The sequence below is a fragment of the Apodemus sylvaticus genome, chromosome 23 (assembly GCF_947179515.1).
Source record: "Apodemus sylvaticus chromosome 23, mApoSyl1.1, whole genome shotgun sequence".
NCBI classification, from domain to species: domain Eukaryota; kingdom Metazoa; phylum Chordata; class Mammalia; order Rodentia; family Muridae; genus Apodemus; species Apodemus sylvaticus.
Window position 1 is genome coordinate 27,733,817 of NC_067494.1, and position 144,179 is coordinate 27,877,995.

General features: G+C 41.2%; 2 protein-coding genes across 4 annotated transcripts in view; both read right to left on the reverse strand.

The window, feature by feature from the left end:
* Window positions 1–7,726: 7,726 nt before the first annotated feature.
* Window positions 7,727–102,791, reverse strand: Epm2a (EPM2A glucan phosphatase, laforin). 3 transcript variants are annotated; one of them, XM_052169796.1, is made up of 4 exons: window positions 102,308–102,781; window positions 58,467–58,641; window positions 18,912–19,153; window positions 7,727–9,260 (listed from the first exon to the last, which is right to left on the reverse strand). In XM_052169796.1, exons 1-4 carry the CDS (start codon window positions 102,603–102,605, stop codon window positions 8,983–8,985), a joined length of 993 nt encoding a protein of 330 aa, XP_052025756.1. In that variant the 5' UTR covers window positions 102,606–102,781; the 3' UTR covers window positions 7,727–8,982. The 3 variants fall into 3 exon arrangements, with proteins under 3 accessions (XP_052025756.1, XP_052025757.1, XP_052025758.1); XM_052169797.1 differs by lacking the exon at window positions 102,308–102,781 and adding an exon at window positions 98,899–98,932; XM_052169798.1 differs by lacking the exon at window positions 18,912–19,153 and having other exon boundaries at window positions 9,062–9,260; window positions 102,308–102,791.
* Window positions 102,792–143,637: 40,846 nt separating this feature from the next.
* The window catches only part of Fbxo30 (F-box protein 30), a 14,469-nt gene continuing 13,927 nt past the window's right edge, over window positions 143,638–144,179 (reverse strand). The window contains exon 3 of the mRNA XM_052169424.1: window positions 143,638–144,179. This exon is cut by the window's right edge and continues 472 nt beyond it. The gene's annotated coding sequence lies outside the window, so the exon portion shown is untranslated.

Below are 144,179 nucleotides of genomic sequence, written 5' to 3' on the forward strand. Positions count from 1 at the left end.
TGGCCACCTACAGACAAAGGAAGTCCTGGCCACTTCATTCCCTAAAGATCAATCAGTTTAAAAAGTCACACTGTTCTGCCAATCACATTGTGCCTAATGGTGGCAGCCCTGAGAACTATATAAAGGCTCGAAGGATGGGCTGTGGGTGGTTGTTCTCTTCCCATGAGCAGGGCAACCCCAGCATGCTGGCTTAAATAAAATTCCTCTTGTTTTTGCATCGATTACCATCTCCCTTTGTTCACTCAGGGGTCTCCAGTAAGGTAAGGCTCGCCAGAGTCTTAAACCAGCAACTGTGAACTTGATAACAAGGTTGTTGTGTCACCCCCTGGGGTACCCAGATAGTAAGGGGGCTAGTGGCTGGTACACCAAAGCAGCAAGCAATCAGGATCAGGAGCACTGGGATCACAGTTTCAGCAGATCGACAGGGTGTGGGGTGACTGACCTTCCATCGTTCTTGTGACAGTTCAACTGGAGGTCTCCTCTGCTGGGACTTCAACTGCTGGATCATCTCTCTCTTGGCAAGCTTAACATGGGGGTGGTGTATCCACGTTCTGATCCCGTCTGCCTTAGCAGTCATCAGTGTGGTCAGGATCATGGTATGGGGTGCTTTACAGCTTGGTTCCAGAGTCTTCTACTTATGTCTCCTAATAACACTTTATCACTTGGTCCAGAGCAATGGGGGTTAGGAGAAGGGGGAGACTTATAAACCTGTCAGATGGCAGCCAGAGTTGCTTCTGGATCTTATGGAAGGGTTCCAAGGATTTTAAAAATGTATGTTGGTCATAATCAGCTAAGATATTCGACTAGAGGTTAGGCAGCATGGGGGTGGGGGGCTCCCATATAGGATCTCAAAGTGGAGAGGGAGATCTAAAATATAGGGGAGTTTTCTAGACCTGTATAAAGCATAAGGTAGGAGAGATGCCCAGTCACTGCCAGTTTCAGGGGTTAATTTGGTCAAGGGCTATTTCAGGGTCCCATTTATCCTCTCTACTTTCCCTGAACTCTGGGCTCTGTATGCACAATGTAATTTCCAATTGGTCCACAGAATCTATGATAGAGATTGAGTTACCTGAGAGATGAATGTTAGTCCATTGTCACACCCAAGCAGGGTAGGCCAACCACACCTGGGTATGATATCTTCCAGAAGCTTCTTTGCCACTACATTGGCAGTCTCCTTCTTTGTAAGGTAGGCTTCTATCCATTCTGAAAAGATATCTATAAAGACTATCAAATGCTTATGTTTATATGTTCCTGTATACTATTTCTGTATACTCTATTTTTGAATTAGCTCCTGGCCATTGGCCCCTGATTCTGATTCCTGAAGCAGCTCCTTGATTGAGGCCTGAGGAGTTCACAGCCTGGTAGGTGGCACAGTCTGAGATTACTTGATCAACCAAGTGTCCTAAGTCAAATCTTTTGCACTTTGGCCCTCACAACAATTTCTTCAGTTTTTGATGACCAGGTGTGAAGCTGGATGAATTTGATAGATGAGTTGCTTAGCAAACTCCTTAGGTAGGATAGTGCAGCCTTCAGAGGTCAGCAACCACGCATCTCTTCTGTAAACTCCTTGGCATTTTGCCTGATGTTGTTTGTCTTCAGCAGTATATTCAGGGATGGCCAGGAGCACAGAGGGCAGTGAGGCTGCTAGGATGTTGGCAACAGAAGGTTGGGTGACCATGCTTTCAGCTTTATCAGTTAGCCTGTTCCCTCAGGCTATTTCTGATGCCCCAGGGCAGTGACTTATGGCCACTTAGGAAGCCATAATGTCTCCAATAAAGCATGTATTTCCTTTAGCAGTCAATAATCCCATCTGCTGTCAGTGTAAATGTTAGCTTCTTTTGGCAGTCTTAGAGCCTGGGTTACAGCCTTTAGTTCAGCTTTTTGGGCTGAAGTTCCCATCAGCAAAGCAGTTGCCCAAATAAGAGTCAGAGTCCATTACCACCACCCCTGCATACCTGATTCCATTCTGGGTGAAGCTGCTCCCATCCATGAAGTAGATACATTCTACTTTGGCCAGGGCATGTCAGTCATATGTTCTGGATGTGCCCCAGAACTATAGAGCAACCATGGTGCACATCTAAGGACAGGTCAGGCAGCAGGGTGACTGGGTTTACGGCAGATGATGGGTTATATCATAGGTGAGGGGGATTCTAAAATAGAGCCTGAATGTGCACCAGTCTGGCATTGGACAGACAGCAGCTGGTAGATTCTTAAGGGTCTCTTCAACAGCATGGGGGTGGTGATAACGAGGTCCTGTGCCATGGTTAGCATCAATGACTAGCAGGGCAGTGGCAGCTATGATCTGGAGGCAGGCTGGCCATTCTTGGGCCACCAAGTCCAGATTCTTAGATAAGTCACAGGTCTTTTCCATGGTCTCAAAGCCTGGGTGAGCACCCCCTTTGCTATCTCCTTTCTCTGATCCACACACAGGCAGAAAGGTTTGTGACTGTCCAGGAGGGCCAAGGTCAGCACTGCCAACAAGGCTCTTCCTAGAGACTTAAAAGCCATGTCCATCTTAGGGGTCCATTCTCTTCATGGCCCCTGGTGGATTTATGTAACAGTTCAGTTATATAACAGTGAACCCTGCCACCCAAAGTCTACATAACCCAGTAGATTCCAGAAATTCCCGTACTTACCTTTGTGTTTAATAGAACTGGGAAGCTAAAGATGATTTGCTTCCGGGCATCTGACATCATACATTAGCCAGACCCGCCCCCATGAATATATACCCCAGATAGGTGACCTCAAGTTGACAAAGCTGAACCTTCTTAGCAGATTCTTGGTAGCCAAGTTGACTCAACGCCTTGGTATGTCTCCAAGTACCCACACCCCCTGCCCCACAATCAGGATGCCATTTCCAAACTGGAGCACAGTTATTTGAGGAAGAGCCCACTGGTAATTACCTAAGTCCTCCTAAAGTGCCTTCTCAAAGATGATGGGTGAGTTCCTGAATCGTTGAGGAAGGCCTGTCCAAGTCAGTTGTCTCCTGAAGCCTCTCTCCAAATCTTGCCATTCAAAGGCAAATAGAGGCTGGATTTTGGGTGCCAGAGGCAGGTCACAAAACCAGTCAGTGGCTGAAGCTTCCAACAGATGTCAAAGGCAACTTGGTTAACAGAAGCCATGTTCGTGTGCTCTCTGGCTTCTGGGTCAAAAGGAGTATAGGTCCTACAGGCTTCAAAAAGTCCTTCTAGATATTCCCTGATGCTCTCATTTTTTCCTGAATCATGCTGACTCCTCCTGAAAACACCTACCCTCCTCTTTTTAGAATTGTGATAGTTTGAATAAATAAGTCCCCATAGACTCATATATTTGAATGCTAGATTCCCAGTTGGTAGGACTGCTTGAAAAGGATTAGTGGGTGTGGCTTTTTGGAGAAAGAGTGTGATGGGGTGAACTTTGAGGTTTCAAAATCAGCCTGTCAGTTCCTCAGAAAACTGGGCATGATACTACCGGAGGATCCTGTTGTACCCCTTCTGGACATATACCCAGAGGATTCCCCAGCATGTAATAAGGACACATGTTCCACTATGTTCATAGCAGCCCTATTCATTTTTTTTATTCGATATATTTTTTATTTACATTTCAAGTGATTCCCCCCCCTTCTGGCCCCCACTCCCCAAAAGTCACATAAGCCCCCTTCCCTCCCTTGTTCTCCCACCCACCCCTTCCCACTTCCCTGTTCTGGTTTTGCCTTATATTGCTACACTGAGTCTTTCCAGAACGAGGGGCCACTCCTTTGTTCTTCTTTGATATGTGGATTATGTTTTGGGTATTCCAGTTTTCCAGGCTAATATCCACTTATTAGTGAATGCATACCATGATTGATCTTTTGAGACTGGGTTACCTCACTTAGTATGATGTTCTCCAGCTCCATCCATTTGCCTAAAAATTTCATGAATTCATTGTTTCTAATGGCTTAATAGTACTCCATTGTGTATATATAACACATTTTTTGCATCCATTCTTCTGTTGAGGGATAGCTGGGTTCTTTCCAGCTTCTGGCTATTATAAATAGGGCTGCTATGAACATAGTGTGTGGGAAGCCATTAGAGACCCTCACTTTGGCTGACAGGGCAAAGGCCCTGAGATAAGCAAACAAGAGCCTCTCCCGTGGGCATTGGTTTAGCCATTGTTTCAAGATAACTGCAAGATGGTCCTGCCTGCATCAACACCGCTGACTCCGGTAATTGCAGTGGAAGGAAGTCCTGAGATAACTGCGGCAGGCTCCAGCCTGTGCAAACACCTGTGGTCTCCACTGGAGGACCCTTGTCTCTTCCTGCTGAAACTGCTAAGATTGCCCTTTCTTCCTTTGTCCTTGCCTTGGGGTATGCCCCTCCTGAAAGCCTTAAAATCTGTGTACCCCAGAACATTAAACGAGGCTTTGACATAACCCAGAGTGACTTGTCGTTCTTGGTGCTTGGCCTCCCTCCTTCTCTCCCCCCCCCCTTTTGACCCACAGGTAGCACCACTTTGGAACCCTGGAATAACTGACCCGCTGGACGGGTTACAATAGTGGAGCATATATCCTTAATACATGAGCAGCCCTATTTATAATAGCCAGAAGCTGGAAAGAACCCAAATGTCCCTCAATGGAGGAATGGATACAGAAAATATGGTATATTTTGGAATGGAATATTAGCTGGAGAACATCATACTGAGTGAGGTAACCCAGACTCAAAGGGTGAATCATGGTATGCACTCACTAATAAGTGGATATTAGCCTAGAAAACTGGAATACCCAAAACATAATCCACACATCAAATGAGGGACATGAAGAATGGAGGAGTGGCCCCTGGTTCTGGAAAGACTCAGTGTAGCAGTATAGGGCAAAACCAGAACAGGGAAGTGGGAAGGGGTGGGTGGGAGAATAGGGGGAGGGAAGGGGGCTTATGTGACTTTTGGGGAGTGGGGGACCAGAAAAGGGGAAATCATTTGAAATGTAAATAAAAAATGTATCGAATGAAATAAAAAAATAAAAAATGAAAAAAGCAATGAATTCATGAAATTCTTAGGCAAATGGTTGGAACTGGAAAATATCAACCTAGGTGAGGTAACCCAATCACAAAAGAACACACATGGTATGCACTCACTGATAAGTGGATATTAGCCCAGAAACTTGGAATACCCAAGACACAATTCACATATCAAATGATGCCCAAGAAGAAGGAAGGAGAGGCCCCTGGTCCTGGAAAGGCTCGATGTAGCAGTGTAGGGGAATACCAGGACAGGGAAGCGGAAAGGGAGTAACTGGGGAACAGGGGGAGGGGAGAGGGCTTATAAGACTTTGAGGGAGGGGAGAACCAGGAAAGAGGAAATCATTTGAAATGTAAATAAAGAATATATCTAATAAAAAACAAAAACAAACAAAAACAAAAGTCCATGCCCTTTCCAGATATTTATACATATACATATACACATACACATACATACACACATATACATCATATACATATACATATACACATACACATACATATACACATATACATCATATACATATACACATATACATACACATACATATACATCATATACTCTTTCTCCATGCCTCCCACCATGACAGCCATGGATCGTAACCTTCTCAATCTCTTGCCTTAGTCATGGGATCTCTTTCTAACAATAGAAACTAAGACAGAAACATCACTTGGTTTTGCTTTGTCTCACTTTAGTTGTTTTTGCCTCTGCTTACCCCAATTTCATCAGTCTTTCCATCAACTCTTCCCTTACTAACAATATTGTTTGATCTTGTTTGGGCAAAGCTTTTTCCACTCCTCCACACCATGATACTCACCTGATCTGTATTCCTGACTTGCCCATTTCCTCCTCCAGCCTCACTGATGACATTTGCATTCTATAATACAGTCTTTCTGCTCTGCTTTTTCCTCTATAAAATAAAGGAACTGCACTTGATTACCTTTTAAGGGAAGTTTGATTGTAATTTCCCCATCTTGTCTCTTTATTGCACAGTGTACAGAGAGTTCTAATTCCCATTTAGTTCTCTTTTGAATCTCTTGCTTCTTTCTCATTCCCAGACTCTTCTTTTTCATACATTTTACATCCCAGTCACAGCCCCTCTCCTCCCAGTCCCACCCTCACAAATCCCTCCTCCTAGTACACCCTCCTTTTCTCCTCAGAGAAGGGGATATCCACCTTGCTCATTCCCAAAGTCTTAACTACATTTTTCTTCAATAATTTTTTTAGGACAAGCCAAGTGGGAAAAGAGAATGTGTGTGTGTGTGTGTGTCTTGTGTCTGTGTCTGTGTGTGTGTTGTTAAGTTTTTCTTTTTACCAATTTTGTCCCACAATACCTTGGTATTCCTTAACTAAGCATGAGATCTTAGAATTTCCCGTGAGAATTCTGTGAGTGAAAACTTCCCTGGGTCTAGAGGTAAAGTTCAGTTTACAGAGTACCTGAGCATTTGTGAGGCCCTGGGTTCTATTCCAGCACCCCACACATACCCATCCCCCAAAATGTGCCCAACAAGAGTGGCTTGAGACGGGCTCTGCAATGCTCTTCTCCCAGACCTTCCTGTTTCCCTTCACTGCTGTGTGGTGTTTCCTCCTCTGCCTCCTTCTGCTTCCTAACCTTTCATGGTGGGAGCCCACAGGTTAACGAGAAAGGACAACAGAGAAAAGGCAGTTTTGCTGAGCTTGATGGCCTTTTTACAATAAAAAATAAATAGCAAGTATTTCCTCTAGATTCAGAGTAAGTCGACAGCATTAAGACAATTGTGTGCAAAGCTCTTTCTTTTTTTTATGTTTTTATTTAGCAAAACTCCTAGGTGATTTTTGAGACACACTGGGCAACGCACTCACTGAGGGCAAACTGGAGTCATTCTAAAATGTTCTTCAATAGTTCCAAACAATTTTGTTTATCTAAGTAATAGAGAAAATTCCAACTGAAAGGGGACAATGTACAGCAGAACTTATATAGCCACATTTCTTAGGACATTAAGAAAATTACACACACACACCATGTGTATATTAGTTTAAAATATTCCATTTAAAATTTAATTTTATATAATACATTATAACTATAAATTGGTTCTTAAACACAATGACTACATCTAGCTGTATTTCATAGGAGAGGCTGGACATCACTTGATGCTGGTTTATAGACTTAACTTTGTCAAATTATAAGAGAAATGTTTCCTGTAGGCTGCTCTGTCCAAAGCAAGCACCACCTCCCACGGGTGTCATCATTTTGAAAAATCAATCTCAATCTCTCCCCGACCCCTTGCTACGTCCTTCGAGTGTCGCCATGCTGAGACTCTGCTCCTGCCTTTTCTTTTCTGAGCACTACCCAACTTATGCTGTGGCCTTATTATCTCTGCCCCTCCCAAATAACCCTCTCTGCTCTCTATGAACACACGGTTATAAAATAAGGCAGAGAAACATATTTAGCTTTTGGCAGTATGGGATTTGAGAGACAAACCTAGCTTTGCATCTCTTTTCATGGACGCTATCTGCGACAACAGAAATGGACACATGCTTTAAATTATCTGGGCCTCAACGTCCCCATGCGAACAGACATGATGACCTTTCCCAGAGAGAACCATGATGGATTAGACATAGGGAGGCAACTGGCACACAGTGGCATTCAACTAAAGGCAAGTCCCCTTCTGTGCCCTTGACATATCCATTGTAGTTGGGCGTTATCTTCCAGAGGGTGGAACACAGCTCTCTTTCTAGCTTTTATATCTTGGGAGGCAAAGTTGTACTGATGTTTGTGGTTCTGACAGAATCTAATGGAACTGAGCACATTCTTTGGGAGGAGCAGCAATTGTGTGTTATACGGAACTGAGTCCTGAGCCAGGACCAGCCCCTGGCTGGACAGCAATCTGCGGACATGGCCTACTCAGGCTCCTTCCTCTCTTCAACTATGGCTCAGAAAAATTAGCCTAGAACTACACCACAGCTTACAGTAGGCGAACAAAATAAAACTGGTTTTGTACACTCTTTGGCAATGGATCAGAACACGGTTTCATTTCCCGCCATAGAAACAACCACAGGGGTAGCAAGTTTACCCCGAGAGAGACAAAGCTGCAGCCATGACAGTTTGCTGAAAAAAAACAATAGCACCGAAAGCAGCTCTGAACCAAATAAACTGGCTTCCAAACTTCATCTCCTTCCCGCCCACCACGAGATTGGACAAGCCAGCCACACTCAACAAACCTCAACTGAAAAATGGTGGAAGAGTATGAAAGAGTGTGGAGCAATACACTTTCAATCCCAGTTCGCAGGAGGCTGAGGCAGGAGGATTACCAAGAGTTCAAGGTTGAGCCCTGTGTCTTATGCTAAACAAGTAGTACAAACTCTGCCACAAGAAAAGCAAAAGCAATAAAAAGACAAGAAAAAGCAGAGGGAAAACTCTACCTCTGCTGTCCTAATGAGGGGACAGAAAAATTAGGAGGGTGGCACCTCGGAGATATCAACAACTATGAAGGGAGATGAAGGAAATGACAGAAAGCCACTCTTCTATGACCATGCAAAGCTCTTTTTGAGTCCTAGGTAGGTTTACATATTTATCCCTTCCACCAGCAAATGACTGTAATTCAGTTCAGTAAAAAGCTGTTTGTTTGTACATGCATGCACATACAACGTGTATATGTGTGTGTGTGTGTGTGTGTGTGTGTGTTTCATACTCACAGTAATGAAAAAATCCACTTAACCACTCTCTTTTCTTCTACATGCCAGAGTCACAAATCCATAACAACCTATGCAGAGCCTGTAGGCAAAGGGCCCAGCCGGTGGCGGCAGCAGCAACTACAGGCATACTCTGTACTGCCAGTGTACTCTGAGCTTTTCTCACGTGGCATGCAGTTTCCTTTGTAAAATATCTCACACATAAGTCCAACCAAACCACCATAGACGGTATCTCCAGGTGATACAGGCCACAGTCCCCTCTGTCTCCAGGTCTTCCACTAACCACACCCCTAGGTTCCTTACTAAGGCAGCTTGAAGGGGTGGCGGGCTGGTCACCTACAAAGTGCATATGGAAGAGTGAACCTTCCCGAACTTTTGAAAAAAGTCTTGTTGTGCTTGAGCCAAAGCTTCTTCATCAATGTAGACCGAAGGCCTCTTGGCCATGATAAAGTACTGCACCTTGCGCAGACTCCAGCCAATCACGTAGTGGAGCCAACCGCACACTGCGGCTGTGGATCGGCCCACGCCAGCGTTGCAGTGGACATACACGGTGTGTCCATTCTCCAGCAGTGCGTGCAGGAGACACACAGCCTGTGGCAGCATCTGCACTCGACCTAGAAAAAGCACAGAGCATATGTGAAGAGAAAAACCACCACATCACCATCACTGCCAGTAACGCGGCCAATGCACTAAGGCAGAAGGCTGAGCTCAGGGAAGACAGGGTGTGACACTTTGCTTCACTTATTTGTTTTAGAGACAAAAAAAGAAACAAATCTAAAACCTACTTTAAAAACTCCTAGGACAGTAGTCAGGGAGCATGACTTTGCCTTTGTTGCAAATTTCCCAACAAAGGTAACTACTACATGTTTTTGTGAGGGAGCGGTAGAAGAAAGGATTTTATCATCTTTTTAGAAGGGTCTGCCAAGAACTGGCAGTGGCTTTAGAGGGTTTCAAAGAAGACTTGATAAATCCTGTCCCCCTCGATTTCACTTCCTTCCAGGCAAATAGAAAGTACATAATTAGTTCCCATTGGTTAACAACTCGGTTCTACTCACCGATTAGACAAATTCGATTTGAAACAGAATTTAATACGCTGATTTCCATTCAAGTAATGGAGTGGCTAACTTACAACTGATGCGTGTAAGATAACCACCCATGTATGCTACCACAGCACAGATTTAATTTATTCCTGTGTTATTGGAAAGCTGTGATCATCGATACCACTGTCTCTTGCTGCTATTTTGATGATTAAATTATCCAAATGTCTCCGCATCCTGAGAAGTATGTTTCCACATGTTGAGCCCCAACAGCTCCTGGCATCCTGCTTGGCAGTACACAACAACCAGCCTTTGAGCTCTGAGATGACTACTCTTTTTGCCCACAGATTCTCTCTACAGAGATACTGAACAAGGTTTTTATCTAGTATTTGTGTAGACAACATCATGATCAACTACTTTGGAAAGGAATGACAGATAACTACGTAGAATTATGGAATTTTAAGTATGCGGTTGCAACTTAGCATCGTCTAGTTTCTCTGTACCTCATAGAGAGGGACGTGATGATCCCAGAAGGACAACAGAGAACAGACCCATCTAGTCCTCATGCTGTGGTTCCCATTGAATGACTGAAGACATGAGAAGCCCCTCTCTCACCCGCAGATCTTTGTGGAAGACTAGATTCTTCCACGGGAGCATTCGCTCCTTAGTTGCCCTCTTAGGAAGTACTAGTGCCCTGAAGGGGCCGATACAGTGCCTTACCAGGAACTAGAACCTTACCAGGAATTACTACCTCACCAGAAGCCAGTACCTGGGAACCAGGAGTCAGTACCTAGGAACCAGGACCCAGTACCTGGGAACCAGGACCCAGTACCTAGGAACCAGGAGTCAGTACCTAGGAACCAGGACCTAGTCCCTCACAACCAGGAGCCAGTAACTATGGAAAGTGGAGTTTTCACTGGAGCTCATCATGGCCCCAGGGCCCCTTCAGTCTCCTTCCTCACTTCTGGTTTGTCACGCTCTGACAGCATGACACGGCATGCATGACACAGGCTGCAGCAAAGCCACAATGGTATTCCAGTCTTCCTGTCTGAATTCTGTCAGCCTCTCTAAGAAATGATATAAAGCTACAGAGACTACCCAGCAGTTTTTAAATATTTTCTCTTGGTTCCTCTGTGTGTGTGTCTGTCTGTCTGTGTGTGTATGTGTCTCTAAGTGTGTCTCTCTGTTTCTCTTATAGACACACACACACACATACACACATATTTGCATGCATTCATACACATTCATGCACGTACATTCCTCATCCCTAAAAGCCTCTGCATTAGTTACATATCAGTTCCCAGATGTCCAACAGAGGCCCAAATGTTCATTTCACTTAATCTGTATTCATGATTTCAGCTAAGTAGCCTGCCACACAATTACACAGGGGGCCCTCTGGGCGACACTCCTATCCAGGGCATCACATGAGCCAGTGGGTTCCTCGTGGCAATCTCAGTGTGCCATACCCACCATTTATCTCAAGATCAGAGGTGACAAACATCCAGGGGACGCTGTAGTGACTATGATAAGGTACGATCTGCTCCATCACTGTGAAATCTGTGAGCAGTTTCTGGTATAAAGAGAAACCCCTGATAATTTTGCAATCATGCCTTCTTCCTGTCCTACTCTCCCTGGACAAGTCCCTTGCAATCGTTGCCATTTCAGGAATTAAATGGGAATATATTAAATAAACTTTTAAAATCAAATCCCCAATCCATAAAGAGACTGGAGTGGCTGTCTGCAGTGGGAGCTGCAGGGCTCAGTCACATGACCAGTCTGCCATACTATGTCTTCCAAAGAATGGCTCAACATGGCCTCTGTCAACAGGTATTCCTCAAGAACATATCTGCTCCAACAGTTCAGATGATGTGATACACTACCCCTTTCCTTTCCATCAGCAGAGAGGTCGCTCAAGAAACAAGTATACTGCCCATCACACCATGGAAATCAATGTGGTGGTTCCTCAGAAGCTGGGACTAGATCTCCCTCCGGATCTAGCTACACCACCCTTGGGCACACACCCAAAAGACTCTACATCCTCCTACAGAGACAGACGCTTGCTCAATCTTGTTCACTGCTGCTCTATTCATGATAGCTAGAAACTAAAAGCAGCCTAGATGTCAGTCAATGAATCAATGCATAATGAAAATGAAATGCACACAATGAAATATTATTCAGCTGTTAAAAAGAATGAAATCGTAAAATTCCCAGGTAGGTGGATGGAAGTAGGAAAAAAAACAAAAACATCCTGGGTAGGGTAATCCAGACCCAAAAAGAAAACTATGGTATACATGGATTGTATTCTCTTATATGTGAATGTTAGCTCTTGAGTTTTTGATAAGCAGGCTATGAGGCTACAACCTGTATAACCACAGAGGATAGGTGCAGAGGAGGGGACTGTTGGGGAAATAGGCTCTCCCTAGGAAGGGGAGCTAGAATAGATGTTTGTGAACAGGTGGCAAGGGGGGACTACAGCAGGAGGATCAAATGGGTAGAAAGGGTCGCTGGGGTTGAAAGACAGCAAGGCAGCAGAGCAGGCCTTCTAGACGCAGAACTGGCAAGCATGGGAAGCCACTGAGGCCGTGGCAGCATGCACAGGGCCTGCACGGGTCTAACTCAGATGGGGCTCCAGGGTTGAGAGAGGCAGACACACGCCCCCACCCGTACCCCAGAAGCTATCTCGAATTGGTAACTGCTCCCCAAGAAAAACACGACTTTTCTCTGATGGAGTCTCACTGGGTATCCAAAGCACACTTAAGCACGGCCCCATGCCCGGGCAACTCGATGACATTGTTTGTTTGTTTGTTTGTGGTCTGTCTGCTTTTTTACCCTACAGTCCCTTTGCTTGTATATTATGGATTCCAGTTGTGTCTTTTTCTATGTATTCTCTCTGTGTGCACACACGTGTGTCCCTGTGTCTGTACATGTTTCTTGTGCTTTTTCTCTGCCTTTTCTCCCTATTTGTTTTGTTCTACTCTCGTTTGTTTGTTTTTGTGTTCTTTTATTTGTTTAGATTCCTGTTTCTTTTCTAATGAGAAAGAAAAATGTGATTTTGGGTATGTGTGGGGGTGGTTCTTAGCAGGGAGGGGAGGAGGACCCATAATTGAATACATCCTATGAAAAGAATCTACTCTCAATAAGCAAGACCACAGCTTAGGAGTTAGAGAAGGAGTCTTGGTTATCTGGGGGAATCTTATAGCAGGTGCTATCTCTTATCCTCGACTTTTGCTGAAGGAACTGAGGCCTGGAGATCCGTTCTGATTACATCTTTAAAAGGTTACTCCATTGCAGCCAGCCTGACTCCAAAGCCAGGGCCTTAGGACTTGTGCTGTGTTCCTGCCTCATTCACCTTCTGCCTCATCTCAGTCTGTGTTCTCACAAGTCCCTCCACGTGGCTGGGACCCTGTGAGACCGCAGTGTCTTCCTGACCCTAAGAAGTCTGCATCCAAGGACCCCACGCAGACAGCCTGATTCAGCAAGGAATGAAAAGAGGCTCTTCAGTGTACAAGAGTCTGTGACTGCTAGAGCACCAGAAGGTAAGGTTAATTTGTGCATGCATGAGTGTATGCCACACAGAACCTAATTTGCTAAGCTTCTAGCCTTAAATAGTACAGCAAAAAAAAGAGAGAAGGAAGAAAGGAAGGAAGAAAGGAAGGAAGGAAGGAAGGAAGGAAGGAAGGAAGGAAGGAAGGAAGGAAGGAAGGAAGGAAGGAAGGAAAGGATTGAAGGAGAAAAGGAAGGAGGAAGGAAGGAAGGAGGGAGGGAGGGAAGGAAGGAGGGAGGGGGGGAAGGAAGGAAGGAAGGAAGGGAGAAGGAAGGAAAGAGGGAAGGAGGGAAGGAAGAAAAGAAAGAAAGGAGGGAAGGAGGAAGGGAAGGAGGGAAGAAGGAAGGAAGGGAGAAAGGAAAGAAGGAAGAAGGGAGGGAAGGAGAGAGGGAGGGAGGAAGGGAAAGAGGGAAGGAGGGAGGGAAGAAAGGAAAGGGAAGGGAGGGAGGAAGAAAGGGCGATTGTTTCTCTCTATTTATACACATGTGTCCTGTGCAGATTTTGTGCTGGTGGAGGCCAGAAGAGGGTGTCAAATCCCATGAAACTGGAGTTGCAGACTGTTGTGAGCTGCCGTGTGGGTGCTGGGAAGCCAGCCTGAATCCTCTGCAGGAATGGCAAGTGCTCTTCATCACTGAGCAATCTCCCCAGTTCCCAGATTCTTTTTTTTTTTTATTGAAAATATTCCAGAGTTTAAATGTTGCTAACTAAATTAAAAAAAATTGCAAACCTTATGTAGGTCAACCAAAACATTCCACCATCTGTGTTTCTCTCCTTGGAATTTAAAACAAGCGCTGGATGTAGATGCTTGCTCAACAGTCACTAGATGCCTCCATAAAACCTGAACGACGAACGATCCCACTTGTTTGATCTGACTCATTCGACTTCTCTGTTCTGCCTTTGCTCCTAACCTGCTAAGAGGCTAATCTAAGTCTGGGATGACTAAAAGCTCCCTGAAAGGGAAGCAGGTATTGAACAAGACAAAAGCTTTTTAGCTCATAACTCTTTAGGACCAGAGGTAAGGGAGGTCAAAAGCCTCTCAAGGGCTGCTTTGCTTTGTCTAAGGTTGACCAAGAAAGAAATCCACGGCGTACACGGGCATCCTTCCTTTCTTACTCTGGGCCGATATATAACTGTACACTGTTATTTTACTTGGAAAGTCTTGTTTTCCATCTTTGAGATATAGTTTAGTTGAGGGTCTGTCTTATCTGTAACATCTTTGGTAGAAACATAAAGAGGGCCGTGGACATTTGACAGCTTCTAAACAGGGAGAGTCGATTTTCTTTGCAAGTGTCTATAGGTTGACCGTGCTGCAGGGGATGGCCCCAACGTGGATGCCATGATTTATTTACAAAACAATCACAAAGAGAACACAAAGAGGGAAGGGTCTGGGAAGGCCAGGATGAACCTACAAGGAATTACAGAGAAGCATGCAGGTGTGTGTGTTCAAAATACATTTTATGAAATTCTCAGAGAATTAATAAAATATTTTTTTAAAACTTGTGACTAATCTTAGAGTCCATTATAATCTAGTTAGTAGAGATCCCATCCCTGGATGGCCATGTCCTGGCTGGTTTTGTGTGTCAACTTGACCCAGCTGGAGTTATCACAGAGAAAGGAGCTTCAGTTGGGGAAATGCCTCCATGAGATCCAGCTGTGGGGCATTTTTTCAACTAGTGATCAAGAGGGAAGGGCCCCTGTGGGTGGTGCCATCTCTGGACTGGTAGTCTTGGGTTCTATTAGAGAGCAGGCTGAGCAAGCCAGGGGAAGCAAGCCAGTAAGGAACATCCCTCCATGGCCTCTGCATCAGCTCCTGCTTCCTGACCTGCTTGAGTTCTGGTCCTGACTTCCTTTGGTGATGAACAGCGATGTGGAAGTGCAAGCTGAATAAACCCTTTCCTCCCCAACTTGCTTCTTGGTCATGATGTTTGTGCAGGAATAGAAATCCTGACTATGACAGGCCAGTACAGGAATAGACCTGCCTGCATCACAAGCTGCTCAAGGCCGACCGGACTCCAGTCTGCCCATTATTTAGGCTCCACAGTCAGTGTTGTGTCAGGAAAGGCAGAGATGAACTATGTCTGCTGAATGAGAGAATGACTGAAGCATGGTAACAAAGCAAAACCCAGCATCTCAGAGCTCACTGGGAAGGAAAGAGTTGAGCTGTTACAGGAACAGAACAGAGGTTAGGCCTCAGTGGAACTTCCCGAGAAGGGGGCTCTCAGGAGCAAATGCAGTTTATTTCTTTGACTTGGAGATTTTTTTTTCCATTCCCCAGGTGAAAGAGACAAACCATTTTTTAAAAAGGAGAACTGAAAAGGAAGATGTCTAAGCCAGCCGTCCTTATATGACAAAATGTACAACCGAAAGGATCAATAGGACAATTGACTTCAGCCGCTCTATGACAACCGAGTCTAACAGACTCTCTGTCCAGACTTCACCTGACAGCATTAGGCAGCAGCTCTGAATGCTTCCAGACAGATCCCAGCCCTCACCCTGGAGTTCTCAAAATACTCAGGTAAGGTTATCTATATGTGCAATGGTCTATAATTATAAGCTACATAGACTAATCTGTTGTGACAAAGTCACCCTGCCACTGTGGGATGGTTAACTCTTTGATAACCTGTCAAGGTCCAACTGAACCGAAGAAATCCTTTACCCAGTGTCAAAGATTGTGCTATTGCAGGTGTGGGCTTCTTGGCTCTCTTCCTGTTGCTATGAGAGCTCTGCATGGGGGCTAGCCACAGACACCCTGACCCGGTGAACCAGTGACCCAGTGACCCAGTGACCCAGTGACCCCCACAACCATGGGGGGAATACAGCTACAGTGCCTCCTAGCAGAAAAATGACTCCAAACTAGTGAGCATGGCCTGTTAGACCTCGGACCCATTAGCAGACATGGACCGGGTGGGCCCAGCGGTCGTTTGAGTAATGACTCAGCGGTTCCCTGCCTGTCCCCCTCCTCTACCCAAGCGGGCAACCATGCTGGGAAATTAGAACCACAGGAGCCAAATCAAAATCCCTGTGCTACAGCTGAAGGCTAGAACAATTCTTTGACTGTTTTAAAACCAGAGGAACAATCCTCAGAGAGCAAATCTGTCCTTCTTTCTGCCCATGCAAACTGTTTTGTTTGGGGTTTAGCCTCAAGAAAAGGCCTTAAATCCAGTCTGAGGTCTTTGAAGTGTCAAGGTGGCCAGTGGCACAGGTTTCCTATGGTCCGCAAGGTGTTCTGCTTTGTGGACCTCTGGTTTCTGGGAGATAAGCTATGTCCCCTCAGTTTACAGCTTTACATAACTGCAACTAGCCATGAACACAAAGAACTGAAATTACGTGGGTCTGGGGACTCTGCCTGAAGCGTACAAAGAAACCCCCTGTTGCCGCTTTGCAGCCTGGCTTTGGGAGCAGTCCTGTGAGACAGAATGACACCCTTGAAATTTGGAATGTGAATCTTTCCAATCTTAAGTCCCGGTCCCATTACATAACCATTTTGAACCTATCTTTTCCTTTGCAGAATGGGGTGATTAAGATGTCTGCTTAGAATCTTCTCTGAAGACACAGCAAGCATTATACAGAGGGAGCCTGGTGGGGGAGAAATGTTTTCTAGCTTCCTGGCCAGGCTGCAATGGCATTCTTTACCCAGAACAGCAAATCGCCGAACGCCCAAAACGCCCCAAACGCATGCACTCTGCAGCTCTCTGCTGCCCCCTGCTGACACGTTATTAATACTGTCGTGGAGAGGTTGTTCTCTTACCAGAAAAGTTAGCCCTACTCTTCAGCAGTCTATCGTGTCTATAGATGGCTCTTTTACAAGTTCAAGCTTCTGTGCCTTCGTCTGCGCTCCTCCGTGCACCCTCATTGCCCTCTCTCTACCCATATCTCTCATTCAAGCCAGGCCCTCTTCAAACGCCATGGAAATCGTGTAATCTGCCTATCTGTCCTCGTCATTCATTGTCCACTCTTCTCCGAGCTGTGATTGGTTCTGAACTTGCCTTACTGACTCAACTATGTCACAACTTACTATGTCACAACTACGATTGGTCGTCTGCTTCCCCAGCAGTACCGACCACTCGTGAAGACTGTTCTCGGATGCTTGCCCAGTCAACGCTGACTCACTCACTCCCTTGCTCCTCCCTACAGCCCCACGGCCCCACCTCCTGTGTTATCAGCCATCTTACTGCACCCACCTCACTGGACTCCCAGCCCCAGCCCCAAGTTCTTCATGCAGCAATACTTTCGGTAAACAACAACAAAAAGAACCTTCGCGTTTCCCGGCTTCTTTCCCCTGCTGAAGCTTTTCTGACACTGTGACATTGTTTGCTACTGTAGCTCAAGTCCTGGGGGCGCTTTCATATTCTCAGTCCTTCAGCCATGTTGGCCTTTCAGTCTACAACATGACACATCCTCTCCAGGCAGAAGGATTCTTCTACATCGCTCTTTCTTCTATCCTCTCCCCAGTCTCTGCTCAGACAGTACTTCAGACATCACTGCCTCAAAAACCTTTCTAGATTATCTACACAAGCTCCCCAAAAGATCTGATTCTTTATAAACAACCCATTATGCTTTTAAACCCCTACTCTGGTTCATTCATTGAAACTTGCTATCCCTTCTCACCTGAAGAACTTCAGATGGCAGAGAACCATCTTAAAAAATGCTCAACTCCATTAGTCATCAGGGAAATGCAAATCAAAACAACCTTACACCAGTCAGAATGGCTAAGATTAAAAACTCAGGAGACAGCAGGTGTTGGCAAGGATGTGGAGAAAGAGGAACACTCCTCCACTGCTGGTGGGGTTGCAAATTGGTATAACCACTCTGGAAATCAGTCTGGCGGTTCCTCAGAAAACTGGACACCTCACTTCCGAAAGATCCTGCTATACTACTCCTGGGCATATTCCCCAGCATATAATAAGGATATATGCTCCACTATGTTCATAGCAGCCCTATTTATAATAGCCAGAAGCTGGAAAGAACCCAGGTATCCCTCAACAGAAGAATGGATGCAAAAAATGTGGTATATATACACAATGGAGTACTATTAAGCCATTAGAAACAATGAATTCATGAAATTCTTAGGCAAATGGATGGAGCTGGAGAACATCACACTAAGTGAGGTAACCCAGTCTCAAAAGATCAATCATGGTATGCACTCACTAATAAGTGGATATTAGCCTGGAAAACTGGAACACCCAAAATATAACCCACACATCAAATGAGGTACAAGAAGAATGGAGGAGTTGCCCCTGGTTCTGGAAAGACTCAGTGTAGCAGTATAAAGCAAAACCAGAACAGGGAAGTGGGAAGAGGTGGGTGGGAGAACAGGGGGAGGGAAGGGGGCTTATGTGACTTTCGGGGAGTGGGGGACCAGAAAAGGGGAAATCATTTGAAATGTAAATAAAAATATATCGAATAAAAAAATAAAAAAAACCTTGCTATCCCTTAGGGACTGTACACTCTACGTTCATATATGTGTATATACATATACATCATATACCTATACCTGTACCTGTACCTGAAGCCACATTAAACAGAAAACTGTCAGTGTCTAAAGATATATTAAATCTAAATCCTTATGTTGATTCCATTTTTATAATTCATAGTTTAGACATTCAGCTATAGATGACTAAAAGACAAAAAGGGGTCCCTAAAGCGAGTTCATCAAGGAACCTGCGTGCCAGGACTGCCCATACCCTCGGTGCTCATGTCTGGAGTGGGCATCCAGATGTAAGCCAAGCCTTCTTCCTTGTACAGCTTCATCATGGTGTCTGGAGTCATGGGTTCTGGGTAGCGGTTGCAGCCTGAAGAATTCTGGATGATGTCCCACTCAGTCTGGAAATTCATGACAGCTGTAACTCCCAGTTCATGCTTCAGTTTGATGGTCACATGCTCCAGCTGGCGAGGGCAGCTGCCCAGCCAGATGTTTGGTAGAATTCTAGAAGGAACATATGGACAGGGTTAACAATTATTACAGCTCTAACTTGAGTTCTCAGTATCTGTATATGACATACACTATTGAAATGCAATTCATCTTTCAATCTGATAAGGAAAGGCTGGATTTTTAAGGATATAAGAAAAAATACTATTTTTAAAAACTATTTGTATTACTGTCTTAGGAAAACTTATAATGAAATCTGGAAGTTGACATTAGAAACTAAGTCCAGCAAAACGGCAACCAACAAGTTGAGAAAAGATCTTCACCAACCCTACATCCGACAGAGGGCTAATATCCAATAGATACAAAGAACTCAAGAAGGTAGACTCCAGAGAGCCAAATAACCCTATTAAAAAATGGGGTACAGAGCTAAACAAAGAATTTTCACCTGAAGAATTTCGAATGGCTGAGAAGCACCTTAAGAAATGTTCAACATCAATAATCATTAGGGAAATGCAAATCAAAACAACCCTGAGATTTCACCTCACACCAGTCAGAATGGCTAAGGTTAAAAACTCAGGAGACAGCAGGTGTTGGTGAGGATGTGAAGAAAGAGAAACATTCCTCCACTGCTGGTGGGATTGCAAGATGGTACAACCACCTTGGAAATCAGTCTGGCGGTTCCTCAGAAAAAAATGGACATGACACTTCCGGAGGACCCTATTATACCTCTCCTGGGCATGTACCCAGAGGATTCCCCAGCATGCAATAGGTACACCATGCTCCACTATGTTCATAGCAGCCTTATTTATAATAGCCAAAAGCTGGAAAGAACCCAGATATCCCTCAATGGAGTAATGGATACAGAAAATGTGATATATTTACACAATGGAATACTACTCAGCAACTAAAAACAATGAATTCATGAAATTTTTAGGCAAATGGTTGGAACTGGAAAATATCATCCTAAGTGTGGTAACCCAATCACAAAAGAATACACAAGGAATACAGTCACTGATATTAGTCCAGAAGCTCTGAATACTCAAGACACAATTAACATATCAAATGATTCCCAAGAAGAAGGAAGAAGAGGGCCCTGGTCCTGGAAAGGCTTGATGCAGCATTGTAGGGGAGTGCCAGGACAGAGAAATGGGAGGGGGGTGATTGGGGAATAGGCAGAGGGACTTATGGGACTTATGGGGAAGGGGGAACCAGGAAAGGGAAATCATTTGGAATATAAACTAAAAATATAGAAAAGAAAAAAAAGAAACTAAGTCCAGCAACTATGAAAATAAACTCACCAAGTTGTACATACATGAATGTTACACAAAATCTATCTACTCATTTTAAATATATTAAATGTGAAACCGCCTACAATCATCTCAAATTTCAAAATTAAAAAAAAATACTAAAATACAGCCATCACTCCTTATCACTCCATAAAATTCTTCCAACAGGATAAGCCCTGTGTAGCACACTAAACTTGGGAAACAGAGATCTTCTGTTAGATAAACTCAAAACCAAGGTGAAGTCCATTAACCCCAAACATTTTTCTATAAGTTCATAAAAGGTGACTTAAAGGGCTCTCCCTTTTAAGTTCATCAGTTTTCTTAAAACTATCAGTGATTGATAGATAGATAGATTAGATTAGATTAGATTAGATTAGATTAGATTAGATTAGATTAGATTAGATTAGATAGATGATAGGAAAGAGAGAGAAGTGAGAAGAGAGAGAGCTTCAGATTTCTAACCATTTCCCAGGTGACCTTGCTTTTTCAAATTATAAATGTTGAGAAACATTTTCCTAGAGATTCAACTACACAAGTTATGTGATCTACTTAAATCATTCAGATTAAGATATGTTGGTGAGAGAAACACAAATAGAGTTTTCTTTGTATTTGCAGCATACAAGGAGAAAAGTAATGAAAAGAAAATGATGTAAAATTAAGAACAAATTCTAAGGCAATGAGAAATATATTTAACCTAAAAGAATAATAAAAGCTTATTGGAAGAAAAAAACAAACAAACAAAGCTTATCATAGCCATTAATTGAAAACTCTATTGTCATATATGGAAACATTACCAAAAATGTAAATATGTGCAATCCAATATGCATACTACATTTATTATACTTTATCATATTTACAGAATCTTATTCACACAGAAGCTTATTTCACACTTATGCATTCTCTCCAGAACCGAGGAACAGACATTGCATCTCAAATGTCCTGAATCAGTTCCTAGAGGACTTAACTGAGGCTAGGGATACACTTTACTGAGGTTGACCAGTAACCCCAGGTATTCCCTTCAAGCACTGAGAACCAAATGCCCTCGACTTCAAATTTGGATGTGTCCTGTGCAGCTTGCTTTTGAGGTTAAATGAGCTGAGGCACCAAGTACCACTCCCCTGGGTATATTTAAAATTAACTGCAAGTGTGATTCTTCCTGCTCTCCATCCTGCTGCAATGACTGGGAATGGGCATGGGGACCCTGAACCCTGACCCCATCTGGAATGCCAGCTACAGTCCCAAGGACAGCTGCCTTAGAGAGCTGAGGGCTTGCTACCTTAGTGATGCGCCCGACACCACCCACGTCACAGATGGTTTGGAATCCCTAACGTGCAGTGCGAGACAAACTGAGCAGGGATTGCATTTGCAGCAAGGTCCCTCAAGTTCACTTTGCAGCAGGGGTGGTCTGCTGGGCCAGTCAGCTTTGGCAATATTAATGAGGTATCTGGGTTGTCACACTGGGTGGTGGCATGCGTCCATGGAGACATAAGACCAGTAGTGCTCCTGAGCAGAGAGGCAGGACCCTCAACAAAGAACTGTGTCATCCGAAATGTCAATTATACTCCTGTGGGGGGGAAAAAAAACCCTGGCTTATAGAAATAAAAATGGCACCGACCTCCTTCCCCTTTGAACAGAGGAAGGCCACAAGGGATCGTGAAACTCACAGCTCATACTGTTCTGACCATAGTGTGGTAGCTCACATCATATTTTAAAACACACATATGTGTGGCTGCAGAGATGGCCCAGTGGTTAAGAGCACTTAATGCTCTTACAGAGGACTGAGGTTCAGTTCCCAGCATCCGCATGGAAGCTAACAAGTGTCTGTAACTCCAGCTCCACGGTATCTGATGCCCTTTTTGGGCCCCTGTGGGTACCACACACACGAGGTGCACAGACATATAGGCAAGCAAAGCACCCATATATATAAAAATGAGAACAAATAAATTTTTATAGTGCATGGATATAAATAAAAGAAGGATTTAGAGCAAAATAGAAGTTCTATATTAGCTATTTGAAAAACACTCTAATGTTTTTAGCTATAACAGAAATAGTGTTACATATAGCCAGAGAGGAATATGGTATTTGTTAATAGTAATGACTTTAGGCCAAGTCATTTACCATTTCTAAGGCTCTGATGTGCTCCTCTTTAGAATGGGTCTAAAACTAACTAAATCACAGACATTTTCCATTAAATAAATACAATTAAGTACTACTGTATTTGAACAAGGCACTCACAGACATACAGTAATTAAGTACAGTTTATATGAAGCTATAATCATAATTCATACTGATCTTAAAATCGACATCCAATATGACAGTATCATATTGACCAAAATTTCATTTTTCTTTATTTTCTTCACTTGAATGCTACAAGGTATAGAACAGCTGCCTACTGATCATGCTATTGTTGATGTGAACTTGAAAACAACCCACTCACTTCAAATCTGGGTATTTCTCATCCTCAGTAGAAACATCTTAAAAGACTTAACCAACTTTCTAAGGCCCTATTTACCCGATAGGAAAGTTTTTGGGTTTTTTTGGGGTTTTTTGTTTGTTTGTTTGTTTGTTTGTTTTGTTTTGTTTTTTTGGTTTTTTTGGTTTCTCTAGTTAGCTTCTTATAAGCTTGTAGCCATGTCCTTCTGGAAATTCTTATTAGAATATTATTGGGTGAAATGAAGGTATAAAATTAAAAGGAAGCAAGAAAAGTGTAATGGAACTGGAGAGAAGGCATGGGATTTTCTGATCCTGAAGAACTCTGAGGTAGTCCGCTGGGCACAGGGGATAAGGGAAAGACCACAGAATGACACAGGTGGAATGTCTAGCCCTGTGCTGGGCAGGACAATGTTCCTGAGTGCTTAGTTCCTGAGCGCTTCTTCACACAAGTATAGAAGTGTCACAGACCATTGTGTGCCTGTCTCTTCCCTCTGCAGGGGAGTGAGAACAGAACTGGCTCCGTCTAGACACACAGCCATCCTTCTGTTCCTCCTCCAGGATCCTGCAGAAGGCCTGTGCCGTGGTTGTTTAGAACCTCCAAATGTATACTCTGGAGCTAAACTGAACACACTCAGTATGCCACCGTGAGAAAGGGAAGCAGGATATACATCTTTATATAAAGTAACAACCTATTGGATAGTATCACATGTTTTGCTGGAAAAAAATTTAAATGGACTGGCAAACAGTCAAAAATGTGTATTGATGACAGAAATATTGAATTTTAAATGCTACTCAGAGTTCTCTTAAATTCTGTTCATTTTGAATAAGGGGCATTTAATATTTACCTTGTCAGGGGCTGGAGAGATGGTTTAGGTGTTAAGAACACAGACTGCTCTTCTGAAGATCCTGAGTTCAAATCCCAGCAACCACATGGTGGCTCACAACCATTTGTAATGAGATCTGAAGCCCTCTTCTGGTGTGTCTAAAGACAGCTACAATGTACTTACATATAATAATAAATAAATCTTTTTAAAAATACAGATTTACCTTGTCAATACATGCAAAAATAAAGTGGCCGGCTGTCTGGTTTTCCACAAAGGATTTCATAAAAGGTGAAAAGGAGTTCGCTCTGATATGCAAAAGGTAAACTGGGTTGAGCATCATTGGGCAGGTGAGAACAGAATCCCTACCAGAGTCAGGCTATAGAACCCCAATGTTGCTAAAAAGGAGCATGGGGTGTTATTCTGTTTCCCCACTCAGCTCTGCTCTTCACATACATTTTAAACAATGGAAAAGTCAAAGCAAAATTTAAGGCCAAAGTTAACATTATATAGATAAGTAGAAAAGTAACTGATATTACATTTCTAATGAAAATAAGTCCTTACACAGCTGCATGCATGCATCACAGATAAGCACCAGATTCTATATTCGGTATTTCCAGTATTTTCATAACCTACATGACTCTTCCTCTGGTGATATGATGAGCCAAGTTCTATAGTTAAGAAAGGAATATTAAATGATGTTTGATTGCTTTATTTCATTTAAAAAAAATTGTTTACTTACGTATATGAGTACACTGGAGCTGTCTTCGGACACACCAGAAGGGGACACCAGATCCCATTACAAATGGTTGTGAGCCACTGTGGTTGCTGGGAATTGAACTCAGGACCTCTGGAGGAGTAGTCAGTGCTCTTAAGTGCTGAGCCATCTCTCCAGCCCTGTCTGATTATTTTAAACAAGTGGTTGTGAACCCAGGATACAGATAACTAAAGATAATCTTTTCAGAGACCACTGTACTAAAGAGTGGAGAATGAGTTATACAGAGACTCCAGCCGAGGGCTATATGGGCTGTGGTGATAAATCCTGGAGTTTGCTAGAAGTACACAAATCAGTGGGTTCTGCTAAACAGACAGCCGCAATGTCTTCTAGGGCCATCCTGTTTCTGCTCATTCTCACAGCCGGTGACACAGTGCTCCTTACATGACGCCCTGGAGGTAATGAGGTGCACACTGCACCTCCTAAACTGTAATTCAGCTTTTGCTTCACTCAAAAGGATAATTTGACACCATTAAAAATTCATTTTTGTTCATCTTAACTGTGTCTAATCTTCTTTTGGTGTCAGTGGTAATTTAAATGGTTTTTAATATGAATGTTTTTAAGGTAAAAAATAATTATTGAAATGTGAAATTTACAGAATAAAAATCTCCTCTAGATAAATTTAAGCCTATAATTAAGGAACAAGTGTATGGCTTACAGTTATATTATACATTATACTACAAGGCCCCCCCAGAGAAATATTTATGAATAATTTATCTTAGATTCTAAGTTATGATAGAGATTCTTGGCTGCAGCATTATAGATTATTTAGAAAGGTCAGGTGGAAGCCACTGTGCCAAATGAATATTAATACTCACTCAACCCAAAATGAAGTTCCCAAGCCAGGATTCTCCTTAACATTAAAGAACATTCCTTTGTACAAGCGTCTATCCCCAGGATTCTAATAGGCTGCCTGCCTTTTCTATGTTCTTGGAAATTAGCCATTTATCTGTGGAACTCTTTTTCGAACCCACTGTCCTGGCACATCTCAGTAAGGAGTAGGAGAAGTTTATTAGATAGATTTTAGTTCCTTTTAAAGGGAATAAATATTTGCTGACTAAAAAATAAAATATAAAAATCCAAGGACACGCAACTCTGCATACGAATATACTTCTAAATTTAAATCCACACCCTTCTCCAAAAGACAGTGAGAATGACAAACTGGAAACTATTAATGACATAGTTAAGAAGAGGAAGTGTGTCCATATTTTAATGCACTCTGTTCTCAGAAATGTCTAAAATAAGCCTGCCTGTGAGACACAAGAAATATTTAATAATGTTATGTGCATTAAAAAATAGAGTATTGGGAACTGGAGAGATGGCTCAGTGGTTTAGAGCAACTTTTGCTCTTGCAAAGAGCCCGGTTTCAACTCCCAGCATCCACATGATGGCTCACAACCATGCATAACTCCAGTCCCAAGGGATCCCACACCCTCCTCTGGCCTCTGTGGGCACAAGGCAAACATGTGAGACACATTATGTATTTGCATGCAAAACACTCATTCACATAAACTAAACAAATCTGAAAGTATTTTTGTGAGAACAGAACTTTGTGTTGAGGCAAGGGAGATGGCTGGTGGTTAAGAGATCGTACCACTCTTCCACAGGAACCAGGCTCGAACCCTAGAACCCACTTTGGGTCACTCCCTACAGCCTATAACTCCAGCTGCAGGGGATTTGCAAGGGATTCTCTCTTCTGGCGCCTATGAGGACTACATTCATGTGCATAACACACACACACACACACACACACACACACACACACACAGAATTAAAACCAAAAACTTGACAAAAGACTAGAATGTTGCGGGAAGAGACAATATTAAAACACAGTCTTGCGCATATAACAGGAATATCGCATGTACACATGACCACATAGCAGCAGAGGATACTGGCACTAACTCACAGGAGATCAAGCCAAATGAATTTTCCAGCATGGAACAGGGAGGAGCTCCTTAGACCCCACCCCATGATCAGTGATTGGCAGTTGATGACTGATGGGAAGAGAGGGTGAATTTTCGGGCTGTGGCCGCTAGTAGACGTCCTATTCCCCAGTGGATGACCCCATGCATGTGTGCATATGTGCATATGTGCATATGTGCATGTGCAGCACTAAGTCAAGTCAGTGGGATAAGCAAATAAATAAATTATACAATTTATTAAAGAGGACATGAAATTGGGAAGAAGTTGAGGTAAGAAGTTATAGGAGAAGCTGAGGGTGGGTATAGAAATAGTTAAGAAATAGCATATATCATATATATAATATATATATAATATATATATACCACCTTCAAAGAATGATGTTTTAAAAGAATAGAACATTGTAAAAAAAAAAAAAATACCAGCTTGGATTAGTACTGTTTCTTTTGTGATTCAACCAACTTCCATTTAAATAAAATCCATCCTAATAATACAGACCATGGGAGATGGGTGGCTAAAACTCTGGGATCTTGCTTTCTTACTGCAAATCAAAATCAGCCTAATTCATTTGAATGAGTCTGGCTGTGTGGCAGTCACATCACAGCACTGCTGTTGGCTTCACCTGACAGGTCGGCGCCTGTGGTAGAAGAATCACTGAGGCATAAGAATCAGAGCTGCTCGCTCTGCATCAGCTGTCAGTCAAGGCAGACCTCACCGGCGATAATGAGGACATCAGGCAGAGTGAGCATCCAAGCAGCCTGCAGAAGCTGCCTCCAGGTACTGACGGGAGATGCTGGCACGGAAGGAGCTAGTCTGTTACATGGACTTGCAGGGGATGTGTCACCCACTAATGGCCATCAGAAACAGCAGAGCAGCATCTCCTAAAGGAGGACATTAACACGATTGTCTGACCATAGATAACAGAAAGATTAGGAAACTATAGAAATGGAGGAACAGTTGTATGAACATGGGCTTGAGCCTTCTTGCTAAGCATGCCAGTGAAGTGTATTCCAAGAACAGAAAATAGAGCTTGCTGAGGCTCTTCAAAACCCAAAACCCAGCTGAAAACATGAGAGAGGGAAAAAGTGTGTGTGTGTGTGTGTGTGTGTGTGTGTGTGAGAGAGAGAGAGAGAGAGAGAGAGAAAAAGAGAGAGAGAGACATGTAACTGTGTGTATGTGTATGTATGTCTGTGAGTGTATGTATGTGAGTGTCTTTGTGTGTATGTGTGTGTGTGTCTGTATGGTATGGCTGTGTTTGTGTGTATGGGTGTATGTGTGTATGTGTATGTATATATATGTGTCTGTGTGTGAATGGATGTGTGCATGTGGATGGGTGTACGGAAATTTTCCCAAGTTGTATAATTGTGCTGTGTTTAGCTTATTTAACAATTTATGGCCACCCCGATGTGAAATTAAAGTATGACTTGACTTTTAAATAATGAGTAAAGATGAAAATTATATCAGCCCTGTAATTTTGATCTCATTAATATAAAAAAGAGAAATATTAAAATCTGCCTCTAGTACGCTCCTGGGCTTATGAGCACATACAGTTCCGATGACTGAAGTTTGAAGCTTGTCCTCGAGTCACTCAGACTTCTGCCCTCACACGGTGCCTGTGACACCTGCCAGCTAACCCTGCATAACTCCGTGAGCAGAATCTCCAGTCTGGAGAGGGGCGCTGATTACTTTCTTAGCCAAAGCAGAGCTCTGCTCCAGTTTGCTGTGGGTCACAGGCAGCAGTATAAATACCGTGCATGCTGATGGGGGGAAGCACTGTAGCTTCTCTTTTAGTTTAGATTTGTAATATAGAGATAATCTGTCGCATATGGTGTGGGAGCATCACCTGCCACTAAAAACTGATGGCCAATAAACTGGGTCAGGATTAGAAGATGAAACATCCAGCAGAGAGAGGGGAGGGAAGAGAGAGAGAGAGAGAGAGAGAGAGAGAGAGAGAGAGAGAGAGAGAGAGAGAGAGAGAGAGAGAGAGAGAGACTGAGAAACAGTCAGATAAAGGAGGATTCACCACTCAGACTGAGGAAGTCTGGCACTTGAAGTAAGGAGAGTTAACCAGCCATGAGGCAGACAGAACAGTATAAACAAGATAACTGGGTTACAAGCTAGTCATGGCACAAGCCTGCCATTAGGCCCTATTAATAAACAGTAAGCCTCTGAGTTGTTATCTGGGAACTGGGGCACAGGTAGAAAAGCCCTCAGTTACAGTATTACATAGCTCATATAGGTTATGGTGGTTCACATAGGAAATACCCTCCACAGTCCCTCCATAGTTCCTGACATTTGAGCACTTTCCGGTTGATGCTTGGGGAATTTTAGGAGGCATGGCCTAGCGGAATGAAGTGTGGTACTGAAGGTGAGCTCCCAGTGTAATCCACCTCATAGCCAGTGTGTTCCATGCTACCTGCTGTCATGCTGTCCCCGCTGACCCTGCTCATATGGACTTTAACTCTACAGACAGATAAACCAGAATATTCTGCATTTCTCTGTAAGTTGCCTTAGCCATGCTGTTCTAACGTAGCAACAGAATCACGCCCAACAGATATCGGATGAAAAACTCTCACCGATGTTTTCCGTTTTAATGTTATTAAGTACAAAAGAATTAAATCAATATGGAGCCCCATTACTGATAAATACTTGTTCTAATTGGCTTCTGCTGTCACCTTCATGCAACAAAAACAAATCATCTAAGAAGTATCAGTTGAGAGATTGCAAAGATCAGATTGGCCTGTAGCCATGTCTGCAAAGGATTGTCTTAACAGAAGGGTGACATAGAGGTTCCAGCCCACTGTGAAACTTGGCATTCCTAGGCATGTCTACATAAAAAAGCTAGCCAAGCCTGTGAACAAGTCAGAGAGCAAGTCAGCTAGGTTTACTCTACCGCAGTAATTCCCAGCCTGTGGGTCACGACCCCTCTGCGGACTGAATGACCTTTTCAAGAGATTTCATATCAGATATCTTGCACATTGAATATTTACATTACAGTACAAAATGGTAGCAAAATTACAACTATAAAGTAACAATAAAAATAATTTTACACTTGGGGTCAGTACAACATGAAGAGGTTTGCAGCATCAGGAAGGTTGAGAACCACAGCTCTGTGGGTTCTGTTTCAAGTTCCTGACTTGAATTTCCTCAGAGATGGACTAAGACCTGAAAGTATAGCCAAACAATCCCTGTCCTCCTAAAGTTGATTTTTGTCGGAGTATTTTGTCACAGCAACATAGTGAAACTAGACCTATACTTTCCCCCAAAATTCACAGGCTGAATTCTTAAGTTTCTGAAATTGTGACCTTATTGAAGGTAGGTTCTCCACAGAAGCAATCAAGTTACACAAGGTCACCCCTAGAAACCATAACACAATAGGACCAGTGTTCTTTCAAGAAGGAAGCATCTACATACAGACATTGAGAGATGAGAAGGTGATGACTCGGAAGATGATGGACCACTCGAGCCAGGAAGAGGGCTTGACATGTGCTGGTTCACAGCCCTCAACACAAACCTTCTTCTTAGCATCCAGAAAGGGGAGACACACGTCTTGAAGGAAAGATTCATGGTGCTCTCTGTGGCTGACTTTAAGGAAGTAAAATTCTTGCCTTCTTTACAATTACAATTTATCAGGATAGAGAACAAGTCAAGTCTACAGGGCAGGGGGGCTCAAAACATAGAAAGACTTAACTACTGGACTGAGGGGCTGTAAACTTTTCTGTTTCAACTCATTCTTCATTGAGGTCAGTTTTCTGGAAACCAGATGACGGAACACACCGGAAGGGCTCATCTGAAATAGTGACATGGGAACGGGAACAGGACAGGCAAAAGACAAGGCACACTTAGAGAACTGAAAATCCAGAGATATAGAGGACATAATGGCAGATCAGACAGGTTAAAAGCATAATATGGTGGACCCTTGATGTTCTAGAAAACTATATAGCAATATAAGGCAGCTAAGAATCAATGGAGGACTTTTAAGTAGAAGGGTAACTTGGACTTAGATTTGACTGGCTACTGGAGGAAAATAGATGATGCAGAAAATGTGGTTCATATTAGAGAAATGGATCAACCCTGGGATGGGATGGGATGGGATGGGATGGGATGGGATGGCTGGGTGTCTTAGTTAGGGTGTTACTGCTGTGAAGAGATGTCAGGACCAAGGCAACTCTTATAAAGGAAAAGATTTGATTGGAGCTGGCTTACAATTTCAGAGACTCAGTCCATTATCGTCATGGTATGAAGCATTCCATGGCACAGGTAGAATTGGTGCTGGAGGAGCTGAGAGTTCTACATCTTGATCCAAAAGCAGCCAGGAGGAGACTAGATTCCACACTTGGCGATGCTTGAGCATAGGAGACCTCAAAGCGTGCCTACGCAGTGACATACTTCCTCTATCAAGACCACACCTCCCCAGTGAGGCCACACCTTCTAATGGCGCCACTTCCCATTGGCCAAGCTTATTCAGACTACCACACTTGCTAGTGTACAGAGAGAGGACGTGGATGCACTCAAGATGGATGTCAGCAAAAGCACCCTTGGAACCCACACAGTGACTGTATGTGGTGACTAAAGGAAAGATTAATAGTGATAAAGTCACTGTGGCACTATAACTTACCAACTACTAACAAGATGCCCCCATTTCTGTTAAATTCACTCTAGCAAGATCTTCAGGACACACTTTTCTTGGAAATCGTTTATTCCACTGAGCACAAGTGATTTACAGATGAAAACAGGCATCAAAGTTTTGTAAACTAAAATCTCTCCCATGTTTCACAGCCTAGCACACCATCATCTCTATTTTATACAAGAGCTTATTTTCAAGTTCTGGGATGGGGTGGGGTGGGGGCGGATGGATTCTGTATTTAGTGCTGGGATGAAGTATATGAAGATCTCTTCTAAGCTGGAGACATCTAGATCTCAAACTTCTAATATATATATAATATGTAAAACACCTGACCTCCAAACAATAGAAACTATCATTGGCATCTCATAAGAAACCTCAAGGGAATAGCCAGAGACTCAATGGCTACCAAGTCCTATTCATAAGCATTTCATAAGAAACCTAATGCAGTAGCCAGAGGAGCCAGAGACCCAATGTCTACCTGTCACCGATGCTACATCACAGAGACACAGACTTTGTCCCAAATTACATCACTGGACATTGACACACATCCCACTGATCACTTCTGTTGTTCTGTATTCCTTATTTTTTTAATCACACTTATATCTCCTGTGAAGGTTTCTCAGCGGTCCAAACTCTTGACTTTTCTTCAGTTCCTAGATACCTCACCAGCATATTTTAGCTGCCATCTACATTCTGGTAAATCCAATATCTATTGCCTTCAGTTCAGATCTCAACTCTGAAAATTGTCCACTGGACAAACCTTCAGCATTTACTGATCTCATCTCAACCAACGTATACTGATTGCTCTCTACCTACAGTTTTCTCTATGGTTACTGGCTCCATGAACCTACACAAGGAAATTTCACTTGGCTCTTTCCACTTTTTCTTCCTGTAACCATTAAACCAGATCCACGGGTCATTCTCCTCCGTGGTTATGATCCCTGCTGATCTTCAATGTCATGGTTTTCCTTCAGACCCTCATCATTAAAAAAAAACCAAGACCATAACACCAATGGCCTCCTAAACGACCTCCTGGCCTACCTTCTTTCCACACTGTATTGGGATAGTCTTTGTAAAACACAAACCACGCAAGACTCCAGCCAAACACACTGAGGTGACTATTCATTGCTTTCATATGATAGTACAATTGTTTGTATAACCCTCTCAAATCTAACGCCTATGGATTTTTCTGATCCCATGCCACCATGTGAGCCTTCCATCTAACTTAGGGGAGCAATTGTGCTGACATGCATAACCCCCTCTCTCTGTCTCTCCTGCCGCTCTTCTTCTTGGATTGTACTTGCTGTGTTCCTGTGTTTGATGACACTGACCCAATGACACGTCTCCATCCTTCCTATATCCCACAACAACGCATGCATTCCTTTGTTAAAAGTTGTACAAGCAATTACATGTCCTTAGTTCAGACTCCTACTCTTGAATTATCAATCACGAGTTTTCTTCTTTGGCATGATGGTGAACCTTCCCAGAATAAGGCATATCATATTTATTGTCATATCACCAGAGATTAATGATGCAACCATTTTTTCACCTTAACAGCAAAGGTAATAAAGAAATAACAAGATGAACAATCAGCTGATGATTCATTCAACCAACACAAGTACCAGAACACTGCTACAACTCTTGTAATGCTCTGTTAAAGTCATTTTCAACTGTATTATCCCAAGAACATAGGTGTTAAACTATTGGTTGAGCTGCTCAAAATAACAATTTTCTCTGCAGACAAATGTGAAAGCTGATTTTACCCAGAGTATAGAACAACATAACCCAACATGTTTCCCTTTTTTTCCCTCACTGCCAGAAAACTCAAATTTCAAATTTAATAGTAGTAATTACACCGTCTGGAGTCCCTGGTAATTTGTATTCTGGTTTTTGTTCTGTATTTGTTCTCCTAGATAAGCTATTTCTAGCCTAAATTCTTCTACTATCCACTAGTATATTTCTAAGGACTTCCATTATAAGTAATTATATATTTGTGGGTAGGTGGAGAATGGTGGCAAACCCTAATCCTTTGAAATGTTCATCCCCTCCCTTGTCAGTCCCTCCTGGGGTGACAGTCACAGAAAGGTAACCAGCAGCGTATATGGCTGAGCTGCAGGCACTCACGATCATGGTCGTTCATCACAATCCCCAAGCCTTGGTCGGTTTAGTACTACAGCTATGTATGTCAATCCAAAAGCCACACTCAAAAAGAACTGCTTGAATTTTACGAGCCTCAGGACAGTTCATCTGCAACAATAAAGGCCCGTTGCTACTTGGAATATGCTCATAGCTTTATGACTGTAACCCACGGACAGTTAGTGTATGCTTTATTTCGTGCCATATGGTATTTTAAATTCAAGCTATTAAGGCACACGGACATTTCAGCCTGCAAAGCTAAATGAGATTCTGGGACAGTGGTCACAGCCTGGGCTACACACTAGACTCTTCTGAGGGTTCTATTGTCAGGATCTGCTAGATCCTCGAGGATGTGATCGAGTCTCTGAGCTGGAGGGGGTTCACTCAGCAACCTTCCTTCTAATCACCCCTGAGTGATTCTTGTACACTCTGGGTCCTTCAAGTCACAGATACAGAGCCTACTGGGGGCCAGTGGCAGGGAGAAAAATATGTCACCTTCTCTTTGACAAGGCACGATCTCTCAAAATGGCAAAAATAAAAATAACTCCACCTCGGAAAATTCCACCTGCATATTTATCAAACTGAAGTGAAATCAACTATAAAAATCAAATTTAAAATAAGTTAGAGGTAATTATGCATTTTAAAGGGATTTTGTCTTTGTGACTGCTAAGCATGGCTTCCACTTCTAGGCCTTCCCAGTGGGGACTTTATTGATGTCAAGATCTGTTTACCTCAGTTATCAATGACTGTGTGACCTTTGCACAGTCACGTCTATCTGTCTGGGCCTCTTGTTTCTAAGGCATGCATGAAGAGGACTGGGAAGCAACATCTTCTCAGCTCTCCTGTTGACACATGCAGGTATCTAGACGATTCCTAGAAGTGGGAGGGAAGCAGCCACCTGGGAGCCTAGCTCCATTAACCCTATCTCCTCAGACAGGTTCTTTAACTTAGCTGTGTCTTGGTATTATCATCTATAGACTGGGATTCTTGATACTAAATACTCAATAGTGTTGTGAGTTTAAGTGAAAGAATATAGATAAAATAGACTAATTCTAGAGACCTACCAAGCACTAGTAAAGCAATATCTCTAATCTTGATAGTTCCCCTGAAAAATAGCCATGACCCTTAATTTGTTAATATTTGGTGAACCACTTCATAAGTATATGTAACCAACATATGGCCACTTGATTATAGGGTGATAGCATGCATTGTTTGGGGGGAAAGCTAGATCTCATGACTGCCTGTCTTCTTTAAGCTCAAGTATAAAGTGATACATCTTGTCTGTCCTTTACTGGGACATAGCCACACTCAGTAGTTTACATGGACACTGTCTATACTAAATTTTCTACAACTATAGCATATTTGAGTAGATGATATAGAAACCACATCCACATGGTTCACAAAGTCGAAAGAATATCGTGTTTACTCATTTAAAAAGAAAATGGTTGATCTCCACCTTTGAGGTATAACATACTAGAAAACCCTACCCCATAGTAACAATCATCAAGACCAGTTTTATTTGATGAGTGTATATTTCTACTCTATCAACTCAACTGTAGGAGAAAACTATGGTGAGGTGTTGGAGCACAGAGGAGATCAGCTGCGGAGAGATATTAGCAGGTGTACGACACATCTGACAAGACATACAGTGAGCAGCACAGAGATGCCTCCAGTGCAACCAAGGACAAAAAGCAGTAAAGGAGAAGGTGGGTCCAAGCTCTCAACTTAGGCTAAGGATCTTACTGTATACCAACCTCACCAAAATCCCCTCAACAGAAAGAACGTATGGTGCCGGCAGATGGGGAGGGCGCTCCCCATTGTCTTCTGCAATGACACGATATGCCATTGCACTCATGGGCTCACTAGAGCTGCAGCTGTGGTTAGCCTCATGAAACCTGCACAAGACCAACCCGGCCAGGCCCCAGTGGGCAGCACTATCTCTACTCAGTGATTTACAAAAAGGAGACAGACAGACAGACAGACAGACAGACAGAGAAAGACAGACATAAACACAGATAGGAAGACATGAAAGTGGCAGGAGGCATGTGGGAGTCTAGAGGCAACTGGGGTAGGTATAATCAGGCTATGTGGTAGACATGCATGGCACTGCCAAAGGATAAATAAGAGCTATTCTTTAAAATGTTCAAGTGTCCTGGGTGCTTTCTTTGCAGAGGTTTATATGGGCTGCCTCAAAAATATTCTATTCACTTATTACTAAGCACCCACAGAAAAGATGTTTCTGCTGTGCTCTTGGGTGTTTACAGCATAGCGGTTACCACCCTAGTGAATAAAGCAAGGCACACGCTTTTAGGCACACTCCACCACCTAAGCAGTGGCCGGACTTGAGGGTAACTGCATTCTGTGAGACTCCATAGGTTTTCCATAGGGCCAGTTAAAACTCTTCTCCTTTCTAGAATTTGCAGCTCAACTCTCTAAGTAGGAAGAAACGTTACATAGAGTTCCGATGACTAGGATTCCTCATGCTGTGCTAAACAATGGCTCATCCTGGGGCAAACCTTTATCCTCTCTATCCACACAAACGTTCTATTGCTCTGAGGACGTCGGATCTGGTAGCAGGGTGGAGTGGGAAAGGATAGGCTGTAGTAAGGAATCTGACTGCATCTTTTATAGAGAACAGTTCTCATGAAATGTATCTTACAAGGTAAGAGAAATCAGATGGGGGTGCATCCCATGTGAATATAAAAAGAAGGAAGCACTGAAAATTAGACCTGCACCGGCTGAGAGCAGCAGGTGCAAACAGGTCCCTCGTACGTCCCTGCCAGTCAGCTTTTCTTAGCCAAATGGGAATGAGAAGAAAGACAATTTAGTGCTTAGAAAATATGTCTAATTTACCATTGCAGCTATGCAATCCTTCCTGAAGGGAATAATTCTACATCAGCTTTTTAGAATGATGTTGATTAAGTAGCCTAACACATACTCCCCAGATCCCGGTCTTTTGTCATTTGTGGAATCCTGATGAACAGTAAGTATACTTCAGCAAGTTTTCCTCTTGGATGCAATCTGGACCACTTATCTGGGTTTCGCAGAAGGGAACTGCCTGGATGTCTCAAAGAGAACACCTGCTTCCGTCGATGCAAAGGGAGCTCTGAGGGAGAGCCTGTTTCTCTGGTGGCCCTGAAATAGGCATTGATATATTCGTAAACGGCCTTGCAAGGATTGCCATTTCAAAGAAATCAGGAATTGCATGGTAAGATGATGTATATTTACACAGGAGAGGAAAAAGAATAGTCAGGAATACAAGTTACCAAAAGAGGAAAGTGATAAGCTGACAACACGGCCGCAGGAACAACGCCCTCCGGGTGCTTGGGAAGGAGACAAAGCATCAACCATGTAAGCTTCTGATACTGTAAATGAGTCAAAGGACAGCGGCAGGGAGTGCGAGGTTCACTGTCTGCATGGAGGTTCTGCGCGTGAAAATTCAATCCCTCCTCTTTTCAGTGATGTGGGAAAAAAATGGTAATTGGCACGGTATTTGTGGCTCACAGAAGAAAGGTGGTCCTGATGCTTTATTATGGCCCTAAATTATTCCATTTCTGACTAGGATGTGTAAAGCATCAAATGTACTTTTAAAGGATGATTTGTGGTTGGAAGACCTATAAAAAAGCAGTGCTTTCCACCTGCTTCTCCACCAGAGACTAAAGAGCATTTTCACAAATAGGAGCTCTGGTTTGCCCCGCTTTGCCTACACTTTAGCGCCTCTTTTTCTTTGCCATTAATGGGAACCCGATACTCCGATGGCAACTGCAGAAGAAAAGCACTGCAGTGAATTAGTTTGGTTTATTTATCTTTTATATCCATACTCTATGGATTTTAGAAGCATTTACAAAAAAAAACAGGGCAGGTGGGCTGTAAACATCCTTTTTTGAAATGGAGCATGAGCTAAAAGGGCCCGTAAGTATACTGGTCAACTAGTCTTTCTTTACAGCCTGGGTACAGCCATACAGCAACACTCGGACCCCAAAAGAGGATGCTTTCCAGCCCAGACAGGCTCTGCTCGCGCCCATTTCCAATCATAAAGGCATCATGACTACCCTGACTTTTAACAGCACAGACTGAACTTGCTTCATCATTGAGGAAGTCTCATACATTGCTTCATTTGCCAGCACAGACAAAGGCACAGAAACCTTAAACCTTAAAGATCGAGCTTGAGTATGGATAGGTAGTGAATAACCAGAGACCTGCCTTGGCCTCTAAAAGCCTTCCTAAGAAGCAGGAGAGATCATTTGACAAGATGACCATTGTTGCACATGAAGCTAATATCTGACTGCTTTCTAAACCTAAGGATTAAAGGATGCTGTCCTTCGGAGTCTATCTGCAGTAGAACTGTATTATCCTTTCTCCCCAAACCTCTGCCAGCTCCCCATCAAGGAGAAAAGATTAAACATGGGAAAAGGGAGAGAGACAATCCGCACATCATAACCACGCTTTCGGCTACGTTTCTCTGCTCAGAACACAGCATTCAAGTGTCATTGCTCTGTGTGTTAATCAGGATTCTCCAGAGAAAAATAACACACACACACACACACACACACACACACACACACACTGATCTATCATTAGTTCCAATGTATGTAGTTTGTGTTTGTTTGTTTTGGAGGCAGGCTTTTCTGTATGGCCCTGGCTACTCTAGACCAGGGCCTGAAACTCAAAAATTCTCCTGTCTCTGCCTTCTGTGTGCTAGGATTAAAGGCATGAGCCACTACCGCCTGGCAATGTAATTAGATTTTATTGAATTTCCTTGATCATGGGCTTTAGTAGCCACAGAATTCACTATATTTGTGAACTTGATGGTGTATTCTTTATCAGTTTTACATAGACTATAAAATCCAGATATCATTTGAAAGCATAGGAAAGAAGGAAATAATTTTGGGATCAAGTTATCAGGCTCCAAATAATAATTTAACATTCTATAGTGCTGAAATTTTTCCTCAATTTGGAGAATACAAAAATTGTCTGGGGATCTTGAGAGGTGGCTCAGTGGTCGTTCAGAGAAATGGATTTTGGTTCACAGAGCCTGGATCAGGTGGAATACAGCTACCTGTGACTTCAGCTCCAGGGAATCTCACCCTCTTCTGGTATCTACAGGTACACACACACACACACATACACACACACAGTCTGCTTTATGACATCTGACCTACACCCGCACTCTTGTTATCTCTGCAGCACAGGGAGGAATGAGGAATCTCCTCGCCAGCATCACTTCCCGGGTGAGTGACCTGAAGCAGAGAAACTGGCTCACGCAGAGTGTTTGGCTGCTGGGTGGCGCGCTAGCTGATGTAGAGTATGCCTCAATCTTAAATTCTAAAACTTATTTCTTTTTCTTTTCAGACTCTTGATGTTTCCATTGATATTCCTAAGCTTCCAGGGTCTCTGTGTATAAAACTACACTTTTGTAAAACTGCACAATTATCCCAGTAAGAGAGGCTGCCCACAAGTCACTTTCCTGTTACAGAGGTCAGCTCCTTGAGGGTGATTTTATTGTGTATCACTGTCAATGGTTTCCTTGCCATCCTTGCTCTGATTTTCTTGCTCTGATTTTCTTGCTCTGACTTGGGTGGAAATGTGTGTGTGTGTATGCACACAGACAGAAGCGTGTGCAGACGCCAACACCCCACACTTGCCACACCAGAGCCAAACTTCATTTGTGAAAGCAGCGGGAAGCTTGTATCCAAACAGCAATGTTTTGCTACAGAATGAAAGCAGAATTGGGCTTCCCAGCGACTGATTGCCATGACGTTCTGTCATGTTTACTTAAGTGCTTAAACATCCATTACTGTATAACTAGGATACTATCCAAGGAGCTGGGGAAGGGCAAACTCACTATTGAGCATGTCAAGTTTACTCAGATATAGATTCTATAAACAATAAATAGCATCCCAAAGGACATTTGTGACCGTGGGGCATGGACTCTGTACCCAGGCCTTGAGTTCAGTTGCAAAGATTCAAAGGCAAATAAGATATAGCCCCTAACTTCAAAATGCCTTCTCAACAGTGACACCAGTCCTTTAAAATAGTACTTGAGAGGCAGGGATCACAATCTGAAAACAAAATGACTTCACAACAATGTTGTGACTGAATAGCCAAAGGGCTCGAATTCATGGATGATCTGAGTTCTTTTATGAAGATGCTGCTTCTCCTGGATGAAGAGAATCTCTTAAAGGACTAGCAAACAAATGAACAAAAAATTTGGTTGGTGGTTTTATTAAAATTGTCCTTGCAAAACCAAAGTGTGTGCTGAGTCAAAAACCATGGTATCTAATTCAGAAAATCATCGGCCAGTTAATTTATGGAATCAACAGTATATCATGAAGCAGGAACAAGTTTGGTTCTTAGAGCTGAGAGTTGCTACCACTGAAAATCTTCATATGTTTATCCAAATCGACAGCAGGAGCATTGAGCTAAGGCCTGCCTGTACTGCTAGATTTGAAAGGAAAGTGCTCAGAGGAAACGGGAAGTGCAGTAGTTTGTCCTGGAAGGAAGAATCAAGCTCAAGGTTTGGTTTTCAAGGTCTGTGGATGAAGATGAAACTGAAGCCAGGAAAACTTCAACAAATTCTGCTGGGGAAAATCTCAGCGCTTGTCAAGATTTTTGTAGCCCCCCCCCAATAAAAAGGGTAGTCAGTAAACATAAGTCTTCATCTCTCCCTATTCATTTTCATTTCTGAGAATTAGTATTTATTTTGAATCACATTACATGAGACAGTAAGATAACACAGACAAACCTCTCTAAAATCAGTCCTGTGATTGAATCCCATCGCTGGTTATGTAAGGACAGTTAATGGGTTTAGTTTATTAATGATGAGCTTCCTTGACAGTCAAATGAGGACAATGAAGGTTGAGAGAATCAAGAGAGTTTGCCTAGAACTAGCCCAGCAATCGTTTCCACCAGAAAGGCAGCAAATGGGGTTTGGGGGGTTGGCCATTGGGACCAAAAGATGTTTACTTTTGGCAATTTAGCTTTTTCTTGTTATTCTGGGACCAAAATCTACTGACGTCTGGCAATTTAACTCTTGCTGATAGCAGCAGGGAATTTAAAAAACAAGCAAACAAAAAAGGCCTAACTACTTGGGCTCTTTTCTCTTGGGCTCAAGTGTCCCTGGCCAGGTGAGTGGCCTGGCATTTGTTATTTCTTCTTGAGCCAAAGAGAAAAGAAAAGGAAGAAAGGAAGAAAGTCGGTATCTATCTATCTATCTATTTCTGATCAGGCCCGATAACCTGTTTCATCAATTTTGCAAGTGCATAAGCATATTTGTATACATCTTATATATACCTACTTACATATGAATGTACACACATATACACAGACGTATATATGTCTGTGTGTGTGGATATAGGTATAGATATAGGTATAGATATAGATAAATAGATATATAGATGTAGATGTAGATATAGATATAGATATAGATATAGATATAGATATAGATATAGATATAGATATAGATAATGATGATATAGATGATATAGATGATATAGATATAGATATAGATATAGATACAGATACAGATATAGATGATATAGATGTAGATGTAGATATAGATAGAGATAGAGATATAGATAGAGGTATAGATAGAGGTATAGATAGAGATATAGATAGAGATATAAATAGAGATAGAGAGATAGAGATAGAGAGATAGAGAGATAGAGATAGAGATAGAGATATGTTGGCTGTAGCAGATCCCCAACAGCCACACTTACTTTTTGTACCTTCTCAGACCAAAGTTCCTTATAAAATTACTTTATACTTATTAATAAGTAAAATTACTTTTATTACTTATAAAATTACTTATAAAGTTCCTCAAAAATAAAATGTTACACAAAAGAAGAGTTACAGAAGAAAGATTGTAAAATCCAAATTACTCCAAGGAAACTAACTTGAAGGCACATCTGGGCGGATGCACACATAAGACTACACAGAGTCAAGCCAGATGGTGCTGGTCCCAGCACTGGGAGAAAGAAATAAACACGGGCTCCCACCCTAATCAAGAAGCTACTGCAGCTGATACCTACCTGCAAAGGAAAAATTAGCTTTCTCCAATGGATCCTCATTGGGTTTATTAACCATACTTAAGAGTATATTCTATCCAGCAGTAGATGGCCCAGGAAAACAGAAAGAGAAAGAAGAGAGGAGGAAGAGGAAGAAGAGGAGGAAAAAGAAGGGAAAATGTCTTTGAACCAAACATAGTCAGAAATTCATTTCTGAGTCTCTTCTACAGGCTCAAAGGTTGTGGCACTAAATCCTGTAAGTCTGGACAGACAGGCATCCAAACTAACTGATCAGGGAGAGTTAGAACATGCATGAATCAGAGGGAAAGTGACAAACAGTAATACAGACCATCAAGATGGAAACAGCCTGGAAAAGGTAAGGCAATATTTAAGATTTGAGAATAGGGGGCTGGAGAGATGGCTCAGTGGTTAAGAGCACCGACTGCTCTTCCAAAGGTCCTGAGTTCAAATCCCAGCAACCACATGGTGGCTCATAACCATCTGTAATGAGATCTGATGCCCTCTTCTGGGGTGTCTGAAGACAGCTACAGTGTACTTACATATGATAAATAAATAAATAAATTTAAAAAAGACTTGAGAATAAATTATACTATAAGAAGTTGTCATTGAACAGAGGAAAAGGATACAGCAGTGTCAACTCAAGTGTCTCCATATTATGGGCAAGGATGGAATAAAAACCAACCAGGAGCCAGGTGGTGCTGGTACAAGCCTTTAATCCCAGCACTCAGGAGGCAGAGGAAAAAAAAAAAGACAAAAAAAGACATGGCAAGGTGGGCAAAGTGCTTGCTTGGCAGGCATGAGGATCTGAGTTTGATCCTCAGAAGCCACATTTAACAGTCAGGGGCGGTGCTGCACAGATGTACACCAGTTCTGGGAAGGTGGACACAGGAGGAGCTCAGGAACTTGTTAGGAAGTCTAGGCTGAGTCAAAGGCTTCAGCCAGTATGAGACTGTCTTAAAAAACCAGGTTCACCAGGATCAGCATCCAGAGTTATCCTATGGCTTCCATGCATACATACAATGTGTCTGTGTGTGTGCATGTGGGAGTACATATGTTTGTGTACGTGTGTATGTACATGTGTTTGTGTGCATGTGTATATATGTATATAGTGTGTTTGTGTGTGCGTGTGTGTGCATGTGTGTTATGCATGCGTATGTGTGAGTGCATGTGTCTATGGCATGTGTTTGTGTGCATCTGTGTGTGCATTTGTGTGTGCATGCGTTGTGTGAGTGCATGTGTCTATGTTCATGTGTTTGTGTGCATGTGTGTGCATGTGTGTGTGTGCATGTGTTTCTGTGCGTATGTGTGCATGTGTGTGCATGCATGTGTGAGTGCATGTGTCTGTGTGCATGTGTTTGTGTGTGTGTGTGTGTGTGTTACTGTATGTCATGGCGGTATGAAATGCATGGAGGAGACCTCAGGAGTCTTCCCTAATCACTCTCCACCTTCTCTTTTGAGCTAAGGTCTCTTACTGAACCTGGAGGGATTGATCCAGCTAGGCTGCCTAGCCTCTGAGCATCGGAGACCTGCCTACCCCCCACCTACCCTGCACTAGCATTACAGACAGTCACCAGTGCATCTAGCTTTGGACTAGGTACAGAAGACTCACACTCAGGTCCTCAGGTTTGCACTGCAAGTACTTTACTGACCCAAGATGTATTCCCAGCCTCTAATGGTTTAAACATAAAAGGGAGCTGAGATAGATAGCGCCATTATCATATGAGAGACTCACTAACAGCAAGCAATTAATTTAAATAAATTATGAAGTTTAAACAATTGATTAAAATGTCAAAACAATGCATCATCAAAATAAAATTACATGCAGTTTGAAAATAAAAATAGATGATTATAAGGAACAGAGAAGACACCAGCTAATAAGAACAAAAACATTGAGATTACTGAGAAGGGGAGGAGTTGTTTGTGCAAGAGTACCAATGGTCCTTGAAGCACCAGCCTGCTGACATTTAAGATAACCTTTAGTAGAATACAGAAGATTATACAGACCCATTCTATCTGCCTTCCGATTTATCAGAAAGACAATAACATAAAACAGAGGAAAACTTAGAAACTATTAAAATAAAATACTAAAAGTTAAATGGTGGAGTAAACTGAGCATTTTATAACACTAAATATCAATTGGCTGGATATACCCTCCTAAAAAGTATTAATAAACATAAAATTACTAGATGATTATAAAGGAACGCCTGTAAGTATAAAATGCACACTGAAATGAAAGCAATTTGGAAAGGTCCAAAATAAATGGCTAGGAAAATGTTATCTTTTTACTACTTGTTTGCTGGTAAATTACTGCTTTTAAAAAAGTTGAACTAGAGAGATGACTCAGCCGTTAAGAGCAAGTTCTGCTCTCAGAGGAAGTGCGTTCAGATCTCAGCTCACTCTTTCCTTCAACAAGCTCCAGGGTCATCCAATGCCTCTGCCCTCCAAGATTACCTCCAACCGCATACACAGCCGCTCACATGCATATGATCAGAAATATATCTTTAAAAGTAAATTAGGGCTTAGGATGTTTGTTTATTTGTGACATTTATCTCACTATAATCACTCAAAATCCTCCTGTCCCGATATTCCTAATGCTAGAATTATACATTGTTAAGGTTTAAAATTTAATAGCATTCAAGGCTTAATTGAAATCAAAATTATAAAAGAATTTGTTTCACATGAAACTAAAACCTCTTGACTGTCCCATAGCAGGGAGCTCTAGACATAGAAAACTAGGGCTCTGTTTGCTGGAAGGGCGTATGGGTTTTGTTGTTGACCTGTTTTAAGTATTTTACAGAGACAAGGAAAGGGCTTCCACAGTGAGTTCTGGAAGATAAAATAACATTTGTGTTTGTTTTTAATACTTGTTATGAAAATAATTAAGCATTCTATAAAACAAGGCCTTTGAACATAAAATGCAATATAAAAAGAAAGTAATTTAGAAATCTGTAAAAATAAATGGTGAGGAAAGTGTTACTATTTTATCACTTTTAATCTAGACAAGAAGTTTATAAATTTTATTGTAACCATTACCTAATAATTACCAATAGCTAACTATCTTACCCAGATCCTACTAAAGAAGAGATTCAAACCTGGCAATCCAACTCGGAGACAGAATTTTTAATAACAACATTAGAGATGAATTAGAAAATGAAATGGAAAAACTCCACTCTGAGCACAGGTACACATCCATTCCGGATCCACGTAAGCTGACCGGGTACCATCTATGTAAAGCCACTGGTGGCCACGCATGTTCTGCTAACGTGTCCGTCCTCGACAGGGGAGGCCCAGGACACACACTGACATGGCTGCTAGCAACTGAACATGTCAGGACTTCCCAAGGTCACCCCTACTTTTATGGAATGAGTGCTTGAGTCCTTAAAATTCATGTCTTGAAATCATGAACTCCACTCTAGTAGTGTTAAGAGGTGGAGCCTGTGGGATGTGATTAGGTCACACAGCAGAGCCCCTTAGGAGTGGGATTAGAGCCTTATTAAAACAGCACTTGGTTAAGCTCCCACGATTTGTATTTTGATGCTGATTCCACTCCTCAGAGGGGCTGCAGTTGAGGAGTGACAATCTTCTCCCCACCTTAACTTTTCAAATAAAGGCTTGAGCCAATGATTGGGCAGGAGGAAGGGGGAGGAGCTGAGAGTTTGGGGGAGGAGAAAAGGATTGGGAGAAGAGGAGGAGGAGCTACAGAGGATCAACGGGAAGGGGGAGGAGCTACAAGGGATCCACTGAGAGGCTGCAGAGAGAGAAGCTCGTAGCCTGGAGAAACTGCAAGTTACGTGGGATAATATAGATGGGAATATAGTAGTGTAGTGGGAGATCTGGCTTGTAGCTTGTATTGTTACTGATTGAGTTGAGATTTCTTTAACCGGGTAATTGGGTTGGAAACAAAGTAGCAACAGACAGTGCTGTGAATGACCCAGAAGCTGGATCCCAACCAGATGCTGAATCTCTGTTCCTTGATCTTAGACTTCTCAGCCACCAGAATGGAGGAACAAATTTCTGTTCTTTATAACCTAGGCAGTTTATGGCCTTTCACTAAATCATCCTGAATGGGCTCACATCCCGTGTCAGTAATTCTCTAGGTTTTGCGGTGGGCCCTTGCGCTTGCATCATGGTTCAAAGATAAAAAGCAAAGTTACTGAGGAAGAAAATGGCATGAAGCGTGGTCTGGAGGAAACCTCGTGCAAGCGTCCAGGGGTCCCTCCAGGATGAGGATGATTCACACCTGCAGCCAAGGGCTGGCGCATCACACAGGAAGGACTGCCTCACTGGAGGAGGTTCCCTGCCGAGAGGTTTTAATGGATACTGAGAGGTGGCCATCCTCTGCCGAGTACATAACAAACTTCCCCCAGAAGGCAAACAGATGCTAAACATAAACACATTCTGGCTGGGAAGACACTCCTTGATTATAAAGCTATTGCCACCTAAAACTAAGGACCTAAGTTCAGATCCCTAGAACCTACATAAATGCCAGTACAATACCAAAAAAAGGATGATTCCAAACATCAATCGCAGGCTTCACATGCATGTGCACACATATGCATGCACAATCATACACATGCACACACACACACACACACACACACACACACACCGAAAATGGAAAACAAATAGCTTTTACACAGTTTTGGGCACAGTAAACTACATTTGAGTAGGGAAATTTTGGGAGTTTGCTTAGCTGTTTAATTCCAAGGTAGAGAACTCTAGCAAGTCATGTTCTAGAGCCCAGCTTGCCCTCATGCACCTCTTAAAAACAGTTTTATCTAAATAGTGAATAGAAAGCCCTCCACCACCTGTTTCCTCCTCTGCCTTTATGACTGAGGCGAAAGCTCAGGATGATAGCTCTAATTTTCTTTGTTACTCTCCACTCTGAAGTGCCAACCGTGGGCGCTGACAATTATTTTGTCTTACTTGCATTTATTCACTTATTCGTATGTGGGTACTAAGTGCCTGTGGTGGTCAGAGGACAACTGTCTGGAGTTCTCCCCTTCTATCACAGGGGTCCTGAGATTAGAACTCAAGTCTTTAGGTTTGGCAGCAAGCACCGTTGTCCTCTGAGCCATCTAGGATATCACATACTCTTAATAACCGGTCCTCGCTGAAACCCCACTCCTTGTGGTCATCAGTGCCGAGGCAGACTCTGGGAGCCTGGAAGATTAAAATGGAAGATGGCATTGCCCTTCATGATGACAACTCTCCAGCTCTGTGTTCAATCTGGCTGTCATCTCCTCCACTCTGGTAAGTCACCCAAGGCCTACTACTGAGTTCAAAAGCTCTGAATGGAAGTTGATAGCAAATCATTAGACGTCACAGATTTCACATAGGTCCATTAGTTAGGTGCTCAATACATTGAAAGCAACGACTAATGATGAAGCTGAACTGGGGCATATACTGTGCACTGAGACGGTGCACAGCCTCTTCACGGAGAAGCGGACGTACTGGCCGCCTTTCCCATGAGGTAACCAAAGTGCAAGCAGTGGGTCTGCGAGAGCATTTGAGAATGAGACAGACAAGGTCTCCACCCTCTTTATAAACACAGGAGTACAGGGTTGGCCATTTCAGACAGTAGGGCTGACCAATATCAGAATATGTCACTGTGATGACACGATGTTCAACCCTGGAAAACAGATGACACATTGCTGTCACATTTGTAACACGACTGACAATGTCCAAGCCAGTCCCTCTTTTACATCCTTACTATTAGAATTAATATGCTATATTTGAAGTCTCAAAAAAAAATCTCTAATTTGTAAGATGTTCAAAGATTCCACCGCAGCATGGTATTTGTCCAAGCTTGTAAATAAAAGAGGGTATGATTGAATGTTGTAGTGTTTAAAGAAAAATATCCATGTGGCTCTTACATTTAAGAGCTTACATTTTAGGCAGGCTAGATACTTGTTTTCTCCCCACCAGGGAGGCAGGATTCCTTTTAGAGGACTTCGCCAAGCCCAGAATCAACTAGATAGTTAAGAGGAGTGACAATAAACAAACCATGACATCATGTCCTTTTGGAGGGACTATTCCCTCCGATCCTATTTCCTGAATTTATTCTCTCCTTTTCGGACATACTCGGCTTCTCTTCCTGGGCTGTGCTTTCTCTGGTGTTCCCTTTCCAAGTCTAATCTCTTCTGATTTCCTGAGTTCTTTGTATATCAATTCTCATTCTTCTGCATGCTGACCTCCAATTGATCCAGCACCATTTGTTGAAAAGGCTATCTTTTTTCCACTGGATGTTTTTGGCTCCTTTGTCGAAGATCAAGTGACTTGATGCCTAATAGTGATCGACTCCCCAGACATGGCATTTCTGTAGCACCCTGTTCAGACAGTTGGGGGGGGGGGGGGGTCTCAGACTGTCACAGGGCAGATCTGCATTAGAACTTTAGGAAGACAGTACAGTCTTCTGTTAAAATCTTCAAGTCATTTGGAGAGCCAATTTCATCCTTTAATCGGAAGACTGGCAGTTTGGTCTTAAAACAGCAGAAGATTTACAACCTCCATCCCAGGGTCTGTACTCAGACAGCCCATGTTCTCACATAAGACATCTCTTTGGACTGACCTTCAACCTCGTCCTGCGATGGTAAAACGGATTCCCATCAGCTTAGCACAGAACAGGTTTTTATCCCCAGGAATGTCTGGAATAAAAATCCACTTCCTGGATTTTTTTCTGTGCACACTAACTACTTATATGATATCTATATTTATGATTTTTATTCTCCCTCCCCCAAAAGTCCATTTGCATTAGCCAGAAGAAGCCAGCTCAAGACAAATATCTTAAATATGTTAAAGAAATTATTTCAGTGAATAAGACAAAATACTTCAAACCAAAGTTGGGTAGTAAATTCTGCTTGCATCTGTCCAAGCATAGAGCCATATTTTACCCTCTCTTTATTTTGCATTTTAATTATAGATATGTTCCATTAAATGACTGACCTGTTCTGCACTTTAGAGCATTTTTTAAATCCACGGCCTTCTTATTTTTAATGGCGATATGTAGTTTGGATTCACCATTTATATCACAATGGATGGCTTTTCCTCCTCATCTCATTTCTCCATGCTGTCTTCACTCTCTGCATTTCCAGTCAGAGAGCCAATTAATTTCACTGATCCCTCTAAACACAAAAGCCCTGACAGATGTCCTTCTTGTTCCTCTCACTTAAAATATAAACAAAATATCTTATTTTGGTCTTATTTCATAATGCTGTAGCTCATTGAATTTCTGATGAACACTGTGCTACTTTCATTAAAATTCAATTCATAATTAAGCAATAAAAAAAATCTAGTCTAAGATAACATGTTCCTTATCGGGCTGTTTTGCAAGTTAAATACATAGGAAATTCTATTTTGTTAAAGTAGTAAGAAATTGCAATGGCTTTCTAATTTCAAAATACTAAATTAGTTTTTATGTGTAATTGAATTAATGTCAATTGAACTTTTAACATTTATTTTAGGGTACAGTGTGCTAATTACATGTTTCACAGTTACATCGTAATGAAGGTTAATATTTTCATCTTCTTATGGTTTTGAAATCTGATAAGACATAAAATGTCTCTTTGTGTAGTGCAGTGTGTTATTTCAATACATGTATACAATATGCACTAATAAAACCGTGATGTTTATTTTCTCCTACTCTGTGTAGGAGTTTTCATCTCCTACTCTGTGCTTGGAGCATTTGAGCGCCTCCTTGTCGTTTATTAGAGATGGACTGGATCCTCAGGAACTTACTCCTTATGTTAGTCCTCAGTCCTAGCTGGTTAGCCTCCCGTGCACTTCACAGCCTCCATCAATATCTTTTATACAGTACAGCTGCTTTTTTAAAAAATGCATTATAAGGGAAAAACACATGGAATTAACCTTTATGCACCTGACTAACATGACTTAGTATCATCTCCTCTGATATGGGGCCATCTGTTCTGTTGCAAATGATAGGATACTATTCTTTTGTGGCTAGATAAAACTCTACTATGAGGAAATACACTTCATGTAAGACTTAAGCACACTACTCGAGCGAGCAAAGTGGTTGTATCAAGAGAAACACAATGGCAGTAACTGGTCTTGCCAATGGACTCTAGATAATTTTTAAAATCTCCGTATTGCTTATCTTTTTCATCAACTTGAGGAACGTAAGTGAAGGAGGGACTTATTTGGCTCACAGCTTAAGGGTAAGAAAGAGCACTGTCCATCATGGTGGCCAAGGCGCAGTAGCAGGATCACGAAGCAGCTACTCAGTTTACTCACAGGCGGGAAACAGAGGATGACTGCCCATGCTCTGCTTGATTTCTCTTTTTTATTCAGTCTAAAACCCCAGGCCATGGGACGGGACCCACACTTACAGTGTGTCGGTACATCTTAGGTAAACCGAACTAGGATCTTCCCTACATACACTGCTGGAAGGTTACTTTCTGTCATTCTAGAACCCGGAGGATCCGCACTTAAGATTAACCATCTCAGGCTCCGTTTTCTGCTGCGTTTAGAAACCCTTGTTTCTAGGCTTGGTTTCCCTACAAATTCCCAGACAACATTTTAGAGTGTGAAGTTGGGTAAGCTTAAAAAGTAGCAACATAAGAGACCGTAATTAACTCAAACACTTCCAATGGACCTGTGGCGGACATGGGTCAATTCATACTGGTGATTTCTTATAAGCTGTTACTATCTCACAAATATATATTTACTTATATATACTAATACACACATACACAATAATACTATTAACCCTCCTAAGACTTGCATTAGATAAATAGATGATATCTAAAGTAATTATCCAAGCAATCTTTCTACATACAGCAAGGCAGACATGATACAACCCAGACAGCATGGGAAGATGGGGTGAAGGGTGTAGGGGGTATCTCTGGTGCTCTGATCAGGAATCTGCTTGTGAACCCTGAAAGTCCTATTCCACAACTGGTTTTTGATCAATCAATAAAGATGCTAGTGGCCAATGAGCTGGGCGGAGTAGGCGGGACTTGCAGTTTTCCTGCAGGCAGGCTAGTAGATGCAGGGAGGAGGAAAAGTTTTCAATGCTTTGGAGGGAGGAGGAGCCACCAGCCATGTGAGATCTAGGGTGGAGTGGCCACTGGCCGCTTCATTGACTGCGCCTGGGGTATCAGGTAGGGGATTAGAGATCAACTGACCTGAGGGCAGATTTAGGGTCCGGAGCTGGGACTAAAGGTAACTGAGCAACTAAAGAGGAGGGCAAATCTAGGGCGCTGATCTGGGAGTGAAAACAAGGGTGGGATAGCCCAGGGAGGCTTAGAAGAGCCCAGCCATTGATCGAAAGCATATTAAAGATAAGCTTGGGTGTGTGTGTGTGTGTGTGAGTGTGTGTGTGTTGAGTGTGTGTGGTGTGAGTGTGTGTGTGTATGTTTGTGTGTGTGTGAGAGTGTGTGTGTTGAGTGTGTGTGGTGTGAGTGTGTAAGTGTGTGTGTGTTTGTGTGTGAGTGTGAATGTGTGTGTTGTGAGTGTGTGTGTAAGTGTGTGTGTATGAGTGTGTGTGTTTGTGTTTTTGTGTGAGTGTGAATGTGGGTGTTGAGTATGTGTGTGTGTTTGTGAGTATGTGTGTGTTGTGAGTGTGTGTGTAAGTGTGTGTGTAAGAGTGTGTGTGTTTGTGTTTTTGTGTGAGTGTGAATGTGGATGTTGAGTATGTGTGTGTATGTGGTGTGTGTGTGTGTGGTGTGTGTGTAAGTATGTGTGTATGAGTGTGTGTTTGTGTTTTTGTGTGAGTGTGAATGTGGGTGTTGAGTGTGTGTGTGTGTGTGTGTGTGCTTCATCCATAGATCCAAGGGAACCTGGCTGGAGCTGGTGGTAGTGCAGTCCTCCTGGAGCTTAAAGTGGGGTATTAAAAACTACATGCTGCAGAAGGGGAAGATTTTCAAATAAACTATTGTATAAACCATATATTGTATGAGGCAAAATCTGATTCAACAATGTCTTAAATTTCATTTTTTAAAGGCATAAGAGCCTCAGGCATAAGTTTGATAGAATTATAGTTACCTAGAAGCCTTTTTCTGTCCTTCAATATTATAATTACTAAAAATACTTTGTTAGGGCAAGAAAATAGGAATGTAGGGTAAATAAAACTTTTATGAAGTTCCTTATTTCATAAAATTTTAATTAACACAATATCTTCATTTTTTTAAAAAACTGCTCCTGGCTATTAAATATTAAATATATTTTTGAAAGCAAAGTCACATTTCTAATGTAGTCAGATTTAAACAGGACTCTAAGTCCTTGATGCTGTGGGGTCACTTAAAGAAAGCAAGCTGGAAAGAATTCACAGAGACATGGAAAGAAACTTAGCTGCATTAACATTTTCATAGAAATGTAGATTTCATATGCCTCTACCAGGAGACCATTAGCTTATGAGACAGAACAGGTACCTCTCATACCTAAGGTCTTAAAAAAAATAGGCACTCAGAAAATATCCAAACACTGAACAGATGAAGCGAAAATGGTTCCAGGTCACCCAATTACTACATCAAGACCAGAAAGCACAAAGCCTTCTAAAGCTGTGTTCAGATACGACGCTCATTCCAATATCGCGTCTTTGCTGACAAGTATCGAGAACACAATAAAAGAAAGTGGGTGTGTTTGGACTTTCTGCTGCTCTAACCGGGTCTGAACTCAGGACAGGAAAGGATGCATCTGGCTCACACCTTCAGGACACAAAGGTCAGTCCATCACTGAGGAAGGGCGGGGCAGGAACCATGGGGGAACACTGCTTGCTTACTGGCTAGTGTGCAGGCTCGCCCTAAGCCCAGGACCACCTGCCCAAGGACTCACACTGTCCGGAGTGGAATGGGCCCTCCTGCCTCAAATACCTAGCAAGACAGGTATGGCTTGATAATCGCAGGCCATTGGATCCAGGCAGTTCCTCAACTGAGATTGCATGCTCAGATGACCCCAGGGCCTAGAGTCAAGGAAGTGTCAAGTTGACAAAGTGACTAGAACATGACAGAAAAGGGAAGTCAGGAGAAGACAAGACAAGACAGAAGAAAGGAGAGGCGGCCTGGTTGTGGAAGGAGAGGAAAGAAAGAAGCGTAAGGCCAGAGAGACACTGAGTGAAATACAGAAAATGGCAGGGAAATGGAACCAAAAGGGAGATAGATATAAACCAGGCACAAATGCAGCAGACAGCAGTATCTTCATACGTAAAGTTTTACAAATTCAGGTCTATATCCTGCAGTCTGCTGGCTGTTCGGGCCTCTGATTACTCACCAGTGAGATGCGAACTAACTAGGATATCCTAGTTCACAGTCTGGAGGGTACGTCTATTTCTTTGTTTTTACAAGTTACGCAGCACTGAGGGGCTCCAAAATATCCCCTGTGTGCTATCCATCGGGGTGAAAAGACCCTGCCACATAGCTCTGTCCTGAGGGCATCTACCTGCTTAATATGAAGGAATCTTTATCTGGAGTAAAAAAAAAAACATCTTTGATGCCATATAACTAAGACTATATTGTTAAACTGGAGAATTTATAACTCCTAACACAATTGACATATAATCACAATTATATATCATTATATATATATTATACATTAGATATACATTAGATATCTGACGTCAAGTCCACTTATGTACCCATGTGCACAGCTTTCAATTTTGTGATACCGTGGTATCTTACCATTTCCTCTTTCCCCACCAACTAGCAGAATTTGATTTGTTTTCCTTGGATTAGCAGATGGACCTAGAAATCTCATCAGCTGTAAAGAGCTATTATTCTGGCTGAGGCCTATTCTGACTGATGAATGCTTGCAAACCCTGCTTTTAAAAACCTTTAAAACTTAAAATTCCTGAAATGAACTTCCACTCCACCTAGTCATACCCCACTCAGTGTACATTTCATTTTCAGGGAGACCTGCCCCAGGACCGTGCTTCATAAAAAAAAAAAGCTGGAGGTAAGCAGAAGTGTGAGCGCCTGCTCGCTCTCACTTCTAGAAGTCTGCTGCATCCAAACCCAAACTCTCCGCCTCCTCCTCCCATGGTCCTGGAGGAGCCTCCTCTTCTCCCAGAGTCCAGGCTCACAAAAGTTTTCTGTTTCCCTTCTCATTCTCCTCTCTACTGCTTCCTCTCCGTCTGTGGGATCGTCTGCCATCAGAGGACGCGCTTCCACAATGGCTATCGAGGTCTGCCATTTTCTCTGACTGTATATACCTTCATCTCATTGCCCACGGCCTTGTGATAGAGTTCCCAGGCGACAGTCGCGCTGCCCCACTTTAGTCACATAATGCCTCGCGAATCTGATTTCCTTCCTTCTCTCCTCTGGCAAGCACGCACGCTCCTTTCCCTCCCCTTCCATTCGCCGCCGATCGAGACATTTGAAGACAATACAAAATCACAGCTTAAATGCCTCTGCTGTGGATAATGCACGCGACAGCGCGGGATCCAGCTGCTTCTTTTAAGATGGCGCTGGTGCCCTGACAGCATCATCAGCAAGAACTGATGTCTTCACGCGCTTTCATCGACAGGTGACGACAATTTAGGACCTTTCGTGGTTAATATGTTTCCTCTCACATGATGTTGCAAATTAATTACCCCAGCACAACTATAGGTATAAATGTAAAACATTTAAATGTTTTACATGGAATATAGTGTCAGATCTAAGGAAGAAAGGGACATGTGTCAATAACTGGCCATACAAAATATGAACAGCACTATACGTCAACAGGAAAAGGGAGCCCCCAAAGGAACTTCACACACCTAGTGAAAACTCATTAGCAATCATCCGCCGTCCCGGCAATCAGGAGAAAACGCTATTTCCCCTCCCTCCGTGTACGGACAGCTGTTATCTCATTTTAAGCTTTAAAGAATCTCAAATCATTCGACAAGATATAAACACCAGCTGAAACTGGTTGTCCTATTATTTGGCCAATAATATTTTGCTTTTGAACCACAGAATACGGGCAACACAATCCGTTACGGGGACATCAGAATTTTGGGGCTCATTTCTATTCATTCCAAAACAGACATTCTTGCCAAGGTTTGATTATAAACCTGAGTAATATAAAAATATTCTTATGTAAGAAACATTCGTATTTTTTCATAAAGACAACGTATGCTGGTTATAGGCTGTGTATTGGTAAACATGGCGTCTAGGACCACGACAGTGAAGAAGAGTATCACTTGGTGATGGAACACTGGGTCCCTGGACCTGAAGCCAAAAAGCAGATGTGACATGTTCGTTTTAGGTGACCGCGACGTTAACCTTAGCTCACTTCTAGAACCTACCTTCTGCAGTCACTTAGATCCACATCAGGATTATCCCAAGGTTACCCAGGAGAAACTAAAAACCAAAAGAGAGTAGATTGCAAACTGATCCTTTCTTCTGCCACAGAGTAATCTGAGCATTTAAAAAAAAAAACAGTGCCAAATAAAACCAGTATTTTAAAGTATACAAAGCTACTGTGCTGTGTTGTTAAAAAAAATAATAATAATAACCCAGTTTCAAAATTACTATGCTTTTTTTTCTTTTATAAAGGCCGGTAAAGTATAAGCAAGCTTTTACACTACATTTTCTAAATTGTGACATGTCAAGAGTCTAAAGTGTTATGTTCATTAAGGCTAATTTATGTCTCTCGAAGTGTGTTCAATTGGCAATAAACCTTTTCTAGAAACAGAAATTATAGCCCTTTACTACTAATGTTTCATTAAATTAGTTGTCTGTGTCTTTAGTGCCAATCAGTTCTTTTGCATGAAAAAAAAAAAAAGTTCTATGGAAGGAAGAGGTGTTGTTTCCCATGTAGTATAGCCTGAAGATGGAAATAAAATGCTGATAAATAAAAACCTCTGACTCTGACTAGGGAAGGGTGCTGGGATGTTTTCCCCTAAGGGAGATGCCTACCAGCTGCCTTGCTTACCAAGTTTAAACTTGTTACCCAAGCTAAGTATTAAAGCCTTCCTTTGCCCTCCAAGGAGACCTGGCTGTAGAAGACTGTCTAGTCGTTTGGATTTCCCATCATCCCTCTGTTCATGTGCACTTGTGACCTATGCCTTCTTGGAAAACAAGCCCACTTTCTATAATCCAGTTTAAGCTCTTTTTCACAAAGAGGATTTCTTTGAACTAAAATACTCTGCCCCTTATGAAGCTATATATAAAACTGCACTGCAACAATAACCTTGCATTAGAGATGCCTATACGCCTGTCTTCTTCAGCATGAGTACATTGAGAGCCGAGCTCTTTGGCAGCCCAGCAATCAACATGGGCTATGTTCCTGAATGAACGAAGTTTCCATATACCCTACGATATATCATTCAAAATGTTAGGTGTTTGTATTCTTGGAAGACTATTCATGTAATAGATTCTGACAAGTCACTTTGATATAATTGACCCCAACCATAAAAGAATTTCATGTATAATTCTCTTCTCATAATCAAATGAAATGGTGATAGTTTGTGTTTGTATCCTCTTAGATATGTCTTAATGTATATATTTACATCTGCTCAAGCATGTTACCTACCATGAGTATATCTACTTCAAAAGCTAAGATAAACTTACACATTGTACTCAAATGGATGCAGCAAACATATCAATCGAGTGTTTTCAAATTAGTAAGAAAATATAGAAATAGTTTTTTACATTTACACTAAATGCACATTTTATCTTGTTTGGTTTAAAATGAAGGGGTGTTATAGCTGGAATATCAAAGGTGAACTAAACCAAAATGTATGAACAAATTTGAAAATACTCCTCCTTTGTTCAAAATGTCTGCCTCTTTGGGTCAACTACAGTAGTTTTCAAATACTGTGTGTACAAATAACCACATGGAGATGTTGCCTCAGAACTTGGAAGGATACATAGACAGACACACACACACACAAAGAGAAAGAGAGAGAAGTTGGTAGTTAAATATTGTTTACTTTTACATTTCATTAATTATTCTCTGTGTTGTGTGCATGTGTGTGTGTGTGTGTGCATGCATGCATTACTGTTGATGCACAAGCACACCCATTCAACCCATGTGGAAAAGTCAAATTTGCAGAGCCAGTCCTCTCCTCCCACATGTGGGTATGTCCTGGGAAGTGAGCACAAGCTGTCATGCGTGGCAGCAGGTATCCTTCCCATGGACCAGCCCCACATATAAAAAAGTAACAATCACACCTAATAGTCTACTTTAGTTTGGTTTTGACGCTTAGCCATGAAAAAGCACTAGAAGATAATACAAACTATAAATTTATTTTTACATGTTACGATATATAACTACAGATTAAGTTTCCTAGAATTCATTAAGACAGACCTGAATGTAAAACCAAGCTGCTTTAAGGAGAGTAAATTCTACCTTCCCATAAAGTTGACTCTGTGAAACCCCATTCCTTCCCACCTCGCGTACAGCTTTCTCTGCGCATGTGCATGTCTGTATACAAGCTGAGGAACTGCAATGCTCTCAGAAGAGCAGACTAAAACTAACAGGTGATGGATATTGACTAAATGAAATGTGGTTCCAACAAGCCCAACATGCTCCTGAGGAGAATCTTCATCCACAGCCATTGAAGGCGGTGAGATGAGGTAATCACACCCCAGAGGGAAGTCGCTCGACCCGACCCCACGGCAGGTGCTTTAAATGGTCTAGGGAGTTTTGTTCAGGACAGACGGGAGACACGCCCCAAGCACATCCTCACAAGAGCGTGGACTGGCGCAGCATGTGCTGCCCTGTCCCTGGACGTCTGAATTGTACAGACCCAGGGCTTTCTGTCTTCATTTCATCTCCATTTTTCCTTAGCCCACTCGTTTGCTCCACGGCCTCACGACACTCATCACTCTGAACTCGTCAATTCTGGAGGACCGCGCCCCGAGATGTGCATCACTGTTTCAAATGCTTCTCCAAATTCCTGTGCATCAAACTGCTATGTGCACTGGTATCTCAGCAGCATTCCAGAGATGCTCACCACACTGAAGCCTGCCACTGCCCCAGTCGCCCTCTTCTCAGTGAACAGCAGCACCATTAACTGTGTTGCCCGGGCCTTAAGTTCATGACACAAGTGTAACCCTGTCTCTCCCGCACCATGCGTTCAATCCGGCAAGCCTAACATCAAACGTGAATTTGAAAGGCAGTTTGTTCAAAAAGAATGGCAATGTTCTCACACTGTGAAGAATTTACAGTCTTTGTCTCTTTCCTTTCTCTCATGGGGTCTTATCTAAAACAACACATTTCTTAACACACACTGAGAGGAGCTGGAGAAATTGCTCAGTGGCTAAGAGAACTGGATGTTCTTCTAGTGGGTCCAGGTTGCACTCCCAGCACCCACACAGCAGCTCACAACTGTCTACAACCCCAGTCCTGGGGATGCAATTTTCTCTTCAGGCCTCCTCAGGCACTGAGCACGTATGTAGTACACACACATACATGCAAGACAAATATCCATGAACATAAAATAAAGTTTAACTTTAAAAATATTTTTGTCTGTTGGTATAATCACTGCATACTCAGCAGTAAACAATATATATAATATTTGAAGACTGATTTTACATTTTAAGCAATTAAAATATAAAAGACATATTTCAGAATATTAAACTTTCTACATATCTTAAAAAGTGAAAGTAATGAAAATGAATCACAGATTTAGAAAAAATAAAGGCACAAAACACAATATGCAATTATGAAGTAATGACAAGACAGTCAAAAACCGATAGATCATAGAGTATAATTTTCATGAAGGTAAGAAAGAAACATTTTGATTTGTATGATAGAGATTAGTGTAAGGGACAGGGACAAATAAGGATTTAAAGTCACACTTGTAATAGAGGGAATCAATATATTAACAAGTAAAGGATATGCGCAGCATTTGGAATTCTGGAGAGACTAGCGTAGGTGGCTAACCATCACTTCAAACTAGTGACAGTGAAGAACTTTTAGTGAACCTTTCACTTATCATCCTCTTTCGCGGATGCTCCTTGTTATAACACATGTTGCTGCTATAATATTTAAATAAACAAATGGAAGATATTAATGAATGATAAGCAAATAACAATCTATCCTTACCTCTTATCTTTCACACTAATCACTGAGAAGAGATTTATAAGGAGACCACACACATTTGTCTCCTGGAAATAAAGGACACAATGTGATCTGAGCTATATTAGAGAAATCCTTATAATCAAGCCACTGGATCAGTAGATTGGATCACTATTATTTTGTCTAAATATTCTGATAGCTGCATATACACGAAATAAAGAATTCTATAAACACCTTGCACACAGAGATCAGATAAAGCTCATGCACTGACACCCTGTGATTGATCTGCTCAAAGCACTGCGGTTTTGAACTCAGTAAATATTTCCGTTGTCCTAACACTACCTCTCGTCCCACTTTGAAGCCTATAAACATGGCACTATTTTTACCTTGAATAATGCATGGCTTGGTGGCCGGCAATATTAAAATAGAAGTCTGTTGTGTGCTTCATTTCATTGGTGTGCCCAGTGGCCTCGATCCAGTGTCCCACTGGGAGACAGTAAACACCATCCACCAAGTTGTTCTCATTATACGTGCAGCAGCGGTCATGGTGAGGTCCGTTTCCTAGAACAAGAAATAGCAAATGGAAATTAAGTCGCTGTTTTGCTTAGACAGTCTCAAAATGACTAGGACAAAATTAATAGTAAGATGTAGATAAATAGAAAGTCTGCTTAATTACAAAATGAAACTGGAAGGGAAAATTGGGTTTTACATGGTTGCTTATAAAAATCATAGCATCTGAGTTCCTTCTAAGTGCAAGAGTTTTAATTTTAGAAAAGAGATGCTTATTAAGTCTTTTAGAACTCCATGGACTCCCTAGGTACCCTACAACAAGTTATGACTCCTTTTATTGCCAAATAACCATTTGAAAGGGTTCCATATATTATGCTTGGATTCCATGTTATCTTTATGGTATACAAATTACAATCCAGGTCAGTAATAAAGTATCTCAGTACCAACACAAACAGTAAATACCTAAGTATGAATATATTAATAAACAGTAAAAGCAAATGATCATAGTCAATCTAATTGTCAGGTAAGACACGGGTTAGGGTTATTTATAGAGGAGGAAACTGTTACAGAGGTTAATTAGTTTACTTAAGCCTGCTGAACTTCTAAACTCAGGGTGATTAGTAAACTGACTCTCGCAGGACCCTCTCTCTCCAGCACCTGATACCTTCTGCTATTCCATGCTTCCTTCACATGCACAAAGACACACGATCCTCCAATTCTCCGTCCCAGTGCCACAGTGCAAGGGATCAAGAAAAGAGCGTGCCGCTAAACCACCATTTGCCAACTCTGCAGTTCTTCCCAGCATCACCTACACTAGATACTGTGACCCGAATGCTTGCACGACCCTCAGAGCCGCACGTTGAGCTGAATGTTTGCACCACCGCCAGAGCCCCATGTTGAAGCACCGCCAAGTCTTTTTTTTTAGATATTTATTTATTTATAGATTTATTTATCATATGTAAGTACACTGTAGCTATCTTCAGACACCAGAAGAGGGCGTCAGATCTCTTTACAGATGGTTGTGAGTCACCATGTGGTTGCTGTGATTTGAACTCAGGACCTTCGGAAGAGCAGTCAGTGCTCTTACCCCCTGAGCCATCTCTCCAGCTCCTGCACCTCCAATTCTTCTCCTTGGGAGAACCCAAGGAGATGCCATCTATTAACGGGAAAGTGAACCCTCACTAGATAGATGCTCAGTAAGACTTGTTCCTGCTTTGCCTGCCCTCAGAACTCTGAAAACTAGATTTCTGGTTTATTAAATCTCTCAGAGTATGGCACTTTATTATAGCAGGGTAAATAAGACACTGGGGCCTTTATTTCTATGAAAAATAAAATTCAAACTGTATTATAATTAGATCTTACATGTTCATCTCATTTCGAATTATCACCTCCTTTATCCTATCTATTATAGAAGTAAAACAAATGTCTGTGATTTATAGGAATAAATTGTGTTTGTTGTGAATATAAACATTTTTACTCATTTGCTGCTTTCAGTCTTAAAACGTTACTTGGCATAATATCTAGAAATACTCTTTAACTAGTGACTGATTCTCTAAAATAAAGAACTAGTCTCTCAATAAATCATTACTGATGTTCCTAGACTCCTCTCTTTTCTCTTGATAGCTAAAAGGCACTGCACCATCAGTCCACTAAGTCTTTTGATATTTAGTAGATGACAAGCAAATGGACCAGCAACTCAACTCCTACAAGAATATCCAACAGAAAAGGATGTATAGCGGTATTATTTTAACAGCAAATGCTGCAATAATGTCTATTCTTTCTTTAGCAAATATTTGAGACAGGCAGTGTGGTATACAGAGTCATAGTCAAGATTTCCAAACAGTTTTAAGCAGGCATTCGACAAAACCACACTTTTATTCTGAAATGACTCTTGAATTAGTAGGAAAAGTTAATTCTAGAATAATGAATCTGAAAGTCCATGAGCCTGGCCAGTAGGCCAGTAAAGTGTAAGGACCTGCAATCGATCCCAAGAGCTCACCGAGAAAGCTGGCTCAGCAGACATGCTATAACCCCAGAGCTGGCCTGTTTGGTGAACTCCAGGCAAACGAGAGACCCAGTCTCAAAAATGAGATAGATTGTGCCCAAAGAATGACATCCAAGGTTGTTTTCTGTTTTCCACACATATGCTCCCATGAATATATGAACACACACATACACATGCACACACAGAATATTTTTGTCCATTTAGAAAATGGATGTATTAAAGCAAGAGTGTGATGAGCGAATTTTGTTGGTAGAAACAGAAACATTAGGTAAATGCAAAAGGAAGAAGCTACTAGATTTGTGAATAATCAGATAAGTACGGAGAAGATGGTAGAGGATCAGCGGAGACCTCTAAACTTTCAGCGAACAACATACTATACAACAGAGTGCCATTTACTGAGAGGAAATATCTGGAGGAAGGCAGCTTGAGAATAATAGAGTATGAGTGCTGAGTACTCAGATATCTAAAGGAGAATATCAGCAGAGCTGGAGTTATGGATTTGACACTTGGGCTAAGGGTGTGGAGTAAAATGAAATTAGGAATCATCGGTACACGTCATCTAGGTATATAGATGAGTCACTAAGAGAATGCTACATTTGTACACTCAGTAGCTGGAGAAGGGAAATGACCTTCGAGATGCATAGGAAGAGAAAGTGGTGGGGGAAGACAGGGAGAAAATGAGGAAGACCAGCCTGAGTGAAGATGAAATGTAGACCAAAGTAGGCAAGGCATGTGTGCTGTTATAGACAAGGATTGTGTGCTGTTACAGACAAGGCATGTGTGTTGTTACAGACGAGGCATGTGTGCTGTTATAGACAAGGCATGTATACTATTATAGACAAGCCATTGTGCTGTTATAGACAAGGCATGTATACTATTATAGACAAGCCATTGTGCTGTTATAGACAAGCAATTGTGTTGTTATAGACAAGGCATGTGTACTGTTATAGACAAGCCATTGTGCTGTTATAGACAAGTCATTGTGCTGTTATAGACAAGGATTGTGTGCTGTTATAGACAAGCCATTGTGTTGTTATAGACAAGGCATGTGTACTATTATAGACAAGACATTGTGTTGTTATAGACAAGGCATGTATACTGTTATAGACAAGTCATTGTACTATTATAGATAAGTCATGTGTGCAATTATAGACAAGGCATATGTGCTGTTACAGACAAGTCCTGTGTGCTGTTATAGACCAAGTCCTGTGTGCTGTTATAGACCAAGTCCTGTGTGCTATTATAGACCAAGGCATGTGTGCAGTCATAGACAAGTTATGTATACTGTTACAGACAAGTCATGTGTGCTGTTATAGACAAGGCATGGGTGCTGTTAGAAACAAGGCATGTGTGCAGTTATAGACAAGTCATGTGTGGTCTTGATAGTGGTTGTCTCTAGGAAGTAAAACTCAGTAGAGGGGATTATACCATGCTAAACTATCCAAATTAATTTGTTACAAAGAATGGGTTTTAATAAACAAATAACTCATTCTCAGAAGTATCTGAAATGTTGCCAACTTAATAAAAGAATAAGCATCATTCCCAGTGATCACTATGATAAACTTATGATGACTTAAACAGCACCTCCAAAATACATGTAACTATTGAGGAGCTATGATACAGATTATAATGTTGCCTAGAAATGCTATATATTATCTTCCAAAGAATTTTTCACTGCCATTATTTGTCTCTGAATAGTCATTCTTATACATGGATGTTTTAGGCAATTTTCACAGAAGTCTTTTATATCTAGTACCCTATGTTATATAAATGAAGTTACAGACGGGTGCTGGCTGGGAACGTCCTGGCCGCAGCCCTGGTACTGGGCACAGGTCAGCAGGTACTTCCACCCTCCTTCCCTGCCCTGGGCCCAGGGTCACCATCCAGGCCTGGCTCAACAGGAGCCCTTCTAAGCTCCCAGGACTGCCACACCACCTCCAGTAGATTCTGTGTGACAAAGTTTCACAGACTGAGGCATTAGACTCCGCAGGGAGGAGGTCTCCTGGAACTGGTTGTGGACCTCTCTAGCTGGAGATAGTTTTGAGCCGTAGTTCTCATGGCAGCTTGCCTGCTTTGGTTCCCCCTATTCTATCTCTATAGTCATGAGATGCTCCTGATAGCCTGGGCTGAGAGTATCCAAGCGAGAAAGTTGAATCAAAGTTCATTCTTTGAAATATAGTCACTGGCCATGACCTCTTTCTTAGAAGTTTAACGCTTTGCTTCATAATCACTTGCATAACTATAACATAATATGTTGTTAAAATAACCTCCCAACAACAACATATGAATTTGTATGGCTATGCGTGTAGATGAGGTTGGCTCTGACATTGTGGTATGGAAAGCATTGTTTAAATATAGTTTTAAAGTGAATTTTGAGGAGCTTTAAAGAGACAGAAACTAGATGTTACATAAGGATTACTCATGAAAATTCCTTAACGTGATCAGGACCTAGGGGTCATAACCAAGTGTTCTTGAGAACTTTTGAACTCTTGAAAGTTTGTCATTAACTACAGGTGATTTTATGTAAGTTTATTCTGATCAAAAAATGTGATGCTTCATGATCTTCTAAATTCATACCTGATTGTTTTGTATCTTCTTGTGCCAAATGCTTATGATAATTGTTCTTTGTAATTGCTTCACTGGATACATTTTTTAGAATTGTAATGCCAGTGTTTTATGTATAAAAATCTTTGCTTGAGAGCCGCAAAATATATTCAGATTCAAGCTGTCTCAGTGTTTGTTTCTGTTTGTCATCGCTGAACCTGTGCCTTTCCTGCATACCAAAGCCCTGATTCTCCCTCAGTCGTGACTCCCCTGGCTGGGTCAGTCCATGGCACAGTACAGCGATATTTCAAGAGAAGCCCAAGGTCCCTCTGAAAATGAAGTGATATTTCAAAAACACTTGCTGGTGTCTGGACAGAGCAAATCGCAGCCCATGCGTGTGCAGCCATCAGTGAACACCAGGACGCCCACTGTCAGCCAACCTTTCCGACCTGCTTGTGCTAGATGAGATCACTGGCCTCACTGTGAAGGAGTCACCTGGAAATAAGACTCGGGATGGAATCCAGACTGTCAGAAAGACATTTCTGCAAGTGGGAGAATGCTACTCTGTCAGCTACATGGCCTCGCTGGACCCCACAGCCCTAGGGACTGGAGAGAGACCTGCTCATCTTTTAGAACTGCTCACGGAACAGAACTCAGCTAAAAGCCCACTTTACCAACACAGTCAAAGACGAGATAATGGTTCTGCCTAACCATGGTCTCCATGCGATTGTACGAGGAATAATTATATCATGTTAGGCGTACTCACAATCTTGTTATTGTTTCATGTGGACATGAGATATTATTTGTGACAAGTTGACAAGGGGTGGATTGTAGTGGCTGTTCCTGGTTGTCAACTTGACTATATCTGGAATGAACTACAGTCTAGAATTGGAAGGCTCACCTATGATCCTAATTTGGAGGCTCAGAGATATAAGTTTCTGACCTGGATCTTGGCATGGAGACCTTGCTAAGTGGCTAAGACAAGGAGATCTCCAGAGTTCAAGATCATTTAGGATTAAAGGCATGGATGTACACACCTTTAATCTGGGCCACACCCTCTGTTGGAGACCTACAGCTTTTAATCTGGGCTACACCCTCTACTGGAGATATATAAGCACACTGGAAGAAGGAAGACTCTCTCTCACTCTTCCTTGCCTGCTTGCTTCCTGGGACTGAGAAACTGCTAGATCCTTGGACTTCCATCCACAGCTGCTGCTGATCATTGTTGGGGAGTTGGACTATAGACTGTAAGTCATTGACAAATTCCCTAACTATATAAAGACTATCCATACGTTCTGTGACTCTAAAGAACCCAAACTAATACAGAAGTTATAGAATATAGTTAAAGAAGTTATAGAATACAGAAGTTACAGAAGTTATAGAATACAAACTAATACAGCCTCATCACAGCCTTCCTCATCTCCCTCCTCCTGGCCTTGGCAGTCCTGTCCTTCTTGGCGCAGGGCTGGTGTCTGCAGGGAAGCATGCAGTCCAGGCACTGGGTGAGTCTCCCTCTCAGGGATGCTCTGGCTGGCACTGGCATGAGGTGGACACTCATCCTGTAGCCTGATGCGTCTCAACTCTGGACCGAGTCAGACTCCACTGGTGATCTAAGGACACATGCTCACCTTGTCACCTTGCCTGTCCCAGGACATGAGCTCATGATTAACCCTGGGACTGGTGATGTATCTCAATGGTAGAGCAATTGCCTAGCCTGTGCCAGGACAATCCACAGCACTGCCTGTAAATACGCAAATTAATTAATTCACTAATTAAGCAAAACCTTCCAGGATTATTTCTTTAAATATTCTTCAAATTGCATGCATGCCCTTACTTCAGGCATACCAATAACCTCAGGCATTCAGCCTTCCTCTGTGTGAGGAAACGCGCCCGCTCTCTAGCTAGCGTGAGTTATGCGACACCTTCTTGGCTACCGGACTGCTCTGCTGTGCTATGGAACTGCCCAGAATCTTCCTCCTGCCTGCCCTAACATAGCTACCACAGGACAGCTTCTTCATATCCACCCCTGCACCTTCCACAAGCCTGCTATCCATCAATCTATGCTCAACCTCTAAGGGGTTCATCTTTTTAGATTCATGTGTGACAGAGGTCAGTGCTTGGCTTATTTCAGATGTAATATCCTCCGGGTTCATCCACACTTTGACAATGTAGTAGTTTGAATGACATCAACTGGTCTCCAGTTAGTGGAACTGAGGAGGTATTTCACTGGGGGGGGGGTGGGATTTGAGGTTTAGAAAGCCCATGCTAGGTGTTCTCTCTCAATCTCTCTCTCTCTCTCTCTCTCTCTCTCTCTCTCTCTCTCTCTCTCTCTCCTTATAGATCAGGATGTAAAGCTATCAGCTACTATTCCAACATCATGTCTGTCTGCTTCCCACCATGATGATTACGGACTAACCCTCTCAAACTATAAGCTGGCCATTAATTAGATTTTAATGAAAAAAAAATTAAGTTACAGTGACTAAAGCATCTTTTAGAATAGAGTGGTTGTCTTTTGAATTTAACCCAAAGAAATACCAAAAACAAGTAATAAATTTTAGCTGGTAGAACTTCTACATCTAGGACTACGGAGCAGATTTTCATTTTCTTTTCCTTTCAGAACTGACATTTAATGCACACCAACATAAAGAACTTAGAAGACAATAAACAGAATAAACTACCTGGAGACTCTGGAGTCTAAGGGACAGCATAGTGCTGGCTTCTGTGGGGCATTGTTTACTTTATATACCTCAGGCTTAGATCTGAAAAGCCAGTGGTCTGCTAACACCAATGGGCACACACAAGAGAAAACACATAGAACTGCAGTTTCCAGCAGAAAAAGGAACAGCTCAGAAAAACACACCCCTTTCTCATATGTGTATGCAAATGTGTGTGTGTACACAAGTATGAGTGTGTGTGTGTTAGCTGTTAGTGTATGTTCACAAGTTGTTATGTTTGTATACATGAATTGTAGTTTTGTATATGTGTCATAGGTTTGTATGTGTTCATGTATATGTTGTATGTGAATATGTGCTATATTTGTATGTGTGTATGTGTATGTTGCATGTTTGTGTGTGCATGTCATGTCATGTGTGTGTATGTGTATGTGTTCAGATGTATATTGTATTTGTGTCTATGTGTGTTGCATGTATAAAAGTGTGTGCATGTGTGTTTGTATAAATGTGTAATGTACACTTATTTATGTGTTCATGTGTTGAATATCTATGTATGTGTGTTGGTGTTAGTGTTCATATGTGTTACATATTTATGTACATACTCCTGTGTTTATGTCTATGTACATGGGTACATAGGTACATTTGTCTTTGCTGGTAAGGAAAGCTTTCTCACTACATCCTCAGCTTGCCAGCTTGAATAGCTAGTCAGAAAACCTCTAGGATCCTCCCATCTCCCAACCCGCAGCCCCGGAGTTCCAGATGTGCTGCCACAGCTGGCTTTTAGACAGAACTGGGGGTTGAACTTGCATTGCTATGCTTGTACTTTAACCACTGTACCAACCCTCCACCTCACACAACTGTAATCTGTAAGTTAGTATCTGCTGTACTCGAGACCCACAGCACTGACAAAGTGTGAGTCTACACCCACCAATACAAGCAACCTCCACACCTGACTCCAGGGTCCAAACTGAACCACAGGCCACTCACTGGGGTAGTATTAGAAGAGGCCAAACACAGGATTAAGACTTCCAATGGTTTCCCCGGAGACCATGTGGAAAGTGAGTGCCTGTCTCCACTTAGTCTTAAGTAGATGTCTCATCATTTGCCATTGAGTAAACCTAGGAGAGTCAAGACTGTCACCACCCTTCCCACCACTACTAACATGGATGTCATGTAGGGAACCATAAGGGGATATTTCTATATCTCTAAGTGAGAGGGGTATCAGTGGAAGCTTACGGAGACTTTGAACACCCACCCACTGAGTAATAATGCGACTGCAATCCCTTGATTACCAATGGAGATGGAGTGAGGAGCATCAGTAATGACACAGCATCTTCACACTCCTACTGAATCAGTACCAGAGAAGCCAAGTCAGAAACAAGAATCTCCCAAAATCCAGAGTCTCCCTGGGTATCCCCCAAAACGTTCAACTTCCAAGCACAAGAGATTCATCATACCCAGAACCATGCTTATTCCTTAAGGAAGGTGCTTGGTAGATGCCAACACCAAAAAGAAAGAGATTATAAAACCTCAACAGTCTCCTATGACCAGTTTCGAACAAATGCAAACATCAGTTTTAGTAAAGAAAAAAGATATCAAAGATACGAAAAAGCAAATGAGAATTTTACAATTATAAAATAATGGATTCAGGACTGTAGTTAGGAACACTGCCTGATCTTCCAGAGGTCCTGAGTTCAATTCCCAACAACTACATGGTGGCTCACAACCATCTGTAAGGAGATCTGATGCCCTCTTCTGGTGTGTATGGAAACATCTTATAAATAAAATAAATCTTTAAAAATAAAAATAAAATAATAATGGAGGAAAAAACACAATTCAGTGGATAAACTTAGTAAAATGGAAAAGAATCAGCAAACTTCAAGAGAATTACAGAAACTACCCATCCAGGGAAAAGTGAGAAAATTATAAACAATCTTTATAGATGTTTGTTACTATCACAAAATATTTAACATTCCTACAAGACAAGGAAAAGATGGCACTGAAGGAAATACTTGAGGCAATAATGCCTCAAAATGTTTTAAATCTGTCAAGGAGCATAAAGACAGACAGATTTGAAAAGCTACGTGAGGACTAACCAGGGTAGATCAAAGGAAATAGCATACTACTAAGACTCATTGTAATTTCTGAAAACTAGCAACAGAAAGTTTTTAAAGCAACCAGAGAAAAATAATAAAGCGGCTCCAGCCTGGAGAGCAGGCTCGCCTGTAATCTGTGAAGTTTGCACTGGGAGACAGAAGCAGGAGGAACTCAAGCTCATCCTCCTACAAGAGACTTAAACAGTAAGAGAGGAGAAGAAGCAAGCAGTTCTAATGTCGGCAAGCTACCATCGGAAGCCAAACAGGCGAAAGGATACAGCATGTATCAAGCACTGAAAGAAAACTATTCTTCAAGAATCTTTTTATTCGGTAAATACATGCTCCAGAAACAAGGAGAGTACTATCAGAACATGCCCAAGGCGATAAATCTAAGAAAGTTTCTTGCTACTTGAACTACTTTTAAAACTGACTTGGAGAGGACCAGGAGAAGGCAAGGCACGTATTGAGGGCCCTAATACCAGCCTCGGGTGGCAGAGGCCGGTAGAGCTCTCCGAGTTTCAGCCAGCCTGGTCCATATAGTGAATTCCAGGCCAGCCAGGACTACACAGTGAGACCATCTTAAAAAACAAAAACAAAAAAGATATGTTGTAATAATGGTTTTTAAAATTTTTTTTAAATTTTTAGATTTTTATCTAGGTAGGTCAAGGGAACAGATGGAGTGACCTGCCTGTCCAGACTAGACCTGGTGTATGTCAATTATTTATTTTCACTCATTTAAAATAAACAGTTCATAAGGTTGAAATAAAGACAACTCAATCTGTATTATTGCTTAAAGTGTAGAAAAGGATTTGTTCAACCAACCAAACACCTGCTTCCCAAGAGTGTATCTGGCTACTGTTTTTGGCAATTAAGACATATCAGTGTGAGAAAACGGGGACTGGTCCCAAGATTTGCTGCTCCATTCTCCAACCACAGTAGGACGAAACCTCAGAATAAGCTCATTGTTCTCAGAAGTTTTATAAGGTCAGAGACTGGGGTTAGAAGAAGTTTAGTTTTTATAAGGTCATAAATTGAAATTATATTGGATAAGCACCATTTATTGGATAAGTGTAGACTTCCTAAGTAAAATAAAATATATTTATTATTCATACTATTTGTTTAAATATATCCTCCTTGGAATTTAATTACTTGACAGCTTTGACTTCTAGCATATGAACATAAATCCCGAACCTAACACATTAATCTCTAATTTTAGCTATTAATTCACTCCATCTGCCACTGCTTCAGAAGCTATTAGTGAATAAAGCGGCCACAGATATGGGAGAGTTGTTGCAAAGTCTTTGGCATTGTAATATTGCTCTAATGGCAAATAAATAAATACAAAAAGAAAGCACATTTAAGATACCCTTGCCAGCTGCCTGCTCTCTGAAAGGGTGGTGGGGCTGCAGCAGACCTCAGCAAGATAAGATGTGACTGTAGAAGGCAGTCGAGTCTGGCAGCAGGGATGGGGAGAGCTGGTCTGGCCTCCATGATAGGCTAAGAGCGGAGGTGAAATCAGAGGGAGCAGAGAAAGCTGGGTGGATGTTGAAGAGAAGAAGGTGTACAGCAGAGCACTCCGTCCCCATCAAACTCCAGAAAACAACCCCAAGATCCATGTGGAGCTACAAAAGACCTTGGAAAGCAGAAGCAACCTTTAGCAGGAAGAGAGACACTGAAAGCATCACCTACTAGATCTCAAAGAACATTCCAGAGCCTCGGGAACAAAAGCAACATGGCGCCGGCACAAAAACAGACCTTAGAGCACTGTAATACAAGACTGAGAGACCCAGGCGGTGATAGCTGCCTACGTCCTGCCAGGGAGAAGAGGACTGACAACAGTGCTGGGAACCTGTGTTTCTACAAGCCGGAGAATGAAACCAGATTCGCATTCTCTCCCCTTTGATAAAAAACAATCCAAACTGGATCAAACCCCTTCCTGTGAGATCTCAAGCTTGCACACTGGAAAACAGGGATAGAAACAGTTGCAGACATAAACATCGGCACCGGATCGATGGATCAGCAGTAACGAGCTCAAACTGCTTTTCCAGAGGACACCAAATTGGTTCTTAGCACCCATGTCAGGTAGCCTGAAGCCACTATAACTCTAGCTCTAGGTGCTCAGGTGCCATCTTTCCATCTTCCCGGGCACCTGCACACACATGAACAAATACACATACACGTGTAATTAAAAAATAAATCTCTAATAGAAATGTATGCACACACAGGATTCTAACTGCATAGGAAATTATGCCAAAAACTGACAAATGGGACGGCATGATGTTACGAAGCTTTTACAAATCAAAGGAATCAGTCACCAGAGAGAAGAAACAACCTAGAGAATGAGAAAAATATTTGCCAGTTACACATCAGTCATGGGATTAATAATACTCAGGCTACATAAAAAGCTATAAAACTTAAACACCTAAAGCCCAAGTCATCTGATCAATAAAGGAGCTAATGGACTGAATAGATAGTTCATAAATACAAATGGCCAATAAATATGGGAAAGTGGTCAATGCCCTCAACCATCCATGAAATGCAAATTAGAACTTCTATGAGACTGCACCTCAAGTCAACATGGCCTTGAGTTCAGATCCCTGTAACTCACTCAAGAGGCCAGCCGAGCAGTTCTCTTTTGTAATGTCATCACTGGTGGGGCAGTCACACACAGGTTCCTAGACAACACTGGCTGGACTGGGTAGCTCAAGCCGTGAACTTCAAGGTTATTGAGAGACCCTGTCTCTAAAGACAAAAAGAAAACAACTGAGGAGTATTACCAAAATTGTCCTCTGGCATACACTCGCAGGCACACACAAAATAGATAACACACACTGGTGAAGATGTGCAAACGGAAGACTTTTCCTCTCTTTGTCTTTTTATTTATTCTTCTCCCATATATTACATCCCAACTATAATTTTCCCTCCCTCCTCGCCTTCTCGTCCCTCCCCCCACCTCCTCTCTTCCCCAGACCCACTCCTCTGTGGCCTCCCAGGGATATCAAACAAACAGCACAACAAGCTAAGACTACCCAGGAACTCTCATATCCCAGCTGAATGAGGCAAACGAGTAGAAGGAAAGGGGTCCCTAAAGTAGCCAAAGAAACATCCCCACTCCCACTATTAGGAGTCCCACAAGAACACCAAACTACACAACCATAGCACGTACGCAGAGGACCTAGGTCATATCTATAAAGGCTCCAGCCTGTGGGAATATAAACTCATGCAACTTCTATGGAAATCAGTAGAGAGGCTCTTCACAAAACCAAAAATAGTACTACCGTGCAGTACGCTTGAATGTGCACCTGAAGGCCTTTAAGTCAACAAGCCATGGAGATGCTTGAACATTCATGTTATAGCTGCAATATACACATAATGGCCAGGAAATGGAACTGACCTAGCTAGATGCCTATCACCTACCTGATGGATAGATAAGAGATGTATAATGCATGATGGATATATGATGTATTTTCTGCAGTTATACAGAAAAATGAAACCATGACATTTGTAGGAAGATGGTTGCAATTAGAAAGCACCAACTGAGTGAAATAAACCAGACTTACTTACCCAAACTCATTGTTTCTCATATATATATAACACAGATTTAAAATGATAGTGTGTGTGTGTGTGTGTGTGTTTAGGTCACAAATCTAGAAAGTGGATCATGACAACATAGAAAAATATCTCAGGAGAGGGATGAATAAAGAAGGTAACATAATGAATATAATAAGAAAATAGAAGATGGGACCAACTTCTATAGGTTGAATAGAAATAGAGGAAGGAAAGGAAGAGTAGACATGGGAGGTGTCAGAAGAGAGGACCCTGGGGGAGGGTAATGAGTGAGAACGAAGTATAATGAGGCCACAAAGAAACTCACAACTCTGTATACTAACCTAAAAAGTAATTTTTAAGTAGGAATGTTTTCAAAAGCAAGACTTTAAAATGTCCAAGAAGTTCATGAAGAAACATTAGTAATCATTTGGACAATAAAAATTTAAAGTAAGGAGCTGTCACCATTACGCCTGTTAGAATGACTATCTATTACATAAGCTAAAAGACTGCAAGCATTAGTGAGTTTGTAATGAAAAGCCAACATCATTGATGAACACTCAGATTCGTACAGTTGTCATGGCGAAGATATACCTCAAAAAGCTAAATATAGAAGTCATAATGGCTAGCAGTCCACTTCTAGATGAGCATACACACACACACACACACACAGAGCCAACACAATAGAAATAATACACAAGAGAGATATCTGCACTTCTACATCCCTATAGCATATTCATGATACTCAAGACATACTATCAGCCTGAGTGTCCACCAGCACAAATGAGGAAAATCTGCTGCATATGCAATATATAAGGGACTACCTAACATAAAGGGACAATCCCAACATTTGAAATAGCATGCATGAGCCTGCAATGCCTTATGCTAAGCAGAAGAGACAGGCGCCAAAAGAGAAGTCAAGATCATGCTCACATGGGGAATCTGGAAAGCCTTCTGTTCTCATAAAAACAAAGAGGAGGGAATCAGGAGGAATGGTGTGATCTCGTTCAAACTTTACAGTTTCACTTAGGCAAGAACAGTGAGTTTTGGGGATCTACTGCATGGAAGGACGGTAATAGTAAAATATTTGTATTTCAAAATTAGGAAGAGTAAACATCAAAAGCTTCTTCACAAAATAGTAAGTGATACATGGTGTCTTAGTTAACTTGATTTATCTAGTCATTCATGCATGTAAGTTAAACATCATAGTCTGCTAAATAAATGTACATGGCTAGGAGTTGTTCATTTAAAATACTAATAAAAGCAAAACATGGAAACACTATTTCAGCAGGGTTACAATTTCAGGTACCAGGGAAAAAATCAACCATGAGTTAACACAGTAATAAACTTTTGGTATAATGTGCTCTCTCTCTCTCTCTCTCTCTCTCTGTGTGTGTGTGTGTGTGTGTGTGTGTGTAGTTCTGTCTCAAGGTAGAAAATTTACTGTTGAAGATGCTGCCGTATGTAGCAGAGGATGGCCTTGTCAGACATCAGTGAGAGGAGAGGCCCTTGGTGCTGTGAAGGCTTGATGCCCCAGTGTAGGGGAATGCCAGGGCAGGGAAGTGAGAGTGGGAAGGCTGGTGAGCAGGGGGAGGGGAGGGGATAAGGGGTTTTCTTAGGGGAAACAAGGAAAGGGGATAACATTTGAAATGTAAATTTAAAAATATCTAATAAATAAATAAATAGAAGATGCTGCTGTTTTATGAAGGACTGTACAACGAATGCAAAAATACACAATCATCAGCCTTTCTATGTACCTGTTCATGAAAACTTGTCTAGTCTTTTTAGTTGCAAATGAGCCACCACGCAGACTTAGAGCAATTATTTAATAGAATTACAAGTTAGTGGACTAACAGCTCTGTGCAGAATTTGCCGGGCCTCATTTGTTCTCATTAGCAATCATGCTTTCGATTCTTTGAGAAAATAGCTAAGTCCTCAAGACAGTTGTTTAGAAGCCTGCTACAATGTTTGGTCCTTTTTAAGGTAAACCTGAGGCATACAGAAAGGAAGAAGGTGTGATTGAGGGGCTCAGGCTTGGACTCTCTGCCCTGCCTCCAGAATGACTCCTCAGAGGGAAACTCCCAAAGAACCTGGGTCAGTTCAGCTCAGAAGTCTACGGAGATGTTACATTTGAAACACCTGCTAAACAGACCAGACAAGATCAGAAGGGAAACTCCTATGATTAGAGAAAGATATGGGTATAATGGAACCTTTTTTTGTCAAAGACATATGATGACAGAGGCAGACCTGGGTTGGGGGCTGTGACTTCTTTCTAAAGATATTTACTAATCATTTAATAGCTCATTGACATGGACTGAGTTATGTCTATTCAAATTCATCATACTAAAGCCCTAAGTCAACAGGCCCATATTTGAAAATAGAAAATAATGAAGGGACGATGAGATAGGAAGGGTGGGTAATGATCTAACCTGTCTGGAGTCCCTATGAGGAAAGTAAGAGACAAGAGACTGTTAACTCCTCCCTCCCCGAGGCCCTCCCCATATAAGCATTGAGAATATAGTCAAGTGCAACCAGGGATGAATCTGATCAAGTACCAAATTTGCCAACATCTTAATATAGGACTTCTAGTCATTAGAACTACTGAGAAATGGATTTCTGTTATTTGAGCCACATAGCCTGTGTCCCTTACTTGCTACAGCCCTAGTAGTACAGTATTAGTCTCATACAAAAAATAACCCAGAGTTTAATCCAACTGAGAGCAAGCGTTATTAAAAGCTGGTTTTATATCTACTCTTGATAGTTGACATCACCCATGAAGTTTAAGACATGACTACAACCAGGAATGAATGGTCTTGTTGATTAGACACAATTTTTCCATGGCAACAATTACTTAAATGAGTTAAATTGTGAAATTGTAGAATTTATGCATGATGCGCAGAATGTTCATGGATTGTGAAGAAACTATGTCTTGATGCCATTTTCCAAGGGCAATGACTACAAAACAGTGTTGAAACAGATTCTTAGGAACAAGCAGCTCATTATAAAGAACATCACAATAGTCTGTCACAGGTGGAGAAGTTTGAAGATGGTGCCCACTGGAGAAAGTTGCATCAGTGAGAGCTAGAACTTACTTAGCATTTATGATAGAGGGGTGGATCTTGGGCTGTGATTGACACAAATGCTGAGGAGTACAACAATCTATAAATGAGAATGATTCAAAGCACATGCTGATGAGGAAAAAACATTGACCCAGTGTGCAGAACAATAACCTTACAGTTCACAGTGCCTATATTACATATGAAAACATACCCTGCAAAACGATTATAATATATGGCTTAGGTAAGGTGAGAACAGAATGATAGCTGCCTTTAATCATTAGAGGGCACACTCACAAGTTCTCTCATTATAATGAAACACCTGAGGTATTTAACTTAGAGAGAGAGAAGGTTACTTTGTTCTATGGTTCAGGAAGCTTCTGTCCAAAAATAAGCCACCGTACTCAGTGCTCTGGCCCATGGAAGAGGTACCACTTGGCAATGGTGAGGTGCTTGTGGCAAGACAACCGCTCACCTCATAGACCAGGAAACAAGAAACAGGAACAAGAGGAGGAAATTAGGGTCACATTCCTCCATCAAGAGTAACTCCCCAGTAACCTTGGGGCTGCCTCAAAGCCTAAAAGCACCTTCCAGCAGTACAACCCTGGAGGCTAAATTTTTAATGCACCAAGCTATGGAAAGAATTCAGCGTTATACATTATACATTGGGTATTAATACATTTACACGTCACTTACATTTCCATTTAAAAATAAACACAATATCCAAGATCCCCTTTATAATTTCTAGAGGAAATCAGAAACTTAAATTTTTCTTAATACTTTGGCCGAAAGCAACAAGACTAAGTGATTAATTCCTCATTCAGTGGAACAATAACTTGGTGATAAACCAAAAGATTTGGCCATCTAATGCAAAACGGTCAAATCACTTGGTAGCTAATTATACTGTGGTTCAAGGGACGAAACAAAGAAGACCAGTTTGTTGACATGATCTATTCTGAACGACTGGAGATATTTGCAGGATTCTGCTTTACTGTCTATGCTACACAAGAAATGTTTATTAATGAATTTAATAATTTTTTATTTAATTGGTCTAATACATTTTTGTTGGTGTTTCTGTTGCAGTTAAAACAATTTTATAGTCCTGTCTAGACTTTTGCTATTGCTGTCATACTGAAAAGGTTTTTTTCCCTCTCCAGTGCTCTCTCAGAACTGACTCATGATTTCATTGTGTTTCACCACATGAACACAAGTCCAAGTTTTAAAAGCAGATATAACGCTTACATTAGTATTAGTCTCGCTAAATAAAGCAAACACGAGGTCTGTGAGATGACTCGGTGGGTTAAGAGCACTTCTACTAAGCGTGACAACCTGAGTTCAGTCCTTGAGTAGAGAGAGGACCAAGCCCTCAAAGTTACACTCTGGCCTCCAAACATGTGCTATGGCACAAAGTGCCTGTAGTAAGAATTTTCGTTTCTTTAAAAACATAGAAATGTCATAGGAATATGTTTTTGTTTTAAATCCAGATGTGTGGGGCTGCTTCAGACTGCCCACAGCAGCTGACTATGATTTGCCTCGTGCTCTGGTGCAGGCATGATTTTGCAAGCTGCACATAGTTTTGATGTTTGGAATTCTAGGGACTCTTGAGAGGATATAAAAATGCAAGAGCCCAGAGAGGGGCTCTGACAGTGCTGCTGCTCCTCCTGCTGTTGGTCCTGATGTCGTTGGTTGCCCGTTGCTGGTTGCTGGTTGGAGATATCCTGATGACAAAGACCAAAATTGCTTCAAGGAACATGAGGCCCCTAAGCAGAAGGAAGTAGTCTAATGACCTCATTTCCTCTAGCCTTCTTTCTCTCCTACCTAGTGATGGTGGCGGGGGTGGAAGGCATCAAGGTGAAGGGTGGTAGAAATAGGAACCCATAAAGGAGTACAATGTTCAGCTACAAGTGCCCATCTGCATACACATGAAAACACACAAAAACGGTTAATTTAAAAAATGAAGCAAATGTTCCCAGATTTTACTGCTTCACTTGTCATACCAAGAAGTCTTATCAAAAAGCTCCCACAAACAAAAAGCCTCCTTTGTATAAACAGATGCGCCCACAGCACTAAGTCACAAGCCAGTATCCGCCTGGGAGCTATACCTCAATTCCACCAATGTTCAGATGCAGAAGACACAGAGCCATCATTCTGATCTTGGGGCTCCTCGGAACATGAGGTGTTGTCTTGCTTTCAATTCCACCCCAACACAGCCTGGCAAACGCTCATTTGAGCAGTTTCACAGAAAGTATTTTGGCATAAAATATTTCTTCGATTAAGATTTTTTACAACATAGATGAAGTAGCTTCATAAAACACTCCCTTCGTTTGTCTAGTTCGGCTGCTAAAACCACCCTTTGCCGGGAGCCATCCTCAGAACTCAGTGCCAAGAACTCTCCATACCAGGAGCCATCCCCACCTGGCTCTCAATGCCAGGAGACCTCGATACCAGGAGTCATTCTCACTTAGATCCCCATGCCAGGAACTATTCCTACGTAAATCTCAAAACCCCCTCCTTTTGACGTTCATCTGTAGATAGGTTACTGTAGCAACCCCTTTCCACTTCACCGCCTCATGACCCCTCTTTTATCATGCCAACATTCCAACAGCAATAACTAGCTTTACCAGAAATTATGAGAAACTGTTTCTTAGAAATGATGCCAACCCCCTAAGATTGTTCCCCCCTTTACCCCTCCCAAACCTTGTATGCTTCCCTTTATATTGACTTGTCTGAAAATTAAAGTTTGACAGCTTGATCAGAACTAGACAGGCTGTCCTGCCTCTCTCTTGTGTCTTGTCGCCCCATCGCCTTTCCTCTAGGTGGCTTAAAGGAACCCTGTTGATTGTCCTGCGGGTCGGGACACTTTGGCGCCCAACAGTGTGGTACCTGTGGAGCGATCTAGAGAAAGGAGGTCGTGGATCAAGGAGGAGGGCCCTCCATGTTCGGCTCCCCGAGAGGAGCAGCTCCCTGAGAGAACTGGATTTGGTCGAAGCACGGTTGACCCGCTGGAGCGCTCGGCCAGGGGAAAATCTCCACGACAACTTCCTCTAGGTGGCTTAAAGGAACCCTGTTGATTGTCCTGCGGGTCGGGACAACCCTTGTTTTATGCTTCAGTTTCTTCCCCTCAATCTATCTCATGCCTGATGTGGACGGGCACGTGGCTACAAGGGGCATCGCACGGATCCTGATCTAGTTACTAGGAAGAAACCAGAAATGCGCAGCTAATCGTGATAGAGGACTGAGCTCTTGAATGTAACTTTTAAACACTGAATTGTTCTTGAAAATGATAAACCACATGATGTTAAAGCCTTTCAATGGGATGTTATATAACAGATGGTCCTCAACTAGGGAGCTCAAATCATACAGAAATCTCATCCCACATTATACTGCATTTATGAGGATAACCCCATAAAACTGCATCACGACTGAGGCTATTATGTCTTAGCTTCTGTTGTATATATACACTTGATATTTGTACAATGGCAAAATTGCCTAACAGTTTCCAGAACACATCTCAGTCGCTAGACAATGTGGGGCTCTTTCTTAGAATTTGCCATCATTATAAATAACAGAAGATGAGGGCTACTTCTGAAAAGATTATTAATGGTGGTGACTTAAACAAATAGATGTCTGGCCAACAGAATGAGGATGGAAAGACAGACAGACCAGAATTAGTCAATACTAATTCCTTGTAAAACTCCAGAGTTTTGTCACCCTGCATACATGGGCTCTGTTGTTACGCTTGTCACCTGTTTTCAGAGGGTGACCCCCCTCAGCTTCCTCTCTGAAACTCTGATGAAAAGTGAAACTAATTGAATGCCCCTTTTAGGAGAAAAGTTGATGCTTTCCTGGCAGCTGAGTCCAAGAGACGACTCATCTTCTTACCCACAATGAACAGCATGGGCATCTACAGACCTATAGATGGCTAGGCATGGAAAGTCAGATGGAGATTCTATTAGCTATGGAAACCGGTGAGAAGCAAATGCTTCCCATGGTAAATGCATCGTCTTCTCAAAAATAAATCTGTAGGACAACCTGACTTAATTAAAATGTTTCTTTACTATTTTGTGTGTGTGTGTGTGTGTGTGAGAGAGAGAGAGAGAGAGAGAGAGAGAGACAGACAGACAGACAGACAGACAGACAGACAGACAGAGGGGGGAAGGGGAGAGAGAGACAGAGACAGAGATACATGAGCAGGGTGTGCTCCTGCTACAGAACACTTATAAATGTTAGTGGAAAACTGTCAAAAGTGAGCTCTCTTCTTCCTCCCAGGGCTCCCAGGCTCACACTCAGGTTGGCAGGCATATGAAGCAGTAGCTTTTACTGAGCCATTTCTCTTGATCCCCAATATATTACACTGTTAGGAAAATATTAGTTCTAGTTAAGTAAACCAACAATAAAATAATATTTTAATGTACCCTAAAAAAAACTTGAAAAAAAATTGATGGTATTCAGACACATAGACAGATTATATCTCTGGTTCATTTTGTTGTTGTTAATTTATTTATCTATTCACTTTACATCATAATCACAGCAACCCTCTCCTCCCAGTTTTACCTTTACAAATCCCTACCCCTCATTATTCCCCTCCCCTTGGGTACCACCCCACCCTAGCACACAAGTTAAGGCAGAACTAAGCACATCCTCTCCCAATGAGGCCTAACCAGACAGACCAGCTAGGGGAAGGGGGTCCAATGGCAGACAACAGAGTCAGAGATGGCCTCCAACCCAATTGTTAGAGGGCCCACCTGAGAACACGCTGCACATCTCTTAACATGTGTGTAGGGATCTAAGTCCAGCTCCTGCATGCTCTTTGGTTGGTGGTTCAGTCTCTGCAAACCCCATGGGCCCACGTTAGTTGACTCTGTAAGTCTTCTTGTGGTACTCTGGACCCCTTTGGCTCCATCAGTCCTATCCCCCACTGTTCTACAAGACTCCCCTAGCTCTGCCTGATGATTGGCTGTGGGTCTCTGCATTTGTTTCCATCAGCTGCTGGATGACACCTCTCAATAGACATCTTAACTGTGTTTACTTTTACAAACTCTTTGCTGTAACATAGGATTCTCCTCTCCAAATCAATACATAAAACCACCCACCAAATCTGTCTATTTTAGTTTTCCAACTGTCCATCGCCCTACAGATTTATCACAGGAAGGGCTTCAACTATGCTGGGCAAGGGCTCTATCACTGAGCTCTTTCCCCAGCCTACTTTGTTGTTATTTTATTTAAAGATAGGGTTTTACTGAGTTGCACAAACTGGCCTTGAATTCATTCAGTAGCCCAGGTAAGCTCTAAGTTTATGATCCACTTATATCAGGGCCCTGAGTATCTGGGGATATCAGCCTATGCCATAGGACCCAGACAAACCATCGTTTCTTTTAAACCACCTCTTCTATGGCTACCCTGCCTTCACCCAACATTCTCATCCCCCCATTACTCTTCACTACACCATAATATGCTACTTCTCAGCACTCCACTGTAGACTTTAAATGAAGTCATCTCTTAACTGCAGCATTAATATTTCACCTTTCTTTACCTGCCTGTGATATTATAATGCCATGACATCCTCTGGTGAAGCCTTCTGTACTCATCACACTGTTTTCCTGGAAGACCTCAAGTTCATGGCCTTGTGACTCAGACTCAGACTTTATTGCAAGCCAAAGTGTCATCCTTGTGAGTCCAGGAATGCTTCTGCTCTCACATAAAGTGGCACAGAATTTGCATATAACATATGCATCCTCTCTATTCTTCAAGTCCTCTCTAAGTCGCTTATGCTACCTAACATGATCTTAAGGTAGATAAACAGCTGTAGCACTTTATCATTTAAAAACTAATAACAAGAGAAATGTCTGTACACATGGAATACAGATGTAATTTCTCTGATTCATAGATTTGACTCAGTGTTGGTTGGCAGACTCCAGATGTGGAATCTCACAATACAAAAGGCGGAATGTCTTGTTTACTCTTCCCACACAGTCAGTAATGAGAAAATCATTTAAGCAACCTGTGCTTATGTTTTCTCATTTGCAGGAAAGGACAAACAGTCCTAACTACTTCATGGGGTTGCTGTGGGGGAATCAATTAGATAGTCCATTAAAAGGATTTAACACAGAAGCTAACACAGTTGGTGTTCCACGACTCTCTAACAGCTCTTAACTATGATTCTTCTCCAGCATGTTCGACCCTTCTAGCATGCATGGAGATCTGTGCGCCGACTGGTAGAATATCACTAAAACACACTCACATGATTCTGACAACAGCTTTGTGTAAACTGTGTTTTAAGACAAGCTCATAATAACAGTAACTCCATTTGGGCTCATGTGATTTTCCCAGTAATTCATCTAGTTTACAAATTCGAACAAATTTCTACCCAAACTGTGGAAAGTGCCCCTGAAAACTGAAAGGAATTAAGCTCCAAAACCCTTCCTCGTGACTAATTTCAAGGTTAACAGTTTCCTTGTTTTCCATTCTTAGAAAATAATGCAAATATAAAAGTTCATTTTTACTGATTTCTTATTGGTTCATTTCTACTAGGGGGGTGGGAATCTTACTTGAAAGTTAATTCAGCCGGGCGGTGGTGGCGCACGCCCGTAATCCCAGCACTCTGGGAGGCAGAGACAGGCGGATTTCTGTGTTCGAGGCCAGCCTGGTCTACAGAGTGAGTTCCAGGACAGCCAGGGCTACACAGAGAAACCCTGTCTTGAAAAAAAAAAAAAAAAAAGAAAGAAAAAAAAAAGAAAAAGAAAGAAAGAAAGAAAGAAAGTTAATTCCCTCAAACAAATTACCAACTCCCTTGATTTACTCTGGCCAGCAAATCTGACAAGCCTGCTTCCTAATGAGCAGAGGAAGAGGAAAGGGCCTGATGGGGGGGGGGGGCTTCTCACTCTCACTCAATGTCCACACTGGCAAATAAATCAGAGCCCTGTAGAATCCATTTGCTTACCTCCCATGCATCTACTTAACTAACTCACTGGCCAGACAGCTCTGTTTTGTTGTTGTTGTTGTTGTTGTTGTTGTTGTTTTAATTTATAGCAAAGAAAATGTGTGAATTCTCTGAAACTACAGATCGCCGTTCCTGACTCATTTTACCACTTGTACAAACGGGGATTGGTGCTTTATCAGAAATGAACTCAAAGGCATTTTTTTAAATGCCAGAAATACATAGAAATTTAGGTGGTTTCCAATCCCCTTTACACAGTGCAAAATTATGAACCAATGTCATCGGAAATGTGTTTTAAAGCTTGACCCGCATAGCGTCCCCAGGGTTTTATAGAGGAGCTCACAAGGGTTTCCCAAGAGACAAAGGGGAAGCCGGCCCAGTGGCGCACTGCTGTAGCCCTGGGGGATTTGGAGGGAGACTGCGTAGAATCAGAGCACACAGCACACAGTCACTGCCCTTTACACAGTGAGTCTGAGGTTGAAGCTAGCCTAAGCTACATGGGGCTGTGTCTCAACAAAACAAGAAAGGAACCGACGTGGGGGCAGGCCTCCGGAGAGTGCTCTAGACATTTTAAAGCAGAATAGAATAAAATAAACGTTTTCCTCCCTGTAAACAGCAAAGAATGTATTTGGCAAAAAGCAATTAAAATGTTGTATCATGTTTCAGCTGTTTAAACGCAAAGATAATCTCTATTTGCATCAAATTTTATAAACGACTCTAAATAGCCTGATTCTTCAAAGCAGTGATTTCCTCTTGGATAAATGACAGTTTCTGCGGTGGCATCAAAGTTGCCTAAGTAGACACTAAACGTCATGATGGTGCTGAATAACTCTACTTTGTCATTTGCAACAGGATAAGAATCTTGTAATACACATATGTTCACTCATAGTAAAACCTTAATATCAACAGATGTCAGCAAGGAACGATTTATCACAGTCCACAGGGCACTTTCCTTACGCAACTCATCTCATTGAATTAATTCCCCAGGAAATTCTGGCACAGAGCACACTGATAGGAAACCTTGATAAAGCATTTCTCGAGCATGTCATAAATATCAAAGGCACAGACGTAATAATAGCAGGATCTGATGTACCGAGCAAAGCCTTCATCATCGTCGTCGGAAGCATTCACAGGCGGGCTCAGGAGATGGCTGAGTGGGTAGAGCACTTGCCCCTTAGCCCAGAGAAACTGAATTTAAAGCTGAACGCTGTAGAGTGAATATGTCATCCTGGCCTACCTCTCTGAGATGGAAGGAGGCGTGAGGAAGCAAACAGGCTCACAGGCCAGCCAGAGGGGCAACTGCAGCAGCGAACGAGAGAGCCTAAGTTAAACAGCAGAAGGCTAAGATCAATGGCAGGATTCTTATAGGTAATTTTAATTACTCTGTAAGTGATCTTAATCACATCAAAGTAATTTACACATTGTGAAGCAACATAAAACTAATACGTCACCTCTTCCCACAGGGAAGAATTCTAAAAATTCTAAATCTTATAAAACTCTTAACTGAATGGAAATTTTTTTTTCAGAATTTCCTGGGAAGAAAGAGAAAGTTGAGAAAGAGTAAGGTATTTGTCTAAAATAGAGGGAGCTGCATCTGGTACTGCACGCCTTTAATCCCAGATCCTGAAGGCAGAGGCAGGTGAGTTAAAGGCCAGGCTGGTCTACATATTTTCATAATGACTTTCAGGCCAGACAGAGGTAAACAGTGAGACCCTTACTCAAAACAGAAAGAGGGTAGGGGAAGAGAGAGAGCGGAAAGAGGAGACAGAAAGGTTGGAGAGGAAGCTAGGGTAGGGAGGACAGGGAGCAGGAGAGACAGGGAGAGGAAGGGAGGGCTCACACAAACCTTGAGGAGTACTAATGAAACACTGCCACCTAGTGGACTCAGAAGACAGAGAAAAGTCTGAAAAGGACTGCAAGAATTCTGGGGCACTTTTCAGGTTTTTTGTTTATTTGTTTGTTTTGTTTTTTTTTACTTTCTTTTTTTTCTGATCTATTTTTTTATGTATTTATTTTTATTTACATTGCAAATGATTTCCCCTTTTCTGGGTCCCCACTCTCCGCAAGTCCCATAAGCCCTCTTCCGTCCCCCTATTCTTCCATCTACCCCTTCCCACTTCCCTGTTCTGGAATTCCCCTATACTCTTGCACTGAGTTTTCCAGAACTAGGGCCCACTCCTCCATTCTTTTTGGACATCATTTAATTTGTGGATTATGTCCTGGGTATTCAAAGTTTCTAGGCTAATATCCACTTATCAGTGAGTGCATACCATGATTGATCTTTTGAGTCTGGGTTACTTCACTTAGTATGATGTTCTCCAGCTCCATCCATTTGTCTAAGAATGTCATGAATTCATTGTTTCTAATGGCTGAATAGTACTCCATTGTATAAATATACCACATTTTTTGTATCCATTCCTCCGTTGAAGGACATCTAGGTTCTTTCCAGCTTCTGGCTACTACAAATAGGGCTGCTATGAACATAGTGGAGCATGTGTCCTTATTGCATGCTGAAGAATCCTCTGGATAAATAACAGGAGTTAATCTTCTGAACATGTGATATCTCAAGAAATCCAGCTGGACTTGTAGCTTGAGGGGTGTTATTACCCGTCCCTGACTCTCATAATGGAGCTCATGTTTACTTAGAAACAAAGCCTACAGCACTCTGCCCCTGGTCATCCGCAGGGCCGCTCCTCAGGAGTCTGTGAGTCCTGCTCTTGTCCAGCCTCTGACTGCCACACAGGGTTAGACTCAGATTCAGAGACAACTAAGGTGCCAGGCATGCTCAACGTGCCTCTGTAACACAGCCTGAGCGAGAACTTCATTGACCTGAAAATTCTTGGAAGACTTCTATGGTGTTCCTTTAAAAATTGCAAGATTTGGCTCTATCCCAAGGATAAGTATATCTATTTTAATTTTTAAATGTTTTCTGTTTCCAAATGACTCTTTTTAAAAAGTGGAGTTCTGGACACTGTGTTATTTTTATCTGCTGTTACAAACTCATCCCGGTGGCACGTGATGACATTGAAGAAGAGAAGGCAGCATAACAGTTGGAAGGGGACGTGGTGTCTCTTCCTTCTGTTAACTTGAAGGTTATTATGTCTCACACCAGGGCTCTGATGAAAGTGTTCACACAGATTCCCATCAATACTGACCAGACACCAGATAGAGAGTGGACATCAATCCTAGAGTGGCACCAATGGACACCAGCAGGTGCACATAAAGATTCTTATTCACAAGGTTTATAGAGAGGCAGTGTGCTTCTTAGCTGGATTTGTGAGGTATGGTCCCCTATAACTCGCGATCTTGCCTTGGCACCATGAAGCCCCTCCCTTCCCCTTCCTATGTACTGGGATTATAGGCATACAACACCAAACCTGGTTCTTTTTTTTTTCTGAGAAAGAGAAAGTTATAATGATATTTTCTCAATGACTAAAATTAAATTTAGGGAGAGATGGTAACTTTTAAGACAAGAACTTGAGGTCTGCAAGGTGACTGCAGGTATAGGAAACTAATTTACCTATATTCCTCCAGCTCTGGACTAGGAGGAGATCATTTGGGAAGAACTCTGAGACAGTAACACGCTCAAGTGCAGATATAAGCAGGTGGTCCAAAGTGAAGGAGACACAAAATGAGAGTAGACGGTCTAGACGTTTTGTTACCTCATGAGAACTTGTGTGTTTCTGCAGAAGAAGCTTCTATTCAAAGGTCTAAGAAATATTAAAGCATGCAATTTAGTGAAATTAACAGACTTAGAGTTAAAGAGAATTTTGACTTCTAATCATAGAATTTCTAGTTTCCTTTTTAAAAAAAGTTTAGTTTGAATTATGTCTTTCTACATCTGATTTCCAATTTTGTTGGCTCATGCATGGAATTTTAGTGTCTTTCTCTAACAATGGAACATCTTCATTCATTCACAATCAAAAGGCCATCAAATCAAGTAAAAAAAATCCCATGTCCAAATTAAAAAGTACTAACACTGAAGGCTATTTCACAGGCAGATACACACATGCCAAGTCCAGCTCAGCCACATAAGCAACGGAATGACACAGTTCCTTCCCATGGAGCAGAACCAGCAGGGCATGGGACTCCACAAGTGTTGATGAGTGCTGTGGATGTAAGGCATGTTTGTATAATGCTAGACAAATTTTCATGCTCCTCCATCAAGAAATGTCCTTTCTGCCAAGGCTAATGACTCCATGATAATCAGAGACAGCACGAGTCCAGGAGATGAGAGCATAGCTAATGCCTCAGTAAAATGATCAACGCTATGACCTTAAGAAAAGCTCTTAAGGCTGTGGGAAAGAACTCTGAAAAAAACTGAGTTCAAAAATATGTAATTTTTCATCTATGCAAAATATAAGGATGTAATATGAATTATATGAGGGGCCTTGAGGACATAGAAAAACAGAGGCAACTGCACCATGAGCCAACTTGTCAGAAATACATAGAGACTTCGGGAAATAGAGACTGAGGGAGAGAGGATGAATGACAAAGCCCCACCCAGTTTACAAAGGCAGGCAGATCTCAATTCTTCTGCAATTTAAAAAAAAAAAAAAGCACTTGCTGTCTATTTCCTAAGAGTGAAGGGGTTAAGGTCACAGAATACTGATTTGTGGAAGGATCAAGAGGGAACCTAGAATAAATGACTGAATTGATATGTAAATAAAAAACTGGGCTTTGGGTCTGCATGAGATGAGCTAACAGAGCAATAGCAGTTCTTTCTTTTTTAGATTTTTTTTTTTCTAAGAAGAGCTGAGATGTCTGGAAAGCTCTGGAGTGTGAACAAAGCTCTTAAAGAATTTATTTTAAAAGGATTTTTTATTTTGGTTGGAAAATCCGTGGAGAGCGAACACAGCTCTTTTAAAATTTTTCATAGCTCTCTTGGGATTTTTCCTAACAGTATTTCTGACCTTAATCAGAAATCACAAATATTACTTAGAGAACTAACACAGCTCTTTTAGAATGTTTTCTGGCTTTCTGATTTTGATTGGGAAACCCAAGAATTACTTTTAGACTTTTTCTAACAGCATTTCTGACTTGGTTGGGAAATCCAAGAATTTTTTTTTAGCAGCTTTTTCTGACTTTGGTTGGAAAACACATGAGCTATCCAGAGAGCTTTTAGAATTTTTACTAGCAGAGAGAGGTATCTCAACAAGAGAGCTGTCTCAAGCAGAAAGCTAGCTGTCTCAACCAGAGAGTGCTGGCTTGAGCAAAAGCTATTGAGAGGCCAAACCTATTCCACCTTGGGACCAGCCTGCATCTTAAGGAAAATAAGTCTGAGAACTTGGCCCACAGCTGAACCCAAGCTGCACGCATGTACTAAGAAGAACCCCACAGCTTGTCTGTGATTAGAGTTACTCCCAGCTACTTTCTAGCAACAGTTAATCAAAGATTATTCTGGTTGTTTCAGATGAATTTCAGATGGTTCATGATTGGATACGGTCTTGCTGCAGAGAACCCACGTGTGGACCTACAATAGTTATCCAATTAGATGTTTGCCAGGGCTCACCTCTACTCGCTCACCATTTTCTATAAAGCCTTATACCCTTAAGAGCTGGGAGCTGCATCCTCCATTTCTGCTTTCAGAGAGTGAAGTGTGGCCCAAGCTCTAGCTTGTAAATAAGGACCCCTGCAAAGCCAAGACGGGTTCTTGGCACACACCCATGTGCACACACACATACACACACTCGTGCACTCACACATGCACAGTTTTTAGGTGGAGTATTTTTAGAACAAGCATCCATTTCATCCAACCTGCCTTGACTACAAAGCAGACATGAGAGGCCCCCAAAAGTCACAATTATAAACCCACAACTACATATTCAGTCGATTTTTTTTTATACAAAGTATCAACTCGTGTTCATAAAGAGTTCAGAATTATGTCTAGCTCAGCATTGAGTGGGTAACATTTATGACACGTCTAAACCTAAGATGGTATAAATAACAGCGTAACATCCATATCTAGTTTTTTTCAAGTGTGAGAGAGTCTAGACTGTCAGATGGCTAGTTAAGAATTACCAGGTTTGGAGGTCACTAAGAAAGGACACACCCTCATAAGAAACAGCCTGGGAAGACAAGAGCTGAAACTGTAAGGCTTTAATTCCTGGTCAAAAACAAAGAAAAAACACACCAAAAACACAAAACAAAAAACAAGACAAAACAACAACAAGAAGAAGAAAACAAGATCCAAATCATGTCTTTGGCTCTTGATGGACATGAGACACTATAAACTACTCCCCAAAAAGATAAGATTATTGTCTAGCATGAAGCCTTCTAGTAAAGAACAAAGACAAACCACAGTCCCTTCCCTTAAAAGTTAATTCACATAGACCTGTCCCTCACCCAAGTAATAAAATACCACCCCAGAAAGCCAGATGTCCGGGTATTATAGAAAAGACTCTGAGGCCTACCTATACATGGAGGTCAGCACAGCGGCCTCTCAACCCATGGGACTATGTTTCTCTACAATTGTCCCTTCAATCACTGCCAATTCTGACCTCCTGAAAGTGTTTTGCTCCACAGTAAACTCTCTGGCCCTGACAACACTTTCCTCTGTAATTATCCCTTTAAGCACTGTCTACTGTCACCCTTTAAAATGTTCCCACTTCACTCTGTAGTAAACAGTACACAGCTCTCTACCTGACAGCGCTTCCTGCCTGAGGCCGTACCCACACTAATTATGAGAAAGACACCAGGAACGTTCTCAGAGCCCAGGAAAAGAACTCTTTAGAACCATGAAGGTCACATCAGAGACAAGGAAGGCTGCCTGAAGCAGCAAGTGTACTGTGGTAACTGAGTGTCATCTTCTCTCCCATGCTGGCCTCGAACTCACAGAGGCCTGCTCGCTTCTGCTTCCTGGGTGCTGGGATCAAAGGTGTGTTCCACGGAAAGCTCAAGAATGAGCTTCTAAGTAAGAAAAACTACACTGGGTTAAAAACAAGCCTTGGATAAGAACACACTCTCATAAATAATGTATACATAAATATCCGTTCCTTGTTTCGTAAGCGTAGCAAATCAATATGAGATGCTAGAAGCAGAGAGGGACCCAAGACACATAACATAGAGTGTTCTGTACTGACTCAGTAACTTTTCAGAACATCTAAAAGTATACTAAGTGGTATACTTTTTAAATACATGCAATATAACCCAAAATATGTTTTTTCAATCCACAAGTGAAGCTCGGCTATATGACAACAAAAAGGGCAGGGATTATTTCCCACAATGTCAAAAAATATAATAGAAACAACACTTAAGTGTGACACATTTATGGGAACCAGAAGGTAAGGTCTGTGGGCATACATTCAGTATGGATAAGAATGGATAAGAATTTAAAGAACATGAACTAAGTATGAGAGAAAAGAAATACAGAAGAAAACTGAATGAAATGTCTAGAGACAAAATACAGGGGCAACGCCAGCACCTATAATCGCTAGCTGGGAGCCTTCTTCTCAGTTGTATAATAAAGAAATGAAAAGCTGCCTCAGTGTTGGCCTGAGGACCAAGGATGATTTGCTGAGAAGCCAGGGGGAAGTCACTGAGGTGAAGCCACCTGGTAGACACCTGACAATGACGTCCATCTGCTCGGCGCCCTGTTTGCCCATCCCATGGTCACTAAGCAACAACTACAACAGCAACATGCAAATGAAAAATGAAACACATAATCCCTGCAGTACTGAAGCTCACCGTGTCGTGGGGCGACCCATGTTACACAAAAATGTACTTGATCTCTTTTGTTTTAAAATGTAGTGGGCGTGGCTTTAGTTATCTATATAGAATCTACTCCCCCAACGCTTCTTGCTAACAACTTTCTTCATGCGGGCAGCAGAGTGTTGGGTCAAATTCTATAGGGGAAGCATGGTGGTTTAAGGAGAAATGTCCCCCAGAAAGTTGTGTGTTCCAACGCCTGGTGTCCAGTCAGTGGTCTGTGGTTATGGAGCCTCTGAGATGTACAGTCATACTGAAGGAAGTACCTCACAGGACCCACCTTGAGGGTTTACAGCCTTACCTCACACTTCCGGTTCTTTCTCTTTACATCCTGTGTGTCAATACAACGTGATCCACCAGCTTCCTGCTGTGTCTGCTGTGCCATGCCTTCCCCACCTCTGGATCCGCAAGGCATAATAAACATTTTCTTTGTTAAGTTGCTCTTGGCCAGATGATTACCACATCAACAGAAAACAGAGAAAGCCAAGCATGACAACTCTGACCAACTCTAAACATAAAAGAAGCAGGAGGACAGGATACTAATCCTTTAGCTCTCTAAATAAAAGAAACTCCTAAGACTAACGTCTCCATATTTCTGTCTTCTTTAAATTCCACAGGAGACAGCTCTGATAGTCAAAGCAGAGCTCTGACAGCCATCTTACAGAAAAATCCAAGAAATTGCAGTTAGACTTCTCATTTGACATTTAATTTTTTTTTTCTAAACATAGGCACATGAACTTGGTGAAATCAGTTAGAGTCAGAAAATGAGGCAGAGTGTGGGAAAGTAAACCCACGGGTACAGAGAAGAGCTGAGGAGAGAAAGGCTGTATGCAAGCTTTTTTCAGTTGGCTATGTAAATGAATAGATTTTTAGGCTAATTCACATTGTAAGTTCCCAGTACTTACAGTTGCAGAATCCAATACAATATAACCTGCGGTGGTTAATTTTGACTGTACAGACAAACATAGCTGCACAGGAATTTCTAGATTGGGTTAGCTAACGCAGAAAAACCACCCATAAATGTGAGCAGCATTTCACGTTTCATAAAAGGGAGAAATTTAAACCCCAACCTTCTTCCCTCTGCTTCCTGACTGTGGGTACAGTGTAACCAACTGCTTCCTGCTCCGGGCATGATGCCTTCCCAGCAGAGATTAAACGACACCCTCACACTAGGAGCCAAAGTAAACCCTTCTCCCAGTCAGTTGCCTTTTGTTACATATTTTGACACAGTAACAAAGAATGTAACTAAAACACAATCGATGTGACTGTGAACTGTAGTAAGTTGTAATATGAGGTATGAGGTTAAAATAAAAGATAAGTAGAATAAGAAGACAGCAGCCGGGCTGGAAAGATGGCTCAGAAGTTAAGAGCACTTACCACTCCTAAAGAGGACCCAGGGTCTCACCACCCACAGCAAGGAGCTCAAAACTACCTGTAGCTCCAGTTAGTTACAGGAGATCTGATTCCCTCTTCTGGCCTCCACTCAAGAGGGCATCTGCGCTATATATATATATATATATATGTATATATATATATATATATATATATATATATGTGTGTGTGTGTGTGTGTGTGTGTGTGTATGTATGTATATGTACATATATATTATATATATTATATATATTATATGTATATTATATATATATTATATATATATTAAAAAAATCTCGTGCAGGCACAAACATCTACATAAAAATAAGTCTTTTTCAAAAAGGTGTTAAGGAAGACTTCTAGGCAAACGGAAGGATGGGAGACCTAACAACAAAGTGCATACCAGGCTGGAAAGTGTCTGGAGGAAAGCGTCCATACCTGCATCCCTCTACGCCAGCCAACCGCCATCATGAAAAGAGTGCTCTCAAATGCAGCAGGGAAAGGTTCCCTGGGAAAGAGCCTAGTGTGAGTGGCCCCGCCCCCACCATGCCAGTCAGATTCTCCAGGGCAAAGGCTAAGTCTCCTCTACCCATTCAGAACACAGAGCCCTCAGCGCAGCTCCTGTAGACATTGAGACAGAGGACGTGGCTTCCCCGTAGGTGCCTCCCCAACACAATGCCCTGGCCCCTCCCTTGTGTGTCTTCATAAGACAGAAGGATGCTTGGTAAGCTTTCCAGGTTGTCTAACTCCATCCACAGATACATGAAAACTGCTTTGGGCATGTGGAGCCAGTCATACAGAGTTTCAAATGCCTTTTCTGGTTATTAAAAATAAAGTCACATGCTGTTTTACTCTACTAAAAAGCTGGCTCTGGAGATAGGATTTGGCCACTTTAGACCCAGGCATATTTACCTAAAATTTCCTCTGAGGCCTATGTCCTTCGTCAGGCCCACATCCCGATTCTCTAGAGAGAAGGAGAGCAACAGAACATCCCAGGAAGAAGATACATTATGTCTGGGCTGGAGAGATGGCTCAGTGGTTAAGAGCACTGACTGCTCTTCCAGAGGTCCTGAGTTCAAATCCCAGAAACCACATGGTAGCTCACAACCATCCATAATGAGATCTGATGTCCTCTTCTGGTCTGTCTGGTTGAAGGCAGCTACTCACATACATAAAATAAATAAATCTTTAAAAAAAAAAAAAAGATGTGTTATGTCTGAGAACATTTAAGAAGGTAACTATTTCCAATGAGGGGCTACTGTTATCTCATGGCATTTACATTTTCTTTTAATCAATAAAAATTTAAGTATGATTACAGATGCTTGGTTTTCCTGATGTTCTTCCCTTTTCTTGATTTTATTTACTAAGATCATAGCCATGTACACCTTTAAAGCTTCTGTCGAAACATAAACTTACCCTATCTTAGGTTCTGGAAAAACACTGAAGTAAAATACCCCGCATCAAGTTATCTTAAAACTTCTAACAAAAAGAATTTATAGTTTTAAAAAAAATTCTATGTACAAGTAATCTTTTTTTCTATTTTTTTCTTTGCATTTACCATAATTTTATTTTATTTTATTTTTTGATATATTCTTTACTTACATTTCAAATGATTTCCCCTTTTCTGGCTCCCCACTCCCAGAGGCTGCCTCTGAAGAAGATGGCCGCCCATGGACTCCACTTGGAACTTGCTTCAAGTACAGCAACACTGGGCACTGGGGAAAGAACTGTATTCATGCCTCGCCTGCCACCAGGACCTTGTCTGAACTGTGGATAAGTGAGACACCGAAGGGTCACGTGCCCCTCTTTATCTCCCCAATGTAGGTCAGTCCCCAGAATTCCTCCTCCAGGAAAACCTCTTAGATCTTCTTGGCCTAGAGACTGAAGACTAGCACTGCTCTAGGCTCCCAACCTCTAACAATGCCATCAAGTCTACCAGAGAGGCAGGGGTAACTGTACAGAAAGAGAGTAAGTCTGTCATTTTTAGTTAATTACGGATGCCACTGGATCCATACTTTCTGCTTACTCTGACAAACATACTTCTCAGACCTCAGAGATGCTGATAGCCTCCCTCTCCACTGTGCCCTCGGAAGCCATCTGATAGTTCATGTCTCCTTCATACCTAGCTGCCCAAACCCATTATGGGGCAAGAATATTGGCTAAACTAAGCCTTTCTCTTATCCTCATCCATTCCTCCAGAATTTCCCTTCTCCTATTCTCTGAGGACAATACCCTGCAGTTCAGCTTTCTTTTAGATACAAATTGAACCTATTTTCCTATTTTATATTAAGGAACTAAATTATACCAGTCCTGTGGAGGTGAGACCCACAGAGATGTTTTGATAGATAAAATCTTTTTCATGTTCCATCTAGACAAACTTTAAAAGTTGATTTTCCTTTTAAAGAGACAGACTTCATCATTGCTGCTGCTCAGTAGGTTAATTGTTTAATATCGGATGCTGACCTTCTAGTTGGCTAGAACAAAGGTAAAATATTAGCATTTGTGGTCTCTAGACCCGATGGCAGTCCCTATACACCTAGACTGAGAGTGGATTGGGTTTGATTTTTGTTTAAATTAAAAAGTACACTTTTTTTTTCTCAGTGTTTAAAGTGAATGAGTAAAAAAGTAGATGTAGTTGAGCAAAGATACTATAAATAAAAAAGCAGTTTAAACATAAATGTTCTACTTTGTGAATATGCAAGTAATAAAAATTTCCTTCATCCATTTATCTCCTTCCTTTCAAATGGACCATAGTTTACAATTGGCAGATTTGTCCAAATTCCAATACCTTTTATGTTGCATTGGGACAGATTTAGCTGTAGTTTTAGTCATCTGATATATACTTTAAGAGTTTGTTTTCAAAAGCTCAAGTCCAACTGGATCAAGGACCTCCATATAAAACCAGACGCACTGAATCTAACAGAAGAGAAAGTGGGGAAAAGCCTCGAACACATGGGCCCAGGGGAAAAATTCTTGAACAGAACGCCAATGGCTTATGCTCTAAGATCAAGAATTGACAAAATGGGACCTCATAAAACTGCAAAGCTTCTGTAAGGCAAAGGACACTGTCAATAGCACAAAATGGCAACCAACAGATTGGGAAAAGATCTTTACCAATTCTACATCCGATAGAGGGATAATATCCAATATACACAAAGAACTCAAGAAATTAGACTCCAGAGACCCAAATAAACTATTTAAAATGGGGAACAGAGCTAAACAGAGAATTCTCAACTGAGGAAACACGAATGGCTGAGAAGCACCTAAAGAAATGTTCAACATCCTTAGTCATCAGGGAAATGCAAATCAAAACAACCCTGAGATTCCACCTCGTACAAGACAAGAATGGCTAGGATCAAAAACTCAGGTGACAGCAGATGCTGGAGAGGATGTGGAGAAAGAGGAACACTCCTCCACTGCTGATGGAGTTACAAGCTGGTATAACTTACTCTGGAAACCAGTCTGGCAGTTCCTCAGAAAACTGGGCATGATAATACCAGAGGACCCCGCTATACCACTCCTGGGCATATACCCAGAAGATGCCCCAACATGTAATAAGGACACATGCTCCACTATGTTCATAGCAGCCATATTTATAATAGCCAGAAGTTAGAAACAACCCAGATGTCCTTCAACAGAGGAATGGAAACAGAAAATGTAGTACAATTACACAATGGAATACTACTCAGCTATTAAAAACAATGACTTCATGAAATTCTCAGACAAATGGATGGAACTTGAAATATCATCCTGAGTGAGGTAACCCAGTCACAAAAAAACATACACGATATGCACTCACTGATAAGTGGATATTAGCCATCCCATATACAGTCACTAAACCCAGACACTATTGTGGATGCCGGGAAGTGCTTGCTGACAGGAGCCTGATTTGGCTGTCTCCTGAGAGGCTCTGCCAGAGCCTGACAAATACAGAGGCAGATGCTTGCAGCCAACCATTGGACTGAGTGCAGAGTCCCTGATGGAGGAGTTGGAGAAGGGACTAAAGGAGCTGAGGGGGGTTGCACCCCATGGAGGGAGCAACAGTGTCAACAGGCCAGACCCCCCAGAGCTCCCGTGACTGGACCACCAACCACGGCTGTGGCTGCACATGTGGCAGGGGATGGCCTTGTTGGCATCAGTGGGAAGAGAGGCCCTTGGGTCTAAGGGTGTTTGATGCCAGTGTAGAAGAATGCCAGGACGGGAAGACAGGAGGTGGGGGGAGCACCCTCACAGAGGCAGGGGGAGGAGGGATGGGATTGGGAGTTCCCGAAGGGGAGACTTGGCAAGGGGAAAACATTTGAAATGTAAGTAAAAAAAAAAAAAAGTCCAATAAAAAAAAGATTGTTTTCAGATAATCCAAAGGGGAAAAGGTTTGCATTCTTGAACATATATTAGCCTCAGCCTAAATAAAGATTCCTTTGAAGTAAGCACTTACCAGGAACAGAACTGACATATTTCCTACTCCCTGACTCCCTGACATATACTACATTGTCATCTTGACAGATTCCTCTTTTCCCTCCCTAGGTGTTTTCTCAAAAACCATTTCAGTATTAAAGTATACAACTGGATGTTTTTTCTGATGATACAACGTCAGGAATTTTTAATACCTAAGAACTTCTGACCGGTCTCGGAAAGATGATAGATTAAATACTCCTAATTTTGTCTGGAAGTCTAGCAGTTATGTTGTACATTTTGTGAAGGCTTATTTTTTCGTACTTTATATTTTAAATAAAATAGTTTTAGAGTCTTTAATGAATATAAAGAGCCACCTTCATATTCCAGGGTGATAAATAACGTGTCATAAATGCAGGTCATGTGTTATTTCTAAGGGTTCTCCGAGCCCATCACTACTTTGTGGTCCCTGCTTTTCAGTTTCCTTAACTCACCCTATACATCAAGGAAGAACTCTATACGTTCCTCCATGCTTCAACTCACCCTATACATCAAGGAGGGAATTTACACTCTGCTGCAAATCACACACAGAAACCGGTGGGCTACGGCTCTTGCAGTCATGACAGAGATAAGTTTGGCAACCTCGGTAGCTGACAGAGATCTGGCTGCAGAACCAGGGCTCCGGGTGTCACAGATTACATCTGTCTCGGGAGATCTCCACCCAGTTGTCAGACACCATCCAGCAGTCAACCCTGGCCCTGCCACTCCCAGGACCAACTCGCCTTCTTAGCCTCTGTGGTCCTATATGACTGAAGGGCTCTCCACTTCCTGGCTTCCAAAAAGGGAGGCACTGGTCTCTTGTTTGATGAAATAGATGCTGGCCCTATGTAAATCAGTCTGCCCAAAAGGAAGAAGGATAACAAACCTCACATAACCTGGCTTATAAGTCTCCACCTCCATAGCCCAACCTCAGCATAGGACCCTCAGTATGTCCACTATGGAGCCCTAGGACTTAACCTCTCCTTGGCCCGATGGTCTCTAGCCTTCTCATAATAATTGTTCCCCGTTGAAGTGCTTGGCAGCCCGCTTCTGCAGTCTCCCCACAGGCTCTCCCTTCTGCAGTGCAGTGGCTTGCTTATAGCTGTGTTTGGCTCTCCCAGTCAGTGCCCCCTGTAGCAAACGTGGGGAGTCCCCCTCGATGCCCCCTATCCCGTAGTGCTCCGGCTCCGCTCTGAGGAGACTCAAGGACCCACAGATGCCAGCTCCGGTTCCAGCTCCTGTGACACCTAGACTAACTCTCCCAGATAACCAGATGCATCTGGTGTCTGTCCTTGGGGTGGAGAGATTAGAATCCCACGCTTAAATCATAGAAGAAAAAAGACAATTAGACAGTTATAGCCAGCCATAAAACTAATACCCAATAGCTCTACTAAAGATAACCTCTAGGTCAGAAGAATCCCTCTTTCAGCAACATGGCTTCTGCCCTGCCAAATGGTATCATGTCTGAATTATGACTAACCTAACCTGTCTTCCCTCCCCCTTCGCCCTGAACCTTAAATGAATTCCTAACTACTCTAACTATTCTGTATAGAAAGTCCTTAACACTCAAGCTCGTGGTCCCATTCCTGGCCTGCGTTGTGGGACGTTGTGGGTTTGCAATCCGAGCCGAGACTTGAAATAAGAGACTCTATATTACATTACATCGAACTCTGCAGTTCTTTAGATCTCCTGGGTTTCCCATGGAATCGGGGCATTACACTGTCTCTTTAGATTTTTTTCAGAAACATCTGTAAAATTACCCAATGGTCAGTGAACTGGAGGCTTTTGACAAGTTTCCCTTGAGTCTCTTATGGTTGCTTGCCATCCTAACATCTTGGTTTGGACCATGGTCGCAGCCCACCACCCACCTGTTCAGAAGATGGTTTGGATAAACAAAACCAAGCTCAAGATGCAGAGCTACCTATATATCCTGTACTCAGAGATGAGCCATCAAGGATGACCAGATACATGAGGAAAATCCACAGCATGAATGAAGCCATAAAGAAAAAAAAAAAGGATTACAAATAGGGTTAAAGGAATGCAGGAGAAAACAAGCTTTGAGCAACTCTATTTAAGATCTTTTAGGAGTTTCAGATTAATTATAGCTATATGTTAACAACAAGCACTACTAAAAATAAAGACATCAGAAAATAAGAGAAAAATCTGGGAAATTAAAAAAAAAAATTGGCTATTGGGGCCATAGAGATGGCTCAGTGGTTAAGATCCCACTGACTGCTTCTCCAGAGGTCCAGCATTCACATCCCAAGGACCCACAGATGGCAGCTCACAATCATCTCACAATCATCTTTAATGCCCTCTTCTGGCCTGGAAGCCACTGCTCACACTTGGTGCACAAATACATGTGCCAGGAAAATACCCATTCACGTAAAATATTAAAAAAAGAAATGCTCAGAAGTAAAACTTTCAGTGCGCTGACAACCTTATTAAATAGCTGATTTTTAAAGACTCAAGTGGGGAACTCATAAACAGAAATATATCTAACATACAGAAGGTAAGTGACAATCCCATTTCAGAGGTGACAATAAAAACAGAGAATAAAAGATACTCAAAGAAATACTTCAGTGGGTTGAAGAAAATAATTCTTGGGATTAAGGGAAACAATTGTCCAACAACACAAAACATGCATCCTGGCACAAATAGATAGGGGGAGAGAGAGGGAGAGAGAGAGAGAGAGAGAGAGAGAGAGAGAGAGAGAGAGAGAGAGAGATTGATTTTAAATTGAAGTTTCAAAGGAAGACGAGGAAGACGACGTCCACCAAAAAAGGAAAGGAAAAGGAAAAAGGAAACAAGGAAAATGGAGGAAAAGAAAAAGAAAGTGCTGACATTGACATTCAAAAATACATTCAAAATAGATGCGCAAAGGCCCTGCATCAAAGCCTGCACTAGGCAAAAGCCTTGGAGACGAGAAGGATCAAGGAGACGGCTCATCCAGAACTCAGAGGCTCAGATGTGGCCCTAACTGCCACTTTTAGAAAGTTACTTGAGAATATAACAAACCAGACGAATACATTGCTCAAAGAAAGATGGAATGGAATCCAAGGCAACGTGACAACCTGGCGCTTGTAGTTGAAATCTCCCAGAGCCAGCTACGGCCAAGAAGCTTCACATTGGTAAGAACTACAACAGAAATCCCAAGTCTGTAGGGAAAGGTGTTTTCAAACAATAAACAAAAATACATTCATCAAACCCTGTGATTAATCAAGAAATCTCAAGGGCTAGTATAATTCTTTTGTTGAAAAAGTTAAGAAAAAATTTGAAGTTGCAGAAGAACAGAGAAGAAGCCTCCGTAAGGGGAGATGATGGACGGTGAGCGCATGGCCAGGAAACAGAATCCAGATTACCAAACTCAGTACCATAGAAAGTCCTCTCTAGTCCCTCCAGTTTGATCCTGCACCCGGTGCAGACCTGGGGCGCTGGCTCTGCACCCACTCTTACAACACCCAGAGCAAGCCCGACTCCCAGGTGCTCTGAAACTCCCCGGATCACAGGATCACAGGATCACGGAGGAAGCTCAACTCCCAGGAGATAGGACACACCCGGGATCTCAGGATCCCAGGATGACAGAATCACAGGATCACAGAGACAGCTGCACTCTGAGGAGTTCTGACACAAGGATCACAGGTGGGACAAGCCCTAATCAGAGACAGCAAGGGCAGGTAGCACTAGAGATAACCAGATGGCAGGAGGCAAGCATAAGAACATAAGCAACAGAAACCAAGGTTACTTGGCATTATCAGAACCCAGTTCTCCCACTACAGCAAGTCCTGGATACTCCATCACACCGGAAAAGCAAGATTCGAATTCAAAATCACATCTTATGATAATGATAGAAGACTTTAAGAAGGACATAAATAACTCCCTTAAAGAAATACAGAACACAGGTAAACAGGTAGAAGCCCTTAAAGAGGAAATGCAAAAATACCTTAAAAAGTTACAGGAAAACACAACCAAACAGGTGAAGGAATTGAACAAAACCATCCAGGATCTAAAAATGGAAACAGAAACAATAAAGAAATCACAAAGGGAGACAACCCTGGAGATAGAAAGTTGCAGAAGAACTTTCAGCCTAATTATGAATTAAAATGAAACCTGACCTGAAAGAATTTTAAGCAAAATTTCAGCAAGATTGTTATTATATTATAATATCTATTATCATGAAGAAAATTGTGCCATATTATAAATATTAATTAAAATGTATAATTATATAACATATATATAAGTAATGTGTATGATATATAGTTATATATATTGTTAAATATAGTATATGTTTTATATATAATATATAATGTAGATTCATATACAATATAAGATGCATATTTTATATACAACATTATAATTATATATAATGTATATCATGATATTATATATTACAGATATAGTATATCAGATTATATGTTATGTTATATATCATATAGTGTACTATACATGATAAATGAAATAGTATATTATTATATAATATATATCTATAATATATAATATGTCATATCATGTAATATGATATGAATGTATCATATATAATATATATTATACATTATACATATATAATATAATGATAAATAATTACAAATGTTAATATAGTTTAATATAATGCATTAATTATTGTCTTAGTCAGGGTTTCTATTCCTGCACAAACATCATGACCAAGAAGCAAAGGGGAGGAAAGGGTTTATTCAGCTTATACTTCCACATTGCTGTTCATCACCAAAGGAAGTCAGGACTGGAACTCAAGCAGGTCAGGAAGCAGGAGCTGATGCAGAGGCCATGGAGAGATGTTTCTTACTGGCTTGCTTCCCCTGGCTTGCTCAGTTTGCTCTCTTATAGAACCCAAGAGCACCAGCCCAGAGGTGGTACCAACCACAAGGGGCCCTCCCCCTTGATTACTAATTAAGAAAATGCCCCACAGCTGGATCTCATGGAGGCACTTCCCTAACTGAAGCTCCTTTTTCTGTGATAACTCCAGCCTGTGTCAAGTTGACACAAAACCTGTCAGTGCACGTGTACAATATAATTGTTATAATACTTTAATATAGGATTATATTATATACATATAGTATAGTATAGTGAAGAAAGGAGATTTTACCCATCCAGAGACAGCTTCTGCTTCTGGAAATTCATTTTCTTTTTTCCCTTTTATTTACTTAGTAATTTTAGTGGTTTTGAGATGGGGTCTCTTCTATACCAGGTTGGCTTCTGAACTCTTGAGTGCTGGGATTTAAGGCACATACCCAGCCTCCTTTTTTTTTCCCTTGAGACTGAGAGTACAAGGTCTTGGTTTGCAATGACAATAGCAAAAATACCAAGGACAGTGGTTCACACCTGTTTCGCAGCACTCAGGAGGCTGAGGAAGGTAGGATGCTACCGGCTATAGGCTAGCTATACATGCATTGCTTCACATCAGTCTGCCCTGGTCTGATGAACCATATTAGGCGGTTAGCCTGGGTTAGACGGTTTAGCCCCTCCCACACAATTATCCTTTCTCTTAAGCACAGCATCTCCTTGTTAATTTCTGATCCTCAGAACCACCCTACCCACCTACACGAAGGTGCTGGTAACTGAGAAAATAGAACATGAACACATGAAACTTAATTCAGAAACAATGTCAGAGTACAGATAATGAGAGGGGTGTGTGTATTATTTCAGAAATCTGTTAAAAAAAGAAATGTCTTCAATAGGGTAAGATGAACTCTGTAAAACAAAAGTCAATATCACATCTATAATTTAAAATAAGGATATTAAAACCAGCAAGGAAGGGGTAATGAACACGGACTAAATTCTTCATATTTTATAGCTTGTACAGTTGCTAATTTCATGCATTTCCAGCAGGTGTCAATAGATACTAATTTTTGCAAATTATATGTAATGTATGTGCTAACTTTCAGAAAAATATAAAACCGACAAGTTAAAGTGGATGCTTTAAGAAATAGCAACCCAACCGTCAGCACTTTGGGGGTATTAGAGAAGCCATTAAAGGAGAGAACCTGGAAACGCACGATGCACTGTTATGAAAATTATCAAATGTTCTTTTACTGAGGAAATGAACACGGTAACAGAAATGCACTGTAAAGGAAAGACAGGCAAAGGCAGGCACCTCTCACGTCTGGTGTAATGAAACGCTAGCTGACCAGCAAACCCAGAAGTGGCCAAAAAGACCAGCAAAGGCAAAGAAGATATCCCAGTAAACCATGAGCTCTTCTTGGGTTTTTGCTTTTCTGCCTTCTATGCCACAATAACTTACTAATGGCCTGTTTTTCTGCCCGTGTGAACTCCTCAAGATGCATTCCCTCCACAGGACTGAGAGAACCATTCGGGTTCAGTTTGCCACCGGGCTCATTTCCTTCAGAGAAAAGGCTGTCTGAATCCACGCAGTGTGGTCGGTGGACACTCTGGTACCGATTTTTCGAGACATGACTTACTGAGATGGTAAGTGGCTACATTTTGGCTTCTCTTAATCTACTGTTCAGAAACACTTCCAAACTCTAGAAAGAAAGCTGTACACTTGGTTTCCAATCCAAAAATCTCTAAAACCAAAAAGAACCTTAATGCACAGTAAACAGGGGCACAGTTTTTTTTTCACTTAAAAAGTAAAACACACTCATATGCAAATAAGCCTGAGTTGTATTAATAATAATGTTAAAATAAAATATTCAAAATTATATATTGTAGAATATATTTTTGAATATTTATATATATTTGTTTAAAACATGCATGCAGGCAACGTGTTTAGGTGTTGTATGGTGGAAATGCTGCTTTCACTCATATATTCTTATTATAATATTTTTGTGAAACAAGTTCTCACTTTTGTAGCCTAGGCTGGCTGGGAACTCCCAGCAATCCTCCAGCCTCAACCTCCCAAATTCTGAAATTACAGATTTGTGCTATCGCGCCTGGCTATTTACTTTTATTATTTCTTTATAACCGATATTAACCGATATTATTACTCTTTACATATTTTAAGAAATCAAGTCATGTCTCAATTGTCTTCTATCGCAATGTGAGCAGACTTTGGGGGAGGAGCTTGCAATTTCCCACTGATTTCAGTCTCAAAATATTCCCTCCAGTAAGCGGCCCTTTGTAGTCTGGGGTGGGCCACTTTTGAGTGGATTAGAGAGAGGCCTGAGGCAGGAGGACCACCGGGCTGGGTCTTGATCCGGCCCAGGCCATCGCGGTGCAATGGGGTAGGGTCAAGATGGGAGTGGGCGAGCGGTGGGCAGCAGTGGCGTGCACGGGGAGCTGCGGGAGCGCGCGAGCTGCGGGGTGCGCGCCCCCGGGGCCTCGGCCGGGGTGCACGGGGAGCTGCGGGGTGCAGGCCCCGAGGCCCGGGTGCGCTGTACCTTCCCAGTGCAGCTCGCCTCCCGGCTCGCGTTGCAGGAACTTGTACCAGAACATGTCCACGCGGCCCGGCTCCGCCCCGCCGTCCTCCTCCTCCGTCTCCAGCTCCACCTCGGCGAGCCACAGGCCGGGCTCCTGCAGCGCCAGCGCGGCCGCGCCCGCCACGGTACCCGCGGGCCTGAGACGCACGGCGCCGCGCGGCTCCCAGCGCCCCAGCTCCGGCCGCGATCCCGCGAGCAGCAGCTCCTGCCGGGCGCCGGCTACCGCGGGCGGCACCACCACGCCGAAGCGGAAGAGCATGGCGGTGGCCCGGGTCCTGGGAGCCTAGCGAACGGCGAACGGCGGCGGCGGCGGGCGGCGCGAGCTCCGGGGCCGCGCGGACACGTGCGGCGCCGCGCGTTTCTGGCCCGGTCACGCGGCCTCGTGTCTTGGGTTCCCAGGCGCCCCGGAGCTGCAGCCGCGGGAAGCGGGCCTTCGGGGCTTTCGAGAGGCTGGGACCCACACTGGAGCTAGGAGAGAGGAAAATGACACCCCGACTTTGTCCAGTCGGCTTTCCAGAGATCTAAAATCACTTTTACCAAGTCACAAAGGAAGAAAGAGCGTCTAGCCTGAACCCCCAGCCTTACTGAAGTTGGCGATCATCCAAGACTTACCTGTAACCGTCAATCAGGCACCCCAATATTTAGTCCCTATGGGCCTCTGATTATAAAGTGGGAATAATGCATATGATTAGTGGTCTTTAGAGACCCAAGACAAAACCTTGATTGTGAGTTGACAACGTTTAGAAACAAGGTCTCAACTTTGGAAACCAAACTGGCCACAAACTTTTGAGATCCTCCTGCCTCCGCTCCTAGGATTACACACCTGCATCACCAGAGCCCAACTACTTCTGTGATTGTGTGTGTGTGTGTGTGTGATAAAAAACTATTTAAATTTTGCTTTTTCGGGGAAAAAAAACAACATAAAAATAAATAAAATTTGCTTCTTGTAAATACTAGCACTTTAGGTCAAGAAACAGCTGTGTGATTATTTGGCCAAAAGAAAAAGTTACGTCTTTCCCGGAGCAGAGGAGGCTGCTTCAACTTGTTATTGATATGAATAAAGAAATGTCTGCTATGTTCACTGTTAGTTGTTTTATAGTATTACTTTTCATATTCTTTATTCACCAGTGTTTAATCTGATACACATCCCCAAAATGAGTTTAAAAATCACAAGCATAGTTATCAATATTTGGAAGATGGTATAGGCGAAAAATCAGAATTTTATGCATATATAGAAAAACCTGTCAGACAAAACTAGAAAAAAAGCAAAATACACAAAACTCAGTTAATAGAACAGTAAACGAATATTACGAATACTATGTGTCACTCTTAAACACTTAAAATATTCTACTTAGAATTTGCTCTGTTGCTGTGTTTAAGGTGAATCATGAAAATGTAAGAGAGAAAAACAGGCGGCCCAAACTCAGCTGATCCAGTAACAAGTCAGAAGAGATCCGGAAGTGGCGAATAGGTCAGTCTGCTTAAGTCTGCGTTACAGAACATTCTTGGAGTGGTTTTAGGAAGACAATAGTCATCTGGCCATGCAGAGAGGACTGACTACCTGTCTTTTTTGGAAGTCAGACTTCAGTGACTGTTTCTGCAGGAAGCAGGCCCTCTTAGGCGGTGCCACCTGTATCATGGGGTTTTCACAGGGAATTTTTCCTGTCGGACCCCCAGAGTAAACCCTGCCCTCTCATAAGTGAAATAATAGTGGAAAGAGAAAACAATGATGGATCAAAGGAGCTTTATTTTTTCTTCTTTTTCGTTACAAAGAGACTAGATGTTTTAACCACTGGAAGACGAACCCTTCTAGGCCACTAAACAAAATACATGATTATTTATTTAAGGCATGGAACTAGGGGTGATAATTTGATGGTAAGTTACATTGTGTCCCAAGAAAAGAGTAAATCAAAAAGAGAATACCAAATTAGGGATTAAGCAACGTCTGTCAAGGTCTCAAATTTTGCTTGTCAGTCATTTGGCTCTATCAACCACAGTGAAAGCCACTGAGGCCTTATTATGAGTCAGACAAGGTTTTTCTCCTTAGATATCTCATTTGGCTCTCATCAGTCCTAAGGGGTAACTACTATGTTATCCCCATTTTCAGATGCAAGGAAACTGAGGCACAGAAAGGCTTCTTCTAGAAGCAAAGGGAAAAATATCATGCTAAAAGGTGTCAATTTTGCTAACAGTTAAATATGTAAAAAAAAAAAGTATAAGTTTTGGTAGGCTTTTTTTATGAAATACGTTTAAATCCATGTGTCATTTTTCAGATGTGTGTGTGTGTGTGTGAAAATCAGGACTCAATTCTCTCTTCCCCCATATGGCTCTTGGGGATTGAAGCACTTTGATCCATTGAGGAATCTCACAGGCCTTCCAAATATGTTCAAATATTATTCTCTTTCATCTTTTAACAGAAAATGGATGTCTTATAATTTCCTATAACCAATTCCATCCCTAGGAATGATAGATAAACCCCTGATGAAATTTTAAAATTCTCTACAAATCATTTTGATAAATAGGGGAGATTTGACTTTAAATTGTAGGAAACCAAGGTTTTCTGCTCCTACACACCTATATATGGGCATCTCATGCAGCCAGACTGGACTCGGACTCAGTATGTGTGCTAATTCCTCTTAAATTCCTGATCCTTCTACCCCAGCCTCCCAAGCTCTGGGACTGCAGGCTTGAACCACCACACCTGGTTTGTGGATTTGTTGTGTTGACACCAGAAACACAGATGCAGAAATCTCTGCTAGAGTATACAGCCATTGTCTAAACCACATTATACCCAGATAGTTTCTTTCTTGAATTTTCTGTATCAGATCTCCCTTTGTATTTCAAAGAGTATTAGTATTTATTCAGAGATATTACCTATTAAATCCATTTGCAGTTGGATTTTAATGCAACAATGATATGTTGAATTTAGAGCAAGAACTGAGCTCTGTGGAGTAACTTCATCCTGGTAATCATTTTTAAAAGATCAGCCAATTTTTTTGTCATCGAATTCCATTCCTATAATGCCATCTTATATATAACTATAATATTTCTTGGAGAATGGGTAATAAATTCAAACCTAAGAGTTTCAGGATCTAATTTAAATATGCACACTTTCAAAGCCCCCTTGGGAAAGCCATCACTTGGTCCTGTTGTGATTTATGTTCCTGACTATGTCTTTCATCAGTCAGGGAGTTGTAAATCTTCCCTTACGATTCTGACTATGTAGATGCATGCTCACAGATAGCAGTCACAAGTTCGAGTAACACTGGTGAAGTCTAAGTACCAGTTGATTACTTCAAAGAACACATCTAAAAGTTAAATGTGGTGCATATACTTTCCTGATTTTGTGTCCTAAAGAGCAGAGCCCAGTGGAAGTTTGAACAGAGCTTAGAAGTGTCCATTAGTTAATCATAGCTATTTTTAATTCTGGATTGAAAACAGTGTGTCAGGCTATTCAAACCCTCTCTGGAAATGTGGGAGAGCAGAAGGGATATAAGCTATAGTTATGCATTTTTCCCAAGACCTCACAGCATTTGTGCTGTGAAGCATATACCATTTCAGAACACAGGATTTCACCCTTTGCCTCCTCGTCTCCTCCCACCCTCATCATTGTGCCAGTGATTCCACTGTGTGTCCACCCCATCAGAGAGCCCTTCCTTCCTCTGTATGCCATCACCTGCATCTTTGGCACGCCCCTTTGCCTTATTTATACCATATTCCTCACTTATGCTATTATTCCTCATTTTACTATTAAAAATGTTAGTTTGAAAGTTATCCCCAAGGGGAGAGAGAGACGGCTTCATCAGTTAGGAGCATAAACTGCTTTTGGGGGTCTGAGTTCAGTTCCCACCACTGCCTAAAACTTCAGCTAAAGAGGGGTTAACATCTGTTCAGACAGCTGGGTTCATCTGCACATACATCTGCACAAGCATGCACAGAATCAAAAAGAAAAAGAAGATCCCCACTGTGGTGGTTTGAATTTGCTTGTCCCAGGGAGTGGCACTATTAGGAGGTGTGGCCTTGGTGGAGTAGGTGTGGCCTTGTGGGAGGATGTGTGTCACTGTGGGAGTAGGCTCTGAGACTCTCCTTCTAGCTGCCTGGAAACCAGTTTTCTGTTTGCCTTTGGAACAAAATGTAGAACTCTCAGCTCTTCCTGTACCATGCCTGCCTGGATGCTGCCATGTTTCCTGCCACGGTGATAATAGACTGAACCTCTGAACTGTAAGCAAGCCCCAATTAAATATTTGCTATTATAGGGGTTGCCTTGGTCAAGGTGTCTCTTCACAGCAGTAAAACCCTAACCAACACACCCACTATGCAATTGCTGTGAAGCATATACCATTTCAGAACACACGATTTCACCCTTTGCCTCCTCATCTCCTCCCACCCTCATCATTGTAAAACCACACCTCCTCCCTCAATGGAGAACCCTCCACCTCAGCAAGGCCTTTGTTAAGGCAGTGACCTAAATGAAGTCTGCCAGGAGATACTGAGGGCCAAGGTTAGACCTTGAAGTTTAAGACTTCCTTCAAATGTAGACAGATCCTAAGTCTGTGGTAGGTTGACTGACAGATACCTTGATGTCTTTCTCTCTAAAATGCTGAGTAGTTGCTACAAGGAATATTCTTAAGAGCACTTGAAAATATTTAGAGAAAAAGGGATGAAAGAAAAAAGAGGGTTTGTTTGCTTGCTTTTTGAGTAGTGGAAACATGGGTGGGGACAAACCTGGCAAAACTATTTTTATCAATTTGAGCTTATTTTTTTCTAACTACTGTGTGTTATAATAAGAATAAACTGTTTTTTTAAAGTTATCTATTTATTTCATGTATGTGAGTACACTGTAGCTGTCTTCAGACACACCAGAAAGAAGGCATCTGATCCCATTACAGATGGTTGTGAGCCATCATGTGGTTGCTGAGAATTGAACTCAGGACCTCTGGAAGAGCAATCAGTGTTCTTAACTGCTGAGCCATCTCTCCAGCCCTAAACTGATTTTTTTTTTTTTTTGTCTTAGTCTTTGAAACTCCCTATACAGATTAGGCTGGCCTTAAACTCATTCTGTCTCCTGAGTGTGGGGATTAAAGGCATGTACCCCAACTGAATAAGAAAGTATTTTCAGTTTAGCTGAACAACTTCCTTTTCCTCAGTGGGGACCTGGTTCGTAATGGCTGCAAACAAGTCTCTGGGCATAGTGTATGTAGCCAGATGAGGTGACCATGAGGTGACCTGAGGCAGACCCATGGATATCGTTTCTGGTGGATATTTGACATGTCTGATCTCCATGCCTGCCATTGAGAAGCTCTAGCGCATAGTGGCCAGGATTCACGCCGGTCAGGCCATCACGTCCAGCCACGCCAAGCTGTAGAATAAGGAGCATGTAATGGAGACCCTACGCAGAGCCATGTTCAACTTCCCTGGAAACCAAAAGATCCACATCTCAAAGAAGTGAATCAGCACTGTAATGTTTAAATCAGTGGAAGATGTGGGAACTGAGCAGTGGATCACCCCGATTGCCTGTGGGGTCAGATAGATCCCTAATCACTGTCTCCTGGTAGAGAGTGGACCCTGCATTCCTGAGGGCTTTGTGTGATGGATCCCATAGACCCTGCCAATCATACTTACCAATATACATCAAATCTAAAGTGAAAAAGGAAGGTATTTTAAACATGAAAACAGATTGGGTCTAGACAGAAAGTAAGTTTGAAAGAATTGTTTTTAGAAAATCTTATTGTATGTCTGTGCATGTGCCCATGTGCCTGCAGGTGCCTCCGTGGAAGTCAGAAGAGGGTATTAGAGACTTTAAATGGGGGAAGTCTCACGTTCAAAGGGCAATGCCCCTCCAGGCTCAGCCATGGAGAGGCCTAAGGGAAAAGCAGCATTACCTATCTGCTTCTGTTTTTCCTGAAGCCATGTGCCTACCTTTTCTGCTCCACCTTCTGCTGTCACCAGACTCCAGCTCCTTCGGCCTTCCACTGCAATGACTATTCCCAGCTGCCAATTTGACTAAATCTGGAATGAACTACAATCCAGAAAGGGAGGGTATACCTGTGATCTGGATCTTCAGGGCATGGTACTCATGAAAATCTTAGGCCCAGGCACAGTAGCGCAGGCTTTTATTCCCGGAACACAGAGGCAGGCAGATCTCTGAGTTCAAGGCTAGCCTGGGACAGATCAACTTCCAAGTAAAGAACAGCATAGGTCGGGACATGATGGTGCATGCCTGTAATCTGGGCCACACCTTCTGCTGGAGGCCTACGAAAGGACAATGGAAGGAGGAAGGCTTCCTTCTTCTCTGCCTGCTTGCACTTACTTGCCAGCCCGTCTGTTGGAACCTACTTTTTCAGGATTCCAGCTTATACAGAAGACCAGCTGAAACATCTAGCCCTATGGGACTGAACAACTACTAGATTCTTGGATTTCCCATTCACAGCTGTCCCTTGTTGGGTTGGACTGCAGGCAGTAAGTTATAACACTGAATTCTCTCAATGTATAGATATAGAGACCTTCTATAAGTTTTCTGACTCTAGAAAACCCTACTACACACTGTACACTGAATATCAGCAACTAAGGATCCTCCAGGCCTCCAGTGCTGGATTGCTGCTTCTCAACCTCTCCAGAATGTGCATGCCCACTGCTGAACTGAGCCCCTATCATGCAAGCTAATGTAATAGACCCTCATTTAGAGTGTGTATATGTATACAGACACATGCACACACTGTTGCTTTTGTTCCTCTAAAGAACCTGCCTACTACTGGGAGGTAACATACTCATATTTAATTAGAGGAACCAATCACATATTTCAAAGCAAATATTTATTTGAGGATGTAATAAGGACATAGTGAAAGCAAAATTTTTCAAAATAATTCTTATGTATATAAAATGAGGGAATGGCAAATTGGTGAACTAATTGAAGAGAATTCAACAAACACTGAAAGAAACCAAGAGAAAAATTATTAGGTTACAGTGTCAATGCTGATTAACGTTCTACTGGGCTATTAAATTGCATTTTCAGTTGATCTATTCTACCAGGAAAATATACCTGTATCTTTAGCAGGTAAATGTGTACAAAATTTCATACATAATTAACATTGGAGGTGGGCCTTAATAATAGTAAGGTAAATCAAGGCATGGAAAGTATATGAAAAATGAAGTAATTCTCAGCTGGGCAAATCCGAGTAATGAGGTGACTGAGGCAGGGGGCTAACAGTAAGTTCAAAGCCCTCCTAGGCCGTGAGGGCTTGACTGCTCTGATGTGTCAATCTCTATTATTCAAACTATATTCCAGAAATTAAGTCCAGGCTGTTATTTATTCTCCTATTTGAAGAGTCCATTCCGCAGCTCCCTTTAGCCTAAAGCATTTTTTTTAATATAGCATGTGTGTGGAATTTTTGGAAAATCCATCTAATGTTCATGAGAACATTAAAATACTGAAAATTTGACAGTTCCCCCAAAAGTTAAACAGACAGCGGCCAAACAACTCATCACTTCCTTTCCTTTATGAGAAAACATGTCGCTCAAGAGCTTTCACATAGATTGTCATGGCAACATCAGTCAGAATAATCCAAACCTGAGACAACACAACTGTTTAGCAACCAATAAGCGGATCTACGACTTGTGTATCATAGGGTGGGATGGAATCAAAGAAGTGAGCTATTGACACCTGTCACAACGCAAATGAACCTGAAAACATGAAGCTAAGTAGCAAGCACAAAGCACCATGGGTAGTGTGATTGTATAGATATGAAACGTGCATACTAAGCAGGTCTGCAGAAGTAGGGAGCAAGTTCAGTATTGCCACGGACTGAAGGTAGGTGTAGAGAGAATGGAGAAGAACTATTAAAGAATTTAAGATTCTTTGGGGAGGTGACAAAATGTTTCAACATTAGTTGTAATGACAGCTATACAACACTAAATATTCTAAAGAAAAAAGTCACTGGTTTTATACTTTAGATAGGTAACTTGGTCAGTGGAGAGATGGCTCAGTGGTTAAAAGCACTGGCTGCTCTTCCAGAGGACAGGATTCAGTGTACAGCATCCGCATATAGCTCACAATTGTCTGTAACTCCAGTCCCAGAGGATCGGACACTTGCTTCTGGCCTCATGGGCACTGAATGCACGTGGTGCCCAGACATACATGCAGGCAAAACACACACACACACACACACACAAAATAGATAGCAATAAAATTAATTTTTAAATGTATGACTTGTATACATTTAATAGTATATCAATTATACTAAAATCTGGCCTACCTTCAGTCCATGGCAATACTGAACTTGCTCCCTACTTCTGCAGACCTGCTTAGTATGCACGTTTCATACATATACAATCATACTACCCATGGTGCTTTGTGCTTGCTACTTAGCTTCATGTTTTCAGGTTCATTTGCGTTGTGACAGGTGTCAATAGCTCACTGCTTTGATTCTATCCCACCCTATGATACACAAGTCATAGATCCGATTATTGGTTGAGTTATTTGAGTTAGAATCTCAACTATGAGACAGAGTCCTGTATGTAGCCCAGCTAACCTCAAACTCACATGGATCCTCCTGTCTAAATCTCTCAAGAATTAGGACTGCCTAGTCCACAGCGTTCAATTGCAAAGTGCCCATAAACCTAATTACTGGGAACTTAGAAAAGCAGAATTTTCTCTCTCTACCCTACAACAAGGTACCGATTTGTACTTTGTAGTGATAGATGGGAAAAATAACTTTTTAATTTATTCAAATTCTCCCCTCAAATACAACTATTTTGAAAAGCAATCCATTTACAAGTGCTTTTGAGGAATGCATCCTTGAGTTAAGTCACTTGGAGCATGAAAATATATCCAAGATATGTTTGCTGCCCTCCCAGAGCTCAGCACAGTTGCTGACTAAAAACACAAGAGTTGAGTGGCAACACTCTCTTTACATTTTAATGACACTAAACTGCTTATGATGGAGTAATGTCTAATATAATTCACAGTCTATTGCAAGTCAGAACAGGCTGAAGCAGGAAGAGTCTAAGAAGTTTGGGTCTGAAATGTCCCCACATAGGACTTGTAACCAAAACCTGTAGTGTGAGAAGAAAAAAAAAAAAAAAAAGGATGCTCGCCCTGCAGGTGGAAGGAAGTTGGGTCCCAAGCCACGGGCCAGGGTCAACAAAAGCAAAGACGTGGACCATCTCAGCAAATCATTTGAGAGTAATGAATTCCGGATCTCATAAATTATATATTAAGATAATTATGCGGCAAACATAGTTGCCTTTCCCAGTCACCTTTTAGACTAAATATATACTTTCGCTTATATGCTTCCTGTTTCAAAATTTGTAATGTAGACAATACATGAGATAAGCATGCTAGTTCTATAAAGAATAAAATAGAAAAACAAAGAATAAAGTATTTTGGATGTTTATTTTGAAAAAAAAAAGCACATGGACCGTATTAAAATCAAGGGATAAGGCATTCCATACGCCCTAGGTTAACAAAAGACTTGAGCTCTGCTGTCTCGGAGCGGCAGAAAGTCGACAGTGTAAGCAGTTACAGTCTATTTCCACATTTCTTTCAGGAGTATTTGTGTTCATACACCCACAAGCTTACCTGGCACATATTATCAGTCACGCAAGTGTACAGGGAAGCCTTCGTGAACCCCAAAAGACCAACTAGGGGCCTTTGTGAACCCCCAAAAGACCAACCAGGGGCCAGTTCCGACGCAGTCACACTAGGTATTTATGTACAAGTTCGAGCATGGTTTACTCACCACCAACCCACGGGACGGTTTGGTGAAGCGGTTCTGAACGTTCATCAGGACAGGGTTTTATAGGAAGTGGCAGGCAAGGGGCGTTTCTAACCTGGCAAGCATCTAATTGGGGGGAGGAGCTATTGCATCCATTAACATTATTGGCTGAGCTGAGGGCCAAACCTTAAACTTAACTTACGTTTCCCTCCTGATTGGTGGTTGTTAGGAAGTGAGGGGCAGGCTTGTCACCTAGAGGTGCAGATTTGTTGGGGAATAACCTGGAAACTGGTGCTAGACTCAGGTTTTGTTGGGGATGGGGAGGTAACCTGGAAACTGGTCCTACATGTAGGTTTTGTTGGTGGGGTAACCTGGAAACTGCTGCTAGATACCGACCTGTTAGTTAACTAGAGTTCAACCTTGGGTCAGGTTCTCAAAGGTAGAGTCTGAACCCACGATTAGGTCTCTCACAAGGTCTAAGACACACTTAAAAATCTCCTAAAGTCACCAAACATATTAGGTACTAAGTAAATGAAATGGCTTTTAGCAAGTAAATATCTTTGTAAGGTAAGTACATTTTCTCCTTAGAAAATATGATTTATTCTCCCTCTGAGGAGACAGTTAATTTATTTCAAAATCTTTAACTATCAGTTAACTGTTCATCAATTCTAGCATAACTTACATCAACATCATCTCTGACACAGTCACTTTAGGGCCACTAACACACCTGAATTTTACAGCCTCACAGTTTAATTCAGTTTACTTGTTCCAGGTGTGGTGGCAATGGGTTCTATGGATGTGACTAGAATTTTTTCCACACAATATGTAAACACACAATTTCAACACATCAGTGCCTTTAAGAGTCAATTTAATGTACTTAGTATTATGGCTAGAAATTCAAAGAAAGAACTATTATATTTACAACTACAGGTTAGAAGAGGCAGACGGCTGAGATCCTGTTGCAGTTTGCCAATTAATCTCTTCTCCAATCTACTCTGCAGTAGCTACATGCATTCCTTGATACCTGTCCCAATTTTCTGGGTTCCAGAAAGGCAGAATGACATACACACGGACACACACACACGGACACACACACACACACACACACACACACACACACACACACACGGACACGGATACACACACACACAGACACACAGACACACACACACGGACACACACACAGACACACAGACACACACACACGGACACACACACAGACACACAGACACACACACACGGACACACACACAGACACACACACACACACACACAGTCTTATATTTTAATATGCCTTAAACAGCTTACTTCTTAAGCTCCACCCAGCTAACACACTCCCTTCCTATATACCTGGGTTATTACTAAAATCTCTATGTCATATGCTGACCCAGCCCCAGCCCTGCAGCCCTCCTGGGCCACAATCCTCAACCCCTACATGACTGATATGTTCTCTCTTCTGCTCCCTTACTCCTTTCCTGGCAAGGCAGCCCTCCTTTCTGCCTTTCCTTAGCCCCTCCCCCAGGAATCCTAAAGTCCCTCCTCTGTCTCCCTGCCCAGCCATTGGTCTCCAGCAACTATCAAAACCAATCAAAACCAACTGTGGGGGGGGGCAGGGTCCCTCAGCCTCCTACATGCAGATTTGCAGATTCCTATGTAATTTGGGGGACCTGATTAGCATAAGTAGCAGTAGACCAAATCCACACCACCTTCCAGCCGCACTGTCTGCTATACTAGGAAACAGACTCCATGAAAGTTTCTTATTTGTTTTTATGTGTTAACTGAGTTTCCCTTTAACATTAATGACTTTTCTTCTTAGCTGAAGGACTACAGGATAACATCAAGAGTTAATGAAACCCCTAACATTGTAACATACATAGCCTATTAGTGAGAAGAGTAATTACCTCAAACAACTAAATCTGCTGAGGATATAATTCACCTGGACTGCTGTCCCCTACTGTATGTATGTGTGTGTGTGTGTGTGTGTATGTATATGTATATTATATATATATATATATAATATATCTGGCTTCCTTGCCCAACACCACAGAAACTGCGTAGTGAATTCCAGTAAATCTAGCACTAGAGGAAGTTCAGGGCAATTCATGGTGACACACTGAATTCAAGGCCCACCTGAGTTATATAAGAACCTGTATCAAAAATTGGAAGCAGGGAAAGAAAGGAAGGAGGGAGGGAAGGAAAAAGGAGGGAGGGCGGGAGGGAGGGGAAGGGAGAGAAGAAAGAAGGAAGGAGAAAAGAGAGAGACCTAGTATTTTGCTTCAATGGACAATAAAGGCACAGAGTGCTTTGTGTAGAATACTTTGTTACTCTTTGAAAGCAACAGTTCCATATTTAAATAATATTTTAAGCCCCGCTCCTTTTAAAAAGACATTCTAAGAAGCAGTATTTGTGCTAAGGTACTAGTTTAAGTTGTGAGACTGCCTTCTTTCCAGCTCTGGCACATTTAGCAGAAGCCCAAGCCATAGGCGCAGCAGGGAGTTTCCTCCTTTGGTTTACCCCTGGAGCCTAGAAATCAGTGGGTACTGATCTGTCCAGTTACATTATAATATTATAATATCCCATAAGCCACACCTGCATCTTTTCGCTCATATTGAGCCTCATTGGAGCAGGTAGACAAACAGAACTTCACATAAAACAGAACCAGCAGGACAGCCAGACCTTACAAAGAGCCAGAGTGCGTTCTATTGGATCTCAGCGTGGTTCTGGGGTCCCAGCGACTCTAACTGCTGAAAGGCTGGCAGCCTCTGGTCTCTCTCTGGTCTCCTGACGCGGAGTGCGGAGTGTGACTCGGCTCTTCTGTTCTTCATCTTCCTTCGCGCTCTCTATGCCCAACTCTCTCTTGAGGGTCACTCAACCAGAGTCATGGAAAATACGCATCTGAGTGGCTTTTCTGCTATCCTCCAAAGCAGTTTACGCGGTTATGACTGATAGAACCCTCCGGCCACACTAATAGGCCAAGCCGCTTTTCCTCAAAGAACACTAGCGACTACATGCACGGGCTACCCAAACTGATCTGGCATCTCATTAGGTCGCGTGGAGACAAACTGAAACTGACTTTATTTTATTTTATTTGTTTACTTATATACTTACTCATTTATTTATTTATTTTGCTTTTTTGAGACAGGGTTTCTCTGCGTAGCCCTGGCTGTCCTGGAATTCACTCTGTAGACCAGGCTGGCCTTGAACTCAGAAATCCGCCTGCCTCTGCCTCCCAAGTGCTGGGATTAAAGGCGTTGCCCACCACCACCTGTGAAACTTACTTTATAAGTAATTGATCTATACCTTTCAGAAGTTCAGTACCAAGCATCTTAAAAAATGCTCAACTTCATTAGTCATTAGGGAAATGCAAATCAAAACAACCCTGAGATTTCACCTTACTCCAGTCAGAATGGCTAAGATTAAAAATTCAGGAGACAGCAGATGTTGGCGAGGATGTGGAGAAAGAGGAACACTCCTCCACTGCTGGTGGGGTTGCAAATTGGTACAACCACTCTGGAAAGCAGTCTGGTGGTTCCTCCGAAAACTGGGCACCTCTCTTCCAGAAGATCCTGCTATACCACTCCTGGGCATATACCCAGAAGATTCCCCACCATGTAATAAGGATACATGTTCCACTATGTTCATAGCAGCCCCATTTATAATTGCCAGAAGCTGGAAAGAACCCAGATATCCCTCAACAGAAGAGTATCGGATGCAAAAAATGTGGTATATGTACACAATGGAGTACTATTCAGCCATTAGAAATAATGAATTCATGAAATTCTTAGGCAAATGGATGGAGCTGGAGAACATCATACTAAGTAAGGTAACCCAGACTCAAAAGATGAATCATGGTATGCACTCACTAATAAGTGGGTGTTAACCTAGAAAACTGGAATACCCAAAACATAATCCACACATCAAATGAGGTATAAGAAGAACGGAGGAGTGGCCCCTGGTTCTGGAAAGACTCAGTGAAGCAGTATAGGGCAAAACCAGAACGGGGAAGTGGGAAGGGGTGGGTGGGAAAACAGGGGGAGGGAAGGGGGCTGATGGGACTTTCAGGAGTGGGGGTCTAGAAAAGGGGAAATCATTTGCAATGTAAATAAAAAATTTATCGAATAAAAAAAAAGTTCAGTACCATAACAGACATGACAGACAAAGGTCAAAGGAGACTTCCAAGGTGTCATAAAGGTGACAAAGGCTTGGCAAAAATGAAATTCATCATCCTAAATTGGACCCTGAACCAGGGAAAAAAGAAGGGTGCACTAAAGGATAGTCCTGGACCTACTAGCAAAAAATGTAAAAGGATGCATTTGTGTTCAGTTTCTTAATTTTAATGATTATATAGCATCATTCATGAAAGAGAACATATCTGTTTAGTATCAGGAAATTCTCAATGAAAAATTAAGACCAGACTCCTCTCAAATCACTTTACAATCATAAAACACTTATATGTAATGTTAATATATAACATGGAGACTGGGCATAGAAATGACCAGGATGATCAGAGAGGCTGAAAGTTAGGTAGACTAAGAAGGCAGACCAGCAGAAATTCAAGTGGGTGAGCACCAGGCAGCAGGCCCGTGCAGAACTGAAGCTCCAGGAATGGTCAGGATTTTTCTGACCTTTCACCCCTTGCACATGTGTACAATGGTCCAATGGCAGGTGAATGCAGGCACTGCCGCCACACTCTTGGGAGTGCCTTCCTTTATCGTATGTGGCCCAAGAGAAAGGTTCCATGCTTCCTCTGGCATATTGATAACCTCTTTGGCCTGGGTTTTCTGATAAAGTTTTAATGCAGCCAGGTGGCCACGTGTTCCCAATTTACTTCAGGAAATACACAAGGAAGTTTTCAGACAGTTCACTCTAGGCAAGTTGTGACATCTCTGGGAAGAAATAAACGGTATGCAGTCATTTTTCATTTTTAAGCAAAGAAATAACCCACTACTTTTTAGTGAATTTGAGTCATCCAGGGTGAGGTACCTTCAGAGAGCCAGTGTGTTACATGATTTAGAGTAACTGGGACCAGGGCAGTAACTTAGAGAGAGCACAGACGCTAAGAACTGTGAACAGTTAATTCCATGCAGTGGATCTGGCTATAAATTATGTCAAAAGTTTTGTTTTGTTTTTTGAGTTCTTCTTTCATCTTTTCTCTACATTTAAAATTGTTTGAAATTAAAAGAGAGAAAATTATATTGAACCAATAGTGGGAGTCAGAATTAAAGTATGGCCTAGGTATATATAAATGACCTGAGAGAGGGGGGAGGGAGGGAAGGAGGGAGAGAGAGAGAGAGAGAAAGAGAGAGAGAGAGAGAGAGAGAGAGAGAGAGAGAATACGTACAGCAGGACAATTATATAAATAAGTCCTTGTCAGTTTTTTAAACTGTGCCTTGGTGGCACAGATTTGTAAACTCGCAGCTACTCAGGAGGCTGAGGCAGGAGGCTCATCAATTAAAAACCAGTTCTAAGCTATAGCATGAGTTCAAGGCTAGCCTGAGCTACTTAACAAGGTCTGTTTCAAAACAGAAGCATTTTCAAGGCTAAAGATAAATCTCAGTGATAGGACATTGGCCTAGTCTGAGCAGAGCCACAGAGTCAATACCTAATACCACCTAAAATTGATTTGTTTTTTTTTTTCAAATCTGATGAATGAGATTTATACACGTGAAAATTTTAACAAATAGAAGAAAAAATACAAAGACGCGCATTCCAATTTCTACATATGGAGCATGCACAGAGCTCTACCTGGAGGTAGGTGTTTGATAACACTAATTATAGCAGTTTCCCAGGGTTTCCATAATTAATGCACATGAGAATCGCATTCTCTAATAGTCCCAGAGGCCAGAAGTCAGTACTCCAGGCAGAGCCAGAGCCATGCTCCCAAAACAGCTCCAGGGGGCAGGCCTCCCTTGCTGCTTCCTGACTTTGGGTGGAACCAGCAAACCTCTCGCCCCATGCCTTGTTCCTTGAGTCATTGCCGTCACCGCCTCCATTGTCACATGGGATTCTTCCTTCTGCATTTTTTGTCTCTTTATCTCAATATCTCCTGTTCCTTTCTCACAAAATTGCTAGCCATTGGTGTGGGCCCGTATAATCCAGCATGACTGCATCTTAATTTGATTCCATCTGCAAAAACTCCCAAACTTGCAGAATTCCAAATAAGGTCACATTTACCAACACTAAGGGTTGGGATCTGAACATATCCATTTAGGGACACAAATCAACTAACTACAGGATGTGGAAGACAGAGATTATTCTTAAAAAAAGAGACACTCTGTCTCCTTGTTTGGGGGATATAGGGTAAACTACTAACAAATCAGGCACAAAACCCTAATCCTAACTCTGAATTCCAAATGCTAAATTAGACGTGCCAGTGATTATCCTATGGTAAGCCAAAGTCCTGATAAAGGACTGGAACCCTGAGACCTAGGACAGGAACATCACAATTTCTGGACCTTAAAATTTTTAATGTAATTTTCTCTATGTGTATGAGCATTTCATTTACATTATGTCTTTGTACTACCTACATGTATGTGCTCACACAGGTCAGAAGGGAACGTCAGAATTCCTGGCTTGAGCATTCCAGACAGTTGTGATCTGCTACCTACGAGCTAGGAGCCAAGGTCAGGTTCTCTGGAAGCCACTCTTAGCCACTGAGCTGTCTCTCTAGCTCCTGGCCCTAAAGATTGCAAACCAGATTGTCTGGATTCCCTGGGCTGCATATGTGCTTGACTCTCCCAGCTACACAGTAGGCATATTTCCTGCTTGGGATTAAAGATAGGAATTCAGAATGGTGAGCACAGGAATTGCTTTCAGACTCCTGTATTACTAACCTGTTCTAACTGACATACTGTAACTAGAGGCAAAATAAATAGCTTTCCAACATGGATAGTGCTTGCCATGTATAACCTATAAGATCCACAACATGCCTTTAATCCCAGTACTCAGGAGGCTGAGACAGGCAGCTCTCTTGGTGTTTGAGGCCAGCCTGGTCTACATCATGAGTTCTAAGACAACCAAGGCTACATAGAGAGACCTCCCATCCCAAAGCAACAAAAAACATTCATTTCATAGAAAGACCCTGTCCCAAAACAACAAAAATCATTACTTTAAGACCTGAACAGAAGACAATCATGGGTCAGAATGAAAAAAATCATTGTTTTCTCGTCCAATTTCCAAACCTATGTCAAGTCTCAAACTACCTCCCATCAGTTGAAGAAGCCAGAGATCCTTCAGGAAGAATTTTTGCAGTGCTATAGAAAGTACGTAACTGCTGGAGAGATGGCTCAGCGGGTAAGAGCACCGACTGCTCTTCCAAAGGTCATGAGTTCAAATCCCAGCACCCACATGGTGGCTCACAACCATCCGTAAAGAGATCTGACACCCTATTCTGGTGTCTGAAGACATCTATAGTGTACTTATATATACTAAATAAATAAATATAAAAAAAGAAATAATTAAAAAAAAAAAAGAAAGTACGTAACTAGTAGTTTTTTTCATCATCTTTCATCAAAGGTGTGTGTGTGTGTGTGTGTGTGTGTGTGTTTTCATTTACTCCAGTAATTCTATACAGAAGGAAAGGAACATCTCCATCTATATCTTTAAAACTTTATCATTATTTCTCATGGTTTATACAGCAATTACTAGGATTATGCCCAATTACAGCAGGCCCTTGATTATAAGATGGAAGCAGATATGCTTTTGAACTTGAGGACACTTTCCTGAGACACAGTCTTCACAAGGACTGCTGAAGTCAGTCTCTAATGCATTACTGGAATGGTTCCTTAAAATATAGGGCAAGGGGGAGATGCTAAAGGAAGATGTGGAAATTGTCTCATGACACATTCTGAAGGAAGTTAGGATTACTTCAGAGCATGAAGGAAAGAGGCTTGCAGGGGTGAGAGCATGAGGGAATGTATTCAGGACCTGAGGGCTACCAGGTGAACGCTGAAGGAGGTAAGGATCTTTATTTTGCTAGATCCTCAAAGGATACATTGCTGAGGGAAAATAGGTTGTCAGGTTGCCACCGTGACAGCTCTTCTTTCAGGTTGGGCCTCAGAAAAAGACAGCTATGGAACTGAGCTCCATGTTATCAAATAGGAATAAGAGAGGAAGAAACACCTCTGCCTTGTGTCACATTGTCTATTGAAGGGAAGTTCTGGCCCCTCAACAGAGGAATTTTCAATGTCACAGCAAACGTTTGTATACTTATTTTCAAGTCTTCACACCAAAAGGACATGGTTGAGTAACTTTATACAGCAGAAGTGAGAACTCCCATGTCTTTGAAGAGCTCTTAGACACAGGACCTGGCATGAATCCTTAGGAATCTAAAATACCACTGGCAGTCTGTCAGACAAAAGGCACACAGTGGTCAGTTGACAGATTCCTTGCTCCTCTCCAATTTTACATTGGTTTAATGAGTCTATGGAATCATTCACACCCATTTCACTAGTTCTTGAATGCTTAATCAAAATGGGTATCTTTAAGTAGCTGGTACATCAGGTGAATTTTAAATTGGTTCTGAGACTTAAAGAGTGAAGTTACATAAAATATAGTACAAAATGGTTTTAGGTCCTTAAAACACTCTTTGTTGCATATGAGACAAAAAAAATTAGAAATAGTACCTAATTGTGGATGCAATAGCAATGACTACTCTCCCAAAGAAATGGGTCTCATCATAACTTTATGCATTTCATCAGCTTTGTCCTTTCCAACTCAGGTCTATCATGGTGAATGAGGGCAGAGTGTACCATCTTCTTTGCAGGACATTAGAGTCTCTCCCTGATCTGAAACATAGTGTAATCCGAAGGAACCTCCATTCTGTACATTTTACTGAATGTCTCAACAAGCCACGGTATGTGATAGGATTGTTGGGACCAAGCAGCAAGAAGAGGCATAGGGATCATGTGGTAGATGGACAGATCTGATCCTTTGAGAAGCTCATGGTTTGCAACAGCCACCAGTAGATCTCTTTGGAAGTGAAGGACAAGTGCCTCTCATTTCAACCAAGAATGAAGCAACATTGTCAGCCAACCTCTTAATATTTTGGAAAACATATGCTACATCTGAAAGTATTGCCTCAACTCTTCATTGGATAGAAAACTCTTCATTGGACTAGAAAACTGCCTGTTGCTGTTGGGCCCAGAAATAAAAGTGTTTCTGTAACATCTCAGCCTGTGGGCTCAATAGTAACATCTTCCAAGACCTGTGCCTATGCCAATCCCATCATGCCTATGCCAATCCCATCATGTTTACAGTGTTGTCAGAAGACTAGGAGCTGTGTAGAGCCTCTGTATACGGCAGAGGAGCCTTCTAAAAGAAAACTGACAGAAAACTATGTTGAAATATTTCCATTTCTTTATCCCTAAAATAAATTTGTTTTCCCATATTTTCCATGGACTCCCCAGAGAGTATCTAATGAGATTAAGATCTAGATACTGTGAGAGCTGGCTTGCAAACAAACACTGCGTTTTCTCTTTTCCTCTCTATTACATCACTGTGGTATTATTCTTCCCTTACTAAATAAACTACTTGACTAAGCCACATTTGAGATTTTTCATAGGCCAAAAATGGTTACAGACCTTCAGTTTCATGTTTTAACTTAATACTTGAACTTGAAACTTTTATGGAGGGGCTGCTTCAGGGAACACCTATACTAAAAAGTTGCACCGACTTTTTTGTTTGGTGTAGATGAAATTACTCTGCTTGTATTCTTTATTTGTTCTTGTTAGGGGCTCAATATATGCTTTTGAAATTCGCATATTTTAAAACATATAGCTATAATTCAACTATTTTTATTTATGTATGGCATAATCTATTCTTTGAATAATCTGTATTTTATATCTATTATAAAGTAGGTATATGAGTTATCTCTGGTATGGATCTGGTAACTGCATATGTGACCGTCAATTAAACAAACATTAACACTCACTAGTGATTTAGCACACAGGAAGTTTTTTTTAAGAAGCACCAGGTGTTTGCCAAGTAACTGTGGAAAAAACAAGGTGAAATAAGGAGAAATGTTAATTTCTTTCTCATATTTACTGACTTCAGAAAACTTCAATTTACATAAGACTTGTTTAACAATTTGTACTTGGGAAATTGTAAGTGTGACATTTTTCTACAAGCAGAAATATGCAAAAACAAAACTATTTTAGGCACATAGAAGTTTTGCAGGGTATTTGTTTTTATAGAGCAGTCTATCACACATGCCATCACTTAGATAAGTGAAACATTTGAGCAAAGGGAAAAAGCGCTTGAGAAAAAAGTCTGTCCTTGGAGACGCCTAGATTTTCTTAAGCAGTTTGGCAATAATAGTTGAAGCATCTTTTGAATGAGAACTCCTCTGAAGCCATCATTGAGCTAGAATATAATGGTCCCATTTGACTGAGTAATACAAGCTCAGATGGTTATATAAATTCGTTCTCTTTTCCAAGTAAGCAACTAAGATAATATTGAAAATTCAAATCTAATTCCTGAAAGGTTATGGTTTTGAAAGTATATAGAAGCTGTAATTTCAGTTACTAACATAAAAGATGCTACAATTCAAATTAATTTAATATAAATTAAATTAATCTACACAACAAAGATAGTGCCAAACCAATGAGGTAAAGTTACAAAAAACTATTTAAATGAGCTAGAGGTTTAGGGACACACAATTGAACAGAAGCCATTGCTTCATTTAAAACATAATATTCAAGCCAAGAGACAGGGCTTTCTGGTCAACCATCATAACCAAATGGGTTGAGTTACAGGTAAAATTGAAACCCTGTCTCAAAAACTAGGGAAATGACACTCAAACTTTGACCTACACACACACATACACACAATGAACAACAAGAGAGAGAGAGAGAGAGAGAGAGAGAGAGAGAGAGAGAGAGAGAGAGATATTGTTAGAATGAACAACAAAAAAGAGCTGAGACTCAAGCCCTGGTGAGCACTGACATTTAAAGAGCCTCAAGACTGAGAAGGAGCACATATTTGAGTGTCTGTCCTGGGTGATGCACTGAACTTAGCAACACAAGTAAAAAATGGCCTTGAATAAGAATAACTGAGGCCACATCCTTGAGAGGTCGTCTAAATAGATAAGCAAACAGTGAAGCAAGAGAGAATAGAGCAGAGGGATGCTTGGCGATCAGAAGTCTTCAGAGTCATACATTTTGAATAGGATAAGGAGAGAAAATACCCCATGGGACTTGGCAAGTCAAAGCATGTTCGAATGCTTTCATTGGAATCCTGTAAGGAAATAAAAGGGTTCAAGGTGGCTGGTGAGTGATACTCCCGCCATTAAAGAGTAAGGGTAATGAAAGTCCTATATGGAAAAGTCCCATACCATACTTTGTATAATAATTCAAAAATAAGTAACAATCACCTTTCAAGAATAGGAGAGTAGACTACTCTTTCAAGACAGACATGAAGAACTGAGGGCAGTGACATTCCCATTGGTGTGATGAATGGTACATTTATTTGCATGCTGGGGGAAAGTTAAAGTAGAGGTAGGATTTGAAGGCACAGAACACGGGGAATGCTGCTTCATGAAGCAGATTTTCTCCTGAAAATAAGAGAGAGACGGGTAAGAGAGACAGACAGAGAGGGAGAGAGTCAGAGAGATAGAAAGACCAGAGAGAGGCAGAGAGAGATAAGACAGAGATAGAGTCACACAGAGAGACAGAGAAACAAAGACAGAAGCAGAGACAAAGACACACATACACAGAGAGTATATGGAAAGAACTGGCAAAGGAATTGCATTTGAAATTGAGGAGGGGTGATATCTGAAACAGTATAGGAGAGTGAAGATGAAGTCACTGGGCAGAAGGCAATGGCCTGTTTCATAGGTACCTCTGCTTTGTCCTTGAAGCGGTGCCCTTACCCTCTGAGAGTGATGGGGTGGAGTTGATTTAGATGATAGGGATACAGATCAGCTGAAGGACTGCGGGTTTTTTTCAGTGTTTCATTTAGAAGGTACTTGCTTGTCACTTAGATGGGGCTCAAGGAAAACACTTCAATAGTCCCTGCACAGCCTTGATACCACGAACACCAGAGGCACCAGGATAGCCTCCCCCAAACAGAAAACTACAAGAAATCATTTATTAGAACAGAAGTCAGAGCTGAGGGAAATGCCAGTAAGGGACACTAAATGCAATAATGCAGCAAGAACGCATCTTTGAACTACCAGAAGTGAATATCGCAGGACTCTGAGATTACATCACCTTCCAGCTCATCTTCTGGTTTCTCATAACCAACTTACTATAAGCATCACATGCCCTGAGCTTGACAACAAATCACCTTTTCAAGACACTCACTCACTTTCCAGAAATATCTGACAGAGGAACAACAAAACAAAGCCCAAGTCAATCTGAAGAGAATGATAGTAATCAAACACCCACTTTTCTGGGACAAGCACAGGAACAATTATCACTGTGGCTCCATTTACTGTCACAGATTTATGCATTATTTATCGTGCTTAAAGGATTATGAAGTCTCGATAATTTTTCTTTTAATTTGAATTATTAATGCAGAAAGAAACCATGATAAAGACATTTGAGGGGTAGATCATCTTTGCAATACACACACACGACACTAAGTGATCTTGCTTGAGTGTAGCACATGCTGCTGAAAATCAAATCAGGAATGGTAAACTAAAGTGCAGGCGAAAAAATAAAGACTCAACTTACGTTCTTTTTTTATATATATATATTATTTTTGACTATTGTGAAGGATGTTGTTTCCCTGATTTCTTTTTTTTTAATTTATTGATATATTTGGTTCTTATAGTAACGTGAAACTAAATGAACTTTTTAAACTGCATCTTTTAAAACTGAGGCACCCCTTATACTAGAATATTCACTAATTGTTAATCAATATACATGTTCTCACATATAACAGGCTGGCCTTAAAATTGCTATGAATATTATATATATATATATATATATATATATATACACACGCACACACACATATATATATACATATATATGTATGTATATACATACATAGATATAGATATAGATATAGATATAGATATATAATCCAGGACTTCAATAATTAAGAAGATATAATGAAAAATTAAATCCCAAATCACAATTGGTCCTATCAGTCCTTTCTCTCTTTCTTTCTTATTCTCAATCTCTGTCTGTCTCCATCCCTTCCCCCTCCTCTCTCTCTGTCTCTGTCTCTGTCTCGTCTCTGTCTCTGTCTCTGTCTCTGTCTCTGTGTGTGTGTGTGTGTGTGTGTGTGTGTGTGTGTGTGTGTGTGTATGTTGGAGACCAAACCCAGGGCCTTTGTCCATGCTAAGCAAGCACAATCGTAATTAGGAAATAAGCCTTCACCTCTCATTCATTGATAGTGAATACAAAAGTATCAAGGTTTTATAATGTTTGAATGGCATAATATTACAGCCTGTGGTATAAAATATCCATTCTGTCCAAGTGACTTTTTATTAATATTGGCCTACAGAAAAATATGATAAATCACAAAAGTTTGCAACCATACAGATGATACTCTTTGCAAAAATAGGATTAGAAATCAGTAACAATAACTGATAAAAAAAACCTCTGTCTTAGTTAGGGTTTGCATTGCTGAGGTGAGACGCCATGACCAAGGCAACTCCTGTAAAGGAAAATATTTAGCTGGGACTGGCTTACAGGTTCAAAGGTTCAGTCCATTATCATCATGGCGAGAAGCATGGCAGCATGCAGGCAGACACTGTTCTCTAGAAGAGGCTGAGTGTTCTACATCTTGATCTGACTATATCCAGAAGAATACTGACACTTCAGCACAGGGTGGAGCTTGAGCTATCGGACCCCTCAAAGGCTGCTGACACAGTGACACACTTCCTCCAACAAGGCCACACCTAATAGTAGCACTTCCCATGGGCCAAGCATATTCGAACCACCACAACTCCAAAATTGGAAATTTAATAAAAATACTTCTAAAAAAGTATATAAAAGCAAGCGTGAAAGAAATATTTAAATAGAATTATTATGAAATACATACATGAAAGAATATAGATGTTGAGAAACAGCAGTTAGAGATAATTTTATATGTTAAAATGGCAACACTATAAGAGAAGAAACATTTAATGTTAACTGTTCTTACAAAAAAGAAAACAGTAAAGAAAGAGCAAATTGACCCCAAGATACAGAGATCAGGACCTGAAGTGAATATGAATGTCAGGATGAAGATTAACAAAGCCCAATTGGTTTGTTTGACTGTTTTTTCAAACAAAACTACTTGTTTGTATGTCCTGTAGTGTGTTGAATGAGAAAGATAGAAAATAGAAGTTACTAATAGCAGCAATGAGAGATGGTTATGAGACAGATCCTATATATATTAAAAGTGTCAGGCATTCTGAGAAGATGGCTAAACAGTTACAGGGTTCCACATGGAATTACTTTCTTGGAAGGTGGGAAAATGTGATCGCTGGAGCAAGCTGCCTAGTTTGAGTAGGTATATCCTGAGGCTCTGGGTTTGATTTAGAAGCCTTACTTCTAAACAATAAGGCAGAAGGGCAATGATTGCTAACATCAACTTCAGACCTTCATACATGTCTGCACCCATGCATATACACGTGCACATACACCATATATGAAATACATATAAAAAGAAGGGAAAAAGTATTAGGAATTATTGTGAACAACAATAAGGTTCTGTAGATGTAAATGAATATTTGATATTTTAAAATACATAAATTAAGATTCTGAATTTATTAAAACTTACCAAATGAATCAAACCTACTGTATTCCTATATCTACTAAAAATAATTGAATACCAGATTTAAAAAAAAAAAAACTTTGTATGCAGAAAATACTACACTCAAGTAGGTGCTGATGAATTATAATCAAACACATTATACAATACTGATTTGGGCAAACTTCAAAATTATAGAAGGAAGAAATGCATCCTGTTTCTTTTTATGAATCTAGCATAATCCCAGTTCCAATTTTTGACAAAAACACACAAAAAATAATAGGAAAATATAAAAGTAAGGGGCTTTTCTATGCTGGTCTGTCCTGGAATAATTACATGGAGACCTTTATAGTTATTTAATAACCTTCAGGCATTATAGCTGACAAGAAAGGACAGAGACATCTTCACACAGTGTACAAAAACATCACTCCAACTGAAAAATCTTTCGTACACTATGAAATAGTTCTTCAGCAATTATTAAACAATCCAATCAATCAGAACTAGCAATGCACAATAACAGAGCAAGGTTTATCTCAGAAAGGCAAGGCTGTCTATTAGCTTTTAAGTAATTAGCACAATTCACTGCAATAACAATAAAGTAGAAACACTGATGACTCAGTTGCCAGAGGTAAAAAAAGCTTTTGATACAGGTCAGCACCCACTTGTGAGCTAAAAAAAAAAAAAAAAAAAAATTAAAATCTTGCAAAAAATTAAGAACAAAAAAGAAATTCTGTGTTGGACAGAGGTAGGTGTATTGGTTATTTTTCTACTGATGTGAAGAGACACCATGACTGAGGCAACTTATAAGAGAAAGCATTTAATTGGGGCCTGCTTAGTTTCAGGAGGTTAGTCCATGGCCATCATGGTGGAGAGGAGGACAGCAAACAGGCAGACATGGTACTGAACCAGTGGTTAAGAGCTTACATCCTGAGATGTAAGAAGCTGGAGAGAGAGAGTGACACTGGACCTAGTGTGGTCTTTGAAACCTCGGAGCCCACCTCAACTTTCTCCAGAAAGACCACACCTCTTAATCCTTCCCAAACATTTCCATCAACTAATACCAAACACTGAAATATATGGGGGCCATTCTCAGTCAAACCACCACAGTAAGTAAAAGCTACTGTTAACATCAAATTAACAATAAAATAAAGACTTCCCCATTACAGTGGAGGGGTGGAGAGAAATGCTTGCTTCCCTCATCTGCTTTGCATTGAACTAGTTTGTTTCCTCAACATAAGCGAGCAAGAAAATACAAAGAATGGGAAGACATAGTATTGCATGGTCAAGCATTATGATTAGTTATCTGCTTCAGGCTCTGTACAACGTCACTGTCTACCCCTGACCCTTTACACATCACTGGGTTGTGTGGTCCAGTGGGTACTGCAGTTTGCATGGCCTCCTAGGTGTTAAGAGAATGTGTTCCTGCTCTGGCTTCAATATGCATTCAAACAGTACAGGAAAAAAATTGAAATAGATTTTCAGATATGGTGTATGCTACCTTCAAATCCAAAGGCACTAAGTATTTGTGTACGTTTCTTGGTTTTAGTAAAACAATATAATGTAACTTCACCTTGAATGGGGAATATGGAAATGTGCCAGACTACTGGAATCCTAGAAATCTCCCTAAGGTGATGGGACTTAGTTTTGTGGACTTTATTTCCTTCCCACAGACAAGCCAGTGTTGTCCCAACATGACTGTGTTATTTGCTAACTCTTACTTACCAGGTCCTATCATTTTTTACTGGTTGAGATTTGGTTCAATCAAAATCTATCCTTATTTAGAAATAAGGTCAGGGTTGACACAGTTGTTAAGATTCAAGTACACTTAAGTAGGTGGACTCTCCTAATCCTGTGGGAATGGTGCACTTAGATGTGAGTTTGGACACAGGCATGCACACAGGGAGAATCTCACATGAGATGGAGGCAGAGGTCAGAATGGTGCAGCACGACGAAAAGAAGAGTAAACAGGGCAGAAAGCCAGCAAATCTAGAGGCTCTCTGCACAGGCAATGCACACCCATTCACTCCTGGACCAAAAAGGCACATTTTTGTTGAGTTTTTGTCCCTGTAACTTTCTTCCTGTTCTAGAAATTCATGTGAGACAAAGTAGCTTATACTCTTGTTCTTTGCTTCTTTTGCTCAAATAGTAGATAACTCTTGTTTTCTCTCTAATAAACCATTTCCACCAAAGGGTCTATAACTTTATAAGGTTGTTATAAGGCTATAATCTACATACCCTGGTAACCCAATTATAGCATCGTATCTTCATGAATATGGTGTGTACTTGTATGTAGAATACTTGTGTCTGATTTATAGTGTTACAGTCAAAGCAAAAGTTTGAGCATAAGCCGAAATCGTACTTCATTCTTTGAGAAAAAGAATTGCCAGACGTTTTCATGTGTACATCTTACTTAAAACACAGTGGACACATTTTCTCCTCTGACTGTCTCATGACGTTCACTGCCTTTCTCACATCTCCCTATTGATAAGCCTGTTACATTCTTCCATCTTTTGATTAGGAAACTTCCTCGCTCTCTCTCTTCCCATTATACTTCTTCTGCAGAATGTTCCCCCATCATTTGCAGCTGTATAAGTAGCCCCTTGCAAAAAAGTTCCCATTGCCCACACTATACTTAGCTTCTGCTTCGCTACCTGCCTCAGACGTCGTCTAGCAAGCTAAGAAGACAGTAAGTGAAACGAGACTACTATCCTGGTTTTGTGAACAGAATGTAACTCTCCTGTGTGGCTTGATCCCACCAAGAGATGCATTTGGGAAAGCTAGAGGATGAGCTAACAAAGAATTCCAAACTGTATCTCCTAGAGAACACTGAAAGCTTTCGTATGTGCTGCACTAGTGTTTCCCAGAGTCCTTTCTCTTCTTCCCCGCTCTTCTCTTCCCTTCCGAGTCCTAACCTTTCTTAAGCCTTTCCCTATCCTGCATTTTCACATTGTACAACTCTGATAAGGAAGCTCCCTGGAGCCCTTGGCACATGCAAACAAGGGGACCTCAGCGTAGACCTTTAGAGTGAGGCCCTGCCATTCTCTGCAGATAAATGCTCTCTTTTGAGAGATGGGTTTTGGCCTACGACTTGGCTTTAGGAGAAACTGTATGCTGCAGCACAGGCTGCCAAGTTAGCCTTGTGACCTGAACTGCCCATTATGAACTGGATGTCTTCTGGTCAGCCACGATAAGGTTAGACATACACGGTGGCACTTAGCCACCCAGAAGAGGTATGTGATCAAGCATGAGTGGGTTGAAAGTACAATTAAGTTACATGAAAAAAAAGTGGTCCAAATACTCACTAGCCAAGGCTGCACCTGTTGGACTCATGAGAAGTCTCCTATGATTGACATAAGAAGAACTGGGCCTGGCTTACAGTGTTCCTACCCAATATATAACACTTTGAAAAGATGGACAGCTTGTAGCACTGGGATATCTCTGAAGGACAATGGTTAACAGGGAAACTTTCCAGCCAGTCAAATTTCAGGCAGCATATGAGAACTTGCACTTTTCATAGAATACTAGATGTGTGGCTGAATACTAATACTGTTAGGAGGTGGTGTGGCCTTGTTGGAGGAAGTGTGTCACTGTGGGGATGGGCTCTGGAGGTCTTCTCTTATTCTCAGGCTCAACCCACTGCAGAAGAGAGAGCTTCCTCCTGGTTGCCTGGGGATGACAGTCTCTTCTGGTTGCCTCTGAATCAAGATGCAGGCCGGGCGATGGTGGCGCACGCCTGTAATCCCAGCACTCTGGGGGGCAGAGGCAGGCAGATTTCTGAGTTCGAGACCAGCCTGGTCTACAGAGTGAGTTCCAGGATAGCCAGGGCTATACAGAGAAACCCTGTCTCGAAAAAACCAAAACCAATAAATAAATAAATAAATAAATAAATAAATAAATAAATAAATAAAATAAAATAAAATAAATTAAAAAAAAAGATGCAGAACTCAGTTCCTTCTCCAACACCATTTCTGCCTGCGTGCTGCCCTGCTTCCTGTTATGATGATAAATAAACCTCTGAAACTGTTAGCCAACCCCAACTAAATGTTTGCCTTTATAAGAGTTGCCTTGGTCACGGTGTCTCTTCAAAGCAATGGAAACCCTAACTAAGACATGCACTATCACAGCATCTATACAAAATTGTATCTGACATAGATAAGGAAGCATAGGTATATATTCATGATCCTGGAATTCACTGGTTCAGTGATGCTCCCCCATCATCCAAAAGCAGCTGACTTGACAGAATGCTGGAATAAGTATGCAGTGTTAGCGAAGTGACAACTTTGGAAAAGTAGGGGCAAGGTTTGTCAGGCTATACATGCAGGTACATGTATCAGGACCCTAAATACGCCATTTTCTTCACAGCCAGGCTTGATGAGTGAGGAACTAAGGAATGGAAGCAAGAGCAGCATCACTCACCACTAACACTGGTACCCCACAAGCGAATTTTCACTTCCTAGTGCCCAAAACTGTGCTCTGCTGTTTTGAAGGCCATAGAGTCTGAAGGAGCAATGGTTCCATTTAAGGAATCAAATTGTGTCAAGAGACACAATGACTCCATTTAAGTAGATGTTAAGAGTGCTACCTGACCACTCTAGATGCTCAAGCCTCTTGAGTGAGGGGAGTAACAATATTAGGTAGGTAGGATGACTGACCAGGAGAACTTGAACTGGTACACTGCAGTGACGGAGAGGACATGTCTGGAATACAACAGTCCTTCTTGCAACTATACTTATACTTAATAAGGATGAGAAATCCTAGCAATCCAATCCAGGAAGTGATGTCTGGGGGCCTTCAGAAATGAAGGTTGGGTCACTGTCAGGTAAAGAATAGCCAGGGAAGACACTTGATGCCAGCAGAGGTAATAAAGAATGGGCAATAGAAAAGACAGGTACAATGTGACAAGTTACACAACAAATTACTATAACAAACGGACTTATTTCCTATTCCATTTAGATACATTTGAATGTGTGTTAAGTAATGATTTTTTTTCTCTATGTGACTCATCATGGGTGCTGAGTTTACATCAGTGTTTAAATACTGTTAGACTTACATCATGATAGGTAAGTTATAGGTTATCAGGGGAGTAGAAAACACTGCTCAAGTTCTTTATATCTTCTAGGAAAGAGATTAGTAAGTTTTTAGATGCATACAGAATAGTTGTTGAGCTACAGGTAAAAATATATAACTTTGCTATTGCCTTAAAGTGTGGTTTAAAGGCATTCATATGTGTCATATTGACGAGGAGCAGACCTATAATAAATGATTTGGCTGTCAGTTTAAGTGTACTAGCATTACCCAGTTAGCTAGAAAAACTTATATGTTCTCAGTGCTTCAATAGGTTCAGAACTTGCTTATCTACTGAAAAGGAAACTGGATGGAAACTCATTTGATTGCAATGCCTGGGTTGTCTAGGGCCTACATAGCACAGTATTGCTAGAAGAGCCAGGCATTGGAGACTGTGGACTGAGTGGGAAGAGGCTACCATCAATGTGGGCTTGCACCACGCGATCAGCTAAGGGCTCAGATCCAGCAAGACAGAGGGGAAGCTTTTAGGAGCTGCGATACCTTTCTCCTACCCTTGGATATCAGAGCGGTTTCTCTGGCCTTTGGAGTCTAGGGTTCCCACCAGTCATCTCGTGGTGCTTGGGACCCTAACCTTAGGAGAGAAACACACCACGGGCTTCTTAAAACCTTTACAGTGGAGATCACAGTAGAGCAGCGAGAGCATGAATTATTACAGTGACTTCTCTTCCTCACATTCTCTGGGACTCTGGACTCCTCTCTGATGAGCAAATAAAGCTATTATTGTATTGAAGCTCTCTCCTTGTTTGTCCTGCAGTTTCATTCGACTAAGTTTGCTGAATTATACTTGTAAAACTGAAGCATAAATATCTAATTGTCCTGCATACTCCCAATTAGATGACAGGAATAGATAGTCACCATTTTTTAAACACTGATTTGAATCAATAACTTCGTAAAGTTGTCCCCTTAAGAACACACACACACACACCATAAAAATGCAAAATCAGGTAAGTGAAAGACAAGGTTAAAAAAATAGCCCAAAGCATTATGAAGCAAAATATCTCCAAAAAATAAAAGTGAGTTTCTTTTGTTGGCGATCTACCACCGGGCACGGGGTGCCCCTTCAGTGTGGTTTGCTTATTTCTCCGTTGGAGAAAACTGCTTTTTCCTTTGTGAGCTGTTGTCAATTGGAGATAGCTTCTGGGTTAGGATGGGGGTTGGCATCCACTCGCCTTCTCAGCATGCTACCCCTCTATGTCTGGGACCTGTGCATGCTACCAGTCTGAGTTCATATGTGCATCAATCAATCCCATTGTGTCTGGAAGGCACTGCTTCTTTGGTGTCTTCTACTTCCACTGGATTTAAAACCTTTCTGCTTCCTTTTCTAGAGATCCCTGAGCCCTGAGGAGACGATGTCTATTTAAGGCTGAGTATTCAAGGTCTTTATATGTACACTGTCCAGTTGTGGATCTCTGTGTAGTTTCCATCTACTGCAGAAGTAAACTTTGATGCTGAATAAGACACTGGTCTGTGGGCATAACATAATGTTAGAAGTCATTTATTACTATGTTCCTTTAGCATTATAATAGTATTTAGCTTTCCCATAGGTCCATGGCGTGTATCTTACCTCAAGTTCTTAGACACTGGAGCAATGTCAAGAATGGGTTCCATCATATGGCCTGAACCTTAAATCCCGACAGTGGTTGGTTACTCCAGTTAACTATTGTGCCAGGATTGTACCAAAGTATCTCACACCCAGGGAGTGTGTGTGGAGAAAGTAAAGGTTGGTAGCTGGATTGATTAGTTTTCTCCTCTGATATCAAGCAGAGTAGCTTCCAGTACCATGAACACTAGTTAGTGGGGTAGAAACCATAGGCAGCACTAACTCCACTTCTTTGTATTCAGTGAGTTATGTAGGTAGCAACAGGGCTTTAGCATCAGTTTGTAGAAAGCAACCAATAGCCTTGGCTCTAGCCTGAGCGGTTTCCATGGCACCAGTGTGACTAACAACTCAATTAGGTGTAACCCATACTAGCACTGGGGGATTTTACTTGGTGATGAGAGGTCCAGTTGGGGTCTGTCTCCATTATTTGATGGTTCCATTTAGATTTCTTTCATATATGTATTTTAAGAAGCTTCTATTCTATTTCAACATGGCCTCTCACATGACCATTAGTGTTAGCTGTCTCTTCTCGAATCTTCCCCTTTACTCCCTTCTTCCTTGCCCCTCTATTCTTTTTAGTTCAGGAGAAAAGAAAGGGAAAAAAAATTCTAAGGTTTCAATTTGTTCCAGTTTTTACTATTTAGGATCTTTGTTATAATATCAAAGAGTATTTGACAATGATGGAATTTATTGATTTTAAAAACTTAGTTAGAATGATTCTTTCCTGTCTATTATTCTTTTGTAACATGATTGTTGTGCTGCTGTTGCAATCAAGAGGTTGTCTAGTTCATTGACCATGTGGCTGCTTTGGAAACAACTTTAAAAAATGTAGCAAGCAGTGGCATGAAAAGCCCTTGACAACGGGGACCTCCTCTCCTGCTGGTTTTGCTACTGCTGTGTAAATAAGCCTGGGCTGCCCTGATGGACGATGAGAAACATGTGGCCTCATCCCAGTACTCTGGCCAGCGGCCTGCCAACTGCCAGACATGAAAGGAGATCTAATCCTCAGTTCATCAATCAGCTGACTGTGGACCTGTGAGCCAACCAGGCAGCAGCTAAGTCAGGCCAAACAAAACCAACCTAGCCAACTTAGCATGAGTTTGCTAGACTGTTGCTTAAACACCAGAGATTTGTGGAAACATATTATATAGCAAAAACTAAATGGCACTAATTGGCACTAAACTTTATCCTTTTTTACTAATTAGATCAATACCTTCCTGTTAAAGCTCTCACCCACACACAGGCACTTCCAGGAAATCTATATAGAGGTGACCACAAATAAACTAGTCACAGATACTGCCAAACAGCCAAATCGTACTGCAGTGTGATTAATGCTGGGAAAAATATTATAATTAAAAAAAAAAACAATGTGATAAATGAGAAAGTCTAAGAATGGTGTGATCAGAATTAATGTTCAGCAATAAGCAAAGCAAGTTGAAATAAACATTTTTATCAAAGGAAATGGATGAAAAGTTTCAGCAACATTAAAAACAGTTTTGGAGAAATGGAAGTAAAATGCACCAGGAAGTTCAAGATAGGATGAAGACAAACTACAGGTTAAAGGACCCACTCCCTAAACGGTCTGCAAGTCCCATTAATAGGAAATCACTGAAGTGACAGTTCATAAACTGTTGGAGCGTGATTACATAGCTATTTGCTGTGCTCTGGGTCTGAATGTGGTTGTGCTACATTAAGTGGAACTAGTATAGTACAAGCCTCATCTCGTCTGTTTATCTGATGATCTAGTTCACAGTATCATCCTCATTCTGTTAATCTCACCTAATATCACTGTCTTTCCTCCTGGAGGACAGACCCTTTAACTGGCGTGAATACTCCCAACTATATGACAAGCACAGCTATTTGCAAAGCAACTTAACTTAATCGTTGAGTCCGAGATTTTGCAAAGTTAATTTCTTAGCACTCTGTTAGTTTCAAATGGTTTGAAAGCAACTCCTCTCAGAATCATAATAAAAGATTCCTCGAGGAAATTGTGTATGATCACATATACATAGATATGTTGAAACCCTTCACTCTACTGGAATTTTTCCACTGGTCTGGCTTCATTATAAGATGGTAAAGGACAAAGAGATTATAAATTACGTGTAAAATGTGAAAGCTGAAAAGCCACCCAGAGTCAGGCCTACACATGTGGAATAGGTGACCAATAAGTATGCATGACACACAGTAACAACTTCCACTTTACCTCATCGGGAACGGTCCTTACATGCTTAAAGAGCTCAAGATTCAAGGAATTCCTTTTCCACAAGACAATTCAAAAGGATTAAAAAAACTTCAGAGTTCAATTTATTAAATCTTGCCTAATAAATACATAGTTGCATTTACTCTTTAAAAAGAATATAAAGTATAAAACTTGAAAAAGAAATAAAAATACATTTTTTCAAAGCATGGTTTTGAAACACATTTTTAAAGGTCACAGAGATCAGAAAAAATGCAAAAAGTGAAAAGCCAACACCAATAGAAGAAATGACCCAGTTGTCCTAAATACAAGGAACCGTCGAAGGAATTAGCTTTATTTCTACTGCCATCATCAAGTCTAGGATGGGACTCATGAGCTTTCCTGAGAACTTTCACCCAATTAATTTGCTATATCATTAATGCTACCTTAATTCCAAACCACAGCTTGCACATTCATAAGCTGTAGGAACACTGCCTCTGGGGGAGATTTGATAATGTCAAATACCACATCCTTTTCAAAAAACAATTGTAGCAAAATGCACAGAACATAAACTTACCATCTTAAAGTGTATGACTGTTATGTTCTAGAGACTTCTATGAGTCCAAAAGGAAACCCTACACTCACTCCTTAAGAAGACATCTCCTTTCCCTTGCTAACCACTAATCTCATTTGTTTCTCTGGACTCACCTATCCTAAATAGTTCATATACATGCAATCACATGTGGCTTTTTATGTCTAGCACTGTACATTTTTTTCAACACCACAACCTTCTGCGCTTAAAAGACAGTGATGAGTGTAATTCACGAAAAAAATAAAGGATACAGTGGAAGCTATATAGCATGTGGGGGAGTAGTTATCTTTCTGAATGTAAATCCATTCAGATCAACAATACAGCCTTAACATTCTAAACACAAAATTAAAATCTTCACAAGTCATAGTCACTGAGATTTTAACTCACTCAAAACAATTTCAAGTCAGGGCTATTGGGCTATGTGAGAAACTGGTATTGCTCTCTACAAAAAAATTAATAAAGCTAATCAGATTCAGTAATCAGTAAAAGATATTCAACTACCAATTACTGAGTAATTTTACCCTTGAACATATGGTGGTATTTTCCATTTCTATAGTCTATCTTGATGGAATAATATGGCTAAACCTGAATGCTATAATTAATATGTTTCAAAAAAAACCAATCTGTTTACTGTTAAATCCTGACATTTTTAAAAAATGCTGAATGCATTACATAAAATTGTTGATGACCACCACCAAATTTAAGTTGCTCAGCAGACCAGGCTATTTAAAGCTACTGATAATTAATCTAGGAATGTTGATCATCTCAGTAGAAAACTTAAGCCACAGAATAAACAAACATCAATAACAATTACTTACAAAAAAAAAAAAAAAGAAAGAAAGACTTGCAACAGAGGAAAAACAGTGCTCTGGGACAGCAAAGGCAGGTTTGTTCGGTTGTTGAAGAGCTAGCGCAGGCTTCGCTGGGGTGGAGGCCAGAAGACAGCCAGCCTTGTTCAGCTGTCCTCTTCAGGAGCACTGTGCACCGCATTGAAGCAGCATCTCTTGCTGGCCAGGAGGTTGCCACCTGGGCTAATCTGCTGTCAGTGACTTACAGAGGTTCACTTGCCTCTCACTCCCCAGCTCTGGGATTACAAGTGTGTGCCACCATGCCTGGCACTGTCACATGTATTCTGGGACCCACACACATGTTCTTGAGCTTGTATGGCAAGGGCTTTACCAACTGAGCAATTATTCCAGCCCTAGCAACTCTGTTCAACATCCATCCTTGCAGTTCTTTTATCACTGGCTCATAACTATCACTTAATAACATAAAAAAAAAAACTTCTCATTAGTTTTTTGAAACATATTAAACACTTACCAGTTTACTTATTTATCTTTTCTGAGAATAAATTTGAATAATTTACACAAAAGACAAAGATGACTTTGTCTTTAATGCCAAAGGTTAATTTGACTTACAAATTTGACATAAATAATTCAACTGAGATGTAATTTTATTACTTTCAACACACAAACTATTACTCTACTAGAACTAGTTATATGGAAGAGTTATCTAACATAATCAGGCAAACATGCTAATAAAATGATTTTGAAGATGTAAAAACTATGAATTAATGAAAAAGAAATAGTTTATTTCCCTTTTCAGTTTGCTCTGAAAACTTGTGGTGAAGAATGGAACCTTCAATCTAGCATGCCAAAAGGCTGAAAAATTAAAACTGATTTTCAACCTGTGGTTGTGACCTTTTCGTGGGTCTCCTATCAAATAACATTACAATTCATCACAGTAGCAAAATAACAATTATGAAGAAGCAATTCAATCATGTTATGGATGGGGTCAACCACCACGAGAAGCCTTAAAAGATCTCTATTAAAGAACCTTTACTGTATTTCCACAGAGAATGGTAAAGAAGCGTGTCTGAATCCCAAATTTACTTCTCTATAGTTACATTAAGACCAAGTTGCTCTGTATTTAATACAATGGAACATCAATACTAGAAAATTTTGAAATGTTCTAAGGTAACAAACTTCAAGATCCTATTAATAAATCTCAAGATGATTTTGAAGCTTAGATGTCAGACACACTTAAACATATGCAATGAATGTACATTTTTTTTCAGCTGCAGATGCAACAAAATTTCATAAACCTTTAGTAAAATGTCTCAGTATTAGAAAGGTGTTCCAAAGTAACTACCACACTTCATTAGTCCATTTCCTTTCGGTATTTCCTAACAATAGGAACAATACTCAGATGACAGCATTTGCTAAAGTTACTTTTTATTTAAATGTCCCTTCTCTTTCTGCATCTGGGAAGGTGAAGAGTGACCCTTCTGGGCACATTTCTCTTAGCCTCAAAATTCTCAATTGTCAATATCCTAATAAAATTAGAAGTTGAAAACTTCTATTTATTATCTTTCAAACAATCTCCTAAAGCACATTAAGTAGTTATATAAAAGGTGTCTTCAAAATTAGCCAGACTTCTTTCTCATAATTTAGAAAAGATTTCACTAGACCTAGGCTTTACTGAAGTATAACTTTTTGTGGAACTGGGAGAGAAATCAGGTTTAGATTAATACTAACAAAACCTATTGGGACATTAGGCACAATGGAACGAGCTAGTCAGTATATTTGTTTTTAAAGGCACAGCCAAAACTCCACTCCGTAAATATTAGGAATGTAAGACAATCTACAGCAGAATTTAGATAACCAGAAAGCAAAGTATCAGAAAAATTATTTCCATGCAGAAATTTTGTCCAGAGATTTGACCTAAGTGCTTCCGTTCAACTGTGCTTCATAATAACCAACTCTGCAGGTCCTAATCATGTCTGCTTCCAACCTGGTGTGTCACTCATGAATCCAACTTTAAAATGTTTGAGTATTCTTTCCTCACGATATTTAAAATATAAACCCCATGTCTTTTAGTTAGGAACGGAAAACACAAAACCCTGTTTTACACAATTTAAGTTAAATCTCTACAAATAAAACCTCTTAGTAACACAAACTCCCATACCTTTAATGTGCATTGGAGTCTTGCTGAAAACGTGATTTCCATTACTAAGGTTTTCATATTAAATGTGAGCGGACAAGTAAGAACAGCAGCAACATTGATGTATGCGAATAGTTTCAAGACCAAAAAAATAGATTCTATACCATGATATACCAGACACCTCTGCTCAGCATTTCTTACTGATTGGGATAATGGGATTCCCCACTAAGTATCTTCACAGGGTTGAATCCAGTATTTCGCTTCTTCTGCACTTTTCTTATTTTAAAATTCTTGGGTATTCATAGGCTTCCAGTTACTAAAGAGAATTAGACTACTAGGCTAAAGGATACTGATAATGGTAATTCATTTTAAAGAACATAAGCATTAGTAAGACATTAGGAAAATTTAAAATATTTCTTTGTTAAGAAAAATCCAAGTCAGAGTTACCCAATGTATTTTGTCACACGGCTAGAAAATTAGGACAACATATATAATTTAACTATTAATCTTAATAAATTATGGCTCCTTGGGATTTCAAATATGTATGTACTCACATATTCACCTGCAGACAGACAACACACCCCAGCTTTCCTTTAAGATTGTTCACGAGGCTTCAACTATACCAACAACTATTCAACTAAGGAGTACCGGGAGGGAGAAAGTTTTCTCAAGGGAAAGAGACCCTGTTGGTGATCCAATACCAAGTGGGCAGGTCTGAGAGCACATACATGTAAGTAACATTCATGGACTGGGCAGGGTGTATTTATATATTTGGGAACGAGCGTGTGCACACTTACACACACACATGCACGCATGCATGCACACTTAAGAAGAGGGCATGAGTTAGAGATAGCAAGTGAGGTACATGGGAGGGGCTAGAGGAAGAAAAGGGAAAGAGAAAAAAGATGTTAATTTTCATGAAAAAAATCAAATTGCCTCTTCCTCTGTATCAGGATCACCTGAAGGCCTTAATATAGGTTGTAACTTCTCACCCCAAGAGACCTGTGAAGTCTCACAGAAATAGTCTGAAACTGACAAAGAGTACATCTCTGGTGAAGGAGGCAGAGAAAAAAAAGTCATCTTAGATATTGCCCTCTGTTCTAATGCTTGTCTTTTATCCTGCTAACTACCAAAGATAGAAACTAACACATTGCTCAAATGACAACCTACTACGCCAATATTTCTTTTTTATGCCTAAGGGGTTCCCATTACAGGCATTTAGCAATATGCTCTTGAGAAGAAAGAATATGATGGGAAAAAGGAAAAGAGCTAATGAAAAGAATATGATTATAAAACATGCAGTGCTGTGGATGGCCATCACATCCACACTTGGGTATAGGAATTAGATTTTGAGAATTATGAATTGTCTAATTATGAGACTATTTTGATGCTAACTGAAAAACTTCAAATGGAAATCTGTTGGAAATCCAGGATGCAGTTCATGCATCTAAGATGTTAATAGAACAAAACAAGTCGGTATGTATAAGTTACTTACAGAGAAAAACAAAAATATGAAAATACTAGTGAAGTGCAAAAGGAGCTACAAGAAACAAAAGGAGTGAAGTCGCAGAACATGGACAGGTGAGCAGAAACTAGAGTTCCTCAATCTGAGAAAGTCGAAAAAGCAAGTTCAACCAAACAGAAATGCTCACCTTTTAAAATGAAACAAACAAACAAAAAACAAAAAAACAAACTAAGAAAGTTACTTTAAAAATAAAGTATAATATAATAAGGAAATAACACAACTTGTAATTTGTCTTAGAAAACAATGAAAATGAAACATCTAAGAAATGAATAAAGTAAGAAACAGGCAAGAGAGTCAAGAAAAGTTAAGAGAATAAATCGTCCTCCTTCAGTCATCAGAATTCAAAGTCTGGAATATAAAATCTCTGAAATGGGTTAGGTAGTAATGAAGCAGAACTGGAAAAACATAGGGGATGTAATCTGGAAAGATTAGAATTAAAAAGTCATCAAACAAAATGAGGAGGACTAATGCTAGGCTGAGGGAGTCAGACCCAAAGCCTCACAGCGGTGAAGCACAGCACAGCTCCTGAACACACCGAGCGGAGGCCACGCCCAAGTGCCTTCGCGGTGTCATTTCTGCAGGCCCATGGAAAACGGGGCGACTACAACTGGAGGCTGACAATCTTTGAATGAGAATGCCAAGAGGAACTGCTCAACAGACTTTCTAAAACGTACGACTCATCCTTCCGTAATAAATCAGTTGGAACGTCCAAATTCCAGATCTGCAGTCGGAACTCTAAGAAACAATTTTGTAAGAGTCAAATAAAACACAAACCAAAACAGGTGCGCATGTCTACCTGGAGAGATCAGGAAGTACAAACACGCAGCAGCAGAAGTCCAGAAGGGCAAAGTGTGGCCGGCCAGTGAACAGCACTCGGACAGACCGAACAGACGCTGAGGACCAGACACAGGGCAGGCCCGCTCCTAAGGGTTCCGCAGTTCCAAGCTTGGAATACAGTTTGGAAATGCAAGTGTTCTTTCAGGTCGAACCCTTGCTAACTCAATGTTGCTGGGCCTGGACAGCTAGCAACCTGATCACAGTTAGTGACAGTATTGGTTTTCAGTTAGGTCTCAAAGTGTCTGATATAATTCTTGTTTTTATTTTGGTGAACAACTAAGTTGTTCAGTTAAGTTATTTAAACATGTAATAATGTGATGACAAAGAAAACAAACTTTATACATTTTTAAAGTTCTTGGAGCTATCATCGTTTTAAGAGACAGCCTTTTCTTTAATAAATGTAACTGGCCTGATAAAATTTTAGCTTTCTTTTAAGGCCACATCTTGACTATATTTTAGGAAAAATTATTGCCTATGATTACAGGAAAACTTTGAAAAGGTTTATAGTAGCTTCTAAGTGGCTTTTACTTTGGCTGTAATTCACAGTACTGTACTCGTGCAACACCCCAGGTTTGCCATCCAAACACCTGACCTCATACGAATGTTCAAAAAAACAAATAACCCAGAGGAATACTTTTTATGACACTAATAAACCTGTTAATCCCCCATCATGTTCAACTTCTGTTTTAACTTAAATGTGACATTTTCTTAAACATTATTACTTTACTTACCATATGGTTCATTTCAATTTTGTAAAATACAGCCATTGTATTTAAGATTTTATATATTAGGATTAATACTGCTTCATTAAGCAAATCCATTCAAGTTTCAGTTTCTATGCCTCCTAAGTTGCTTTCACATGAAGGATTGATAGCTAAATTGGCAGTGAGATCAGTAGCATTTAAATACTAACTACCATGAAGAACGAGTTATGTTCCTATGCAGAAATTCACGTAAGATTACATATTTGTTCCCATGTCTATAACTGTAAATTTAAAGTTTCAGTAAGAATCCACACTTCTGGGTATTCAAAACTGACTGCATGAATAAAAGGCTAAGAAAAACAGCTGGACTGTGCTCGACTCACCTGGAGACAGATATCTAGTGCTTAACTATTGTTTTTTGACCCAGAATTAATTTAAAAAATATTTATTTGAACAAAATAAAAAAGTAGAAATAGTTTTCATTGTACATATACTATTAAAATATCCATCTCATTCAGTCAAGAAGAAAGGTGAAAAAAATGTTAAATGTCTCAGTGTGGAAATAGATTTAAACTTACAAACGATGAATTTTAAAAAATACAAACATAAAAACAAAAGGTTAATTGCTTGTGTTGCCTAACTATAGAAACATTTTTCAGAAAAGTTTTTAAAAGCAAAGATATATTCTGTCATATTTGATTCTAACTTCTACCTTTTGGCAGAAGATGGAGGTGGTGGTGGTGTTTAAATACATTTCAGCCTCACAGCTGAAAAAAAAATTTAAGCACTGAAATTATGAATTCCCAAGTTAAATGACAGGTGAGTAAAAGCAAGTACTTATTCTTCACTGCTACATTTTGTCAAAACAAACCACAAGCCACCGAGAATTCACCTGCAATGCCCAAGGAGACCTCCTGACTCCTCTCACTCTGACTACCGCGTGTGGGACATACGGATCAGTATCCACAAAGTCCTCCCAGAGCAATGTAGAAAAAAAATATACACTTGAGTTTTCACATTAATAACCATTTCAGCTTACCAATGCCAGAATTTATCTGGACAAATCACTTAATGTCTCTGTCTTCAGAACTTTCTTTTAAATATTGACAATGTATATTCATTTCTTTAAAATAAGCACATTATGAGAAAATGGCATCAATCAACTGGAAACCTATAGGTTTTTTGACTATTTCATTACCACTGTTGATGTTTACAAAAAGACACAACTCTTATTTTCTGAGAAATATGTAAAGCAAAACTGTGGAAATTCATAAAGATTATCAACCAAGACAGATTTGTTTGATGTTATTTTACAAAGACTTTGAATTTTCACATTTTAAAATATCTTAAAATGTCTTAAATGTCTTGAAATGTTTTATAAACATCAAAAGCAGAACATTTTTAAGACCCCTCAAAAAGTCAAACCTTTTGTATTCTGAATATTTGAAGTTTATTCAAACAATATTCCAAACTCAAACTTATAGTGAGGTATATTTTCTTTTCAAACATTAGATACCTAAAAAATATGAAATACCATGAAAATTTTCAAGTTAAATTCACAGGCTTGCTTTGTTACTTGAATCCATCATATAATACATTGTGCCATGACTCTTCAGATATGGTATTTAATGAAAAAAGAACTGCATATGACCATTTTTTTTCACATAAGAGTTTTAAGAACAGAAGATAAAATATTTTTGTGAGTTGTTTTAAAGACATAAAGTCAATATCGTGCCTTTATGTGAGTACTGTATTTCACTTGTGATCAATAATTATAAAAGTACCAGGAAAACTTGATAATAATCTTATGGCAGTGTTTCAACAACTGAATGTATTATGTGAAAAATCTATGCAACAAAAAATTTGATTCAAAGTTTTGCTTTTTGATAACATGGGCTTCAATCCATAGAAAACATAAAGAATTAAATTTTTGGTCAAGATCTTTTTAGTTTGAGAAGCAAAAATTTCAG

What these genes read in the sequence shown, in the direction of transcription:
- Epm2a (XM_052169796.1), bottom strand. Translation starts at nt 102,605, where the DNA reads ATGCTCTTCCGCTTCGGCGTGGTGGTGCCGCCCGCGGTAGCCGGCGCC. An exon ending in AGGCGAGCTGCACTGGGAAG is followed by an intron (nt 58,642 to 102,307) that starts GTACAGCGCACC and finishes TTCTTGTTCTAG; the next exon opens with GAAACGGACCTCACCATGAC. An exon ending in TCCAGACATGAGCACCGAGG is followed by an intron (nt 9,261 to 18,911) that starts GTATGGGCAGTC and finishes TGCTTTTTCTAG; the next exon opens with GTCGAGTGCAGATGCTGCCA.